This window comes from Daucus carota, chromosome 3 (assembly GCF_001625215.2).
Source record: "Daucus carota subsp. sativus chromosome 3, DH1 v3.0, whole genome shotgun sequence".
NCBI classification, from domain to species: Eukaryota; Viridiplantae; Streptophyta; class Magnoliopsida; order Apiales; family Apiaceae; genus Daucus; species Daucus carota.
Genome location: NC_030383.2, coordinates 51,084,907 through 51,206,802, shown reverse-complemented (window position 1 = coordinate 51,206,802; position 121,896 = coordinate 51,084,907). Strand labels below are relative to the sequence as shown.

At 33.6% G+C, this 121,896-nt stretch overlaps 4 protein-coding genes and 2 pseudogenes across 4 annotated transcripts; 3 read left to right on the top strand and 3 right to left on the bottom strand.

Moving 5' to 3' along the window:
* Nucleotides 1-16,133: 16,133 nt before the first annotated feature.
* Nucleotides 16,134-19,266, top strand: LOC108212647 (protein FAR1-RELATED SEQUENCE 5-like). The gene is made up of 5 exons (XM_017384370.2): nt 16,134-16,158; nt 16,500-17,445; nt 17,664-17,922; nt 18,017-18,574; nt 18,673-19,266. Exons 1-5 carry the CDS (start codon nt 16,134-16,136, stop codon nt 19,264-19,266), a joined length of 2,382 nt encoding a protein of 793 aa, XP_017239859.1.
* A 766-nt stretch (nt 19,267-20,032) lies between these two features.
* LOC135151771 (uncharacterized) lies at nt 20,033-24,655 on the bottom strand. The gene is made up of 13 exons (XM_064090982.1): nt 24,328-24,655; nt 24,016-24,078; nt 23,234-23,923; nt 22,976-23,143; nt 22,768-22,896; nt 22,572-22,670; nt 22,168-22,356; nt 21,438-21,970; nt 21,178-21,355; nt 20,952-21,098; nt 20,692-20,829; nt 20,405-20,602; nt 20,033-20,331 (listed from the first exon to the last, which is right to left on the bottom strand). Exons 1-13 carry the CDS (start codon nt 24,559-24,561, stop codon nt 20,194-20,196), a joined length of 2,904 nt encoding a protein of 967 aa, XP_063947052.1. The 5' UTR covers nt 24,562-24,655; the 3' UTR covers nt 20,033-20,193.
* A 2,569-nt stretch (nt 24,656-27,224) lies between these two features.
* Nucleotides 27,225-28,702, bottom strand: LOC135151676 (uncharacterized). The gene is made up of 2 exons (XM_064090726.1): nt 27,879-28,702; nt 27,225-27,795 (listed from the first exon to the last, which is right to left on the bottom strand). The coding sequence occupies exons 1-2, from the start codon at nt 28,569-28,571 to the stop codon at nt 27,718-27,720; spliced, it is 771 nt and encodes a 256-aa protein (XP_063946796.1). The 5' UTR covers nt 28,572-28,702; the 3' UTR covers nt 27,225-27,717.
* A 2,767-nt stretch (nt 28,703-31,469) lies between these two features.
* Nucleotides 31,470-37,176, top strand: LOC108212646 (anamorsin homolog; annotated as a pseudogene).
* Nucleotides 37,177-37,564: 388 nt separating this feature from the next.
* Nucleotides 37,565-49,093, top strand: LOC108214787 (pre-mRNA-splicing factor ATP-dependent RNA helicase DEAH7-like; annotated as a pseudogene).
* A 14,706-nt stretch (nt 49,094-63,799) lies between these two features.
* Nucleotides 63,800-65,268, bottom strand: LOC108211054 (metalloendoproteinase 1). The gene has a single exon (XM_017382542.2). The coding sequence runs from the start codon at nt 65,120-65,122 to the stop codon at nt 64,070-64,072; it is 1,053 nt and encodes a 350-aa protein (XP_017238031.1). The 5' UTR covers nt 65,123-65,268; the 3' UTR covers nt 63,800-64,069.
* Between the last annotated feature and the right edge of the window lie 56,628 nt (nt 65,269-121,896).

Below are 121,896 nucleotides of genomic sequence, written 5' to 3'. Positions count from 1 at the left end.
TACAAAATTTTGACCCATTTTTTTGTGTAGAATTATTTAGGGGCCTTAATAATTTTCTTTGCCTAAAACCTCTGATATCCCGGAGCTATCTCTGCATAGAACGTGAAAAGGAGCTTAACAACAATGAAAAACATACAGAACCAGGAAAGGACATTGCAGAAAAAAAGCCAAAATTGACTGCATAATTTAAAAATAATATATTATTAATATTTTAGATTGTTAAAATAAAATATATCAGTTGAATGATGTGTAATTTTCTCACAGACGTATAGAAGTTACACAAATATAATTATCAATAGGAGTTTCGCTAAAATTATATATAAAGGATGAGTATGATTTTATTTTTATTTTTTTAATTTAGAAATCCGCAACCCCTACTTTTTGGGTGCGCACTGGATAAATCAACAAACTCACGCAATAGCCTGCAAACTACGTGAATCAGGTAAACCGCACTTAAGCGACAAATGATGAGTATAATTAGAGTGTGCTTTTTTTTTTTTTCAAATGTGTTGGCTATAATTCTTATTTTTATTATGTTAACTCAGTTTTTAGCTAAAATTTTTTAATGGTCGGAGATGCTATTCGAAGATAGACTATTGTTTAGTTGCCTAAATTTGGACCGATCACTACTATTAAAACGATTTAAATCATTAGGGGTGTTCGCGGTGCGGGCGGTGCGGTTTTTCTCTAAAACCGCAGACCAACCCGCATATGCGGTTTGGTTAAATATTCAAACCGCGACCGCACCGCGTTAATCAAAAACCACATAAACCACACCACATAAATGCGGTGCGGTGCGGTGTGGTTTATGCGGTTTGTGCGGTCTAATAATTTCACTTTTAGAATTATAAAAATTTAAAATTAAAAATTACGATAAAATTTAGAAGTTGCCAAGTATTTTGTCTCTTCACTCAGTGGCCTAATCAACATTTAAGTGTGGTCACATTACAAATACAAACTCAAAATACAATGTTATATTAAAAAAGAGTACAATATTTCAAGAATCGAATACAAATTAGAGCTAATATTGGATTACAGTAAGGACTATTCAATTGGGCAAATATGAAATATAATGTATATCTATATGGACTCGGTCTATCACGAAATCAGTATAATCTTTTAATAAATATAGATGTAATATATTAATATAAGAATAATATATGTGTATAATTATATAATATAAATAATATAAATATTATATATATATATATATATATATATATATATATATATATTTTATATGCGGTGCGGTTTGACCGCGATACCTAAATATAAAACCACAACCCACACCGCGCGGTTGGTAAAAAATTCAACCCGCGACCACACCACGAAAATTTAAAACCGCGTTTTGTGGTGCGGTTTGGCGCGGTGTGCGCGGTGTGGGCGGTCCGGTGAACACCCCTATAAATCATAATCGTTTCAAATTAGATCGTTCACTATCATCAAAATTATATTCCCTCAGTCCCATTTTATATGACTACCTTTCTTTTTTTTAGATGTCCCAAAAAGAGTGAACCATCTATTTATAGCATAAATTTAAGATTATTACAACCGCACAATCATATAATACATTTACTTCTAACACCCACCATCTCTTTTTTATGATTATAATTAAGTCAAGTTTTAATTTTTGAAACACCGTGCTACTCAAACAAGGTTACATAATTTGGTATGGAGGGGTGTTGTTTTAGTTTGTTCTGTAAAGTTTAAATATTTGGTAGGGAACAAGTTTGTGGCCGCAAGATGACTGCCATTTTGGGTATTAAAAAATATAATTAAATTTAAATGTATTAATTAAAGTAAATTACATTAATTATCCGGTTAAATCATAAAATTAATTTTCATAGGTACAAAGTAAGTCGTTTCGAAAAATATCAACCAATTTATGATTTTATAATATTTTTCAATTAAAACTATAAAATAAGTTTAAGCAGCTGTTGGACGGCAGCCAAACAGGATGAATGATGAGGAAGTTGGGCGCATGAACAGGGCCGGCTCAATCAAATTTGGGGCCTAAGCAAAATTTAAAAATGAGACCCATACATATTTATATATAATTTTTTTGATGCAATATAAATTTATTAATATTATAGAATCCTTACCTCAATATTGGATGTTAACAGAAAGAGTAATTTTTTGTTCTTAATATTTTATCATTTATATAGACAGAGAAAAAAAAAGACCTTAGTAACTTTAATATTGATAATTAACATTTACTTTAATAAACTTGATTTTACATTTAACTAGCAAAATTATTTATGACACATACTTGTCTTTCTACTTCTTTTACGTCTGGTACTATTATTTTTTATATTTGATTCTATACATTTTGTACATGAAATATATTAATAAATAGAATAATATTTTCATCACAATTATTCGTGATATATATTTTAATTTTTTTGAACAAATATTTATAGAAATATGATAAATATTATTATAGAAACATGATAAAATAATTTATATTTCAAAAATCTTTCAATTAAATGATAAATTATTTAATTATTCTAATTTTTAAATAATAAGTCATTTTTTATTATTAATTAAATATATTAAAGAAATTAAAATTGGTTGATAAATTTTTGTTTTCAATAATTTTTTTTAAAAAACAAATAATAATATTTGTGTATGCATATATATATAAAGGGGTTTTTAGTTTTTGGGGGCCCTTTTTTGTTTGGGGCCCTAAACAACTGCTTAGTTTGCTTTAAGGTAGAGCCGGTCCTGCGCATGAAATATAGTTATGAATTTCTTCTGCAGAAAACAGACAATTTATTTCACCAAAATGTATCTTACAAGCAGACGACAAGTTGATTATTCACTTGACATGCTACTACACAACTTCAATGAAATCACACACATGATTTTGTTGTACAATTCTCCAGGCTGAAGCATTTCAAGTTGTGGGATTGGAGAAATTAGTGGAGGGATGAATCTTGTTTTTACCGTCTGATTTATAAGCATTAGTGCCAACACTTGTACCTCCATCCTTGTCTAGTCTCTCTTTCTCCTTGTGCAGTTTCTCTTCAAGACGCTTTTTCTGAACGTGAAGAAGACCATAACTAGCACCCATTGACGACATTGGCTAATATTGCTACAATATTATTGTGTGTATCCAACTTTCAGTTGCTGTGGAGTTGGACAAGGCAGTCAAGGCTACTTATAGGGAAGATAAGACCTCAAGTTTTAAATTGTTAACTATATTTTAATACAGGGGTTAGTATAACGCATAAGTGGTTTCTGCCCCGAACGTTATAGTGTTATCTTAATTAATCTTGTGGCTAAACAATGTGCCACATCAGTCGTGATATGGGGCTTGTATAGTTGGACATAATTCAGTTAAGTAGCTCTATCTGTTTTGTGTATTACATGTACAAAACGTATATTTATATAGGGTTTGTGTGGTGTGTGCCGATTGCCCAATGTTAAGCGTGGAATTTTATATTTTTGGAAGATTTTGATTGATGTGGTGGTTGTATATGTAGAGGGTCCACCATTATTAAAATATGAGAGTCAATCAAAATCTTCCAAATATATAAAATTCCGCGCTTAGCATGTGCTCATGGTCACACGTTAGAAACCAATTTATATATGTATATGTAAGAACACAGAGATTAGGACTTTAACAAAGTAGTGATGAACTAATAGTGGCGAAGGGCGGTTGAATCAAAGTGGTGCAGGGCTCTTTAATTTGTTTTTTTTCCAATTAATTAAGTTTTACTTTTCCCTGAGCTCAAGATTAATGATGACTATAATAAAGTAGTTGCGGTTCCATTTGCACAGTGCGACAGTGGGACGATCACTCTGTTGGCCAACTTATTAACTGTTTTAAACGTTAATGGTTAGCCACTAACATTGTACTTTAGGAACAAATTGCAGTTAAGAAGTCCTAATTCCCGAGTTTAGGAAAACTGCTGGCCTGCAATTCGTGCATGCAGAGCTGATTAGCACAAACACTATCATTATAAAAATAACTATAAGAAGACAGAGGAAAACCAACCAATAAGAAAATGTGAAATATATGACTTTTAATAATAAATTTACAAAAGAAAATATGCATATTTGGGTAACCACGCCATTTTTTGACAAATGATATATCCAGGAATCAAATTTAGACATCCCATCGATTAATTTTTGACAAATAATATATGTGGCCATCAAATTTAGACTTCCCCGTCAATTAATTTTTTGATAAATGATATATCTGACCATCAAATTTAGACATCCCGTCAATTAATTTTTGACAATTGATATATTTGGCCATCAAATTTAGACATCCCGTCGATTATGTCCAAACTAAAAAATGTACTTTACTTTATTCGTTTGTTGAAACTTTATATCATAAAAAAACTAGAGAGGCGAAGGTGAAGAAAATAGGCTGAGAGAAAAACGGAAAGAGATAATAACAAAAATGTAAGTTTTAGGTTTATTTCATGATTTCTTAAAATTTGTATGCATGTTAGCCTTTCATATTATTTTAATATATTGTATAAAAGATGTGAGACTCATACGTATATAAATATATATCTATATACAGATATACATATACATATATACGTGTGTGTCTCCGCTCTAATAAAAATCATTAAAATATAAAATAAATACAAATCAATATAATTGAATAGAATGAAAAGTTTTGGGTCGAGAATAAATCCGAGTTGGGCTTATATTAGACCTAAATAGGGTCTGGTAGAATCTGTACAGGGTTTAGCGGGCCTATTGTGGGTCCTAGGTAGCTGGTAACATATAAGGAGCGGATAATAACACATGAAAATTGTATCATGTCATTTAGGAGTGACTTTCTCTAGTTTATATTTTAGTTTGTGATAAGTCTACAAAACAATACCTGACCGAGGATGGTGGCTATCAAGCATCTCCGGTGTAAGGATGACAATCGATTTATAAAGAAATGATAAGAGAATATATGAATGAGATAATGTCGGTGAAAGAAAGAATAATACCATCACCTTTATAACGAGACCCATCTCAATCCATCCTTTTCTTGCTACATCATGTATGTGATAAGATGCATAGTTTTGCAGACTTCCCACCTAATAATGATATCGAACATCGGACTTCAACCGAAAAAGTGGAAACCAAAGTTAAGCAGAGACCAAACACATATTTGAATTTATCGGTTTGTATTTGAGCAATTGTCTACACACACACACACACACACACACACATATATATATATATATATATATATATAACACGTTTTGTATTGATATTGAAAATGATAAATATTGGTCGAAGTTTGATATGTAATGGTAATAAAGAAATAAAATTAATATAAATTATGAATATGAAAAAGAGTGAAAGACTTTTTGAAGTTTGCAAGTTTGAAGACGGAGAGAGATACGATGAAATATCCTTGTAAATTTTGTAACAATTCAAATTGGTTGGGATAGATTATTTTCGATTTCATTTAATATATGAGTGGATGATTGAGAATTATATAATATAGAATTCACAAGGCTGAGATTTGGCGAAATAGAGTTAGTCAAAAATCAAATCAAACTCGAAAGTTTTGAAAGTTTGATGTAATATTTATATTTATTTAGCAGCAGTAGCAACAACATAATAATAATAATAATAATAATAATAATAATAATAATAATAATAATAATAATAATAATAATAATAATAATAATAATAATAATAATAATTGATTAAAAATGATTTGATTTAAAATGAAACTAGCGAGTAGATTAGAAAAGGATTAATATTAACAATTAAATGTCTAGGTAATTTTTAGATTTAGCTTTCTAACCCGTGCAAAGCACGAGTTGTTTTAAATATTTTTTCAATATTTCTTATATTTTCTTGTTCATCTTTTGTTGTTTTAAATTATTTTTTCAATATTTCTTATATTTTCTTGTTCATCTTTTTGAATTATGATTATTTGTATTATAAAAGAAAAATTAATTTGATATTTAATTTTTCCATCATCTAATAAAAAAATATCGAATGAAGCCGGGTGAAAAAGCAATGAACACTATACTGAACACTCTAGTGAGGAACGAAATTAACTTCGTGTTTGTTTTTCTTTAAACCCCCAATCCGCTCTCGCTCGCCACTAGTAACGGAGCCCCAGTTGATTTCCCTTCCTAGAGCTACTCATATGTTTAGGTTCATATTTTAAGTAATATTATGTTGATGTCTATATACATATATTCTAACTATTATGATATTTGTTAAAATATAAATATAAAAGAAATATATTTGACAAAAAAATTATAAAAAATGTACATCATTTAAAATTTTATTATATAATTATATTACCACCCACCTAAAATTGTTAAAAATTTGATAAAAATGAGATTTTTGTCATATTAGAGTCTTTGTCATATAGTTATATATTATATTTATAGAACAAAGTTCCATGTAGTCGTAGTACCGTAGACCACGTATGTTCTGCAACTATAGAATGGCATAAAAACATTGCAAAATGTGTTATTTTGCAAATCATGTTCTATAAACATCATTATTTTGTTAAAAATTTTGACAATCCTAAACATTCTACAAGTTAAATAGTGAAAAACACATTATTCTGCAAAACATGTTAAGTTTGCAGAACATATTTACACATTACAGAACATATGTGTTCTACTTGTCGAACATAAATGATTTTCAATTTTTTTCCATGAAATAGTGATATTTATAGAATGTATTTCACAAAATAAGAAGTTTCATACATTTTGCAATGTTTTTATGTCATTCTATAGTTGTAGAACATACGTGGTTATGTTTTGCAACTATAAAATGACATAAAAACATTGCAAAATGTATGAACTTTGTTATTTTGTGAAATACACTCAATAAATATCACTATTTCATGGAAAAATATTGAAAATCATTTATGTTCGACAAGTAGAACACATATGTTCTGTAATGTGTAAATATGTTCTGCAAACTAATTAACATGTTTTGTAAAATAATGTGTTTTTCACTATTTAACTTGTAGAATGTTTTGGATTGTCAAAATTTTTAACAAAATAATGATGTTTATAGAACATAATTTGCAAAATAACACATTCTGCAATGTTTTTATGCCATTCTATAGTTGCTGAACATACGTGATCTACGGTACTACAGTAAATATGTGGACTACATAGAATTTTGTTCTATATTTATAATTATATATACATAATTTTATTAAATCATAATAATTAAGTAATTAAATAAGATTTATCGTTATATAGTGTTGGATTTACTTCTTTGATTTTGTTCAGATTTGGTATCTGTTGTTTTGGTGATTATTCTTTTAGTTGTTTGTTGTTATGCTTACAAGTTCATAAGGGTGTAGAAATGACGAAAGCAGACGATGTTGTGATTGCCCCGAAGTTTACTTGCAACATATTCAGGACGAATCCAGGAAGAGGCTATACTTATTACTCAATTTTGATTGAAGCGGTCGTGTGTTGGAGAGATAGCGTAAAAGTGATAGCGGTGATGGCAGTTTCGGGATAAGTATGAGATCCAGTTTTAAAAAAGGAAGGCGTTAATTATGCCTACTGAGGACGTTAATTGTGCCTCTTGATTGAGCGCGTAAATTGTGCCTCCTAATTGAAGGTGTTAATTGTATTTTAATTGAGGGCATTAATTTTTGATAAATTGTGCCTTAATTAAGAATTTAATTGTCTCAATAATGAATTATTATAATTGTGGGAATATTTTGATCAGCACATGCAATATACACGTGATTTTATTAATAATTAATTATTGGATATATTTTTTTTACTTTCATAATATATATAATCTGTTATACATATCGACTTATATTTTTTTTGTTTCCTTTGTTTTATTTTCAGGATTCTTAAAAGAATGCGGGTTTTCTGTTTTCAGATATTAAAATTTTATTGTCTAAATTTCTCCGGTGATCTTGCATGTCCGACGGTTAGATAATAAACTTTCTTGTATGAAAAAATTATCACAATAAATTGCTGATTCATATTTATTGAGATTTATTCTCATTATAAAAAAAAAAATCTACAATTTGTGGATTTTGAAAGGAGAAAACAATACAAGTAAAGGAACGGCTGCACGGGGACCGGTGACATGTAGAGGCTTGATGCCATGATGGCTTGGCTCCTACGTGGCTTTGGACAACAAAAATACTCCGTCTCATATCTGATTATTTGCACTTGTGGGTTGTGACAAGCTCAATTGAACGATAGGGATGGCCCATTTTAGTTGCATTTTCAAGTGTTCCTCTGTTCGGATAATTTAGTTTATTTCTCAAATTTTATATAAAATATTATTCCGTCTCTCTCATTTTTTTACACTTTTTTTCACTGCTCAACACACATTCTAAGGCGCATATAAAATATAATTCCGTAGTTTTTTTTGAAACGTTTCTTTTTTATATAAAAGTTTAGATATTATATTTTTATTCGGAAAAAAAAAAATTCAAAATAATTTATCAAACTATACTTATGAGAACATTAGAATATGTGTTGAGCCCCCGTCCGCCAATGTAAATAATTAAGGGGGACGGAGGGAGTAGATTCTAGGAATTTAAGACATTAATAACTATTCTCATCTTCAACAATATTTTTTATATAGTAATTTATTATTAAATTAAAGAAAGAAAAAGTATTTTCTCATATATATTATAAAATAATTCCAGGAGAGAATAAACGAGAAAAAGATCTTAGTTAGTGTTTACTTGGATGGAATGGAAGGAGAATGAAATGAATTTTATACGCTTATATGGTGTTGATTAGAGAAAATATTTATAATTTTTATTTTTCCAATCATTTCATTATTACTATTTTAACTACAATATCTACATGTGTTTTGGAACAAATTCTCATTCTATTTTACATCACACAATTTTTATCACAAGAAAGTTAAACTCATTCATATTTTTCATTTTTCCAATCATTTTATTATTACTATTTTAACTACAATATCTACATGTGTTTTGGAACAAATTCTCATTTTATTTTACATCATGTTTCCTCACAATTTTTATCACAAGAAAGTTAAAATCATTCATATTTAGTTACTATTATGTGATACTTTCTTCTCTCTTCGGAAAACTTCTGTATAATTTTTCATTTGATTTTCCCCTCATTCCATTATATACAAGTATGAACAAAGTGATTTAAAGATTCACTAATATAGGAGTGAATTTCCGGACATTTTTTATGTTCTAGTTTAAAATTTTAAATAAATACTGTAACCAAATTATCAAAATTGCTCTGATATCCTTAATCGGGAATCAATCAATCAATATATATATATAAAGGAGGATGCGGGCGTCTCTAGAATTGTTCGATTCAGTCTTCTGATTTTTCTTAAATTTCGGAGAGAAAAAATATAATTATAATTCAAAAAATCAGGTTCAAGAATTCTAAAAGTAATACAACTCTTTTCTTATTGAATTCTAAAGATAATACAATTTTTTTCTTTTTTATTTAGTATTTCTCATTGAATTCTAAAGATGATACAATTCAGATACAATTCTTTTGTTACTTAGTAATCCTAAAAGAAATAGGATTATATTTAAAAAATCAGGTTCAAGGATACCAAAAGTTAATACAATTCCTCTTTGGATTCCAAAGGCAATACAATTCTTTTCTTATTTATGAATCCTAAAAGGAGTAGGATTATGTTTATTTAAACTAACAATCATAGATAAAATACAATTTATATTTAGGATTTGTAGGGTAATACGTACAATTTTTATTTTCGATTTAGTCTTATAATTTTTTTAAAATTTTGTATAAAAAATAAAGGATTGTAAAGATATCAATCATTAAAAAAAATTAGAACCATAAAAGAATAATAATTTTTAACCAATAAATACGAATCATAAAATAAAAATAATTAACAAAAAAAATAGGATACATAAATTAGGAATCATATATTGATTTTATAATAATGTAAATGATTCTTGATTAGTATTGTGTTTGACGGGCACGGGAGGCGGCCCAAACTAATTTTTATCTAAATAATAATAATTTTTCTATTAGTATCATGTTTGACGGGAAAGTGGCTAATATAATTTTTATCAATGTTATGATATTTTTTTTGTTAAAACAGTACCAGGGTTCAAAATAATTTTTATCCAATTATAATCTTTAATTTTATTATAATTTGAATAATTTTTATTAGTATTATGTTTGACAGTAAGTCGACTCAAACTAATATCTAAACTATAATATTTTGTTATTAGTATTGTGTTTGACAAAAAGCGGCTCAAACTAATTTTGATCTAAATTATAATATTTAATTTTATCATAAAAATAATAATTATGGATTAATATTGTCTTTCACGGGAGGCCGGTTCAAACTAATTTTAATATTAGTATTGTGTTTGACAAGATGGCCACTTAAACAAATTTCTATACTAATTATAATATTTTTTTTATTAGTAATAATATGGTTAACGGGAAGATGACTCAAATTTTTATGTTATTATGATATTAATTCATATCAAAATTTATAACGACGCCGCGAAGTGTGGGTCTCTAGAAACTCTCCGTTTAATTTTTCTATATTTTTTGAGAGAATATAGGTAAAGTAGCTAAAATACAGTAATCGTAAAAAAGATATAAATCTAAGTAGTTAAGAAATAGGAATTTTAACAAAAATATAATAGCTAAAATCTATGAAACTCTAAGTAGTTAAGAAATAAGAATCTTAAAAGAAAAGAGAGATAATTCTAAACAATTAAGAAATAGAAATTTTAAAAAAAAATATAATAGCTAAAATCTATGAAATTGGATATATTTATCCGAATATAATTATAATTTTATTATAATGTAAATGATTCTTGATTAGTATTGTGTTTGAGGGGAGGGCGGCCCAAATTAATTTTTATCTAAATAATAATAAATTTTCTATTAGTATTATGTTTGACGGGGAAGCGGCTAAAATAATTCTTTTATCTAAGTTATAATATTATTTTTTTATTAAAATAGGACCACAACTGAAAATAATTTTTATCCAATTATAATCTTTAACTTTATCATATCGTAATTATAATAATTTTTATTAGTATTATGTTTGACCGTAGGGGTAGGGCGACTCAAACTAATATATATGCTATAACTTTTTTGTTATTAGTATTGTGTTTGACAAGAGAGCAGCTCAAACTATTATATTTAATTTTATCATAATTATAATAATTATTGATTAATATTATCTTTGATGGGAGGGCGGTTCAAACTATTTTTTTTTATTAATATTGTGTTTGACAAGAGGGTCACTTAAACAAATTTTTATAATTATTATAATATTCTCTTTATTAATGATATGTTTAACGGGAACATGACTCAAAATAACTTTTACGCAATTATAATATTAATTCGTATCAAAATTATAAAAAAATCATAACGCCGCCGCGAAGCGCGGCTTTATTCACTAGTTATTATTATAATGGACATGTGAGTATATGTGTGACTTGTATGATTCCTATGAATGTAAAGGAATTGAAGAACGCAACACTTGAAGAAAGCGCAACACTTGATTTCACCAAATTATATCCAACGAACACACATTCATAAATGATAAAACATCTTAAAGAAAGTTGAGCTACGTACAGCTTCACATTAATCACATCTTTAATAAACTTACAGCATTATGATTCCATACACATCCCTTTAAAGCATGAACTAAGCCATTTTATTTTGTAGTATCCGAGAAACCGGATGGATGAATCTTGTTTTTACTATCCGATTTATTATTGTGGCCAACACTTGCACCTTTGGCCCCATCCTTTTCTACTCTCTGTTTCTGCAGTTTATCTTGAAGACGCTTTTGTTGAACATGAAGCAGAGCATAACTGGCTCCCATCGACGACATTGTGAAATTTAAGAATGCTACTGTTAGTGTAGTGTGTGTGTCTGTGTTTATTGATATCCAACTTGGAGTTTGGTGTGAAGTTGGACAAGCCAGGGACGGGTACTTATAGGACAGAGTTTCGCCGAATGATATGTAATTAAGTTAAGCTTGTGGCTTGACATTGTACCACATCAGTCATGATATGGAGCTTGCATAGTTGGACATGACTTATTTATGGCATTCAGTAGCACTTGAACACACTGGATAAGTGATAGTGGGGAATGCGGTTTAATCAAATTAGTGCTTGCTTCTTTTAATTAAATTGGTGGCTTCACTTAACTTTGAGAAGTGGTATCGCCTATCATTATCAGCAACCACTACAGTTTAGGTAATACAGTATCACTACAGTTTAGGTAATACTGTATCACTTGAGTTTCGACAGTGGGATGACCGCGGTGGCCTACCCATCAACTGTATGCTTTCTAAATTGGCAGAGATTTATTTAAACCTCGCAAGCTGCTGCTAGCATGGCAAAGCAAGCTTTGTGCATTATACATCTGCAACTTTGCACAAATCTAATTAACAACTTGGGATGACCAGCTTATTACGAAAGTTTGGCTCCAAGTCACAACTCTCTGTGGCTCTAACTTGTACCATGTGGGACGTTTAGTTCAGAAGATGTTCTGCAATTCGGATACTGATTGCACATCTGCATCCATTACAAATATAATATTATGCAAAACATGTTCTGCTGCCGTATATATAATCTCAGGGGTCTAAAAAAAAAGAGTGGTTTAATTTTTATATAACATTTCCCTCATTTTATAAAGATTTAAGAGAGGCCCCGATATTGATTGGAGATGGGTAATTGAGCTAGAGTATCTCATATGGTATATGGCAATAGACCCAAGTCGCAAGAATATTATTGTATAGAGGTTTTAGTTTTACTGTATCATCATTCTTTTAGACGCAAAATCATCCAGTGTTATAACACAAACAATAGACAGCCTGCAATACAGGCTATTTAAGATTCTACTGGTGTTGTTTGCATTATTACCCTCGGCTTAAGGTGAAAACATGTTGAACACTTGGTGAGAATATAAGTTTTTTCTGGACTCGGTGTGCTGCATCATCTACATTCGTATTAATACTAAATACTAATAGTGTATGGACAAGATTTCATAAGTAAAGGGAACAAGTTGTGTACGGAGAAATGGAGATCTTTATTTGATAAGTTTCGATAATGAACAAGTATTAGAGCAAATGCAAGTGTGTACTAGAGTCTAGAAGAGGTTCTTAAAAATCCAGATTAACAAATCCCTTTAGCACCATAATACAAATTTACAGTCTTATTTTGATTGTTTCTCTTGAGCTGAATTAGAACTCCAGGAACGCATAAGAGCTAGGGTGAATCTCCCAATCGCAGAATTTACTTTCGCCTTCTGCATTTTCTGCAATTTTTCATCAAGTCGTTTTTGCTGCATGTAAATCAATGCATAGCTAGCGCCATTACTGGATGACATGATTGTTATTAGTAATATGCTAAATAAGCCAAGAGAGAATATTGAAATAAGAAAGTCTGTGGTGTATTGTTGGAATGAATTTGGAGACCCGGAATCCACACATTTATAGACAAGATTTTTTTGTACAATTGTCAGAAAACTGTGTGTTTGTTTCTAATGGCTGACGATATATATATAAAACAGGGTACTTAATTAGAATTCATCTGTTACTTGAGGCTGCAAGCTCTTCCTGAGCACAAATTAAAATATGACACATAGCTGGTGAAATGGAGAAAGCATAGCTGGTCATTACTGATTACTTATATATATCATCGTTTCATATTCAATTTCACTACATTCTTTTAGTGGGAGTCTTCTTTTAGTTTTTTTCCCCTTCTTATTTTTAAATTTGTTTGACACTGGTATGAGGAGGGCCACTGTTTGTGGATGTCGAATTTGCCAATCAAGTGGTTTGGTGGCTTCTGCAGATTAAGTCGTTTTTGTAATGGGGGTTATTTGGCTCTTGCCTCGGTTTGGCTGTACACACAAGACCAGCATGTGCCACTCCAACAACCTAAAAATTATTATATATACACTATAAATAAAATATGAAAAAATTATGTTAAAAAAGTTCAATTTTTACCAAGAGTTACTAGCTCTTATCTATAATTACAACCACCTTATTGATGTGAGCTATATTTAAACAATTGTTACAAATTTTTTATTACAATTCCACATAATCTATTATCATATTAAAATAATATATTACATTTATAACAAATTCAAATATATCATTTTTAAAATAAAGCCAATCAATATAGGTAATACCATTGAAAAACAATGTTTTATAAGTCCATCTTTTATCGTCAATATCATTGGAGTTGCTATCATCAAATTAAAAGCAAGTCTAATATTTTACCTATCACATTATCTATTAATAATATAAAATAATCCGTCTTTTTGATTTAGAGAATCTATTTTATTGTTAACTCCAATAGCAATCCCTATTTGTGTTCCCTATATTTATTTTAATAATAAATTTGAGAGAAAGAAGGGGGGCAAATGAGAGAAAAGATAAAGAAAAAAAGAGGAAAACAAATCTTTTATTCATAAATATTAAATAGGTAATAGTTAGGAAATTTTGGGATGTGTCATCACTGCTAGAAAAACGGGTAAAATTGACCGTCATTTTCGGTCAATTTTAGTTAAAATTGACCGGGTTCGATCAAATTTAGTTAATTTTGACCGGAATCGGCGGTCAGTCTTAGCGTAGTGGATTTTAGTCATTTTCGGTCAAAAAATAGTTAATTTTGACCGGATAAAAGTGACCGGTTAATTTTGACCGTTTAAAATTGACTGCCAATTTCGACCGTTTGCGGTCAATTTTAACTATTATTTTCGCACTTCAGATTTTCACGAAAATTCAAATTTCCCGCCTATTTACTAGAATCTGATACTTACTTGATGATCTCAATGATTTGATGAGAAGAATATGATATATATGATGGCATGAAAGAAGAAAAATGGTGGAAAAGGGAGAATAGAGAGAGAAAGAGAAAGAAACAAAAAAGGGAAAGCGGCGTGAAAGGGAGAGAGCAGTAGGGTTTCAATCTGAGAAGGGTAAATTTGACCGCGTCCAGTCAAAATTATAAAAACTACCAACCCCGATCAATTTTACAATATTGACCAACTTCAGTCAAAAATATATTTTAGGTTTTTTTTGAAACTTTGTGCGGGAAAATTCCCGCTTAGCAAATAGTTTTGACCGAACTAAATTTTACAATTTCGACTGAATCCGGTCAAAAATATTTTTCCCATATTTTTGAAAATTTGTGCGGGAAAATTCCCGCCTAGATAATAATTTCGACCGCAGGCAAATTTGATCGCGACCGGTAAATTTTGATGACGTCATCGAATTAAAATTTGGCGGGAACTTTCCCTCCATTTTTTCGGGACCCACCATTTAAAATTGACCGGATAAATTTGACCGAAAACTTATTTTGACCGAAAACGGTCAAAATTATGAGCGGTCAAAATTAATCGGTCAATCTTAGCCTTGACTTGGTGGCATGCAAGTTTGACCTTATATTTGACCGCGTTAGGTCAAAAATAAGGCGGTCAAAAATAACCGGTCAAAAATAACCGGTTTTTCTTGTAGTGCATTGATTTAGCGTTGTGCCATTCATTTAGGTAATCGTGTGGATAGTGTTAGAGTAATTTTTTTTTGATACATTATCTAAATGTAAGTTTAGGAGTTCATTTAGATAACCTATTTTAGACTTGCTATTCTAAATTATATTTTTGAGATATATGTTACTTCAATAAAATATTAGTCATTATCTATAATGTTGGGATCGCCCTTTCTTTACTTATAATGATAACTAATCATTTTGTTGTTTTTAATAATTAAGTATTTACTTCCCACATCTTTCATATAGTTTCTCATCTTTTTTATATAATATATTTATTAACAGGTTTTGAATCTTATATTATATTAACAATTAAGAAGCAAGTTCTATGGAGTCCACACATTTTTTGGAGTCTTGGAGTCCAAGATCCTGGCCATCCATTACATCTTGATCCGATGGTCATTATTTTATGTCCCTTTTATTATAAGTAAAATATAAGAAAATAGTTTTACAGTTTCTTTTATCTAATCCGTTAGTTTTAACGCTGTTAACATCACGTAAGTGCAGTGCAAAATTATGGGGAAACAGTTACGCTTGATAAGTGACACCTTACTGGGCTTGCAATATGTGTTCTGGTTTTGATACAATCTTTTAACCGAAGATTCACGAGTGAATATATTTTCGATTTTTGTGTTCTGTGCTTGACATGGCTTCTCAACATGAAGAACCAGGTACGTTATTGTGTTTCTTCCTAGGTTTTGATGATTTGGTTTGATGTGATTTGTGTGTTCTTCGTTTGTTTTAATTGATGTGATAGGAATGGTTTTTTTTTCGTTTTTTCCTCTTTCTGATTTATAATCTGGCTTTTGTTAGTATTTTGCGTTATAATGCAGAACAGATTCTATATATATGTTCTTCAGTAGTGTTTGACATACAAAGCATTACATTGTACTTGTATCTGATTTTTTGTATACTGCAGAACATCTTATAATTACATTGTTTTTTGATTTTGTTTTCCCTAGTGTGTATGTTCCGAAGTACGTTTAATGATATATATACTTCTGCGATGTAGGTTCCGTGTCTGCCCCACATATTGAGAGCTCAGACTCAGAGAGATCTGATCATGAATCTGATGTTCCAGACATTGTTAGTTCAGATTCGGATGATGAAATTGAACATTTGTCAACACAGTCAAGTAATGTTGAATTTAACAGTGTTGAGGAACCTGAAATGACATGTGTTGAAGCACATGGTATAAAATATTATACTCCTAAATGCGAATTCAGTAAGACACCCTATGCGAATCAGCAATTCGCTACTATTGAGGATGCCTATGTCTTTTATAGGGAGTATGGACGGATTTGTGGGTTCGATGTGCGTTATTCATCCAAAAAATCGAACAGACGTGGCAAATTGTATGCCAGACATATTATATGTAGTCATGGGGGTAATCCTGGAAAAAAAACCTTGACTGACTCGGAAGGCAATGTAGTTGAGGGTCCATGCAGAAGAACTACATCTAAAAGATGTGATTGCAAAGCACAAATAATTTTAAAACCAGGGGGCAAAGGAGGTTTTGTTATAATGAGTTTTGCTGCAGAACATAATCATACTCTTGCATCTGGTCCTGCTAGAATGTTCTTAAGGTGTAACAGGAAGGTGTCTCTTGCATACCAAAATTTTATTGTGGATTGTTCACGTGCCAATATAGGTGCAACTCGAGCCCATAGTCTTGTAAAGGAGATGACTGGTTCGTATGAAGATGTTGGGGCTACAGTTTCTGATTTTAAAAATTTTGCGAGAGACGTGAAGGTTCGTATTGGTGAGCATGACAGTGACAAGATCTTGGACAAGTTCAGAATGAAGAGGAAAAAAACAAGAAATTCATTTTTTTATGACTACAAGGTCGACAAAAATGGACACTTGACCGGCTTGTTCTGGACAGATACTGTTGGTCAAGCGAACTACGATGTTTTCAGTGACATTGTATCATTTGACCCTACGTTCCGCACAAACAAGTATGTCCTCTCATTAATTTATTTAATCGTTTTTTATTGCTATGCCTTACTTTGTAAAATTTATGTGCAGATCATATTACACGTTAAGAAACAATATTTGGCCATGTTTAACAGATTACCTTACTTTTTTATAAATTAATCAATTGCTAATTAGTTTTCAAAGTTCACTTTTGAAGTTTATATGACTTGTTATGCCTGATTATTGTTACTTATGACAGGTATCACATGGTTTTTATTCCATTTACCGGTGTTGACAATCATTGGAAGAATGTCACATTTGCTGCTGCTCTTTTAGCTAAAGAAAATTATAAAAATTTCAAATGGCTAATTTTGACATTCAAGAAAGCCATGGGACGTGCCCCGCCATGTGTAATAACTGATCAATGTAAAGCCATAAAAAAAGCTTTGGATAAATGGTGGGTATCCACGAAACATCGGCTTTGTATGTGGCATATTATGAACAAGCTTCCTTCTAAGGTAATTCTTTCCATATAATATAATTTTTTCATTTTCTGCTGGATTATGCCTTTTTAAATCAAAATATAATGCTTTCTCTAATGTGTGCTTACAGGTTGGCCCTAAACTTTCTTCCGATAAAACTTTTGTTTCAAAGCTTAAGTCTGCAGTGTATGCAGATCATCTTTCAACAACTGATTTTGAAGAACGATGGAGGGCTGTTATAGATGAATATAAGCTGGATACTAATGCTTGGTTGTCTGAACTGTATGATATACGTGATCAGTGGATACCCGCATATTTTAATGACATTGAAATGGCTGGTTTGCTCCGCACTACATCTCGCTCTGAGAGCTCAAACTCCTTTTTCCAACATTATCATGACAGTGGAGATACCTTAGTTGAGTTCTATTCTAGTTTTGAGAGTGCAATGGACAAACAACGTCTACGGACTGCTGAAGATGATAGGAGATCTGAACAAATCCCACTTGCTGATTCATTAATGAGTATCGAATTAGATGCTTCTAAGATATACACGCTTGAGATTTTTTACCTTGTCCGAGAAGAAATAAAGTCAGGCTGCTTATACACATCCATGACTGATATGAGTAGGGATGACGATGCTCGTTACTTTAAATTTAAAGACGAACTTCTAAACAATCAGATATTTGAGGTTAAAGTTCTTCGTTTGACTTATATTTGTCAGCATTTATGTTGTCCTAAGTTAATGTTATTTTTATGCTTGTCCTAATAATTCTTACTTCAAATCAGGTATCGGTGAGGAACAGCGACGATTATGTGGAGTGTAGCTGCAAGTTTTATTTCAGAAGGGGATATCTGTGCAGACATGCCTTTGCAGCACTCCACCATTGTAGCATAAAAAAAATCCCTCAAACATTTGTGAAACCTCGTTGGACGAAGAATGCACTCATTCAACACTCGTTTCTAGCTTCTTGCAAAGATGGTTCACAATGTCCCAATCATGATAGCACTAAGTTGAAGAGGGCCAGGGCTTTGTTTGACTTCCATACTTGTCTCACGCTTGCTGGTGATGACGACGAGAAACTTGATTCTATTGTGTCCGGCCTTGACATGCTAAAATCTGAGCTATTAGAAGAAAGTTCTCAAAAGTCATTGAATACCTCTCAACATAGAGCAGATAGGTTTGTAGGACCTATACCTGACAATGAGGTACGTGTGCTGAACCCAAACATAAGTCGAAATAAGGGCTGTGGGAGCCGAATAAAAAGTAGTCGTGAGCTATCTATGGAACAAAGAAAGAAGAGAAAGTGCAGCAATTGCAATCAACTAGTACGGCATAATGCACGTACTTGTCCAATGCCGAAGAAATCAGATCATGACTGAGGGATTTGTTCCGTTTTATTCGTACGCATTTTCAAAAGACATTATTAATACTTTAGAGTCTCATTATTTGTTATTCGGTTTTATCTCTTTACACTATGCTTTGGCAGCCACTTGCCTTTTTCATTTGTATTTTTAAATATTCCTTGAAAACTTTATAGTTGTTCTACATTTACATATTGTGTTCCGCACTCTGACTTTTAACATGCAATGCAGAACATTACAAGAACGATTAAATGTACATACATATTAAGATAACAGAACAGCAACGCTGGAAAATGTTCTGCAGTCTAATGTTCTGCAGAAAATATGTTCACAAACTGGGAACATATTGTATGACCATTGACCACTGGAAAATGTAATGCAGAACATTGGAAAAAGTAATGCAGAACATTGGAAAATGTAACGCAGAACATTGGAAAATGGAATGCAGAACATTGGAACAAAGATTTTGTGAACAAGGTTCTGCAGCCTAGTGTTCTGCAGACCATATGTTCTGCATACAGAACAGATGTTCTGCATACACAAACATCTCCTCATTTTCTCGTTTCCATGATTTATCCAAGCCAAAAAATCACTTCCGCCCTAGGTAAGATCCTTAGTACCTTCCCTTTCTAACAGTTAAACAATTCAGAAATTACAGAATCTGAAAGTACAGAACACAAAGTACAGAACACATTTAACTTGTTCTGCACCTGAAACTAAATGTTCTGCGCATGCATAACAGAATTTTCTACACGACACAGGAGAAAACTTCCAACTACCCAACCAGTTTAGAATTCATAGCTAGCAAAATATATGTTCTGAACATACATAGTTCTAATAGATTAAGATCAAATACGAATCGTTTCACCAACCAACACACTAACAAATTCAATTAATTCAAACATAAAATACGCAACTTAAGTCTGCTAAATTCCTATTACAAAATCACTTTTGCATTAATTTCCCTCGCATGTAAGTTGCCACGCTCTCCACAACATTCTTCCTTTTTTCATTCTCCACCCACGACAATAGCTGATGACAATATATCACTCGAAGCTTGTTCAACAACAGCTTCTGATTCTCCTGTACACAGAACAAGCCATATTACCATACATGTATAGAAAAAGCTTATCAAGATCATAGGAAAGTAGTCTACCCGCTCACGACGCAATCCGGACTTCCACTTGAATATGTTACCCATATAAGTTTCTAAATGTCTCATCACGAAAACGCCGCAATCAATATTGTTGTCCATGCTCTGCCATTCCATAGACACAACTTCTGGCTGTAACCTAACCAATTGTGAATACTTTGGAATATTGTAGCACTCGAGGAAATGGCAAAAACATTCATGCTGTCAACATTAAAAAGAAAATCATTTTTTGAAGTAAGTACAGATCTATATCGAGCAAACGTGACTGACAATTTTGAAAATCACCCTACCAGACGCCATGGCAAATCACCATAAGTATCACTGAAACTCAAAGTTTGGACTCTGTTATCCAACACTTCCCAACGAGGTGTATGTATGTTGTAGCATATAATGTAATGATGTGCAGCATTATACACCGGGAACAACAACTGCAAGCATATAAAACTTCAAACTTAGTACCATGCCTTAGTTCCACCAAATGCTTTCATTTGAATTCAAGTTGTGTTTGTCATTACAGAAATTTGAGATTTTTAATGGTTTGTAAGCTCACCAACTCAAAATCTGTGATATCGTACTGCTTGTTATGGATTTCATTAACCATCTGCCATACAACCTCCATATTATCGTCGAAAGCCATTTGACGGTTAAGTTTAGCATTCGAATCATTTTCTCCTATTTCCATTTGCATAGGACCGTACTATAGCAGACAATAAAAATGCTTTATTAGACAATGATTTGTGAATATTTATTCCCAGGAGATAGTTTAGAATACGTACTGTAGTCTCGGTGGTCAAGAAAAGTCTCAAAGGTGATGTGTCTGCTCTGAGGATCTCGTTTTCATTTAATATGCAAGTCCAGCTATCAATCACTATTGTTTCCACCATCTTGTTCTCCCCTAGCGAACGCATATGAGCTTTTGTGCAACCCCTGCCTTTCCACTGGAACAAATAGTCACTACATAATGATATAAAGCACATTAATTCCCATGTTCTGCAGAAGTAAAAAAAATCAGAACTATGTTAGTCAGTTATTTTACCCTTTGTCACGTTTGTTCGAAAAGAGCCAATCCCAAATGTTTCTTGCTTCCACTGTTATGTTGTAGCCACTGATATCCACTATTCTGCTCACATATGGAGATCTACAAATGGCACTTGGAAATTTTCCACGCTTGGGTCTTGCATTATCAAGCTCTGCCCTATCGGCTTTGGTTGTCTTCCCTTTGTCTTCACCTTTCTTGTCAACCTTTTTATTCATCCTCACATCAAGTTCAGAACCTAAATTTTGAGGCTCCATTTGAGTCAGACCTAGGGAGTAGCTGGGGATGCAGCGCTCATCTTCGTCCTCAAGACGTGTTTTGGTTTTTTTCCCGGAGCATTGTGCAGAATACAAACTCTTTGTAATTGGACTTGAATCTTCAAATATCTTGAAATACAACGCATATTTTCGCTTCAACTCCTCCAATTTCCCATTGTTTGGATATAGAGCAAATGCATCAATAAAATTGGTCATACACTTTTTGAATATCACATCAAATTCCTCCATGTTCTTCTCAAATCCATCCATATATGGCTGCAATAAAAATTGTCTCATATTTAATACATGAAACTTAGCTTTTCAAGGCAACACAACATTTATAAATGTACCGTATAACTAGTTTAATATGTACTAATTCATAACATTAATTTAATAACACACAAATAATATTCCTCAGTGCTACTTGACACCTACTGATTTTACAAAGATTATCCACTAGTTGCTCAACTTACCTCCTCTGCAAAATGCTTGTCTATCTCATCGTCCACACGTTTCTGTGTGCTCTGCTCCTGTCCTTCCTTATTATTCTCATATGTCATAGTATACATGCTTTTGTCCATCACTGTTGCTTCTATTTCCTCTTCATTCAACACACCCATCGTGCTATCCCTATTGTTGTCATGCATTAATCCTAATTCAGCCTGCATTAGTGCAGTATACGTTCAAACACACATTTATGGAGTACAAAAACAAAATTCACAATTCTACTATTACACTAGAGACCATAACAAGTACTGGACAAAATACACATGTATTTGACACCCTAAACATCATACTTATCTGTTTGAAAAGCTGAAAATTTTATCTTCATTTATTTATTTATTTGGTACAAATCTAAGATGTTTGTTATTAATACCTTTTCATGCTCTCCCATATCCTGACCACCTTGTGCGGTCTCTTGTATTTCTGCTGTTACCCCATACTCGTAATCAACGGAGTCCTCAATTATCTCGTCCTGCAATATTTATAATATGACAGCGCACAACCAATTAAAAAAGAATACAGAAGACAAAGTTATTAATACTTCGAATTAGATAGTGACATAAACTCACATCCAATGGGGCAAGAGTCTCCATATTACTTTCAGCGATGTTCTGCGTAGACCCGTATGTACTAGTCTGTTTCGTAGTGACCTCATTTTCTTGTCGGGTCTTAGCTTGTGATGGCACGTCCTCCGCTTCCTGTTGAGACACATAGACATATTAGTGTAGTAGCATACAATTAGGCTTCATACAACTATACAACGCAGCTAGGAATTACCTCAATAGTTCCCGAAATATCGATGATGACACCCTTTCCAAAGCTGTTTGTTTTCGCCTCGTGAGCTTGTCTTTCACGTAGTAGCAGGTCTGACCACGCCTTGAAGGTGGGAAATGTGAGATGTGCGTACGTCGTTCCCTCGTTCTTCACCGCACTCACATACAAATACTGCAGAACATGCAAGTAAAGTATTTAAGTTCAACCGCGTATTTACATGATAAATAACATATTATGGGTGACATTAAAAGATTTACTTACAATAAGAAAAGGAAGTGGCCCACTGAATTTCCTCTTTTTCAGCTCTGCCCAATATGCATGTGTTGTCCTCAATTTTGCAATTAATAATTGACACCAATTATAGTCCTTGCATCGATCAATATCCCCGCTGAATCGAAGGATTTTACGTGTCAGATTACTGTTCTGGTTTGCCTCGAAGAAGAAATTGTACATCAAAATCAAAAAATTCCATTTGAAATTGTTGTCAGCCCGTCGACTGCGTAGGATCTCGCGTTTCACCATGGAGGGTGTTATTTGTGTGCTTTCATATTGATCATCCCAACTATCATCAATACGTTCTGCTCCAATTAATTGGATCTCCTCAGATCCATTCGGTAGGCCTAGAACATTATGAACGACCATCTCATTAATCTTAACTCTCCCGGCTGATAGGTTAAGTGAGCAGTCCTGGCTATCAAATGCATCCACTATATTATAACTAAGTCTGTGCACATAACAGAGCATCTGAAATTCTAACATCCATCCGAAACCTGTTGCCTTAACCCATTTTTTCTGCGCTGCTGATAAGTTTAATAGCACAGCGTTCATAATCGCTGGCGTAAACTTTTTCTCTAAATATCCCTCGTATGATCTGACCTTTTTACCCTTAACTGTGCTCCTGACAACATCCCTCGTATTGTTCCTCTCACCTTCTTTTTTTGACTTGTTACCCTGATATCAAATCATTGTTATTCATTTTAAGCCAGCCAATCAAAACATTCATACGAGATAACGTATAAATAATGCACTACAATAAAAATTACCTTTGAAAAATTCCCCCCCCTAGGTCCTTCGTTACCTTCAACACCCTGATCTTCTTCACTAACCTGCAATATAGTTTTTAATGTTACTGGTATGATAGATATTAACGCAGAACTAAGGTACACAACAACTTAATTTTACGATATATCACAAAACATTTAAAAAAAATGCCTCCCAGATTTTTTTTATAGTATGTTCATAACATTCCATTAGCGTTGCTAATTTTTCTACAATTTACCAGCATACGGCACACAAACTCAAATGTGCGAAATCACAATCTCCACACAGAACTCAAGCTAATAAGATACCAATACCTTTTCTGTTCTGGCCTTCTTTCGTTGCCCCTCATTTGATTTTGTTTTTTGTTGAGGTGTTGTGTTTAGCCCCGCACACTCAATTTTTTCCTGTGATGCTCCATGCCGCTCACTAATTTTCTTCATCACAGCTCTCTCATTCTCGATCAATCTCTTTAGAGGGGTGACACGATCATCAACATTTTGTGAAACCGGAACATTAGTGTTAGGTTCAGCCCCTGGAACCCTACGCATATTGTCCAGTATTGGAGAATTATCTTTCTCACCAAGGTCTATAGAAGCATGCCTTTTCTTCAATTGATTGATACTAAGTCTTGGACTTCGACGTTGTCCTGCACCGACAATGTGCCCACCAATAAAAAAATATAAGAATAGTACAAAGCGTTAAAATCACAATTTACACATAGGTGATTCCATAATTTCTAAGCTTCAGGAATATAAAATAAAGTCTATCACATTCACATATACATACACATCGTACTGTACATACAGTGCAGAACACTAGGCACATAACTAATTCTGACTACTTCAGGACATTAAGATTTGCTAGTCCACCACAAAATCACACCAGTGCACATCAAAATCATGATCAATTTTGTTCCTAAAGCCATTGACGAATTTAATTTCGAGTTTTGCTTATTAGTTCAGGTCATATTGAAATCTATCACAGTACAGAACATTTTTCTTTTGCCGAAATCAAAGTACAGAACATTAGTAACAAACATTGTTAAGCAAATCAATTAACTCGGCCACAAAACCATTTGCGAGCTTAATTTCGATTCTCGAAAATAATACTGAACTCAATAACAGTGCATAATTATATACATCCACACAGCTAATCACAAGGGGATTTAACAATGCAGAACATAATGTTGTGTCCGACCGGCATCTACCCCCAAAAGAAAAACACACAGAACACAATAACAACACATGAGGAACCCTAATTTGCATATACACATAGCATAACATCGATTTAGACGAAATAACAGAGCATATGTTGAAGCACATCAGAGTCCACAAACCTGAAGACATTCCGCCCGCTCTGAAGCTCCTCTTCATTCTCGATGTCTTCATCCCGTAGCACTCGTGTTTTTATCTTAGAGATTGGTATGCTGATTTCGTGGGATATTGTTCTGCGCGACAAAAGGGGTTTTTTGAGTGGAGTGAAGTGCGGGATTTTGATTTGGGGATACTTCACACACGTTAACGGGGTTAACGAGTTGTTTTTAAAAAATATTCTGTATATCCTCAAAATTTGTTAGCCACAGGATCTGATATCCATCCGATGGTTATAAAATTGGTCTCTAAAGACTCCAATTAAATTGGACTCCACTGAATTTGACCCTAACAATTAAATAGCAAAAATAAGTATAGTCCTTGAAATTGTCACTTAAGATATATAGTATTCTAATTTAATAATAATTAACATATTTACTATAAATCTAAATAAATATATTTAAAAGATTACATGGAAACGATATTATCATCATGCACTTGGAGGATCTTTAGGCTAGCCTGTCAAGTCATGCGCTACTTTAATGATCAACAGTACTAATTAAAATACCTTTCCCAACCTCCTCAACCAAGTTACTAAAATCACTACCAGATGTTTTATTCAACCGTTCATACTAGATATATATTTCATAAGAACTTTTTATCATATTTCTCGCGTAACTATTCACCGTATTTCCCACTTCCATTCGATTGTAAGAATGTATTCACCGTATTTCCCACTTCCATTCGAATGTAAAAATGTTTGTAAGTATCCGCAAATAGGTATTGCAAACTTGGTCACTAATTATTATTTCACAAAAATAATAATAAGAAGTCGAAACAGAGGTCGAAAATGGCAACTGAAAACTAGAAGTTGCAGCTTACAGTTTTCAGTTGAACTAGTTGCAATTGCAGTCGCAAGACTCGCAAAAGTTGCAACTTCCCATTATTATTTGGAATTTTTGCAACCTCATTTGCAACTTTTGCAACCTCATTTGCAACTGAAATGACTGCGCCCCCAAGGTTGCAAAAGTTGCAAACCGTATTTTTGAAAACAAAATTTTATGAAAAAATATTTTTAAAAATAATTCTGAAAGGTAGTATTTTTGAAAACAATAAAAGAAAAGGTAGGTAGTTTTGTAGATTTCCAAAAAAAAATAGTAGTTGGTTAGTTTTTTGATCTTTTAATAAAATGACTAACCTAACGTTTTTTTAAGGGAAAATGAATTTTTTTGTCACTCAACTATTACCCTTTTTAGAAACCTACCACTGAACAAATTTTTTTTAGATTATAATCATTAACGTTATGTTCATTTTTGATTTTAAACATTCCGTTAATTTTGACCAAAAAATGTTAAATTTGACTGTCCAGGTGGATAACCTGATGACATGGCATAATCCTGCCAAATTTGACAACCAGCAAAAACCAAAACAATTAAGCAGGACAACACCTTCGGCACCCTGCATTCATTCAAAAACGGTTTCCTTGTTAAAAAAACTCACTCTAGTTAAATCCACTCAAGCCAAAACCCGCCATATAAAAATTAAAATTCTTGCTGAAACCTTCAGATACAAAACCAAGTAATACCCCTAAAACAAATCACCCCCACTTGTCCACTTGTCCTGAATTAATTTCTGCTTTAAAAAATACTTCTGGAAATGGTTCTAAACACCATGCAAGCAAAAAAAACTCTTGCCCAACATAATTAATTATAAAGAAAAATAAACCCAACATAATAATACAAAACGAAAACTAAACATTGTGAATCTCCAGTCACATACGGAAAAAACAAACTAAAAACCCTCACCTCCAAACACTTCTATCTGCATCATTTGGAAAAAGAACAAACCAACCAAATGAACATAAACCACCAAATCAACCATGCAATACTATCCTTTCTGAATACACAAACAAAAACACAAAGTCCGCATAACATTCTGACTCATTTAAAAAATAGTCAAGTAAGTTCACTTGATAGATTCAAACATAATTCACTAGATAGATTCAAAACATAATAGAAAACAGATTGCAAATGCACTTCAAACTCTAATTTCTCAATTCACTTCTCCACCCTTTCTCAATGGAGCTTAGTGGGCTGACTTGAACTCTCTGTTGGTACCCCTTCTGCAGATTGAGTAGTAGTGCTTGGTCGTGACTCTGTCAATCTTATAGTGGACCTTGATGAAGATAAGTAGGTGTGCCCATCATCTCCGATTAAAACTCCAACACCAGCTGGCCCTTTTCTTGTCTGAACTTGAGTGTTTGAGGCCTTTGGAGGTCTACCTCTTTTCTTTTTTTTAGCTGTTTCGGTACCCATTTCTTGAGTTAAAGGAGCCTCAGGACCCTCATTGTTATGCTCTGGAGTCTGCTGACTTGTATTTTCTGTTGTAGTCTGTTCAGTTGTAGCCTTTGGTGGTCTGCCTCTTTTTTTTTGCTTGTGCAATCCATGTTGAAGTCTGAGCAGCTGCAGTAGTCTATGAAAGTATAAAATATATGTCAAGTACCAGAATGAAATTGAAAATATGACAAAATTTAAGTTTGATAAAAAACATCATACCTGTAGTCCTTTCTTCCTGACATTTTGTTTGCTTCTTATTGAATGTGCCCTTGCGGCCACAGCCTGTGCTTTTTTGGCTTCATCTGCTTTTCTATGACTCTCTACAACCTCAGCCTCACTGGTCTTGCAGGTGGCTTTATTGTGTCCAATCATTAGACATCTACTACATTTCATTACAATTCCTTTTTTTGACAGTTTACAACCACTACCTACCTCATCAGTCTCCCTTCTCCTATGTTTTTTTGGCCTTCCAGGCATTCTCCTGTCTTTAGGAGGTAGCAATTTCACTTGATTTGCTACTGGCCATTCTTTACTTCCTTTCATAGGGCACAACAAATTCGTATAGGACTTGAGATATGTTGCCTTCTTGAAGCATTCATCAATAAAACTCTCTGGTGCAGCATTGATGCTTAAGATGGCTTGACAACCATGAATACATGGTATTCCAGTTAATTGCCATTTTCTACAACTACAAAGCTTATTTTTCATGTCTACTTCAAACTGATTTCTATCCAAGTCCTTTACTTCACACTTGTCTCCCCCATCCCAAGTAGAAATACATTTTTTTGACCCCTCAATGTTATAATTAAGCTTTTTAAGGATCCTAGGACATAAATCACTATCTATTTTAGCCAGGTAATCTCTCTTCACATGAATTCTCTCCATACATTGCACCCTAATATGATCAAGCATACTAATAATAGGTTTGTACCTAGCTTCTAATATCCAAGAGTTAAAGCATTCAGAAAGGTTGTTATCCACAGCATCATAATGGGTCCAAGTCTTAAAATAAGCTCTACTCCAATATTTTGGATTGGTTTCTAAAAGATCATCATAAGCAAAAGGGAAAATCGACCTTATCTCATCCATGCAACTGTTGAAGTCTGAGATAGTGGAAGCCTTTGCTGCTCTCCAGAATGCGCTCTTTAAAGCATTACCAGGATGGTTTTTTTTCCAGTTTGCATGAATATGCCTTGCACAGCACCTGTGCTCTGCTTCTGGTAAGTATTCATCAATTGCATTCTTTAAGCCCAGTTGTATATAATGAAAAAATTGAGTAACATAATATATATGTTAGACATAATATAATGTATAATATTGAGAAATTGAACTATACCTTTTGCTGATCTGTAATGAATGTATAAGAATATCCGTCTCCAAGATTTAAATCATCTTTCAACAACTTGATAAACCAAACCCAAGAATCAGTGCACTCTACCTCAACAACTGACCACGCTATTGGAAACATCTGGTTATTCCCATCTCTTCCAATAGCTGTCAACAGCTCTCCTTTAACATATCCTTTCAAGAAACATCCATCTAAGCCTATCACTTTCCTACAGCCATTTAAAAAACCCTTTTTCAGTGCATCAAAACAAATGTATAACCTCTGAAATGTAGGATTTTCACACTCTTCAGTTGCTTGTCCTTTGATAAACACAGAGCTTCCAGGATTAGTTCTTAAGATTTCAGCGCCATAATCCCATAATCTTCCATAATGCTCATTCAATATTGTTTCCAGTTCAGCCATGGCAGCCTTTTTAGCCCACCAACACTGGTTCAGTGTACATTTTATCTTAAACTTGGCATTTGTAGCTGCTGAAAACTCCTTTAATTTCCATCTAGGATTGCTTCTGATTATATTACCGAACTTTTTAGCCAACCAATCAGCCTTTACCATCCTCTGTTTACTTACAATGATGCAATTATGTTCTCTCTTGTACGTTTTTACTTGATAAGCCTCATCATTCTGCATTCTGCTAGCCCAAAGTTCCCATTTACAACCATCTCTACACTTAGCTTGTAACCTTTTAAAATCACTTTTCTTAATGTAAACTCTTCTTTGTTTAGCAACACCGTAATTTCTGATTGCATCTCTCAATTGCTCCCTTGAAGTAAATATTAAACCCGGCTCAAATTCAATATGTTCCATAGCTGTGTTTGGGTTGAAGGTATGATGAATGGGCTTCTGTTTCTTTTTGTTTCTGTTTCTCCTCAATTTACTCACATCAAAGTCCTCATGATCACTTGAATCTGATGACTCAATACTAGTCACCTCAAACGAATCACTGCCATCCTTCTCCTCTGCCAATTTTTCAACTATATCACATCCAAGATTCTGATTTTCAGCATGATGAGGAAATGAACAGTTTAACCTTTCTACCTCATGCTGCCACACAGGTTTGTCTCCCAATGCTTCATGTCTCATTTTGGTCCATGTATCATTCATATTCTCAGTACCATTTTCATCCCCATCGAAAGACTCATCCCCATCGAAAGATCGTTCTACAGTTACATTAAGCCTTCCATTACTAACATCCATGTCAGTTAGATTACCGTCTCTCAACGGATCAATTAACCCTTCCTTCAACATTCTTTTCTTCTCCCTTATTTCTTCGAGCTCTTCATCTGTATCACTCTCTTCTTCACTCTGATCACTCTCACTGTACTCTTCTTCCTCATAATCAGGATCCTCTATTTCAATATCATCATCTATAAAATTCATTTCATCCATAATGTTTGTTCCCTTCTCTTCGGCACAATGGTCCACATATATTTCTATCATACAAGCAGTCTTACCATCCTCCCTAATTTCATTTAGACACTCATCATTCCAAATTAACTTATAATCATCTCTACTACGACCTGATTGTTTCTTATAGTACAGCTTCAACCCATCACCATAACCAGCTTCTCGTAAATATTCAAGACAAGAACTAATTGTAAGTACAGTCAAATTAACATCATAAAGGGTATCGACTGTACCTCCTTTGTAGTAATATATTCCTTGTTTAGTTTGAAATTCGCCTCCATGATATATCTCCACTCTCAGGCCATTCATTATGGGTCTGTTTGGCCAAGAGGAGCAGAAGCTACTTCTGGCTTCTGCTTCTCTTGACCCGTTTGTGTAAAAAAGTAGAAGCACTTTTAAGAAGCCAAGAATGTTAGCTTCTCTCTCACAGCTTCTGCTTCTTTTCCAAACACTTTATTAACTTATTTACTTCTCACTTCTACTCCACTTCTTTACTATAAGCAAGAAGTCACTTATTTTAAGCTAACCCAAACGGCCCCTATATCTACAAACATGACACAATAAGTAATCGATACTAAATAAAAGATAAAGTAATCGACGATTAAAAATATAAAATAATAAGGTTTACCTTGTTATCCAGCAGTGGATGAATCTTAGTGATCGTTGTTTTTTGTCTCAGGGTGAAAAGGGTTTTGGGATTAAAGCATCTGGGAGTTGAAGGGTTCTGATCTTTTTTGGTTTATGTGTATTTTGTTTGATCATGCGTTATGTGATCAGTCATTTTCTTTTTTTATTTTTTTATTTTAATTACTCAACTGCCACCTCATCTGACATGTAGGACACTTTAATACACATGGAAGATCATACTTAACGCTGTTAATTACTTTTAACAGAATGGTTAGTTATTAATAACAAAATTAGTAGAATTCTTATTTTCAAAAAAAAACTGTTCAGTGGTAGGTTTCTAAAAAAGGTAATAGTTGAGGGACAAAAAAATTCATTTTCCCTTTTTTTAAAGTTAAGGCTACAATTTTAAAAATATAAATAGAGGGTTTCTTTTCTTTCTCCTTCACACACAAACGCGAGCAAACAGAGTTGCGGAGCCGGGGACTGTATCAGTCGGCGATTTCAAGCAAATGGCAGAGGTAATTACTCGCCGATTCTTTTTAACTTCTTCTTGTATATATATCTCGGTGTGCGATTGCATATATTTGTATACATATATATCGATATATGTTTGTATGTGATTGTGCTGTGCGGAGAAACATAGTTGATGGAAGGTAGGTGGATTGGAGGTTGAGGGAGGAGGCTATGGCGGTGTTGTAGAAGGTCGCGGATGGGCCGTATAGGTGTAATGGGTGTGTGCGGATTTGATAGAAGTATGCAGGGGCGTGTGTTTTGTATAGGCAGCTATTCTGTGTGCGTGTTTTGGTAGGTTTGTGTGTATCCTGGAATGTTGGCCATGGCGTGCGAGGATAGCTGGGAGAAGTAAAGTAGCGGCTGTGTGAAAGAAACTGCATGGGTAAACGGGGAGATAAGTGGGGGCTGTCCAGGAGGTACAAGGGGGTGCAAATTGATAGTAATAATTGTAATACATACTATTGTTATTGATGTTAATGTGTGAAACTGTGTTTACTTGGTAATTTTAGGATGTCCAATATTAATATATAGGGTCCTACTCCAATAGAAACTACTAGAATAGAAACTAAATAGAAACCAACGAGATTAAGTAGAATGATGCGGTTTTTGGGATCGGGAATGGACCCCGAGATGGGCCTAGACGGGGTCTAAGTAGGGCCTAGTAGGGCCGGGACGGGGCCTAGTGGGACCATGGTGGGGTAAGGGTTTGGCTCTTTAAGACTGTTTGGAGCCTGTCCAGGGCCTGTGAGGAGCCTGTCCAGGGCCTGTGAGGAGCCTTGGCGAGGCCCTAGCGGGCCCGGGTGGATTGAGTGGGGGTGAGGGTGGGCCCTAGGTGGGTGATGACATATAGGACGTGGGTGAAGACATATAGGGGGTAGGTGAGGTCATTGAGGTATAGTTTCTCTTGGTTTCCATTTTAGTTTTTATTTTAGTGGTTTCAATTTGAGCAATTGCCTTAATATATATTAGTATTATTCTTTATTATTATTATTATTATTATTATTATTATTATTATTATTATTATTATTATTATTATTATTATTATTATTACTTTCAGGGGTATTAATATAGTAAATAATATTAATAATATAAATAAGCGAGATCTTAAATAGTTAAAATGTCGTGCTTACTAATACATGATTGTAGCGTGAAGAATTGAACTGCTATGCTTATTTAATTCAACTTGCAAATATGAATTGAATAGTATGCTAATGTAGTCAGCATAAAATAAGAATTTTTGTATTTACTTGAATTCTTTGATTATCCGGAGATATTTATTGGTATTGGTGAAAGTCTGAATGATGACAGCTAATATTTAAACTATTGCAAGTTTATTTGATTAATATGGTATAGATTATATGTTATACACGGAGAGTTACTCCGCAATGATTTGATTGGAATAATTGGATTTATTATCAATAAATGATATAGGTTTGTGACATTACGAATTTATTAGATGCACTATTTTAGAGACTTGCATCTAGAATCAGATTTCAATAAGTGTTCTAATTGAAACATGTGGATATTGGTTGCGAGCTGATTTGGAATGATTGAATGGATTCTTGTGGTAATAGCTTGCTATTTGCATTAACTTGATTTCATGTTCGAACATAGATGGTTTCACGGGTTTTTACCAGATACATGTAGATAGTTGTGTAAGAGTTGTTTAATTGGAGTATACTATGGTTTTAACTTAATTCTTAATGGTGATATTGATTCTGAGACTAAGCAGACTAAGTCTTAAGGTAAAAATGTTGGTTATTGTTCACTTTTGTTAAAAGCTACTTTGATTGTTGGAATCATACGAGGAATAAAGAATTTAAGATTTGATTATATATTTAGATATTTCCGTGACGTTTCGGGTATATGTAATTATATAATTAAAATCTTTAGTTTACTATAGTATGAAGGTAATTTATTGGACTGTAATGGTGTCTTAATTGATGTTAGTCACTTCATTAACTAGTTAATTTATTTGATTTAAAAGTTGTTTAGTTAGTTGTTGGTATTAGTTTAAAACAAGTGGATAGTCTAATAAACAAAAGAGATGCTGCCGAATTTTCTTTAGAAATTAAGTGTATTCTGTCTATAAATAGATATTTCAGAGCTAATAGCATTATATTATAGTTGGATGAAATATGTATCAATTGTTTCTTGATTACATGGTTATTTGTGTGATCTAGTGTGTATATATTATTTTGTGGAAATCTATATATATTTCTGTGTACTATATATGGATATGCGAAGGGTCATTAGTTGCGGATTCTAATAGTATTCGGAAGTAATTAGTGTCGTCTGATTTGACGATTGAAGTATTGTCTTACTGCCGTATAGAGTCGACCCAGATGTGCATATAGAGGATGTTCAGAAGTAGTTATGCTATGCTATGCTATGCTATGGATAGTGTATTAAGTTCTGTTAGAAACTAAGCAGAATGGAACAATTGTCAGTAGATAGTATTATTAGAAATCTGAGTTAGAAGCAGGAGTTAAGGCAAGTACTTTTATGTTTCTCTTGCGGTTAACAAACAAGTATTTCTTTTCGCAACTTATACCTATACTGCAAGTATTTCTATCCGTTTTATACTTAAAGAGCAATTTTCCTATTATTCTCTTATATCTAAAAAGCAAGTTCCCAGTTTCTTCTGTTTATTCTAGAATGATTTTGAGACTTTTTGGATTCCTTTATTGGTAAACGTATTTCATGGTCACTCTTGCTATTATTCTAGGTTGATGCTCGGCTGATCACCGTGCAGCACAATGCACCTTAAGCGAATGATTTTTCACAAAATAGTTTGAAATGATTATATCCTCTTGTAATTGCCGTACTTTTATAAAAATATAATTGTTGTTTTCTATTGTTGAAAATACCTGGCAAGTTTTATATAGAATCTGATATATTTCAATTTCCTTTTATTTATTACATTTTTTCTTTTATATATACTTGCTGAGCACCTCTTGCTTACTCTTGCTTGTATTTTTAAAATCCTTTCAGCTTGGTGAGGTGTCCGGATCTTTAGGTTCACCTTGGAGGACAAATAGAGTTATCTTTTGGGTATACCGTGCACTGAAGTCCTGTCAGTTATCAAATAGATTAAAATTTGTAAGACAATTTATATTTTTGAGCTATTAACAATTCTTCTTATTAAAGTCTTGTAAATGACATGGCCTAATTTGTAATAAGATCTAATAGTTTTGGTTTCTGATTTTAATACTATAGCCTGTATGCGATCCTGTTTTCACGGGTTCAAAGTGATTTTGATTTAAATCTCTTTTAAAATGTTCAGGTTTTAAATAATTTTTGTATTGGTGGTACCCAATTCAGACCCCCAGATTTGAGGGATGTCACACTAAATACTAGTGTAGCTGGCTTTTTTATAACTTTTCTAGGGCACCACAATGATGCAGGATAATGTGTTGGCCATTACAGATCACGTTGTTTTGCCTATCAGCGCAGTACTCAATGCGATCAAGGAAATCAAGAAGAAGGAGATGAACAAACAGATCCTTTAGTTATTACTCAAGCTTCATTAATAGGTGTCTCTGTACTCTCCCTATATTATTTTTTAATTTTTCTTCCGGTCCTAGACAATTTTATTGCATGATATCATATCAGCTATATTTACTCCTTAGTTTACTAGTTTTCTTGCTAAATTGGTGAGGCATGCATGATATTAAGGTGGGATAGAAGTGATTCCCCTTCTTTATTTGTCATTTTTTAAATATTGCTTCAGTAAACTGCCTTTTCTGTTAGCTTGCTTTTTGGTATGCAATGTAGCCTTTATCAGAACATGTACCCTCCAAGGCACTCAAATGCTGCCTAGCCACTTTTTAGATCTCTGAAAGAATTATTGGTGCTTTAAAATATATTTTACATACTTACATACGAACATACATACATACATATATATGTACGTATATTTATGTGTGTGTGTGTATGTATTAGTATTTTGAATATGGTAGCAAATTTTATCAGTATTGTTGAAAATTGTATGGTTTATGAATTGCAGGCTCCTTGCCTGTGGATCCTTCCTCTGTGGATATTGTCATTTGCATCTGCCATTCATTGGATTTTCTTGATAGAAAATTGCTGGATGAGTTCTCACGAGTGCTGAAACCTGGCGGGCAGATCCTCTTCCAGACTTCACAGTCTACCCTTGACCAGGTGGTAATGTACTGTTTTTTTTCTCTCTAACATGGTGAATTTGTTATGTTGATCATATTTTCATTTTGGCAGACAACCTCTTCTTTACAAGGAAAGCTTCTAGTTGCCGGCTATGTTGACGTGCAGATTGGTACAATGACATTAACAGTGCCATCAGAGGTTTCGCAGCCTATTACAGTGAGTGCTTTATATATTTAAGTGGCAAGACTCGTCTAGTGTTCCCTCCTACTTTCCTTATAATTAAATGTACAATTTATTTTGATATGTTGAAGCATGCGTTCCCAGCTAGGTTTGAATACTTGCTTAAATTTTGATATTTTTTCCTACAGGTAAAGGCAAAGAGGCCTTCTTGGAAGGTTGGCTCGTCATTCTCTATAAAAAAGGCAATGAAAAATTTGCCTAAGCTTCAAATTGATGATGATATGGATCTCATCGATGAGGATAGTCTTTTATCTGAAGATGATTTAAAGAAACCACAGATCCCACCTGGTAGGACAACAAGATTGTTTAAACCTCAGTGTGTTATATATGTTTGGTTGTGCTCTTTCTGCCTCTAGCTACAAGGATAAAAGAGGCAGAAAAATGCCTAGAAAGGCTGTTATTTGCCTCAGATGAGAGGTGAAAGTGCAGCTCCCAGCACCCATTTTTTTTCATTGCCGAGCTTACTCAATTTTTTGCTTTGCAGTTGGTGATTGTGAAGTCAGAAACACAAGGAAAGCTTGCAAAAACTGCACTTGTGGACGGGCTGAAGCAGAACAAAAAGTACAAAAGATAGGACCAACTATGGACCAGCTGGAAAATCCTCAATCAGCCTGTGGCAGTGTATGCATTTTCATATCTTAGTTAATAATATAGTTATCTACTTATCTATTTGTCACTTTTTATGTCACGGGCCTTTATTTAGAACTGTTAGTTGTCATTGATCTCTAAAATCTGATTTGCAACTTCAGTGTGGACTTGGTGATGCTTTTCGGTGTGGTTCATGCCCATACAAAGGTCTACCTCCATTCAAACTTGGAGAGAAGGTGAGTAGTGTGATCTCACTTTAACTTCATATGATCAACATTATTTGAGAAAGAATGTTGCCAACTTATCAATTGATACGCTTTAACTTGATTTAAAGATAATTTAATATGTTTATATCCTGCAGGTATCACTATCTGGAAATTTTCTAGCAGCTGACATATAAGTTGGCAGCAGGAGGTTTAATGAAATTTTTTCTGGTGGTGCTAAGTTGTGCTTGATCTTTGGAAGCAAGCAGGAGGTTTTCGAATTTGATATGTGCGACTATAATAGACTTTAAGTTTGCAAAGTATTATGAGCTAATGAATTGTTTTGTTCCTTCTCATTATATCCGTTTAATTTGTATCTTTACTATCTCGTAAAACATAGAAAAACAGTGAAGCTCTGCCTACCGCTTTTATCTTTATACTAGGGGAATGGAAATATTGAATTGTTGAATGCCAGTTTAACCTTGGTGGCTTGATTTGCATTTTACATTTGATTTTTGAATATTTGATTGTTCGCTTTGGCTTTGCTGATTCATATGGTACTACTGTAGACTCTACAAACTCCCTCCATCCCATTGATACTGTTCACGAAATATATTCCACGTTTTATTCAATCGTATATAATTGCTATAAATTACTAACAATTAGAATTACTTTTTGTGTAAATTAACAAAATTAGCCTTTAACTTACCATAGTAAGAAAATGTGGACGACACTCTTGGAGCCTTGGGACAAGCAAATAAAAATGGGATAGAGGGAGTTTTTTTGTCATAGAATTTTATAAATGCTCACACTGTCCCAAGTAAAAAGTAAATGTGCATGGTAATTGCTTTACTACCATGAGAGTTTCTTTTATTGCTTGGTTTGGTGAGATTGTAATGAAGCTAATACATTTTAATTATTATCGTTTACGTTACTTCTTTAAGCAAGACACCAGCCACTTCTCATGGAAGCTCTAAAAGTGATCGATATCAGAATTCTAGGCATGATAGATATGAAGCAGCTGATAATTCTAGGATTAGAAGAGACTATAGAGAGGACCCTAGAAGTGATAGCCGGTCATGAAGGAGACATGATAGAGGCAAAAAAGTGGACAGTTACAAAGATGGGTGTTATCGTCACAATAGACAGTACAACAATGAGCTTGAGAGGAAGAGAGGCAGATATGAAGGTTCTAGGGGTACTCCAGGGAGATATGATGCTCGGGGTACACCAGGTATGCTTCCAATGAACCGAGACTTACCTAAGATGTCTTTGGTAGGATTAAACCAAAATGTTGAAATTTTGAATGGAGTTAAATTTGATATTATATTATTCTGGGGTTTTGTAAAATTAATAGATAAATTCTACTCTTTTCAATTTAAAGGATACAAATTGTATATCTTTCACGTTTTAGAGGGTATTAAAGAATACGTCAATGCAATAAATATACAATGTTGCTTTTGAGCTAAATTCAGCTCTCTTTTTAACATTATAACTTATTGTTCTATTTAGACAGATCTGACTGGGATAGTGGCAGATGGGAATGGGAAGATACACCATACAGGGATAGTCGTCCTGGTGGCAGCAGGAGACATCAACCTTCACCAGCCCCTATGTTGCTTGGAGCATCTCCTGATGTACGATTGGTTTCTCCATGGCTGAGGCGCCACAGTTCTTACTCTTCTGGTATGATCCTTTATCTGCTCAATCTTTTTTCTAGTTAAATGTTATGAGAAAATGATGTATTGATGCTTCTTAGTTCATTATTAGTATTTGCTTATTTATACTTTGCGTCTTCATAGTTGGATGATGTATTCCTTATTTTCTTGTCTCCTAACTTTTGTATTATTGAGCTGTATGTAAGTTTCTGTACATACATATGATATGTATGACTGTTTGTTATCTGTACTACACTACTTGAAATACTTTGCATAAGCCTGCTGGTTTTCATTTATTACTACGGATATGAATAAATGCAGGCAAATATAATTTAATATCAAAGGCTTGGTATTACATTCTTCTCAGCATTTGAAATTTACACACATATATAAATCCTAGAAACAGGTCCTGCTTCTCCCCGGGATAGCGTTGCTCCCTCTCCTGTTCCAATACGAGCATCAGGATCATCAGTCAAATCTTCAAACTCAAGATATGGTTCAAGGCCGCAAATACCCTTTTCTGCAGAGAACTCACAGCAGTCCGAGGTAAGAGCTTTTTACTATAAATACCTTGTGTGGCTATTTAAATATTTTTCATTTCAAATTGATATACAGATGTCTTTTACCTGTCTGTAAGGATTATATTTCCATTACCTTTTCCATCTGTCAGGCTCCAGAAGATGATGCTGATTATTTCAACAACGATAACCAAGAAATTACTGAAAATATGCGTTTAGAGATGGAATATAATGCCGACCGTGCATGGTAATTTGTTTAATCTTTAATCAATATATATATATATATATATATATATATATATATATATATATAAACATGGGTCATGTGGCTGTTTTTGTTAGATATGAAGTCTTCATTTTATTTTATATATAGAACAAATCAAACTTTTAGAGGGCGTGCATACTTTTGGTTCGTAAATTTGAATGTGAAGAGTTTAGTTTACTCAAGTAATTGGCCATTACTTGAAGTAAAAATTTATAAAACTTAAGCAACTTAAGATAAATTAGGTCAGACCTGTATGCGAATGATGTTTTTTTTTGTTGTTAGAGAGCATGTGAGGAGTTATGCGTTATGACTAGTAGATTAGATTACAACTCGACTTTCATGCCTTCTACAGTTTTCAAGTCATTTATCATAAAGAAGGTGTTGTGCGCTCTTGGCATCTTAATGTGAGTCCGTATATATTATTAATTTTTCTGCCTTGGATTTCTTCGAAAAGACTTTTTTCTGCTTGTAGTCGCTGTCATTTCGTTAGATAGTTTTTATATAAATTTGAGATAGAATGCAATTTCTCTAGAAGTTTGTACAATTGTCTTCAGTCAATGTTAAAGGAGTTTAAAAGTTTAAACATGATTTTGAAATAATCATTCAGCAGAAGTTTCATAATGTAGAGACACAATTTATTGATGATGTGTAATTTTGTGAATCTGTACATGAGTGTTATTAAACTTTTAGATTGTTCATCTAATTTTGTAAATTGTATCCTGCAAAGTGAATCAAATTATAGTTCAGTAGTAGTTTCAGTAATCAGTTACTTGAATGATCACACAGGTAGAAGCTAGTAACTTAGTTGAACACATTGTTTTCTGAAACAAGCTGCTACTCAAGTGGAATTGGTGCTTCCATTGTAACTTTTTATCCACTTTCTTTCATATATTGCTGTGTTATTCTTTTGTAGGTATGATAGGGAGGAAGGAAATACAATGTTTGATGAAGACAAATCATCATTTTTTCTCGGCGATGAGGCTACTTTTAAGAAGGAAACAGAGTTGGCCAAGAAGCTGGTAATTTTTAAGTCTTTGAACTTGTTTTTTTATATATACCAGACTTTATAGAACGTTTAGGGGCAAGAGCAGTTACTGTCTTACTTCTCTTTTTAACTGGTTTTTGGATTATTAAGAAAGTGAACCCCTTTAAGTTTTATGTTGTAGTTTTGTTGTATTCTGAATACTGTTATTGCTTTCTATCTTCAAATAAGATGGATGAAGTACAGTTGTCTCAGAAGGCTATGAAACGCAACCATTTGTTAATGAAATTGTATTAAATACAATCGACCATTTTAAATGAATTTACATGAATATATGTAGAGATCTTAAAACTTAAATCACCAGTACACTTCTTTCGAATAGGAAACTACTCTAAGTAAATGATAACTACTAACCTAATTATCCTAATTCTAGAATGTGTATGCCAATATCTATCAACTAAATTTTGTTAGTGATTAGTATTTAGTAATATAGGTGTATAATTTCTATAGCTGATACTCATCTTCTTTACACATAAAGACAATCCATCTATATTTGGCACCATTAGTATTATGAATTTATGATAGTTTCACTCTTATTTATATATATTAAAGGCTTAATGACCTTTTAACACTCAAAGTTTGGAGGGTTGTTCCGAGTCGGCCTCGATGTTTTAACTCGTTCGATTCAACCCTTGAAGTTTCCCGAATGTACCTTTTACCCCTTATACCGGTATGATTGAAAAAAACGGTATAAATCGGAGGGTAAGGTAGACAAATCCTAATATGGGTATACTTTGGGCATAAGGGTTAAAAGGTACAACCCTCCAAACTTTGAGTGCTGAAAGGTTATTAAGCAAAGTTTTATGTATAAATTTAGACCTCATATATGTTAGTAATTAAGCACAATATTAGTAGTTTTGTAGGTATGCACTATGTTCTGGGGAAGCCACAATATTCCTTTCGGCTTGCTTCTGGTATCTCAGTCGGCATGTATGAATGAACCAAAAACAGATATGAAACATAAAGAAAAGCTATTAATATTAAGGGTCCAGGTCCCTGGCATACGTATGTCAGGGACGGGTTAAACAACATACAGCCTTCTGGCCGTTGGATGAATATCCAGCTCTGCAAGTGTGGAATGTTCCATTGTGTTGCTTTTCTATTTTCTTCACAATGTTGGGGTTTCTATTTGCACCTTTCTAGCATGTTAGGAACTGATTTGATTTTTTTTTGTGATTTTTCCAAAGGCTATGCTCGCAAGTTCTGTGGCCTGATCAGGGCTAGCTGTGTTTCGTTTGGTAGCCTTAGGGTCGGTTCACGTACATGCCTGATTTCGTAATTAGTATCAATTTATCTTGCACTTGATCAAAGGTGTGAGGAAGACGATTATTGCTGGTTTTATGTTTAGAGGGCTTGTAAGCTTAAATCTTTGGCTCAAGCTATGTCTAAACTTCTATCATCTTCTAATACCTAATGACCTTGTTAAATGGCATGGCCTACCGTGGTTGTGTTCGGGTTTGTTTTGGGGTTTGTTTTGGAAGTTGTACAACAGATCTAGGAATAAGATTTGACTTGCAACTTGCAAGACATGTGCAGTAAAGCGGGATGTTCTTAGTTTCCTAATACCAAATCTTCCAGAGCCAAAAATTTGGGATAATGTGAAGCTAACATCCTCCGTGGGATCTCCATTGACAAAGATGGCAAAAAAAAAAAAAGCAGAGAAAAGCCAAGTATTTCGAGAAAATGTGAAGCCATTGTAATAAGAGGAATAGGTGTTTGAACGCATGAGTTGAAGAAGCAAATATAAGTGTTTACCTTTTAGCCCCCAAAGTTTGGAGGGTTGTACCTTTTAACCCTTATGCCCTCACAGTTTACCCACATTAGGATTTGTCTACTTTACCCTCCGATATATACCCTTTTTTCCAATCATACAGGTATAAGTGTGAAAAGGTACATTTGGGAAATTTGGAGGGTTGAATCGAACGAGGTGAAACATCGAGGCCAACTCGGAACAACCCTCCAAACTTTGAGGGTTAAAAGGTCATTAAGCCTATATTAAATGATACTCCCTCCATTCCTAAATGTTAGTTGCTTTGACTTTGTGCACGTAATTTGAGGTGTACAAAAAACATACTTCTACGTATTATTTTTCAAATTTTCTTTTTTTTGAATAAAAGTTTAACATCTATATTTTTATTTACAAAAAGAAAATTTGAAAAATAATATGTAAAAATACGTTTTTATCGCACCTCAAAACGTGCACAAAGTCAAAGCGACTAACATTTAGGAACGGAGAGAGTATTAATATTACAAATATGTTACTTTTTTATAGTCCTATTTAAATTGGAAGTAGGTACTTTTTTGCACCAGATAATCTAATTCCTGGTATACCTAAATATTGAATGAAATATCATATTTAAATGAAATTGATATTGTATATAAAAGCTTAATATATTTTTATTTCCACTTAATATTTACTCACCAAATTCTAAATAAAAGTCTTTATTATTAATATATATTATGGAATACTATGAGAATAATAATTTATTATTTATGTTAAATCTAAATAAAGTTATTAACTACTACACTACAATGACAAATTAACAGAGAATTATAGCTTACACCTAATAGTGATAATAGGTTGAGATTTACATTTTAAAAAGTAAAAAACTAAAAAAAGTATCGATAGAAAGAATTATGAAATATAGATTTTTGTCAAACTACCTGTTGTTTTAAATCAAATTTAATAAACTATATATAATCTATATATGCTCGACTGTGCTTCACGCAAGTTACGTGCTAGTTATAATTAGTTACACATAAGTCTATGACTATGTCTATATAATAACATAATATAGAAACGATTAGCTATTTCAGTTCATCGTGCTGCATTAAATTTTGTGTCTCAAGTTTACATCTTCACTACATATGTTTTGTTACCAATTATTGGTACGATCATAGCTGGCATCTTAACGGCAATGTCTGTCTATAACCATATACAGGTTCGGAGAGATGGTACCAAGATGTCACTTGCACAGAGCAAGAAGTTGTCACAGCTCACTGCCGATAATGCTCAATAAGAGGATTGACAACTACTAAGGTTCGGAGCTGTTAGAGGAACTGAGGTGCAGACTGAGTTTGATAACGAGGAAGAAAGAAAAGTAATTCTCCTTGTTCATGGTATGGAAATCATATGGCAAAGCTTTTGTCATTGATGCAGTGATTTATTATTCCACCCAAGGATATGCAATTTCAACCTAATATATGATGCTTTTTTTTTCCGTGTAAAGATATAAAGCCACGTTTTGTGGATGGAAGAATTGTTTTGACGAAGCAGGCAGAACCAGTAATGCCATTGCCAATTAAAGATCCTACGTCTGATATGGCTATAATATCACGGAAAGGTTCCACTTTGGTGCGTGAAGTTCATGAAAAACAAAGTATGAACAAATCACATCAACGTTTTTGGGAGCTTGCTAGATCAAAACTTGGTGATATCCTTGGAGTTGAGAAGACTGCTGAGCACAGGTAAAAACCAATCAACTGTAATGGCATGTTGTCTTTGTCCAGTTTGTATAGACATTGTAGGTTTTTAATGTGCGTGTGTCTATAGCATGTTGTGTTTGGTTTAGTTTGTAAAGCCTCAGGTATGGGTAGAACATGTATCTAGATGATCTAGTTAGGAGGTATGCAGAGTTAGCTGTATAACGACTGTTATTTGGATATGGCCGAGGAGGCACGATTTTAGTTAAACTATGCAACTCAGAAGTCACATAAATTACATGATTAGAATAGACATATTTAAGACGGCATCTATCGAAATTTGACAATTTTTATGTTATCTTTTGCATTGAGCTGTTGTCTGGTTCTGAAATTTTTTGTGTTGGATAATGCTAGGTTGACGCAGATACTGCTGTAGTGGGTGATGATGGTGAAGTTGATTTTAAAGAGGATGCTAAGTTTGCTCAGCATCTAAAGAGGCGGTGAGTGATTTTGCAAAGTCGAAGACACTATCTCAACAGCGTCAGTATCTTCCCATATATTCTGTAAGGGATGAATTATTGCAGGTTTGAACTTCTTCCTTATATTCGTGAGCAAAACTTGCATCTCTCTGGTTGATCTTCTAAGTTCTGTCCATCTATTTTGGATTTGGTTTTGTTGAGAAACTATTGACCACATTGATTAATTTATATAGGTTTCACTGCAGGTAGATGTTTACAGTTTTAGAAATGCTACTTTATGCTCTAATTTTTTCCATACATGTCAAATCTGTGAATATCTTTTTTGATACCGTAGATGAATTGTAGTAAGCTCTTGCACGACTGCACCTCTTTCTTTGATAGTTTTGCAAGTTCTACTTTTACTCACTATAATAGGACTGTCGATGGGGGTTTGGATCTGGATCGGATCAATCTGAATCCATATCCATTGTAAATTTTTGGATCTGATCAGATAAAGCGTCGGATTTTTTAAAGACGAATCCTTTACCACTCCATTTGGAGTATCGGTTATCGGATTGGATATCCAACCCAACTTATTTTTTTTGATAAATAAAGCTCAAATTAATGAAGTACAGATTATCATCGAGACAACGAAAAACACTTCGTTATCTTGTACTAACACCAAGAATTAAAAATATTTATTAGCTAGTGTGTATTGGCCAATGTTAATGATAAATTTTTTGAATGATTAAGAGAAAAAACCCTCATATTACCAGGACTCTTCGGTTTTGGCCTAATAACCGAGTTGGCCGGACATGACATGGGTGGGGATAAGATTTTAGTAAGATCTTTATTTTTGGGACCGGACACTTCATCTTGTAACAACCTAAGTTCAGAATGATATAATAGACCTTACAACAACTTGTTCGTTCATAAAGTGTAAGGTCCATATGTGATGTTTTCTATGATTTCCTTTGACTTTATGACATATGTAACGTGTATAAATTTAATTGTAGAATACACTAGCACCTACCTTTTAACATGTAAAATGGATCAAAAACATTTAAATTATCCCTTATGTTCAAGCTTATATGTCGAGTCCCACACCTGTGTCCGATTTCGGACTCACATCCAACAATCTTAATATTCAAAAAACTGAGGGTCGGACACTTGGATCCGTACCCGTGTAGGACAACCATACCCTAGTTCGTGTAACTTAGTAAAAGCCTATATATTCAATTGTAAACATTAAACACAAAACTTTATGAACATTAGTCAATTAGAATATTTGTTATGCATGAACTGCCTCCCTCTACAGACATTCAGTTTTCAACTTAGAAAGTACAAGCTTTTATCAATCTAAACTATATAATTACTTTTCAAGAACAACTAGGTTTGAAATTTTGATATTTCTAATATACATCATGTATAAAAATAAAAATATACTTGTGTATATTAGGATCGGGTTCTTCAACGATCAGATCATATCAAATCCATAATCATGCTTATTGGATTGCATTATTATCGGATCCGATCACGTGTTTCATCCATTTTAGGTTCTATCAATCTCGACTGGATCAGAGTAAACAACAATGTTGAATGAGGCTGCCCTCTGTCCTGAAAGAATTCACACGCGGCCACCAGCTTTCGAAAAAGAAGGGGAGATCCGCTGCTTACTGCTCACGGAAACACTAGATTTATTCATTTTCTTCAGTACTCTTTGGGTAGAGAGTAACATCCTTAGCCTTGCACATAAAATGGGAAGTATTCTCTCTACCATACCACAATGATACACATCACGATCATAGAGCCACTATAGGGTCAAATATATTTTAGATAAATCCATATCCAGTTATAATTCTTTGGAGTTTGGACCGGATCGGATCAGTTCAGAACTCCTATCAATTGAAAGGCGTAACTGATACACTGACATAGGTCTCATGAAAAGTGGTTAATGCCGTTTCACTTCTATGAATAACTATGTTGATCATTTTCCTTTCTTATTGTAAGGCGTACCATTGAAATTCTGTTTCTTTTATGTTTTTCCATCTGAACTTTGTTATTCCAACATGAAATTGAAATTCAGAAAAATTTCTGCATAATGTTGAATAGGTAGTTCGAGAAAATCAGGCGGTTGTGGTAGTTGGAGAAACTGGTTCCGGGAAGACCACACAACTGACCCAGGTATTCTCAGAAGCCTTACACAAAATATTTTATTATGTGGGTACCTTTTGCTTATTTTTGTGCAAAATTTTGGAAATTCTTGGCAGTATCTGCACGAGGATGGATACACCACAAATGGTATAGTAGGCTGCACTCAACCAAGGCGTGTGGATGCAATGAGTGTTGCCAAAAGAGTTAGCGAAGAGATGGAAACTCAACTTGGCGGCTAGTTGGTTATGCCATATGTTTTGAGGATGTGACTGGGCCAAACACTGTAATGATTAAGATGGATGCAGCTCTATTTGGACCTGTCTGATTCATTCAAAATGAAGTATAAAAAAGCTGCATCACATGCAGTTTTTTAAAACGAGAATGTTTATGTTACCTCTCTTGATGTTGCGGCAGATTGTAAATTCTCAGTTCTGCTGCAAATATGTGGCAGTATATCATGCAATTGACTAATCAGCCCTGACTGGTTTGTAGAATTGCTTTAAATCAGTTCTTGAAGTTGTCTTGCTATGTCACTTACACTATTCTACTTTTGGCTAGTATATGACTGATGGTGTGCTCTTGCGTGAGACTCTCAAAGATGCTGATCTTGACAAATATCAGTATGAAGTTGGACTGCAATCTTGTACAGAGTACCTTTTTTTTTTTTGTATGTTGTTACAGTGTACATAGAAATTAACTGTTTCTTTATGGAACTGCAGTGTCGTTGTAATGGATGAAGCGCAAGAAAAGTCACTAAACACAGACGTGCTCTTTGGGATCCTTAAAAAAGTTGTTGCCCAGACGGTGTGATTTTAAGCTTATAGCGACATCTGCCACTTTAAATGCTGAAAAATTCTCACTGTTTTTGGAAGGTAATGTTATTGTTTTAATTCAATTGGATAATATAATCATTTATCAATTGCTTCTGTACTTACGTGGAATTCATTGGCACGTGTTTTGCAGTGTACCAATTTTCCATATACCAGGAAGAACATTTCCTGTGCAAACCTTATACAGTAAGAGTCCTTGTGAAGATTACATGGAAGCTGCAGTAAAGCAGGCCATGACCTTACACGTAACCAGTGCTCCAGGTGACATACTCATTTTTATGACCGGTCAAGATGAGATTGAGGCAGCTTGTTATGCCCTTTCAGAACGGATGGAACAGCTTGTGTCTACTTCAAAGCAAGCAGTCTCCAAGCTGTTGATACTTCCTATATATTCTCAGCTTCCTGCTGACCTGAAAGCTAAGATATTTCAGAAAGCAGAAGATGGGGCTCGGAAATGCATTGTAGCCACCAACATTGCAGAGATATCTTTGACTGTAGATGGTATATTTTATGTCATTCACTCAGGCTATGGTAAGATGAAGGTGTACAATCCACGAATGGGTATGGACGCCCTCCAAGTGTTGCCTGTAAGCCGTGCAGCTGCAGATCAGCGTGCTGGGCGTGCTGGAAGAACTGGGCCTGGTACTTGTTATCGCCTCTACACGGAAACTGCATACCAAAATGAACTTCTGCCCAGTCCAGTTCCATAAATCCAGAGGACAAACCTTGGAAATGTTGTTTTGTTGCTCAAGTCTCTCAAAGTAGATAATTTACTGGATCTTGATTTTATGGATCCACCACCCCAAGATAACATATTAAATTCTATGTATCAGTTGTGGGTATTGGGTGCTCTTGACAATGTCGAAGGTCTAACTGATCTTGGGTGGAAAATGGTTGAGTTTCCGCTAGATCCACCTCTAGCTAAGATGCTCCTTGATTGGAGAGAAATTAGAATGTCTTAATGAGGTCCTGACCGTTGTTTCAATGCTTTCAGTGCCGTCAGTGTTCTTTAGCCCTAAAGATAGGGCAGAAGAAAGTGATGCTGCTAGGGAGAAATTCTTTGTGCCAGAGTCTGACCATTTAACACTACTCAATGTTTACCAGCAATGGAAAAGTAATTCATACCGTGGGGACTGGTGTAATGATCATTATTTGCATTCAAAAGGGTTAAAAAAGGCTAGAGAAGTGAGGTCCCAACTGCTGGATATTCTAAAGACCCTTAAAATTCCACCGACATCCTGCGGGCCAGACTGGGACATTGTGAGAAAGGCCATCTTTTCTGCATATTTCCACAATGCTGCAAGACTTAAAGGAATTGGGGAATATGTTAATTGCAGGAATGGGATGCCTTGCCACTTGTACCCAAGTAGTGCTCTGTATGGTTTGAGTTACACGCCAGATTATGTAGTTTATCACGAGTTAAACTTGACCACAAAGGAGTACATCCAGTGTGCAACGTCAGTAGAGCCCGAGTGGTTGGCTGAGCTGGGTCCAATGTTTTTCTCAGTCAAGGACTCGGATACATCCATGTTGGAGCACAAAAAGAATCAAAATCCACCATGGAGGAGCAGAAGGAGAAAATGAAAAAAGACGAAGCTGAGAAGGGAAGGAGGAGCAGGGAGGAAAATAACAGAAAAGATCAAAGCAGCAGCAAATTTCAATGCCAGGTGAACGCAAAGGTACTTCCTCCTACTCGAGACCAAAGAAAATGGGCTTGTAGTTTGTCAAACATCTTCTTTAGTCACCAAATGTTACTGACCGAAGTATGCATGGTGGTTTGTTCTATATATGTATCTCTAGACAGCGAAGTTTTGGACTTCTGTATACCTCTGCATTCATTAAGTACCAAATATTATGGACTGAAGGAGACATGTCTCATGGTGGTTTGTTCTATATTTGTATCTCTAGAAACGGTCTTTATATGTATGGAAAATGCTAGAGACCGTAAAAAATTATCCCAAAGTGTGATTGGTTGCTTTCACTTCCATAATAATGAGATCCCCTGCAGATTCATTAATCATCCGATCATAATATTCCACTTGTTTGTCACATCATTTAGTAAAGATTTTTGAGAAATTTTTTTGGGATATGTAGCATTGTCATGTATGTAGGACTGAGCATTCGGTTCGGTTAACCGAATACCGAACCGAAATTACCGAAATATTTCGGTTCGGTTAACCGAACCGAAATATTTCGGTACCTAATTCGGTTATGGTTTTGAGGCTATTTCGGTATTTCGGTTTTTTCGGTTTTTTTACCGAATTACCCAAATAACCCGAATAACTGAAATATTTAAAAATAGAAAATATATATTATAAATATTATATTATATCTTATGTAATATATATTATTATATAATAATAACCAACTAAGACTAATCACTACCCAGTTCAATTAAAGTTCAAACACCAGGCCGGCCGACTTCAAATGACCAGATCTTCACGACTTCACTTTCAGGCTTTCGAGTTTTAACGGCATCTTGCCATCTTCAACTGGCTCGTTCTCTTCAGTCTTCTCCTCACCCAGCATCTTGCCGTCTTCTTCATCATCATCGATTGCCGATTGCCGATTCACCCAGTATCTTGCTAATTGCCACCAATAGTTTGTCTAATGCCTAGTTGTCTAGTTGTCGCGCTTCTCTTCTTTCTTTTCCATTACTTCGTTTACTGTATTGTTTTGCACACAGTTGCTGACTTGCTGTTTATAGATAATTGCTTGAGACAATTATTTCTTTCCCCATTATTTTTGTGATTTTCCATCCTTATTTTTGTGATTTTTATTTATTGTTATAAAATTTCGGTTTTTTTTTCGGTATTCGGTTTTAACCGAAATAAAAAATTCGGTTCGGTAAAATAACCGAATTAAATTCGGTTCTCTATTCGGTTATGGTTTTTGAGCTTATTCGGTATTTCGGTTATTTCGGTATTCGGTAATTCGGTTCGGTTTTTACCGAATAATCAGCCCTACATGTATGTATGCGTACAAAAATGTGAATTGCAGTTCAATTAAATTAAGTTGCATATGTGAAAAGTCAAACTCTTATGTACTCCCTCCGTCCCTATTTATCTGTCCACTTTGGAAGTAAAATTTGTCCCTATTTATCTGTCCATTTATATAACCAACGCAAAATTTTTCATTTAATAATATGAAGAGTCTTTGACTTTGTTCTTCAAGCTATAAATATCATGACTATTATTCACTGATTAATCAAATTTGTATTGGATAATGGAGTAATCCCACTAGTGTTTTTCTACAATTAAGGCATTAAATAAGGGTATTGATAGAAGTTTCTTCTCAAATTTAAATTTTCTTAAATATCTGTCCATTTTTAAGTTTCTTAAAAATGGACAGATAGATAGAGACGGAGGGAGTATTAAATAGTTGGAAAGCAAAAAATAAAGTCATTTAATTATGGGTGGGAGGGGGAGAGAGAGTGAGAATGTAAGATGAGGGGAATGAAATCGAAGGGTGAGAGAGTGGAGACGGGAGAGTGGGAGCGGCCGGAAAGAATCAGGCCGGGGGTGACAGGATACTTTGGTTATCATGGATTCATAATATGGAAAATATTAAGTAGAAATTTAATTTGTAGAATAATGTTGGAAAAAGAAGAAAAATGAGTAAAGTAGGGTGTAAAATAATAAAAATATTAGAAGTTTGAGAATATTAAAAAAGGGGAATTCAAAGTAGATAATAATAGTAGAAAATAAATAATAAAAATAGGGGAGTAAATGAATTTTTAAGATTTTTGAAAAAAATAGAGTTATTTAATGTTATCGAGAATGGAAAATAATAATATTAATAAGTATATTTTATAAAGAAAAGGGGGAATATAATAATATAATGGGCTTTTTTCATAAATGCCCAAGTCAAAAAGGAATTTTTGTAAATATATTGTCATTTTTGAAAACAAATTGTAAAAATATTATAATTCAATTTCTTTTTACAAAAATACGATTTTTCATATGCAAGCAAATCTGCAACTATGAATAATCATACTTGCAACTACATATGTAACTTTTTAAAAATATTACTAAAATTATATTAAGTTATATAATAAGTTACACAAATTATATTAAGTTACAATTAATTGTAAATGCGGAAAAATAAATGTCCTTCCGGAGCCAAAAGCAAAATCAATTAACAAAAACAATCGACACCCATCAAAATTTTCTAGAGAGATGAAGTATAACAAGAAACAAAAACATATCATGAACCCATAAAATTAAATTCTTTATTTCCCAGCAGCGATGCTTCCAGACACACTAGTACTAGTTTAGTAGTATTCCATGGGTAAGTATGCTCAACAGAACCGATGCAGGCAGCCACTTTTAGAAGTTTCTACTCAGGTCTTTCTCACTTCTTCTGGGCTCATATTGTGTGTGGGCTCATATTGTGTGTGTCTTTTATCTTTCTCCGCTAATCTTTCCCACCTATTAATCAATTTTTGGAATTAATTTTTGATTTTCCCAAAATCTGGAATCCTAATCAACAATTCATCTCATCAATTGAAAGTTCGAGAGAGTTGGCAGTGAGAAAGACGAGACGGAGAGAAGGAAAGAGAAATGAGCGACAGAGAGAGACAGCGCGCGAGAGCGAGAGCCAGGAAAGATGGAGGAGAGAGAGAGAGAGACAAAGAGTGAACGAGACAGATCAAGGTGAGAAACGGGAGACGCAGACGTATATTAGCAAAATAGATTGTAGATTTAAAAAAAAAGAAGTAAATATGTAATTTTTGGAAGAAGATTGTATTATTGCAATTTAAATGTTACAAAGAGATATATTTGATAAATATCCTAATATTAATTTAAGTTCTATGGAGTCGACGAAAAACATTGGAGTATTGGAGTACAGAATTGGAAAACATATAATCTAGTCATCTAAATTTAATTTTTTTTGTCCTACACTATTTTGTAAACATTCGACAACCTGCAGAATATTATGTTCACTAATATAAACATTGTAATCAAAACGAAGAACAATTATTTCTATAATTCAGATAACACTATGTTCTTTCAGATATTAAGAAGCTTTGGTAAAGTTTTTTTTTAATGTCATTGTATAATTACATTCATCGTTGTTGTTTTTATTGATATCTTGCTCTGTTTTGCGGTTGATTCGATATGGAAATTGACATTATGAACCTGCTTTAACCAATTAAATTTTCAACGGAAAGACCGGTATGTAATTTAAAAGAATTTATGGGCCTGTTTGGTTCATAGAAGTAGAAGCTGCTTCTGGCTTCTGCTTCTCTTGACCCGTTTGTGTAAAGAAGTAGAAACACTTTTAAAAAGCTGAGAATACTAACTTCTTTACTTCTCACTTTTACTCCACTTCTTTACTATAAGCAAGAAGTCACTTCTTCTAAACGGCCCCTATATGTTTCAATTTGCATATTGTTTCCTATAACTTGCATACTATCGGGTGGTATGAGTTTGAGGTATCATATCTGTGTTTGGTTGAGTGCTGAAATCAATATATACAATTTTTGTAAAAAATAAGTTATTAATTTATATTAATTAAAAATAGTAATAAAATTATTATTGTCATATATTTTTGCATCATTGCTTTAATTTTGTATCAAATATTTTCATTACTTAAATAGAAAAAAATAATAAAATAAATGCATCTCATACCTCCATCTCATACCCACCTCGCCACTTCGGTATCAAAAACTCATATATTGAGGGTTTAAGGTATGAGTTTCAAATTTTGTTTTCGCAACCATCAGATATGGGTTTGGAATGGACAAACCCCATATCTGATTTCAGAAACTCATGAATAAAACGACCCTTAGTATTTTTCTTTCATTCTGTGTTCTATTATTTTATACTCCTGCATTCTATAATTCAATATTTTTCATTCACAATCTATCATAATAACCATGTTCTTGACTTCCTTTGTACTTGTAAAACTGTTATTAGGATCAGACTGAAGATTGGCATGATCAGAAAGATTTTCTAAAATGTGAACTTGGCGGGTGTTCCATAGCAAGACATGGACAGACCTATATAGTGCTACAACGGATTTTTGAGCACACCAGTATTTGATGTAAAGATGATTTTAATTTTTTTGTTATTATCTAAACAATGTACTTCGATTGGAGGAAGCTTTTTGTGAAGATATTTGCTTATTTTTATTTTGGTCAGAAATATTGTTTAGTATTTTAAATAATAAAAATGTTTTATTTTAAATCATTTAATATTTACATATGGAGTTCACCTGTGATTAATTAATTTCTCTTTATTATTTTTTTAGTACAAGGCAAAAACCAATGATGAAAGTCGACAAAAGTATGTGTACACACTGGTCCTTGTTCTCCCAAATTCGACATAAATTGGTATATCTTTTCCCTTTATCTATTTACAAGAGTGTGATTAGGATTTAAATTACCCTCACAACCCTTTAATATCACTAACTTCATTTCTTATGTTAAGATCAAGATATGTGTAATTTTTTTGTCACTTTTTCTTTTTCTGGTATCAATTTAATTTATGAAAGTTATATCGAGATGGTAGGAAATTTATTTTTCTATTACTTCTTCCGTCCCTTTTTAGTTGTCACATTTCTATTTTTCTTGGTCAAATTGACTAATATTTGACCAAAGATTAATAAAAGTCACACTTTCATTATTTTAAAATGAAAATACATCTTAAAGTAGATTAAAAATTATTTCCGCTGACATATTTTTTTTATTTTTTCAATTGATAAAATATTAATAAATTTCAGTCAAACTTTGATCAATTCGACCGCCGTGAAACCAAATGTGACAACTAAAAAGGGACGGAGGGAGTACTTTATTCATTTTGTTGTCATTGCACTACAAAAAAACAGGGCAAAACCGACTGCCCAAAACGGTCGGTTAAAGCAAAAAATGATCGGTTTTATCACGAAAACCGACCGGAGATGCTGGTCTGTTGTAACCTGGTCGGTTATGAAGAATTGGTCGGGTTTAAAGACGAAAACCGACCGACATGTCGGTCGGTTTTGCTTATTTAAGAAAGTCGCTACCCTGGGCCCTGCAATGCCATCTGGAGCCACGTGGACGCCATAGCCACGTGTAAAGTTATAACCGTCCGACGTCGGTCGGTTTAAATGTTTGACCAAAATATGGTCAATCGTTCTAAGAATAATATAACCGACCGGCGGTGGTCGGTTATAATTGGTTGACCAAAAAAGTCAAATTTGTTGGGGGCACTAAAACCGACCGTCTGTGGTCGGTTACAGCATCTTGACCAAAAAAGTCAAATTTGTGGAGGGCAACAAAACCGACCTCTTGTGGTCGGTTATAAACATTTGACCAAAAAAGTCAAAAAAAAAGAATGACCTTATAACCGACCGACGGCGGTCGGTTTCCCATAACCGACCGATTCACTTGGTCGGTTAACGAGCAGATCGCTTGCAGGGCTTAAAACCGACCGATTCACTTGGTCGGTTAACGAGCAGACCGCTTGCAGGGCTTAAAACCGACCGTATATATCGACCGATCACCCGAAGATAACCGACCGCGTTATAAGCAATCGGTCGGTTTTCTGGCTTTTTTGAATGGTAACCGTGGTCGTTTATGTGTTTAGCGGTCGGTTTTGTCTGTGAATTGAATGGTAACGGTGGTCGGTTTTGTCTGTAGTCGGTCGGTTTTCTGGGTTTTCTATCAAAAAAAAAATATTCCTGCTGTTTCTATATACTGCCATACCTGCTACCAACAATCAACAACCAACAATATCAACAATATCCAAAATAACATAAACCACAACCATATATAACAACAACAAAATGTACCATAACTACAATCCCAAACATCAAACATATAATTGTCTATAAGGGCAAACCAAAATCCCTTCACAAGCATTAACCAAATTTCAAATCCAACTTAAACACAATATTCAAAACACAAATATTCAAAAGCCAAACTAATCTAATGTAACATCTGAATCGGAAGCAGCTCCATCCGCAGCGGCACTAGCACCCGCTCCGGTAGCAGCACTAGCATCCGCTCCCGAAGCAGCACTAGCATTGGCACCTGCATCAGCACCGGCTTCGGGTCCTCCGCGTTCCTCCTCCGACAGCTCCTCTGGATCAGTATAATCCTTCTCCGCTGCGAGTTTGCGTTCCTTTTCCTAATTGCACATATAATAGACAATGACAACCAATAAGACAATAAGCATACTCGATCAATACAAGTAGATAACAAATATGAATTCGTACCTCTTCAACCTTCCTTTCCATTTTGAGGAGTATATCCTCGACCATCGACCCCACAATGTGTACCATCTCCCCACCAATCATAGAATTCCATTGAACCCTTGTACTTGGATCGGCAGCTGGATCGGAGGCCTCTAGTGCGGTCTTTGCAAAATTCACGATCTCTTCTTCAGACATTTGTCGCTGAAATTGAAGGGGGTTCGCACGGACCTCATTGAGCACATTGCGCACGACCGAGAGGTACACATTGTCGGGAATGACGGCTTCTTGTCTCTGATCGGAAGATCCACCGGCTTCGCATCTTGTTGAATCCCTGTAACGTGAGGCGAGAGTCGGAATAAGTTTACTAGCACGAGCCTCGGGGAATCCAACAAGGTAGTCCTTCTTAGGCTTTTTGCCTTCGGGAACTCCGGTTGCTGACAACCACCATTCCAAGGGCTCGTCTCTATCCCCTGTTTGTGTAACTGACACCGGCATGCTTTCTAGAATAGAAGCATATCGTGTCTACAGAGAAATGTGCATCAATTAGTACATTAAACAACTTAAAAAGTGAAATGGACATTGAAACTTTAAAAGAAAACACAAGACAATCATTTAATTACCGCTATGGCCATTGCAGCCGGCGTGGTATACACAGGGTGCTCGGGATCACTTCCAACCCTTGTATGCGTCCGGTTCCATACTTCAAGGTGAGTTGGATTCTTTCCTCGTTCTTTCCTTTTCATTTCCTTCCAAAAACAATTTAAATTATCAATATAATATATATGTGAATTAAATCTTAATTAAGAAATTAAGGTGTGTATGATAATAGATATTTATATATACCTCCTTCACTTTATTAAAAGACCGGGCACCGGCACTATGCAACCGCTCGACGTTCTTGCGGTTCGTAGATCCAACGGATGACCTATGCAAGTGCCCCTCATTCTTTTCCCAATAATTTAATAAATCCTTCCAAAAAAGTTCGGACCAATATCCAGGTCTTAAACTCAATTTTGATTTTCCGCTTTCCTTTGATTTTTGCTCAATATTTGTCTTGAGCTCATTCAACGTCCTCTTTATTGTGTTCTTGATATGCTTCTAAATTATATTTTTTGCTTCGGACTGGCTTTGTCCCTTTTGTTGCTTGAAATATAACTACAATTATAATAAAACCAAGATAAATTACATACATATGGTTAGACTATTTACACATAATACAAATAAATAAAAAAGCATGCATACAAATCACAATGTGAGCATAAGAAGAGTAGCTTACATTAAATTCCTCGACTACGTGTTTTAGCCATTCATCATCATATTCAACAATGTCGGTGAACGTGTAATGTCCAACCGGCCACCTTATACGAACAATAGCAAGCAAAGTCTTCTTTGCTTGATCATCATCAATACTACCAAAATGTGAAAAGAGATTATATGTACATATATATGTATGTCAACAAAATTTAAACAAGTGCAAGATACAAATATATATATAGATATACATACATATATATATATATATATATAATTATATATAGATAAGTTACTACAAGTAGACTTACTGTCCTCCTGAAATATTGATACGGATTGGTTTCGGAGGGACTTTTCCAAACAAACCGGCTGAATGGGATCGTGGCCTCCTAACTACCCTTTGTCTTGGAACTTCCTCTTCATTCGGATTCTCCCCGCCTTCATCCGAATCAGTTGGCTCATCACGTATAAGCCAAGGTGCTAGACTTTCCTTTACCCTTCCGGGTGGAAGTTGTATCCTTGGCTTTCCCTTTTCCCTTGCCTTTCGTTGTCTCCTTGACCTTCCCCTTGCCCTTGCCTTTTCTTGCCATTAAGGCAATGATCATCACCACAAGGATGACAAACCACCACAAGGTGCCCTAATCAAACACCATAAACACCATTGGTTAGAATATGAATCAAAAAATAATCGACTTTAAATGCAAACCACAACCCCTTATGAATCAAAATGCAAACCACAACCCCTTAATTATATCACATAAATTTCATTCACAACCAATTATGCAAACCACAACACCTTATGAATCGACTCCTTTTTGAACATATAAACGCCAAAATGAATGAAACCACAACCCCTAATTATGAACCAAAATACAAACCACAACCCCTTAATTATATCACATAAATTTCATTCACAACCAATTATGCAAACCACAACACCTTAATTATATCAAAATGCCAAATGCAAACCACAACCCCTTAATACAACCACAAAACCAAATTCCAAGCACTCCTTATGAATGTGAGTACATATATACACAAAGTAAAACCTACAAAAATATAAAAACAAATAAAAACAGAGATTTCTAAACTAACATATACAAATTAACATATACAAACTAAAACTAACATATACAAACTAAAACTAACATATACAAATATACACAAACTAAAACCTATCATTTTCATTCTCATGACATAACCGACGACAAGAACTTGCATGTAGATTTCTAAACTAACATATACAAATTTTATATACATACAATGCATACATATAAAAGCTTGAAAACTAAACAAATTAAACAAATTGAAGTTCAATAGAGCTCTATACTAACACAAATTTAAGCTCTATAACAGTTAAACTTGAAAAACGTTAGGAGAGGGTTTCGGATTCTACCATTGAAGAGGATTTTGGAGAGGGTTTCCGATTCTTGATTCTTGCCGCCATTGCACTTGATTCTTGATTCTTGCCGCCTTGAAAGAGTTTGGAGAGTGTTTGATTCGAGTTCTTGAGTTCGTCGGTTTTTGGAGAGGGTGCAGCAGTGTTCGTGTGAGAATAAAAGAGAAAAGGGGGGCTTTTTTTTTGTTTATATACTGACGCGACAAAACCGACCGGCCACCCGGTCGGTTTTGACCTGGAAATCTGTGCAGAACCATCAAATGACGTCGTTTCTGTTGCGCTGGTGTTTTAATTTTTCACGAAAAATTTCATTTTCCGCGTAATTTCAAGGTCGGTCGGTTTTATTTTCAATCGGTCGGTTTTGTCTTTTTGAAAAAATATTTTCTTAATTTAATATTTTGTTTGTATAAAGTATTACTATAAAAACGTTATAAAAGTGTATTTCGATTCATCGAAATCATATGATTTTTTGTATCGACGTTGATGAGATTATTTTATTAACATCCGTACGGTTGGATCGTTTAAATAATAAAACATCTATTTTTGAATAATTAAGAGTGAACGAGGTAATTCAAAATAAGACTTCTGGTATATGATCAGTCTTCTGTCTAGGGGATCCGTACATATAAGAATGTTTTTTAAATTGTCTAAAAAATTAAAACATCTTAGTCAAGTTTATAATTAACATGTCTGACTTCGAAACGTGAAAATTAGGCGAACCGGGTTTTTTAAAAATATTTTCTTAATTTAAAATTTTATTTATGTAAATTTTAACAATAAAAAGGTTATAAAAGTGTATTACGGTTCATCGAAATCATCTGAATTTTTGTCTCGACGTTGATGAGATTATTTTATTAACATCCGTATGGTTGGATCGTTTAAATAATAAAACATCTATTTTTGAATAATTAAGAGTGAACGAGATAATTCAAAATAAGACTTCTGGTATATGATCAGTCTTCTGTTTAGGGGATCCGTACATATAAGAATGTTTTTTAAATTGTCTAAAAAATTAAAACATCTTCTTCTTCTTCTTCTCCCTCCTGCTTCTTCTTCTTCTTCTTCTTCTTCTTCTTCTCCCTCCTGCTTCTTCTTCTTCTTCTTCTCCCTCCTGCTTCTTCTCCTGCTCCTTCGTCTCCTGCTCCTTCTTCTCCTCCTGCTCCTTCTCCTCCTTCTTCTTCTCCTCCTGCTCCTTCTCCTCCTGCTCCTCCTCCTCCTTCTCCTCCTGCTCCTCCTTCTCCTCCTGCTACTCCTTCTGCTCCTTCTTCTCCTTCTTCTGCTCCTTCTTCTCCTTCTTCCTTCTTCTCCTTCTTCTGCTCCTTCTTCTCCTTCTTCTGCTGCTCCTCCTTCTGCTGCTCCTCCTCCTTCTACTGCTCCTCCTCCTCCTTCTCCTGCTCCTGCTCCTCCTGCTCCTGCTCCTGCTCCTCCTGCTCCTGCTCCTGCTCCTCCTGCTCCTGCTCCTGCTCCTCCTCCTCCTGCTCCTGCTCCTCCTCCTGCTCCTCCTCCTCCTGCTCCTCCTGCTCCTCCTGCTCCTCCTCCTGCTCCTCCTGCTCCTCCTGCTCCTCCTGCTCCTCCTCCTCCTCCTGCTCCTCCTCCTCCTGCTCCTCCTTCTCCTGCTTCTCCTTCTCCTTCTTCTCCTTCTCCTTCTTCTCCTTTTTTATTATATAATTATTGTTTTCTCCTTCTTCTCCTTCTTCTTCTTCTCCTTTTTTATTATATAATTATTGTTTTGTTTAATTAAAATAAATAGTAAACAAAATTGATAATATCTAAATATATTGCCATAAATACTAGAAGTCATAACCTTTTACTTGCTTGTGGTAACATTCAAGAACAATATATAAAACTCTATAAATAATATTTTTACTCCTTGAACTAAAATTTGGAGGTACTTTTTTAATGATTGAAATGATACCCCGTTAAGATCAATGAGCGAAGTGATATGTGATCTCCACTTCAGTGACCATTTTGATATTTAACCCCTACATTATATAGAGTACTGTTCAGACACAAATTAGATAATACATGCATAAGTCTTGAAAAATAAAAACATGAGATGCCATGACCAAATAGTTTTGTATATTTTTTAATCAATTTATTTTTCAGGCCAACGATTCAGATGCAACACTTTTTGCGAAGACGCGTAAGAGAAAAGATGACCACAAGTACAAGACTGATAGGAAAGTGATTACATTTGTAGTTGTAAGTACTCTTACCTTATTTTTTTCCCACATGTCAAACATTTGTTGACTTTTATATTTGTCATTTACTTGGTTGTGACTTTATTTTGTAGGACAAAATTGAAAAGGTTTTGGGTAAAGATTTATGAGGACAAGCTGAAGGTGTTGATGAAATTTTATACGATGTAAAAGCACATGGTCCATCATTGATTTAAGGGAGATGTCCCAAGTCTTCTAATTGTTCAAGTTCTGGCATGATGAACTCGCAAACAAGTGAATTAACAGCAAAAATAAGGCAAGATGTTGTTGTTGAAATAGATGAAAAGCTGAAGAAGAAGGTCCAAGATGAAGTTAATGCCAAGGTGAATAAGAAGGTGCAAGAGAACCTTAGTTGGGTGCTTAAGAAAATAGGGGAAGCGAATCCTGGCATCAACATCAATTTGGCAGCTTACTAGAGGTGGCAGTTCTTAGAGATATTTTTTAACTACTGATTCTCTACTTTTTCTAGTTGAAGTTAACTATTTAACTATAGTATTTCGTTATTTTGGGAAGTCGAAGTTAATTGGTTAACTGTTTAAAGTAGCAAGGTTTACTACTAGATGGATGTTATTAGACTTTGAAGTAGTATATGTTTGTGGTTGGATGTTTGGTCTATTTGTATTGTTGAGGTGATTTGGCATTGATGAAATTATAATATCAGGTCATTTTATTTGGGAAGTGCATTTTACGAAAGTGTGGGCCCCACTGGTGGGCCCATTTATCACAAAATTTCAGACTAATTGCAACGCTATTGAATGTTGCTATAGGTGTAACAAACTGATGCCTTGAGTGATTATTGCAACTGCAATCCCAGTGTTGCAAAAGTGTTGCTACATGTCACTACAGCAGCGGTGCTGAAGGCAACACCGAAAAAGTGTTGCGATTTCCCTTTTCAAGGTTACGGCAACAGTTTTTTTTGCTTTTCCTAACCTTTTTTTGGCGTTGCGTAGGTGCATTTATGGTGTATATAGTGGAAAGTGTAAAACCTGTTTCGAATGTCATAGAATGAGATAAATACAGAAAATACGCCATGTTCTTCTAATATATTAATTAAACTTGTAATGTCCCGACAAAATTCATAATTAAGTAAAACAAATTATGTTCTCATATTATTTTTTCAGGAATTTTGCATATTATTAAAATATTCAGTTAAAATATTAATAAGATTTTGTCTTGTGTATTGTTGGTTTGCTCAAAAATGTCGAGCTAAAATAAATTAGCCCGCATCTTTTACTAGACAAGTCCAGTAGGAAGGAACATTTCACTCCAAAGTGAAAATGTTCCAATGGGAATAAAGTTAGTAGGAGAGCTCTTCTTATAGAGCAAGTATCTTGGTTAGTTCTACAATATCTTCTCGATGTTGGACTAAGTTGGTATGGACTAAAAGCTATAAAAGCTTTCAAGTCTAGTTGTTTTTGGTTTTTAAGTTGGTTCTAAGTCCCATTATATAGATAAAGATAGATAATGGCTTTTGTACTTGCTCGATGTGGGACAAAAGTGCGAAACCCACCAAAACTATTTTTTTTTATGTTCAAATTTTTATAACTTCTAAATGCTTTTGCTCCTAATGGAACCAAGGCAACAAATATAAATTCTGTACTTAGGTGAGTCACCCCTTACTTCCCTATATAAAGCTTGGAAGAGGTTCACTTTCATAAACATTTCAATTTGGGACAAAACAATTTTATGTTTTGGCACCCAAATTTCTTGTGAGCTCCTTAACACTTATTTGCTTTAAAATTTTGAACTATATTTGGTCAATAATTATGGAGCCAAATATTAATCATTAATCATACTTGGCTATGTAGCTAAGTTTGATTTTTAGTAGGTATTTGCTTGACCTCAATATATAGTTGAGGTTGAGGTAGACTTTTATTATCTTCTCGATTTGGGACAACTAAAATTGTCCCCAAAACAAAACAACATGTTTATCTTTATCTTTTTTTTTTGAAAGAACAACATGTTTATCTTAGTTTGCCATTCAAATGTTGGCTTCATATCCTTCGTTTATAGAGAAAGAGGTGATATATTTTGTATATCTCCTCGAGTGGGACTTGTTGAAGTCCATTAACTTTATACCTCATCCTTTGTTTTTGTGGCTTGATTATGAGAAGATAAATCTATTTTCTCTAAATAATAACTTTAAAACTTGAAATTAGTTGGCTTTAATGACGCCAAGAGAAAGTTCTAAACATTCTCAAGTAAATATTGAAGTTAAGTGGAGTTTATATAGAGATGGGAGTGTAGTTGCCTTCTATATGTGATCAATGTGGGAGATGTGTAACTTGTTTGGTAAATAAGAAACTCCCATCCCACATTGAAAAGAGAAAAGAAGAAAATAGAGAATATATAGTAAAAGCCAAACTGTGATTAATCAAAACTTGTGCACCCTGGTAAGACATGGGTAACTTGTGAATCCTTAGGCACCTAGTCCTTGATCAAGTTATTAATCTAAAAGCTATTTTCTTTGTTTTATTAGTTATTTATAATTTAATTATTCTTATTTGATTTGATTAGTAGTAATTGGAGATTTATTATAAACGTGATTCGGTAATAATACAATAAATGTGTGAATATTTTAGGAAAAGAAGTTGTTGGACTTGAGACTTAGATTAGGACATTCTGCACTGTAAGTATATACTGTACTTATACTTATTCACTGTCGATGTTTAATATTTAAATGATGATTTGATTCTGAAATGATGTTTTACTGATGAAAAACGAGTATTCTTGCATTGATACTTGATGAACTGATGATGATACTTCCCTATTGAAAGTAAAGCTAAACTGATTGTTTCGTTGGCCGGGATCCCAACTTGATGAATTGATGAACTAATCATGTTTGAATACTCGGTTTTAATCTTGTGTGAACTATTTTGCTGTGATGATATGGGTAAATTCTTGATGACTATTTATTAAAAGATTGTTTTAGTTTTTGGATAAACCTCAGTTGAATCGTAGGATATATGCTTACTGAGCTTTATGAGCTCACTCTTTTATGTCACTAACTTTCTCACGAAAGACTTTTGGAGAAAGCTGTTCAGTAAAGGATAAGAAATGTGATGAACTAAGGTTTTAGTGGAAACGAGAGGCGTGTAGCAAGTCAAGCGGAAGATGCTAGTATTATATACCTGTGTTTGTGTTTCCGTTAGAAGCTTATGATGTAAACTTTTGTCATGAACTTGAAAACGTTGTAAGAAATTTATGTTATTAATTACGGTTAAGGTTGTGTAAGCATATATTGAGTTGGTTAGTTTGTTTGACATCCCCGGATCGGATTTCTGAGGTCATCCCAGGCCGGGGGCGTCACAAAACTTATGACGGAAATATATACCGGAAGTTTAAGTTTTGTCCAAAACTTGTGAGCTCAGGTATTCCCCGTTTCTGGTATATGGATATTCATAGCAGATTCCATCGGTAGCTAGCTTATGACGAAAAGTTATCTCATAAATGAGTTATCTCACGACTAATTATGTGTCGCAAATTTTCTTCTTATGATGATTATTGAAAATTGAGACATTTTTTTAAACTTACTATTAAAAAAGTGACAGAATTTTTCCATTGTAAATTCAAAACTTACGACATATATAAGCCTTCATTCTGTCGTAGATAGGTCCATTTCTGGTAGTAACTACCATAAAAATCATAAATTATATATATAAGACATAATCGGTATTAATAATATAATATAGAATTAAAATTAAAAGAGAGAGGTTATTTTATTTAAATTTGAAGATAACTAAAACATACAAATTATAACATGCACATCCATCACCCATCATCCCATCCTCTCAATCTTTTTCTATAATACAAAACCTCATCGCCTTCCTGCCAAACAAGACACACACACCTAGAAAAGGGCAACAAAACACTTATGTCTCATGCTGAACCCTCTTCAACATAGATATATACATATATAGGACATATGCAAACAACATCTAGATGTTTTAAGCAGAAAGCACATCTAGAAGTTATAGAGCGCTTTGATTCCTTGACGATCATCAGGATGAAAATTAGTTTTGACCACTCCGTAAGAAATACCTGGATACATAATTGCATCTGGGACAGTGCTGTGACCAAGTCCAAGAAGGTGCCCAATTTGATGCAGAGCAACACTCTCCAGATCAACATAATTAGGAATAGCTCCTATGGACCACGGCTCATCCGCATCAAAGTGTAATCTTCCATCTGTTGGGAAAAATGCATGAGCAATAACTCCTCCTGGACCATCAAACGCAGAACCATCCCCATGGTCACCTCTATAGAAAGTAACCGTCAGGTCAGAGCTTTGGGAATCCAAAGTTTCTTCGAAACTGAAATGCTGTGTGTACGAAGCCCATCTGTTTACTGCTCCTCGTACAGCCCGTTTGACACTTAAGGAGGTTATGTGCGTTTCAAACCAGTAATAAAGATGAGTCTTGCCAGCTGGCCATTTGTAGCTGCCTCCGTAGTAACTGTAGTGAGCGACTATATGGAGTTTGTTAGGACTGTGATGTTGATGCCCCTGATGTTTCTTTGTCATGCTATTAGTCCCATTTATGATATCGGGAAATCCACATCGTGGCATCACCATCTTTGATATTGTTTCAGAATCAAGTATACCGGTAATCTTGAGATTATAGTTGGCCTGGTACGTTTTTACAGCAGCCTCAAGCATATCATCAAAATGGTCATTATCATGTGCATTTATAGATTTATAGTTTAGGTATCCAAATTTGTTGAGATATTTTTTCAGCTCACGAATGCCTGCTAAATTTTCCCCTTTTTTGCCTCCTTTAAGATGATTTAGAAAACCGAAAGGCTGCCGCTCTTTAGTTGCAAGGTTTTCTGAATTGGACGGAACATGAAGTGACTCTGGGTTTTTTGAGTTGGATAAAACCATAAGAGGCTCTTTAATTTCAAGGTTTTCGTATTTGGATGGAAGCTTTTTTCGTGTAGGATTTCCTGCATTTGATGGAACAATCAGAAGGAGCAAGAAGAGAGTGATACATGATATAAGCGTTAAATGCTGTGCCATATTTGCTTGAGAAGATACAGCAATTGCTAGCTAACAAGAATATCTATATATTGGGGACAGGACAAGGAATGTTATTCAATATCCAATATAAAAATGCTGAGCCACCTTCCATCACACGATATTTTTTAGTCACAAAGATTCGGATTTAATTACTTGCATTATGATTATTTTTTGTAGCATCATTAATATATAGTGATAGTATGTAATTATTTGATGATGCTAGTTGAGTGATAGGATGCATCATCTTTGAGTGTAAAAAGTTTCATTCGACTAGATCCGAACCTAATATTAGTGAGTAAAATAAAAAAATTATAATTGAGTGGTAATAGTGGTAAATTTCTAAAGACACAATAAGTTGGGTAAAAAAAATATTTTTTCCGTTTTATCATCACAAGGAGATGGAATTTTACTTGACCCATATCAAGGGAGTATCATTAATATGCACTCAAGTGAGGCCAATGTGATTTTCAGTGGACTAGTGGAGTATCCATTGTATATACTTTAAAGACACTAAAATCTCCACTTGCATCCTTTAGTACAGATTGGGCCTTTGTGAGAGAGGATGGCCATCAGTTGGGCAAATTTCCACAAACCTGCAAGACTTGAAAGACCAGCAGATAATATTAATTGTAGGAATGGAAAGCCTTGTCACTTGCACCCAAGCAGTGCACTGTATAATGATGACTAAATTTTGACCACAAAGGAATGCATGCAGTGGTCAACATTAGTGGAAACAAAGTGTGGTTGGCTAAGTAGAAAGAATACGAAGCTGGGAAGGAAAGGAGGGTAGAACGAAAAAGAGCAAAGCAGAAGCAAATATGAATGCAACCTAGCTAATTGAGAACAAAGAAAATGGACCCGTAGTTTCTGAAAATGTATACAGGCATATTACGAAATACGAATTTTCTATGGTGTGCCCAAGGGCACACAATAGTCACTAACATCCATGAGAATACTAGTTTTTGATTGGTGGATGGATAATAAATGTAAATGGCCCTCCTGCATTCAAATCAATTTCACCAATCAAAACAAGCCATTTTCATAAAAGTTGGTGCTTATTGTGTGCCCTTGGGCACACATTAGAAAGACCGTACAAAATATTACTGACACTGAACGATGCAAGTTTGGTCAAAATTCAATACGATGACTATAGAAAATCAAAAATTAATCCATGAATTTTTGATATTTTATTTGCGATTCTTAAAAAAATTAAATGCTTCTACAATAAAGTATTATGTGCATGATTATGCGTTTATACATTTTTAATGACTAAAAACTTGAGTTATAATATAAAAATAAGTAATTTCCAAGAATATTTAAATTTTAATGATTAATTATGTTCTTAAAATAAAAATAATCACTTATTAAATTTTTTATTTGATAGTGATATAGTACCATGCTACGGTGACCGCAACAGTCCCGGCTACAGTGTCCGCCTCCGCTACAGTACGCGGACAAGGTAAATCTCATCATTGCAAAATACAAAGCAAACAGGATGAAAGACACGCACAAATACCAAAAGGACATCCAAAAGGACAGTTGATACATCAAACAAACAACCATGCTGGGAGTAGGTATGGACCGGCGGCCGCTACTCTAGCTACAGTGGCGGACAAAGGCCTATATAAAGGACTCGATCCCCAGCCAAAATAGAAAATAAGTGCAATTTTTTCCACAAAACACTCCCCACAAAAGCATATCACACCATGCATATATAGAGCTCAGACTCTTTGATTACCCTGCTTCTTAAGATTATCACGCCGGAGGCGCCTCATGGGACACACTCCCCGTGCGGCGTTGTTTTGCAGATTAGGTCGAGACCCGTGCTTCCCGGAACAACATTGGAACCCTAGACGAGAAAAGGAGTTATCAGATAGGTTATCATGTTGATGATGGACAAAAATATAGAACACGTTTGTTCTACACATGTTATTCGACTTTCTCGGGGCTGAAAATTTAATCTATTTGACCGAATATTCAACCCTATTACAGATACCAAAACATTATGATTATAGACGTTTTTTGGAAATTGAATTGCTTATATTGTATACTTCACTTGAGTCTTACTTGTTATTTCATGACTCTGTACCGGAATTGCTTCAAATTTTCCTGTTATCATGAAAAGATTAAAAATAATCCATGTTCTGTATTCTTCTAGCAACTTCCTATTATGGTGCTGCATGTGCACCATAATAACAAGTTGATCAGTACTACACTGTTACAAAGTTGATCAGCATGGATATTATAACAAGTTGACATTACAGTAAAAAAAGAAACATTTCAGATTATGCAGCTAGGACTATATGCTAGATACTGTTACAAACAATAAAGACAGTAATTTGGATGCTGCTAATCCAATTTGCATAGAAGTTTATCCAATTAAAGAAATCATGAAGAAAGCAGGTAAGAATCAGAACACGGGAAAAGCTCACTTGTCCTGGCCCTAGAGTTCCAAGTAAGGTAGAAGTTACCTTACTGTATTGAAAGTGCCTGTTTAGTGGCTTCCACCACTAATTGCACTAGATACTGTTTTTTTGAAAATAGTAAACGATATGAAGTTATGAACCAATATCACCTCTCCAACTTTGACAAAGCTAATTGTAGAGCTAAAGTAAAAATTCCAATGTAATTAGAAGGAATATGACTATTGACAAAACAGAGTTAGGATGTTTATGTAATCACTATAAGAGGAGGGGGGAGGGGGTGAAGAAGATTGACAGGAAATTTATAGTAGATGTCCACCAGAACCAGCATGCAATGCACAATATCAACAGAATGACACTGAGGCTTAAATCTAATAATCACTGTATAACCTATGTTACTCAGACTCGGGTACGGAGTGTCGGATACGACACATATCCGAGTGTCGAACTCGGTAATTTTGAAAAATTAGGACACGGGGACACTGTCCGAATTTTGGACACGGGTACGGGGACACGCTAAATTTAAATAAATTAAATAATTTTATATAATTAAATTAATAGTTTTTATTATTTTTTATATTTTATTTATTATTTCTAGAAAGAAAAATAAACATATAGATTTTTGTGATATAAAATGTTCAGTCCTGGTCTCCTGGATATGTGTGCTATATTAACAATATAATAATAAATGAGATGACTTTTCTTTTGTGCAAACTACAGCTGTCACCTACCAAAGATGAACGTGGACAGCATAACGTCCAGATACATGTATCATGCTATACCTTCCGTACACACATCCATATGTCTCTGAGTACCTTACTTTTTTCTTATCGTCTCCATCATCTTATTCTTCTTCATCTGCTGTTTTTAAAATCTATCTCGTTTATCTTCGTCTTTTTCATCATCTGTCTCTTTGTTATCTTTTCTCTTCTTTCCTTTTGTATCTTCTCCTACAAGTCTACAACGTCTTCAAATACTCCGACGAGCTTCATATTTTTCTAGCGACGAAAAAATGTCGGTTTTTCATATGGCGAATCCGCCCCATATCCCGTGTCGTGGCGTGTCGGGTCGACACGGGTACGGTAGCCGGAAGTGACGAGTCCGAGTAACAGAGCGTATAACAGATATGTGACCAGCTGGAATTGATTACAGAAAAGAGCGGTAAGGGCTGATCATAATATAACTTGGGTTTGCTTAGAGAATAGTTGAAAGGGATGCAAATTTTCTCAAAACGTGATCCAGAAATATATAATCACATATTATAGAAAAATTAGATTGTCGTTCTTCATGATTTAACAAAAGAACACGAGTTGCTTGACAGAATTTATTCACTGAGTGCAATATTAACATAGGCATATGTTATAACGGAAGCAAGAAAGATTATAATAAATGTAAAAGGAAGAACACAAATTGGCAGAGGAGAAAAGTTTTATTGATCTTGAGCATACGGATACAACATACGTTTTTAGGTTAACACGAGTCAGTATATCATATGCCCGTTACAACTGCAACTGCAATCCCTAGTTATATGTATATATGACACATTTCAAAAATACTTTTATGCCGAAGCTGTACCAAAGAACATTGTGCAAGTCATGAACATTTTGGGGCTTAGTAGGGAATAAGTCGCCAGCCACCTCTAGGTTATTGAATAGTGATTAATTATATACTTGATTGTTTAGTAGATTTATGATTAGAATCACTCATGCAACTAAATACTATATGAATATATCATGTGTTTTACTCCTTATTTATGAGTTTGATAATGTGAAATGCAGAAATATAGAAGATTTATTAAATGCATTTTGGATGGTAACGAGGCTGAAATTAACATATCACATTAGATTTATATGAATTGTTACTCAAAAGTGGTCGATGAAAATCCGCACTTGATGTTAATAAATCAAGTGAAAGATCCTTAAAGAACTGGGAATTTTGTGTTGCCCGAGGATGAGGAGCTGTTACTAGCCGAAATGGAGGCTTCCAAATTCCGAGTTCTTTCCGCCTTTTTCACTTGATTTATTAACATCAAGTGTGGATTTCCATCGACCACACTTGAGTAACAATTCATATAAATCCAATGTGATATGTTAATATCAGCCTCATTACCATATAGAATGCGTTTAATGAATCTAATGAATCTCCTATATTTCTGCATTTCACATTATTAAACTCATAAATATGGAGTAAAACACGTGATATATTCATATAGTATTTAGTTGCATGGGTGATTTTGATCATAAATCTACTAAATAATCATGTATATAATTGATCAATATTCAAAAACGTGTAGGTGGCTGGCGACTTGTTCCCTACTAAGCCCCGGCACGTTCATGACTTGCACAATGTCCTTTGGTATAGCTTCTGCAAAAAAGTATTTTTGAAATGTCACATATACATATAACTAGGGATTGCAATTGTAACATGCATATGATATATTGAACTTACTGTGATACCCAAGGATGAGAAGAGCTTCCACCAATGGAGTATGGAGGCTACCTCACCAAATAACTATTCCTGTTTTTTTTTTTTTGTCAAAATCAACAATCAATTGTAATTATTATTGAAATTTATATTAAATTTAATATCGATGTAATCTATACTGAACAAAGATTAATTTCCTACCACATAAAATACCATTTGGAAGATAAAGTATTGACATTTTCTTCACAATGATTATTAATTTCTATGATGGATGGAGTATTGCCATTAATTTTCATTTTCCATCATATAGCACTTCTAATTTTTCTCTACTGTCAGCGGATATCACTGCTCAAGTTCAGTGTATATTAGTAGTGGTATCAAATTAAATTCACTACGGTCATATAATGACATATATGTTTAGATATAGGAAATAGAAACTCACATATGACTAGTAAGCGAAATGCCTCATTTATATATTTTTGCAATTCATAAACGTTCATGTTCGGCATGTGAACATCAGACATAACAAGATCATAAGAATTCTCTCGAAGTGCACGCAGAGCATCATAAGGATGCTTCACAGCATTCACTGAAATTAGTAGTGCATAAATTTTTTATTAATTACATAAAAATAATGTACATGTGCTCAGAATTAACAAGTGACTAGAATTAACATATGATTAGTTCATTTTATTACATCTTTTGTTAAGAAGACGAGCATAGACATAGGCATATCACATTTAATTTCATGGGGAACATGGAGTGATATAACACAAAATTTCATAGCCAAATAACAGATTAAATTAGCACACAAAACCATAAAATCCATTCTAAGCACAATGGAATGCAATTGACAGAAGTTGCACTGACACATAATTTCTTTCTTTTTTGAAAGTTCACTAATTATATCCTTAAAGGCGTATCATGCTACATTTGTGTCAGTACTCATCGATATATTAGAAGACAAATCACTAGTTGGCTGAACAGAAGCAATGATAGCGGTCACCATCTTATAGAAGGAATTGAGTCGATCCTCAACCTTTGACACGACACTTTGGCGTTTTGGCTTCTTTTCCTTTTGATTCCAAAAGTATAATTAATTTAAAGGTCCCTGAACTATTGGTATTCTATTGTCTGGGTCCCTAAAATAAAGATTAATTCCAAACTATACAAGCCACGATACATGATATATATAGCTCTCATCAAAGAAAAAAAATGCTTACTACAAATAGCCTTAAATTGTAAACCTTGAAATAGTTTGAGCATCTTTTAACTATAATTTCCGCTTTCTATCATATGCCTGGATAATCTCTCTCAAAGCTTTTTGAGGAGTATATTGATGGATATCACAAGGTGCAACAAAAGTCTGTGGAGAAACAAAATCAATTAATAAGAAAATCCAAGAAATATAAAAGAAAGACTATGTGAGGGAATTATAGGGTACACTGCACCACCAATGCTTTATATTATGCATATATCATAATGATAAATCTAAGTATGCATATACACATGAATTGTCCAAATAATTTTTTTTTTACAATTGTTTCTATTTTAGGATTTGAAAATATATGTACGGCATTCATGTCATGAGTGCAGTCACAGTGTTATTTTTTCTTGTGCGTGTTGTATGTAATTTAATCAAGAAACATTTGAACAAATAAACACCCTATATTCATGGTGTTAAGCCGGTAGGGTATAAAATTCATACAACTCTGTTGTGCCAAATAGTTTGTTTACTAGATGGAGAAAATAAAACAAAGTCTATTCATTAACAATGTTAATTTCCTTGATCACATGCAACTGAAGGTTGGAAGCTACATATAGCCATACTTTCTAGCCTAATTCAATTTTTACATTTATTGTTTTAGACTAAATGCAACTCATTGACTCTTTGCTTTTCTAGACGAATACATTACTTATCTCCTTCCAAATCATTCTAGAAATTCCTAGAATATCATTTTTTTTATGAGCAAATTGATTTAATCTAACATAGCTGAACAAAATATGTGAAGCTATGGGTAGTTCTTTTGAAATCTTCAGAATTGTTGATCTAGAAAGTCAAAAAATAAGATTACATCTCTATATTAGTAGAATAAATTGCAAAACATAATAAGAGCCATAAGAATGAAAAACAAATCTGAGAAGCTCTTACCAAAAGAGATTGAATAATGTTGCTTCCATTTCTCAAGATGGTATGGTTGCTCACTACTATCTATATTCTCACCATTATATGCTAATTATATATTTTACTGAACATAATATTCAGGGAAAGTAAATATCTAATATACTTTTTAAATATATTTGATATCAAAATAGTCTTACTTATTTTAATCTTGTTGTTTTTTATATTAAAACTGAGAGAATTAATTTGTTAATTTGCATATTTTTTGCCATAATATAACATATTATTCAGTATTAAATATCTTAAGAAATATTTTGCGGTTTTCATATAGATTCTCAAAATTTTAAATCATGACTTGCTTTTCTCTATTATTATAGTGTAAATGTTTTTTACTGCATAAATACATATATACAAAATAGTAAAAAGACATAAATAAATGAAATATTGTAGGCCACGTTACATGAATCTCATTTTTTACTTATTTTAATAAATAAGTAATTTTAAAATAAAATGAAATGCTATAAACTTTTGGGGTTTACAACCATTGTCATGATAAGAATAATTGAAAATAAGTTTAATGTTTCGAATCAAAAAGTCATGATTTTAGCTTTTTTAATGTAGTATTGTTATTCAAATACATGTAAAGCACAATTAACAATTACTTTTTTGAATCAAAGTAAAACTAATCTTAGTAGGATCACCTTTAGAGTATAATTTACAAAAAAAAAATAGAAAGATTAGCAGGCACGATAATTATTGGTATATATTTGTTTTTCTTGTATAATTTTTCTAATTTGGTACATAGTATTAATTAAATGTTTTACTTTTCTAATATAACATTATGATATTCTCAAGAACTTCTTTATTTATTTTTTTTGGAATATACATCCATCTTTAATACAAATATACATACTACATTGATAAAAAAGATTATAATATATAATTGTTGTTGCAAGTTTATACAACAATTTAAAACAATTCGGCACATTGGTAGCTACCTCCACTTTATTAAACAGAGCAACCACCCTTTGCAACTCATATTTGTCTTTTTTCTTCCATGACAATGCATCCTTTCTTGTTTTCTGCAAATAAATAATTAAAACTTGAATAACACAATTTTTCATAGATTTTTAAAGCTGGGTAGAAATAACACACACACCCAAATACAAGAAAATATATACAAAGTAAAGAATACCACAACGGGTGCAATTGTGATCAAGTCCTCTGGCCATGAAACCGTAGAACCAATTGCTTGTCTCACAGTCTCTAGTTCACCCTCTATTGGCACAGGGAGTAAGGTATATTCCTCGATGGCTCCGTCCACCGCGACACGAACATGTCCAGGGTGGATAGGCACACCATGAACTACAGTATTCATTACTTGATCATCAAAAATTGTGGACCCTGCATTGAGATGAGGTGGTCTACTTATAATTTATTCTCATGTATATATAGTGTTGTCTATGGACAATTCTCTCTCTTGTTTACTTGTAGATAAATATATACAACTTTTTACCTTGTTTTTAGGTGGAGGAAGTCCCACCAACATATTCAATATCATCATCAACAATCAACTCCTCCCTCAAAGTTGGTGCAGGTGCTGGTTTAACGATCCTTTGTTATTTGTTAAGTCTTGCTTTCTCTCCTTGACAACTGTCTTTGTCCGACAGTGGAGAGGATACAATATGGGATGCACTAATAAGAGATCTAAGCTCAGTAATCTCCTGCTTTGTTATCTCCATTTCCTCCTTGGTTCTCTCCATTTCTTATTTTGTTATCTCCATCTCATGTCTTGGTTCTCATGTCTTACTAATAAGAGATCACGCTTGGTAATTCTACTTTTTTTTCTTTCGGCAAATCAAACCATAGTTTTGGGGTGACATAACTTCCAATTCCTCGAACCCTGTCCGAATGCTCAGGAGTCTCGAGTGCTCTATGTTAGGAATCAATAATTTTTGATGATAACATAAACATTTTGTAACATGTCTTACTTAGAATCTTTATCAAATTTCAGTTGTAATTGTTACATTTCTTGTCTTTGGGAATTATCAACGGATGGGTAGAATAGGATGGCTAATTGTAAATATCCAATGCCATGTAATTTTATCTAAGTGAAGGATATTCAACTGATGAGATGTAACTGTTCAACTGATGAAGACTGGATGAATGTTTCAACTGATGAAAATCAAGCATTCAACTGAAGACAAAGTGTTCGACGGATGATGCTGAGGAATTCAACTGATGAGACTGGAACAGCATTCAACTGATGGAGTTTGTAATTCATTCAACTGATGAGCCAGGCATTCAACTGATAAAGTCAAGAGCAGTTGAAAGCAACCAGAACTTTCAACTGATGAAGCAAAGAGCAGTTGAAAGTGACTAGAGCTTAAGTCTGACAAATCACATGGATCGAATTACACTAAAATAGACATGGAAGCCTAATTAGGAAAATAAAGAAGAAGCAGAAACATACTTATCTCATGCAGTGCAATCTGGATCAAATCAAGGTGATGGTCAAAGATAAAGTCATCTCAGAAAGCATGCATAAGACAAAGTTGTGCAGCATTGTTTTTAGATTAGAGTGCATTTTGTAATCTAGCTAAAAGCTTTGTAAAACTTGGAGTATATAACCAAGTTAGTAGCATCAGTTGAACTTGTTCAAATTACTTGAGAGAAAAATCTGAGAGTTAGAACTTGTTTGAGTGATGAACCAGCAGCTGTGCGAATTGTAAACAATCCACAGATTCTTCTATATAAAATCTCACGGGTGGATCATTCAATCCACCCGTATTTTTAATACTTGGTGTTTTTCTGTTTATTGTGTTCTTAGTGTATTGTTCTTGAATCTTTTAAATTTGTAAAAGATTGTATTCAACCCCCCCTTCTACAATCTTTCTCATAGTTGGTGTAAAATAACAATTGGTATCAGAGCCAGGTTCCCAACAAACAGGGAAAAAGATCAACACTGCTAGAGAAAGATGGGAAAGAAGGATGCTGGAGTGAAGATTCCTGTTCTTGACAAAGACAACTATTTTCACTGTATAGTGAGAATGCATCTGCATCTGTTGTCCATTGATGAAAGCTATGTGAACTGTATTGAAAAAGGACCTCATGTCCCCATGAAGGTCTGCACAAGTATGGGAGCTGATGGTGAAGACATGGTAGGTAAGATGATTCCAAAACCTATCCATGAATATTCTCAAGAAGATACTGAAGAAGTGCACAAGGACAAGAAAACCATGAATCTTCTGTTCAATGGTTTGGATCAAGAAATGATTGATAGTGTTATTAGCTGCACAAGTGCCAAAGAAGTTTGGGACACCATCAGGACCATCTGTGAAGGGAATGAGCAAGTGAGAGAGAACAAGATGCAGCTTCTGATTCAACAATATGAGTCATTCCATTTCAAGGCTGGTGAAAGTTTGAGTGATACGTTTAACAGATTTCAAAAACTGTTAAATGGTCTAAAGCTCTTTGGAAGAGTATATCAAGTTAAGGATTCAAACTTGAAATTCTTAAGAGCTCTTCCTAAAGAATGGAAGCCCATGACAGTCTCTCTCAGAAATACACAAGAGTTTAAAGACTATACTCTAGAGAGACTGTATGGAACCTTAAAAACTTATGAGCATGAAATGGAGCAAGATGAAGAAATTGGGAAAAGCCAAAAGAAAGGGCATTCATCTGTGGCTCTAGTTGCATCTCTGGAGGATACTGTCAAGGACAAGGGAAAGTCTCAAGTTGAAGAAACTGAGAAGTTGGTCAAAGAGGAGAGCTCAGAGTCAAGCAAAGGAAGAAGAAAGGAGAAAGAAGTAGCTGATTCTGGTGAAGAAAGTGATGGAATTGATGAACATCTAGCCTTCCTGTCAAGAAGATTCTCCAAACTGAAATTCAAAAAGAATTTTAATTCTGCAAAATCTTTTAAAGGCAATCCCAAGTCTGATAGAAGCATGGTAGACAGATCAAAATTCAAGTGCTTCAACTGTGGGAATGCAGGTCACTTTGCAAATGAGTGCAGAAAGCCTAAAGTTGAGAAAAAGTCAAGTGAAAACATTGACTACAAAAAGAAATATTATGAACTTCTCAAACAAAAGGAATGAGCATTCATCACAAAGGATGATTGGGCAGCTGGAGATGATTCTGATGAAGAGGAGGAGTTTGTCAATCTAGCTCTAATGGCCAACTCCACAGATCAAGAAGAAAACACTAGAAGCAGTAGTCAGGTATTCACTACAAACTTAGTTGAGTTAACTAAAGATGAATGCAATGCTACTATTAATGAAATGTCTACAGAATTATATCATTTGCATGTTTCTTTAAAATCTCTTACTAAGGAAAATAGTAGAATTAAGGAAGCTAACACCTTTCTAAGTGATAGAAACAGTGCCTTAGAAGCTCAATTTATTGAGTTTGAGAAGCTGAAAATTGAGTGTCAGACAGCCAAGGATGATCTCTTGGTTGTTCTGAAAAGAGAAGAGATCATAAGAAAGCAGCTTGATAAGGAACAAGAGATTATTGCCAAATGGAAATCTGGTAGGGATGTTTCCACCAATATCATCAACATGCAAGGTAGAGAGACCTTTGTAGAGAATGAGTGGAAGAGGAATAAGAAAGTGCTTGAGATATCTGGGAACAGTTCAGGTGATGAGAATACTGATGATGATCATCAGTTGAAGAACAAAGTCTCAACTGATGAGAGTCATCAGTTGAACAAAAACTCATCAGTTGACAAGAGTGTTCTCAAGAAGCTTAACAAGAAATATGGTCCTGTTAAAAAGAATTTTGTTAAAGGTGAGAATAGTTCTTCTGAGACCAGTGATAGTGTTAATAACACTCTTCATTCCAGTAACAAGAACAAGAAGAAGTTGGATACTAGTGAGCATAAATCTGAGGAGACTAAAAAGAAGAAAGGAAATAGAAATGGCAAAATAGGAGTTAACAAGCACACCAATTACACTCCCAATGCTAGTGCTCTTAGGAAAACCTGCAGTAAGTGTGGTAGTGTAAATCATTTATCTGCTAATTGTAAAACTGTGGTTGCTCCTAATTTATCCTTGCCTATTCCTATGACATCTGTTCCTCACATGAATTTATCTGCTATGAATATGATGCCTGGTTTATTGCCTCACAATCCTTATTCTCAGCCTAACATGCCATATATGTTCAATCCTTATTTCAATGCCTTTAACATGCCTCAATTTCATTCAAACTTGCATGGAATGAACAATTTATGCATGTCTCAAAGGCCTGTGTTTGAAAACAGAGTTGATGTTCCAATTTCTCAACCAAAACCAAAGATTGAACCAATTCAATCCAAGGAAAAGGTTGAGAAAGTGGAAAAGGCTGCTAAGACTAACAAATCTGGACCCAAAGCAATTTGGGTACCAAAATCAACTTGATCTGTTTGTAAAATGTGTGCAGGGAAACCACAAGAAGAATTTGTGGTACTTGGATAATGGATGCTCCAGGCACATGACTGGTGATTCCTCCCTGCTCACAAAGTTTGTGGAGAAAGCTGGCCCTAGCATTACCTTTGGAGATGACAGCAAAGGATATACTATGAGATATGGCTTGATTGCAAAAGAGAATGTCATCATTGATGAAGTTGCATTGGTGTCTGGTCTTAAGCACAACTTGCTTAGCATCAGTCAGCTCTGTGACAAAGGTTACAAAGTTAATTTCACTCCTGCAACCTGTGTTGTCACCAAAGAAGATGACAACAGTGTGGTTCTGATTGGACAAAGGAAAGGAAATGTGTATGTAGCTGACTTCAATTCTGTAAAGTCTGAATCTATCACTTGCCTTCTCAGCAAAGCAAGCTCAGATGACAGTTGGCTATGGCATAAGAGATTGTCTCATCTAAATTTCAAAACCCTGAATGAGTTAGTAAAGAAGGACTTGGTAAGAGGTCTACCCAAGCTGGAATTCTCCAAAGATGGATTATGTGGAGCCTGTCAGCTAGGAAAGCAAAAGAGAAGCTCTTTCAAAAGCAAAACTCTTTCATCAATTGTGAAGCCCCTTCAGCTCTTGCATATGGATTTATTTGGACCAGTCAACATAATGTCCATTTCAAAGAAGAAATATTGCTTAGTGATTGTTGATGATTTTTCAAAATTTACTTGGACTTTCTTCCTGCATTCTAAGGATGAAGCTGGGAAAATCATCATCAATCATATCAAGGCATTAAACAACAATCCAGATGTCAAAGTTGGAAGGATAAGAAGTGACAATGGAACAGAATTCAAGAACTCTGTGATGAAAGAATTTTGTGAAGAAGAGGGAATTATTCATGAGTTCTCTGCACCAAGAACTCCACAACAAAATGGTGTTGTTGAAAGGAAGAATAGAACTCTTATTGAGGCTGCAAGAACCATGATTAATGAAGCTCAACTTCCAACCTATTTTTGGGCTGAAGCTGTGACCACTGCTTGTTTCACTCAAAACATTTCACTAATTACCAAACCTCATAATCTAACTCCTTTTCAAATCTTCAAAGGAAAGAAGCCAACAATTAGCTTTCTTCATGTATTTGGATGCAAGTGTTATGTTCTAAGAAATCAAGGTGAAAATCTTGGAAAATTTGAGGCCAAGGCAGATGAAGCTTTTTTTGTTGGATACTCTGATGGAAAATCATTTAGAGTATATAATCTGAGAACCAACATTGTTATGGAATCAATCCATGTAGTTTTTGATGATAAGAAAATTCAAGGATTCTCTGATGAAGGATTTCATGATAATCTCAGATTTGAGAATGAAGGTGAAGGTGATCTGTATGACAGTGATGATGATGATGACATTATTCAAAATGTTGGAATTAATCCTGGAATTAATATTCCAACTGATGACTCTCTGGTGCAAGAAACAACTGCAATTGGAAATTCAACTGAAGCATCAGTTGAAACTATATTGGAGGTTGTGAGGGGGAGGGAAAGGGTGAACATAAAAGAAGCCCTAAGAATAAGGATGGAAAGGTGTGTGCTGACCAGCCTGGCCACTCTGCAGTCTCCCAAAAGACTGTAGATGTTAATATGGAATTAAACTCATCCCTAGCAGCATCCTCCCAAAAGGATGTTGCTATTGAAAATAGTCCTCAACCAGGGACACAGTTAAAAAGGGGGAGGGACACCACTTCTTCACCAATAAAAGCTTATGGGAGAAAGAAGCTAAGAAGTGAAAAACTGAAGCACTCTACACACACACAGGCATCCATTCTGGATTTTATGCCTTTAACTTCTCAAAGTCAGATTGATGTGACTCCAATAAATGTGGAGTCACAGCCCCCTTCTTCATCTCAACCAATCACCCATATTTATGATCTTACCATCTCTACTACTCAAACACAATCCCCAACCTCTTCTGTGGATGTGGAATTAATTCACACCACACTTGTAAATTCTCCATCTTTGGATTTCATGGAGAAGCCCCCATCTGAGATTGATCATCATCATTTTGATGATTTGTTGGATCTTTCTCTTCCATTTCCTTCTTCTGTGACAGTGTGTTCTGTGGATTTTCCTTTAAAATCAATCACCACAGACTCAACTGTCACAGCCTCTAAACCTATTTCTTCATTTTCTTCAACTGATCTCCCTCATCAGTTGACAAGTGTTTGTCCTTCAACTGATCTGCTTAACAGCTCTCATCAGTTGAATGCCTCCTCTACTCATGTTTCAACTGATGTCTCTCATCAGTTGACAACTGCTGCTACTTCAATTAATTTACCTCTTTCTACAGCAGTTGATCACATGGTAGCACAAACACTTCTAGGATTGAGTGGAGTGAGCTATGGAGTGGAGAGGCAGCCTAGTGAGCTGGCAAAAGGAGAGGGTGTGGAGAGTCTGGCATTTTCTTCTAGCCAGGAAAAAGGAGAGGATAAGAGTGACCCTTTAGTAAGGGTAAGTGAGGGAGAGGTAAGTGGTGTGGTGAGCCAAGGGGAGCCCTTGATGCAAGAAAAGAGAGAAATTGAGAGAAATGCAGGTGTCAATGAAGGGTTTAGTGAACAAGAGTTTCAAGCTGAATACAGATCCATATTGGATAGTGTTTCACTAGACCCTGAGACTTTTACTCATGGGATGTCCTCCATTCAAGATTTTGCCAGACTGGACAATCAAGCAGCTGAGAGGCACCTCAATCTGATTCACACTACATCTTCTATGCTTAGAGCAAAGGAGGCATTTACAGCTCTGCCTGCCAATGCTGGAGATGATTTTCATTATGATGATAGTGATGAAGACCTCAATGATGCTCTTGAGGAATCCCTTGTTGAACAACCTTCAACTTCTCTTCCTTCATGGCTCTCCATGCAGTCTGCCAATGCCACTGTTGTTAGCATGGAGCTGGAAAGGCAAGCCTCAACCATTCTTCAATCACAATCTGGAAGCTCATCCTCCTCTCCAGCCATCTCTGCCACCATTGCCAGTCAAGCTCTGGACAATCTCAAGCTCCACAAGTATCAATCTCTCCACTTTCAGCATGAGATAGAGCATCTCAATTCTCTCATTGCCTCTGTTAAGACTGATCTGACCAAACAAATTGATGAAAAGCTTCCAGCTCAGGTCAAATCAGCTCTTTCTGAATCTGAACAAAAACAACTCCAATTGGAAAAGCAAGTGGAAGCTCTGGAAGGAAATGTCTATATCTTAAACTCTAGAATGGATGAGATGTTGCAGCATCAAAGAATTCAGACTGGACTTCTTCAACATCTTCTTCTTGCCTCTGGTGTTTCACTTCCCAGTCCATCCCCTACACTTGCTGCTAACAAAAAGGGGGAGAAAGAATTACCAACTCCTGCAGAATTGATCAGTCAAATTCCTCCTCCTTTCCACACTGAAAGGGAAAAGCAGAAGATTGCAAGGATGAAAGAATTGGACTCTATTGCAAAGAGAGTGGCTCAACTGGGCAAGAAATCATCTACATCTTCTACAGCCACCACAGCTCAAATTTCTTTTCCAACCACAACCACAATTCTCAGGGTGATTACACCTGAGATTGTCATCCCTTCCAAGACAGAAAAGGGTGAGCCCTCATTTTATAATGAGTTCAAGCCCATTTTGTTTCCAAACAATTGTGGTTACTCCAAGCCTGGAAAAGACTCAAGCTCAATCTACTTTCCACTAGCCAGGCCTGACAAAAATGAGTACAAGCTTTTGGGCCAAGAGATCAAAAGTTACAAAGACTGTGCAGATGTGGCTTTAAAAGCTCATTTTGCCATCATCTACAGAGAAGGCCAGAAGCTGTTTATTGGAACTGGCCATCCTCACTACTCATTTGCAAAAGCTGAAGAGGTGGCCAGAGAATGTGAAAAAGAGGAGTTTGAATCCCAACTCTCTTTGAATCAAATAGAGGTTGATGAAAGGTATGCTATTGAGCTGGAAGAGGAGTTGGCAGCTGAGCTTCTAAATGAGAAAAGATTGCCTCTTGAATCTTCTCCAAAGAAAAAGAGAGTCAAATCTAAAACTAAGATGCCTGAGGCAGCCAAGAGAAGAGAAGAAGTGCCAGAAAAGCCTATCTCAAAGCCTTCTTCTCCAATCAAGGATACCACAGTAGTACATCCAGATGTCAACTTCCATGATGAGCCAATAATGCCAAAGGAGGAGCCAATTGACTTGGAAGATATCCCAATTCCAGCTTTTCTTGTTCAAGAATCTTCTAAGCCAAAGAAGAAAGTCAAGTCTGTGGCTAAGAGGATGGCTAACCCTCCTAAACCTCCAAAAGAACCTGAAAATCCTGATGACTATCTCATCATTGCTAACATTGAAGAAATTTCTGAGTTGGATCTGGAGCTGGATGGTCTTCAAGAAGTAAGAGGAATAGAAGCAACTTCAAAGTTACCTGAAAGATTGGTATTCTCTTACAAAAACAAGGGTGATGTCATCTGGCCTCTTCACAGAGTTCTGAATTCTGAGGGATTCAGTTCTCTAACAAAAATATATGGATCTATGAAGAGGACTGGAGGATTTACACCACCTGCAAAGCAAATGGTACTAAAGAGAATCCTTGAGATCAGGAAGGAATGGAACTCAGATGCTAGTCTACAAAGAAGGCTGAAAATTCCCTACACTGGAAAGAAAATTCATCATGAACCTACTCCAGTCATGGAATTTAGGGACAATCAAGGTGTTAGGAGATTTTTCAGACCTAAAGATCAACTCAAGGTTGCTAGCTTGAATACTCTGAAGACTCTCCAATCCAAGCTCAACAGACAAGATAGTGATGAAGAATGGTTCTACAGGATCTTTCAGAAGCAGATTAATATTCTTGAAGAAAAACTTAAGTCCAGAAGAAGAAGATCTTCTAGGAACAAGTAACTGCTCAGTCTAGAGGAGCATAATCATCTGTAATCTTTTCTAACTCTTGTATTTAAATTCTGCATTTTATTTTATTAATGTTTTGTTATCATCAAGTGTAGAATTTATGTCTGCATCTTCTCCAGTCATAAATTGGGGGAGATTGTTAGGAATCAATAATTTTTGATGATAACATAAACATTTTGTAACATGTCTTACTTAGAATCTTTATCAAATTTCAGTTGTAATTGTTACATTTCTTGTCTTTGGGAATTATCAACGGATGGGTAGAATAGGATGGCTAATTGTAAATATCCAATGCCATGTAATTTTATCTAAGTGAAGGATACAACTGATGAGATGTAACTGTTCAACTGATGAAGACTGGATGATGTTTCAACTGATGAAAATCAAGCATTCAACTGAAGACAAAGTGTTCGACGGATGATGCTGAGGAATTCAACTGATGAGACTGGAACAGCATTCAACTGATGGAGTTTGTAATTCATTCAACTGATGAGCCAGGCATTCAACTGATAAAGTCAAGAGCAGTTGAAAGCAACCAGAACTTTCAACTGATGAAGCAAAGAGCAGTTGAAAGTGACTAGAGCTTAAGTCTGACAAATCACATGGATCGAATTACACTGAAATAGACATGGAAGCCTAATTAGGAAAATAAAGAAGAAGCAGAAACATACTTATCTCATGCAGTGCAATCTGGATCAAATCAAGGTGATGGTCAAAGATAAAGACATCTCAGAAAGCATGCATAAGACAAAGTTGTGCAGCATTGTTTTTAGATTAGAGTGCATTTTGTAATCTAGCTAAAAGCTTTGTAAAACTTGGAGTATATAACCAAGTTAGTAGCATCAGTTGAACTTGTTCAAATTACTTGAGAGAAAAATCTGAGAGTTAGAACTTGTTTGAGTGATGAACCAGCAGCTGTGCGAATTGTAAACAATCCACAGATTCTTCTATATAAAATCTCACGGGTGGATCATTCAATCCACCCGTATTTTTAATACTTGGTGTTTTTCTGTTTATTGTGTTCTTAGTGTATTGTTCTTGAATCTTTTAAATTTGTAAAAGATTGTATTCAACCCCCCCCTTCTACAATCTTTCTCATAGTTGGTGTAAAATAACACTCTAGTTAATACGTAATTACTTCCAGACGAGTGAAATTCACCTTTTTCCTTCATCTCTAGTAAGTTATCCTATAAACACCACATGTGTATTCAGAAAGAAAGCATAAAATGCACATATTTGATTAATAAAAAATTAAAAAACAAGACACAAAGACAATAGCTTACAATTCTTTTCACTACATCAGACAACCCGTAATCAACTATCATACTCCCCATTGTTTGACTTGCCTTCACTACACCAAATATGAGCTATTGCAAGCCCAACATGCATTTGTGTTGCATAAAATGTTACAATAGATCAAAATTTTACAAGTCTATAGCAATATTTTAAAAAATGTTACATAAAATAAGAAAGTGTTACAAACAAAAGTATTAAAAACTAATTTCAGATCAAACGCAATACTTTAAAATGTGTTACAATACATTGTAACGAATTTGACTAAAACTCAGGCGGGATTTCAATTTTTATATTAGGCGGGATGCCAAATATTGGGGCAAAATCTTTTAGTATCAAAGCTCCTTTACTTAGAATAAAAATTAAATACAAAAAGGAAACATCTCTCCTGCTCTCTCCTCTCCCAGCCCTCTCCTGAATCGCCTCCCTCCGCTCCGCTCTTCTCTTTCACTCATCTCTCTCGCACCTATTACTCTTCTTCTTCGCTCATCTCTCTTGCACCAACTGCTCTTCTGTCTCCCATCTCCTGCTCCTTTCTGAAACCCTAAATTGATTAGGACAATTATTTGAGCAAAACCCTAAAACTGATTAGAGTTTTAATCGATTCTGTTAAAGCTTTTAATAGAGGTAAAGTACTGATTATATATATTTCGATTATGTTCGATTTGTATTGATTTATCGGGATAATTAATGTGTTTGGTTTTTTGTAATGATAGAGAAGAAGAATTTACTCTCCAGAGAATCGCTCGATCGAGTTTCTCTCCAGGCTTCAACCTTCCCGCCTTCACCTGATCAGAATGGAAGAGTATTTATAATCATATTACGAAACTGGAAATTAAAATAAGAGTAAGAACTTTCTTACTTCTTCTTCTAAACCAATGTAGCCTTTCTAGACAGTCGATGTGGATAATTCCGTTGTTCTACTCTTTTTCTCTGTTTTTCACGAATTTTCTGAAAAAATAATAGACATTATTATACGAACGATTGAAGAAAGAGTGTATAGAATGCAATGTTGTAATTCAAAATTCTCTAAGCAAAAAAATTTAAATAAATGCAAAACATAATACCATCCACTTATAAAAAAATCCATACTTTTTTGGAGGCTTCCGCAGTTTCTTGTTGTCTCCCTTAAATTGGAATCACATAATCAATAGTCAGTTCAGATTTGAATTGTCTATGCTTTGTTCCAGCAGGCTTTAGAACAAGCGACTCACATTCCTCAGGAATTTTAAAACCATCCATAACTTGTTTTTTAATTCACATTCGACATATGGCCAATGTTTAATATCGATCGGAATCATAGTCCTAGCCAACATTCCTATGCAAGACTGCAAAGTGTGCCTAACTCTTCCCACTGGAACTCCAACATAATAGCATCAAACTTATGAATCGTATGAGAAATATGAATGATAGATATAGGATTTAACCCTTATATTTTAGGAGTGATATTATTGGCCTCTTGATTGAGTGAGACTATAAAATGCATGGCCGTGCTCAGATATTGATTTGTTTAATAGTCTACTCATTGATGAAGGAAATCTGGATTAAACGTTAAAGGGGATGAAGCAATGCATGCCTTGAGTTTGATCTATAATATAAGGTTAAAGGGATCTATAATATAATCTAATCTTGGAGGTGAATACTTGAGCCATGTATTTAAGAGTTTCTTGATGGAGTGTGGTATTGTATCACAACTTACTCCTCCTGAAACACCTCAATAGAACAGAGTTTCTAAGAAGGGAAATCATACCTTGTTGGACATAGTGCGATCGATGATGAGTCTAGCGGATCTTCCAATAAGTTGTTGGGGCTATGCTCTAGAGACAACAACATACACACTAAACCGAGTTCCAACTAAATAAGTTCAAAATACTTTATATGGGATATGGACTGAAAAACGTCAAAGCATGTCGTTTATGAAAATATGGGGATGTGAAGCGTTTGTGAAACGCCTGATATCTAACAAGCTAGGACCAAAATCAGATAAATGTTATTTTGTGGAATGTCCTATTATCTTAAGTTCAGGATTGGAACCTGACTCTTGATGAAACTGAAGGGTATCATTTCTCTAATCCTATTGAAATACATAGTTTTTGTTGCTCGAACCGCTGTATTTCTTGAGACACAACAACTTTCTAAGAAAAATTAGTGGGATGACTATAGATCTCGATGAAGATCGAGATGAACAAAATAACATTGAACTAGAGTTGGAAGGTGAGTAGGTTGTACATCAAAATATATAGAGTAATCTTGTTCCGGGAACAAGGTTATATTCGTAGATCTAATAGGATTCGCCATGAGCCGAAGAGATAGTATGTTTTTCTCTTTGCTCAACCTAGTGATATGATGCTTATGGATAATGATGAGCCTCTGACCTACAAAGATGCTATGAACATTCCAGATTCCAAGAGATGGCTAGAGGCCATGAAATCTGAGATGGATTCCAAGTATAAAAACCAAGCATGGACTTTGGTTGATTTACCCGAGGGAGTTGAACCTATAGGGTGAAAATGGGTTTTCAAGAAGAAAACCGACATGGATGGAAATGTTCAGACCTATAAGGTGCGACTAGTTGCAAAAGGTTTCAAACACATTCATGTTATTGACTATGGTCAAATCCATCTGGATTTTGCTTGCAATAGCTGCTTACTACGACTATGAAATCTGGAAGATGGAAGTCAAAACCTCTTTCTTGAATGGAAGCCTAGGAGAGGACGTGTATATGACACAACCCAAAGGTTTTGTCTATCCGAGATTTCCTAAAATGTTTTGTCGGTTTCGTCGATCTATATACGAATTGAAGCAAGCCTCAAGGAGGTGGAATATTTGTTTTGATGACATAGTCAAAGAGTTTGGCTTTATTCAAAATGAAGATAAGCCTTGTGTTTACAAGAAGGTTAGTGGGAGCCATGTGGCATTCCTAGTATTATATGTGGATCACATATTACTGATGGGACATGTCATACCTTCTCTATAGGCTATTAAGACTTGGTTGGGAAATAGTTTCTCGAAAAAGGACTTAGGGGATGCAACCTATATAATAGGAATCAGAATCTATGGAGATAGATCAAGATGATTGATCGACTTAAGCCAGAGTAAATACATTAGTAAAGTGTTGCACCTTTTTGGGATGCAAGAGGCAAAGAGGGAATATGTTCCTATGTCCAATGGGATAGTGATCTCAACAGAAGACTGCCCATAATCATTGGATGACAAGGGCCGTATGAGTAAATTTCTATATGCTTCAGAAATTAGTTCTGTTATGTATACAATGATATTACTCGTCCTGATATTTCATATGCATTGAGCATGACGACGGCAGATACCTGTCTCATCCAAGTGAAGGTCACTGGATGACGGTCAAGAATATTCCTAGGTACCTTAAAAAGGACTAAAGGCTCATTCTTGGTGTATGAAGAAGATGAGAAGCTAGTAGTAAAGGGTTACACCAATGCTAGTTTTCAGACAGACTGAGATAATTCAGTGTCTCTATCAGGTTTTGTGTTTTGTCTAAATATATATGTGATGTTAGCTGGAATAGGTGAAAGCAGGAACATTGATGATTCTACAATGAAAGCCGAGTGCATTGATGCTTTTAAAACAACCAACGAGACTGTTTGGGCATGTACGTGATATCACCTTATTAATGAGATTAATGATGAGGGAGATATAAATATATGTAAAGTGCATAAAATGATAATGTTACAGACTTAGTGACTAAGGCTTTGTCGCAGCAGAAGCACGAAGGTCACACTAGTTCCATAAGTATAAGATACATGGGTGATTGGCTCTAGTGCAAGTGGGAGATTATTAGTGTGTGTGGCCTAGAGACAACACTAGATTATGTTTTTCTGTTTAAAGACATTTGATTATTAATATTGTTCAATTGATTATTCTTTTTATAATTTATTAAATCCTTATTCACAGCGATATAAATGTTAGATTAATAATTGTGCTTAGAATATAATATGAATTCTATATCTTTAAGTATGTGACTTAGAAATGAGATTATAAGAATAGTATTGATATTCCTAAATATCCCTACTCGAGTATTATTATTATCGGACGATGATAATACACTAAGACTAGTATGTTTGTTGACTGATGACCACATCTCATTGGTCATAGGTATGGTGATACTAAAGTGAATAACATAAGTGCATGTATCGATACATGGCACTCGAATGACCCATCGTGAGATTTTATATGTTAACAAGTGTCATTGGAAATTCTGTTTTCATTGTGATACTGATGTAATGATTTTCTGACTTGAAATCATTATATTTCTATACGAGAATTAACGTATTTTGATTACACTCAAAGTTACCTTTAGCCAGGTGATGATAAAGGTGGAAATTGGGCATGTTATGAATCATATGAGAAATATGAATGATAGATATATAGGATTTAACCCTCTTATTTTAGGAGTGATATTATTGGCCTCTTGATTAAGTGAGACTATAAAATGCATGGTCATGCTCAAATATTCATCTGTTTAATAATCTACTCATTAATCAAGGAAATCCCGATTAAACGTCAAAGAGGATGACATAATGCATGCCTTTGAGTTTGATCTATAATATAAACTTAAAGGGATTTTATTACATTGTACATTATTCACCAAGGGTTTAATTGGATCACCAATTATTATTATTACTTGGGTAGCAATGATGTATTACTAGATGCCGTTCTTTGTTTAAAATTTTATTATTGGATATTAAAATTATTTCCAAGGTAATAGTAACCTAAAGGGTCACACACTGACAACGTTTAAGAGGAGTTTTATTTTAAATTTTGAATTTAAATTATATGATTAAGTTTCGAAATAAATTGTTTAATTGAGCTTGTCTTAATTAAATAAATAGAATTTCGAATTTAGTATTAAAACCAAGATTGGATTTTGAGAAGCCCAAAACTTATTAGGGTTAGGCCCGTATCTCTCCCTCCCCTATAAATACATTAATAAAAAACCCTAGCCGCTCTACACAACGAGAGGCTAGAAAAGAGAGAGATTGGGAGGCAAGATTTCAGCTAGTACGGCTCTGGTAGTGTGTGGACTATATAGGGACGCGACTCTTGGATCAAGGGCTGCCTGATGATTTCATTCTCTGGACCTCCATCTTTCACATTACTTAAAGCTTCTCAAGGTAAACATCGAAACTACCCTTTAAATATTGTTTTGGCATGGATTCACCTTTTATATTATTGTTTCGGCTGTGTTTTATGCCTAGAAACCCAACAATTTGTTCCTTATATTTTCTTCCATCACTCATACATTAAAAAAATGGTTCGAACTAGACATGTTAGTGGATCAATCAGATCTCAAGTTTTAAAGAGTGTCTCCTTCAAGGATGGAGATCTAGTTCTTGTGAATGCTTTAGGCTACTCCGTCTGGCCTGCTAGGGTATGTTAAAATCTTTCTATTTACTTTGTTAATAGTATTGTAAAGGTGATCCTTGTAAGATTAGTTTTATTTGCGATTTGGACTTTCACTTTTAAGTGTAATTGTTTTTTTTAAGTGTAATTGTTAATTATGCTTTACATGTATTTGATTAACAAGACTAAATTAAAAAGCTGGAACCATTACTTTTTGATTTGGGAAAATTAATCTTATTATTACAATGGTTCTAAACCCCAAAATTTATAACATTTTGTTGTGTTCCAAAAATAAATATTTATTAAAATAAATAAAAAAATGTTATTGATTTAAAAGGACCTACATTATTTATGATTATATCTATTTCATTTCTTTATGTGTTTTTACTATTTTGTATATATGTATTTGTGTAATAAAAGATGCAATTACAATATAATAATAGAGAAAAACAATTTATGAAAACCGAGAAATATCTTTTAAGATATTTATTACTGAATAATATGCTATATTACTGGAAAAAGATATGCAAATTAACAATTTAATTCGTCCAATTTTAATGTAAAAAATTTGCATATAATGGTGAGAATATAGACAGTAGTGAGCAACCATATGACCAAAAGAAATATTGAGAAATGGAAGCAATAGTATTCAATCTCTAGTTATATATAAGAGCTTCTCAGATTTGTTTTCCTTTCTTATTGCTCGTATCTTGTTTTGCAACTTATACTATGAATATATAGAGATGTAATCCATTGTTTTGACTTTCTAGATCAACAATCCTGAAGATTTCAAAAGAACTACCAATAGCTTGATATTATGTTCAGCTATTTTGTATACCCTACAAGCTTAAAACCATGAATATAGAATGTTTATTTGTTCTAATGTTTCTTGATTAAATTACATACATCAATACACACAAGAAAAAATAACAAATAATTCATGTGTATATGCATACTTTGATACATAAATACAAATAATTGTAAAAATGAATTTTTTTTGAACAATTCATTTGTATATGCATACTTAGATTTAGATTTACGATTATGATTTATATATAAAGCCTTGTTGGTGCAAGGTACCATATAATTCCCTGACACAGTTTGCTTTTATATTTATTGAATTTGTTTATTAATTGATCTTGTTTCTCCACACAGCTTTTGTTTATTAATTGATCTTGTTTCTCCACACAGCTTTTGTTGCACCTTCTCATATCCATCAATATACTAGTGAAAAAGTTTTGAGAAAGATTGACGTGGCATATGATAGAAACAGGAAATTAGAGGTCAAAGATGCCCAAACTATTTCAAGGTATACAATTTAAACGTATTTGTAGTAAGCATTTTTTTCTATGATGAGCTATATATAACATGTACCCTAGCTTGAATAGTTTGAAAAAAGGGAAAGAAGCTGCTCCAAAAGCCAAAGTGCCGTGTTAAAGGTTGAGGGCCCTACTCCTTCTATAAGGAGTCTTATTGAACTTGCTAAGGCGAAATGAAAAGGACCTTTTTTTAGAAGACTTAAACAAGATGGTTCTCGGACTGTTATCATTTCTTGTGGTCAGCCAACGGGTGATATGTCTAGCTACTTCTGTTAATTGCATTCCATTGTGCTTAGAACAGATTTTGTGGTTTTGTCTCCTAATTTAATCTGTTAGTTGGCTATGAAATTTTTTGTTCTATCTCTCCATGTTCCGATTAAATTAACCCTAATATGCCTATGTCTATGCTCATCTGCTTAAGAAAAGATGTCATGAAATGAACTAACCATATGTTAATTCTAGTCATTTGTTATTTCTGAGCACATGTACATTATTTTTATGTAATTACTAATAAATCTATGCACTACTAATTACAGTGACCAGAGTGAAGCATCCTTATATGATGCTCTGCGGGGGTTTCCGGAGAATTCTTATGATCTTGTTATGTCTGATGTTCACATGCCGAACATGAAGGTTTGTGAACTAAAAGAACAAATAAATGAGGCATTTCGCTTACGAGTCATATGTGAGATTCTAATTTCCATATAGGAACATATATGTCATTATATGGCTATAATGAATTTAATTTGATACCACTACTAACCTACATTGAACTTGAGCAGCGACATCTGCTGTCAGTAGAAGAGAATTAGAAGTAAATCAGAATGGGTCAGTTTATATCATGATAAAGCCTATAACGTTTGATGATATCAAATATATATATGGCAGTTTTCTATATGTTGGCAAAAGAAAATTAATGGCACTACTCCATCGATTAGAGAAATTATAATCATTTTGAAGAACATGTCAATACATTATCTTCAAATAGTATTTTCAGTGGTAAAAAATTGTTGTTCAGTATAGATTACAGCAATATAAAATTTAGAATGACTTTCAATAATAATAACAATTGATTGCTCATTTTCACACAAAAAATTGAAATGTAGCCTCCATACTCAATTCGTGGAAGCTCTTCTCATCCTTGGTTATCACACGAGTTCAATATATCCTATGTCCGTTACAACTGAAATCCCTAGTTATATATATATGTATATATGCCATTTCAAAAATACTTTTATGCAGAAGCTGTACCAAAGGACATTGTGCAAGTCATGAACGTGCTGGGGCTTAGTAGGGAACAAGTCGCTAGCCACCTGCAGGTTATTGAATAGTGATTAATTACATACATGATTGCTTAGTAGATTTACGATTAGAATCACGCATGCAACTAAATATTATATGAATATATCATGTGTTTTACTCCTTATTTATGAGTTTGATAATGTGAAACGTAGAAATATAGAAGATTTATTAAATGCATTCTGGATGGTACTTAGGCTGAAATTAACATATCACATTGGATTTATATGAATTGTTACTCAAAAGTGGTCGATGAAAATCCACACTTGATGTTAGTAAATCAAGTGAAAGAGCCTCAAAGAACTGGGAATTTTGTGTTGCCTTAGGATGAGGAGCTATTACTAGCTGAAATGGAGGCTTTCAAATTCCGAGTTCTTTGAGCCTCTTTCACTTGATTTATTAACATCAAGTGAGGATTTCCATTGACCACACTTGAGTAACAATTCATATAAATCCAATGTGATATGTTAAATTCTGCCTCGTTACCGTCTAGAATGCGTTTAATGAATCTCCTATAATTCTGCATTTCACATTATCAAACTCATAAATATGGAGTAAAACACATGATATATTCATATAGTATTTAGTTGCATGGGTGATTCTAATCATAAATCTAGTAAACAATCATGTATATAATTAATTACTATTCAAAAACGTGTAGGTGGTCGCGACTTGTTCCCTACTAAGCCCTGGCACGTTCATGACTTGCACAATGTCCTTCGGTACAGCTTCTGCATAAACGTATTTTTGAAATGTCATATATACATAAAACTAGGGATTGCAATTGTAACATGCATATGTTATATTGAACTTACTGTGATACCCAAAGATGAGAAGAGCTTCCACGAATCGAGTATGGAGGCTACCTCACCACATAACTCTTCATGTTTTTTTTTTTGTCAAAATCAGCAATGAATTGTAATTATTGTTGAAATTCATATTAAATTTTATATTACTGTCATCTATACTGAACAAGGATTAATTTCTTACCACAAAAAATACCATTCGAAGATTAAGTATTGACATTTTCTTCAGAATGATTATTAATTTTTCTCATCGATGGAGTAGTGGCATTAATTTTCATTTGCCACCATATAGCAAACTGCCATATATATATTTGATCTCATCAGTCATTATAGGCTTTATCATGACATAAACTGCCACATTCTAAATTCCTTCTAATTCTGCTCTACTGTCAGCGGATATCACTGCTCAAGTTCAGTGTGCATTAGTAGTGGTATCAAATTAAATTCACTGTAGTCATATAATGACATATATGTTCAGATATAGGAAATAGAAACTCACATATGACTAGTAAGCAAAATGCCTCATTTATTTATTTTTGCAGTTCATAACCGTTCATGTTCGGCATGTGAACATCAAACATAACAAGATCATAAGAATTCTCCCAAAGCGCGCGCGGAGCATCATAAGGATGCTTCACTCCGGTCTCTGAAATTAGTAGTGCATAAATTTTTTAGTAATTACATAAAAATAATGTACATATGCTCAGAATTAACAAGTGACTAGAATTAAGATATAGTTCATTTCATGACATCTTTTGTTAAGCAGAGGAACATAGACATAGGCATATCACAGTTAATTTCATCGGGAACATGGAGGGATATAACACAAAATTTCATAGCCAACTAACAGACTAAATTAGCAGACAAAACCATAAAAGGTGTCTGTGCTACATTTGCGTCAGTACTCATCGATATATTAGAAGACAAATCACCAGTTGGCTGAACAGAAGGAATGATAGCAGTCACCATCTTGCTTAAGTCTTTTAAAGAAGATCCCTTTGATTTCTCCTTAGCAAGTTCAGTAAGACTCCTTATAGAAGGAGTAGAGTTGATCCTCAACCTTTGACACAACACTTTGGGTTTCTGGAGCAGCTTCTTTTCCTTTTGGTTTCAAAGTGAAAATTAATTTGAAGGTCCGTGAACTATTGGTGTTTTATTTTCTGGGTCCCTAAAATAAATATTCCAAACTATTCAATCCACTGTACATGATATATATAGCCCATCAAAGAAAAAAAAATGCTTACTACAAATAGCCTTAAATTGTATACCTTGAAATAGTTTGGGCATCTTTTACCTGTAATTTTTGCTTTCTATCATATGTCTCATTAATCTCTCTTAAAGCTTTTTCACGAGTATATTGATAGATATCACAAGGTGCAAAAAAAGTCGGTGGAGAAACAAAATCAATTAATAAACAAATCCAAGAAATATAAAAGAAAGACTGTGTTACGGAATTATATGGTACACTCCGCCACCAATGCTTTATATTATGTATATATCATAATGATAAAGCTAAGTATGCATATACAGATGAATTGTCCAAACAATTTATTTTTACAATTATTTCTATTTTAGGGTTTGAAAATAGATGCATGCCACTCATGTTATGTCTGCACTCAACAGTGTTATTTTTTCTTGTGTGTTGTATGTAATTTATTTTTTAAAATTTATCTACTATTTAATTTTAATTTTGTAGTTATTTTTTAATTTAAATGAAAACAATTAGTTGATCACATTTTAAAAATATCACTATATTATCTAAAATACTAAAATTCATAATTTTTCATTTGGTTGTGGTAGCATTCAAAAAAGATGTATAGAACTCCATAGATATAAATTTAAGTTCTCGAGCAGTGTATAATTGAGCTTGTCTTAATTAAATAAATAGAATTTCAAATTTAATATTAAAACAAAGATTGGATTTTGAGAAGCCCAAAACTTATTAGGGTTAGGCCCGTATCTCTCCCTCCCCTATAAATACATTAATAAAAAACCCTAGCCGCTCTACACAAGGAGAGGCTAGAAAAAAGAGAGATTGAGAGGCAAGATTTCAGCTAGTACGGCTCCGGTAGTGTGGACTATTTAGCCACGCGACTCTTGGATGGACTATTTAGCCACGCGACTCTTGGATCAAGGGCTACGTGGTGATTTCAATCTCTGGACCTCCATCTTTCACATTACTTAAAGCTTCTCAAGGTAAACATCGAAACTACCCATTAAATATTGTTTTTGGCATGGATTCAACTTTTATATTATTGTTTGGGCTGTGTTTTATGTCTCGAGACCCAACAATTTGTTCCTTACATTTTCTTCCATCACTCATATATTAAAAAATGGTTGGAACTAGACATGTCAGTGGATCAATCAGATCTCAAGTTTTTAAGAGTGTCTCCTTCATGGATGGAGATCTAGTTCTTGTGAATGCTTTAGGCTACTCTGTCTGGCCTGCTAAGGTATGTTAAAATCTTTTATTTACTTTGTTAATAGTATTGTAAAGGTGATCCTTGTAAGATTAGTTTTATTTGCGATTTGGACTTTCACTTTTAAGTGTAATTGTTTTTTTTAAGTGTAATTGTTAATTATGCTTTACATGTATTTGATTAACAGGACTAAATTAAAAAGCTGGAATCATTACTTTTTGATTTGGAAAAATTAATCTTATTTTAAATTATTCTTATTATTACAATTGTTCTAAACCCCAAAATTTATAACATTTTGTTGTGTTCCAAAAATAAATATTTATTAAAATAAATAAAAAAATGTGATTGATTTAAAAGGACCTACATTATTTATGATTATATCTATTTATTTTCTTTATGTGTTTTTACTATTTGTATATATGTATTTGTGTAATAAAAGATGCAATTACAATATAATAATAGAGAAAAACAGTTTATGAAAACTGAGAAATATGTTTTAAGATATTTATTACTGAATAATATGCTATATTACTGGAAAAAGATACGCAAATTAACAATTTAATTCATCCAATTTTAATGTAAAAAATTAGCATATAATGGTGAGAATATAGACAGTAGTGAGCAACCATATGGCCAAAAGAGATATTGAGAAATGGAAGCAATAGTATTCAATCTCTGCTTATATATAAGAGCTTCTCAGATTTGTTTTTCTTTCTTATTGCTCGTATCTTGTTTTGCAACTTATTCTATGAATATATAGAGATGTAATCCATTGTTTTGACTTTCTAGATCAACAATCCTGAAGATTTCAAAAGAACTACCCATAGCTTGATATTTTGTTCAACTATTTTGTACAAAAGAGCTGTAAGCATTTTATACCCTACAAGCTTAACACCATGAATATAGAATGTTTATTTGTTCTAATGTTTCTTGATTAAATTACATACATCAATACACACAAAAAAAAATAACAAATAATTCATGTGTATATGCATACTTTGATACATAAATACAAATAATTGTAAAAATGAATTTTTTTTTTGAACAATTCATATGTATTTACGATTATGATTTATATATAAAGCCTTGTTGGTGCAAGGTACCATATAATTCCCTGACACAGTTTGCTTTTATATTTATTGAATTTGTTTATTAATTGATCTTGTTTCTCCTCACAGCTTTTGTTGCACCTTCTCATATCCATCAATATACTAGTGAAAAAGTTTTGAGAAAGATTGACGAGGCATATGATAGAAACCGGAAATTAGAGGTCAAAGATGCCCAAACTATTTCAAGGTATACAATTTAAACGTATTTGTAGTAAGCATTTTTTTTCTATGATGAGCTATATATAACATGTACCCTGGCTTGAATAGTTTGGAAAAAGGGAAAAAAGCTGCTCCAAAAGCCAAAGTGCTGTGTTAAAGGTTGAGGACCCTACTCCTTCTATAAGGAGTCTTATTGAACTTGCTAAGGCGAAATGAAAAGGACCTTGTTTTAGAAGACTTAAACAAGATGGTTCTCGGATTGTTATCATTTCTTGTGGTCAGCCAACGGGTGATATGTCTAGCTACTTCTGTTAATTGCATTCCATTGTGCTTAGAACAGATTTTGTGGTTTTGTCTCCTAATTTAATCTGTTAGTTGGCTATGAAATTTTTTGTTCTATCTCTCCATGTTCCGATTAAATTAACCCTGATATGCCTATGTCTATGCTCGTATGCTTAACAAAAGATGTCATGAAATGAACTAACCATATGTTAATTCTAGTCATTTGTTATTTCTGAGCACATGTACATTATTTTTATGTAATTACTAATAAATCTATGCACTACTAATTACAGTGACCGGAGTGAAGCATCCTTATATGATGCTCTGCCGGGGCTTCCGGAGAATTCTTATGATCTTGTTATGTCTGATGTTCACATGCCGAACATGAAGGTTTGTGAACTAAAAGAACAAATAAATGAGGCATTTCGCTTAGTCATATGTGAGATTCTATTTTCCATATAGGAACATATATGTCATTATATGGCTATAATGAATTTAATTTGATACCACTACTAACCTACATTGAACTTGAGCAGCGACATCTGCTCTCAGTAGAAGAGAATTAGAAGTAAATCAGAATGGGTCAGTTTAATGTTTGATGATATCAAATATATATATGGCAGTTTTCTATATGTTGGCAAAAGAAAATTAATGGCACTACTCCATCGATCAGAGAAATTATAATCATTTTGAAGAACATGTCAATACATTATCTTCAAATAGTATTTTCAGTGGTAAAAAATTGTTGTTCAGTATAGATTACAGCAATATAAAATTTAGAATGACTTTCAATAATAATAACAATTGATTGCTCATTTTCACATAAAAAATCGAAAGAGTTATGTGGTCACGTAGCCTCCATACTCAATTCGTGGAAGCTCTTCTCATCCTTGGTTATCACACGAGTTCAATATATCCTATGCCCGTTACAGCTGGAATCCCTAGTTATATATATGTATATATGCCATTTCAAAAATACTTTTATGCAAAAGCTGTACCATAGGACATTGTGCAAGTCATGAACGTGCTCGGGCTTTGTAGGGAACAAGTCGCTAGCCACCTTCAGGTTATTGAATAGTGATTAATTACATACATGATTGTTTAGTAGATTTACGATTAGAATCACGCATGCAACTAAATATTATGGAAATATATCATGTGTTTTACTCCTTATTTTTGAGTTTGATAATGTGAAACGCAGAAATATAGAAGATTTATTAAACGCATTCTGGATGGTATTGAGGCTGAAATTAACATATCAAATTGGATTTATATGAATTGTTACTCAAAAGTGGTCGATGAAAATCCACACTTGATGTTAGTAAATCAAGTGAAAGAGCCTCAAAGAACTGGGGATTTTGTGTTGCCTTAGGATGAGGAGCTTTACTAGCTGAAATGGAGGCTTTCAAATTCCGAGTTCTTTGAGCCTCTTTCACTTGATTTATTAACATCAAGTGAGGATTTCCATTGACCACACTTGAGTAACAATTCATATAAATCCAATGTGATATGTTAAATTCTGCCTCATTACTGTCTAGAATGCGTTTAATGAATCTCCTATATTTCTGCATTTCACATTATCAAACTCATAAATATGGAGTAAAACACATGATATATTCATATAGTATTTAGTTGCATGGGTGATTCTAATCATAAATCTACTAAACAATCATGTATATAATTAATTACTATTCAAAAACGTGTAGGTGGCTCGCGACTTGTTCCGTACTAAGCCCCGGCACGTTCATGACTTGCACAATGTCCTTCGGTACAGCTTCTGCATAAACGTATTTTTGAAATGTCATATATACATAAAACTAGGGATTGCAATTGTAACATGCATATGTTATATTGAACTTACTGTGATACCCAAAGATGAGAAGAGCTTCCACGAATCGAGTATGGAGGCTACCTCACCACATAACTCTTCATGTTTTTTTTTGTGTCAAAATCAGCAATGAATTGTAATTATTATTGAAATTCATATTAAATTTTATATTACTGTCATCTATACTGAAAAAAGGATTAATTTCTTACCACAAAAAATACCATTCGAAGATTAAGTATTGACATTTTCTTCAGAATGATTATTAACTTTTCTCATCGATGGAGTAGTGGCATTAATTTTCATTTGCCACCATATAGCAAACTGCCATATGTATTTGATCTCATCAAACATTATAGCCTTTATCATGACATAAACTGCCCCATTCTAAATTCCTTCTAATTCTGCTCTCTGTCAGCGGATATCACTGCTCAAGTTCAGTGTGCATTAGTAGTGGTATCAAATTAAATTCACTGTAGTCATATAATGACATATATGTTTAGATATAGGAAATAGAAACTCACATATGACTAGTAAGCAAAATGCCTCATTTATTTATTTTTGCACTTCATAACCGTTCATGTTCGGCATGTGAACATCAAACATAACAAGATCATAAGAATTCTTTCAAAGCGCGCGCGGAGCATCATAAGGATGCTTCACTCCGGTCACTGAAATTAGTAGTGCATAAATTTTTTAGTAATTACATAAAAATAATGTACATATGCTCAGAATTAACAAGTGACTAGAATTAAGATATAGTTCATTTCATGACATCTTTTGTTAAGCAGAGGAACATAGACATAGGCATATCACAGTTAATTTCATCGGGAACATGGAGGGATATAACACAAAATTTCATAGCCAACTAACAGACTAAATTAGCAGACAAAACCATAAAATTCATTCTAAGCACAATGGAATGCAATTAACAGAAGTTGCACTGACACGTAATTTCTTTCTTTTTTGAAAGTTGACTAATTATATCCTCAAAGTTGTCCGTGCTACATTTACGTCAGTACTCATCGATATATTAGAAGACAAATCACCAGTTGGCTGAACAGAAGGAATGATAGCAGTCACCATCTTGCTCAAGTCTTTTAGAGAAGATCCCTTTGATTTCTCCTTAGCAAGTTCAGTAAGACTCCTTATAGAAGGAGTAGAGTTGATCCTCAACCTTTGACACAACACTTTGGGTTTCTGGAGCAGCTTCTTTTCCTTTTTGTTTCAAAGTGAAAATTAATTTAAAGGTCCGTGAACTATTGGTGTTTTATTTTCTGGGTCCCCAAAATAAATATTCCAAACTATTCAATCCACTGTACATGATATATATAGCTCATCAAAGAAAAAAAAATGCTTACTACAAATAGCCTTAAATTGTATACCTTGAAATAGTTTGGGCATCTTTTACCTAATTTTTGCTTTCTATCATATGCCTCATTAATCTCTCTTAAAGCTTTTTCACGAGTATATTGATAGATATCACAAGGTGCAAAAAAAGTCGGTGGAGAAACAAAATCAATTAATAAACAAATCCAAGAAATATAAAAGAAAGACTGTGTTACGGAATTATATGGTACACTCCGCCACCAATGCTTTATATTATGTATATATCATAATGATAAAGCTAAGTATGCATATACAGATGAATTGTTCAAACAATTTATTTTTACAATTATTTCTATTTTAGGGTTTGAAAATATATGCATGCCACTCATGTTATGTCTGCACTCAACAGTGTATTTTTTCTTGGGTGTTGTATGTAATTTATTTTTTAAAATTTATCTATTATTTAATTTTAATTTTGTAGTTATTTTTTAATTTAAATGAAAACAATTAGTTGATCACATTTTAAAAATATCACTATATTATCTAAAATACTAAAATTCATAATTTTTCATTTGGTTGTGGTAGCATTCAAAAAAGATGTATAGAACTCCATAGATATAAATTTAAGTTCTCGAGCACATATATGAGGGATGTGTATAATTGAGCTTGTCTTAATTAAATAAATAGAATTTCGAATTTAATATTAAAACAATGATTGGATTTTGAGAAGCCCAAAACTTATTAGGGTTAGGCCCGTATCTCTCCCTCCCCTATAAATACATTAATAAAAAACCCTAGACCCTCTACACAAGGAGAGGCTAGAAAAGAGAGAGATTGAGAGGCAAGATTTCAGCTAGTACGGCTCCGGTAGTGTGGACTATTTAGCGACGCGACTCTTGGATCAAGGGCTACGTTGTGATTTCTTCATTCTCTGGACCTCCATGTAGACATGTTAGTGGATCAATCAGATCTCAAGTTTTAAAGAGTGTCTCCTTCAAGGATGGAGATCTAGTTCTTGTGAATGCTTTAGGCTACTCTGTCTGGCCTGCTAAGGTATGTTAAAATCTTTCTATTTACTTTGTTAATAGTATTGTAAAGGTGATCCTTGTAAGATTAGTTTTATTTGCGATTTGGACTTTAACTTTTAAGTGTAATTGTTTTTTTTAAGTGTATTTGTTAATTATGCTTTACATGTGTTTGATTAACAAGACTAAATTAAAAAGCTGGAATCATTACGTTTTGATTTGGAAAAATAAATCTTATTTTAAATTATTCTTATTATTACAATGGTTCTAAACCCCAAAATTTATAATATTTTGTTGTGTTCCAAAAATAAATATTTATTAAAATAAATAAAAAAATGTGATTGATTTAAAAGGACCTACATTATTTATGATTATATCTATTTCATTTCTTTATGTGTTTTTACTATTTTGTATATATGTATTTGTGTAATAAAAGATGCAATTACAATATAATAATAGAGAAAAACAATTTATGAAAACCGAAAAATATCTTTTAAGATATTTATTACTGAATAATATGCTATATTACTGGAAAGGATATGCAAATTAACAATTTAATTCCTCCAATTTTAATGTAAAAAATTAGCATATAATGGTGAGAATATAGACAGTAGTGAGCAACCATATGGCCTAAAGAAATATTGAGAAATGGAAGCAATAGTATTCAATCTCTTCTTATATATAAGAGCTTTTCAGATTTGTTTTTCTTTCTTATTGCTCGTATCTTGTTTTGCAACTTATTCTATTAATATATAGAGATGTAATCCATTGTTTTCACTTTCTAGATCAACAATCCTGAAGATTTCAAAAGAACTACCCATAGCTTGATATTTTGTTCAGCTATTTTGTACAAAAGAGCTGTAAGCATTTTATACCCTACAAGCTTAACACCATGAATATAGAATGTTTATTTGTTCAAATGTTTCTTGATTAAATTACATACATCAATACACACAAGAAAAAATAACAAATAATTCATGTGTATATGCATACTTTGATACATAAATACAAATAATTGTAAAACGGATTTTTTTTTTGAACAATTCATATGTATATGCATACTTAGATTTACGATTATGATTTATATATAAAGCCTTGTTGGTGCAAGGTACCATATAATTCCCTGACACGGTTTGCTTTTATATTTATTGAATTTGTTTATTAATTGATCTTGTTTCTCCACAGAGCTTTTGTTGCACCTTCTCATATCCATCGATATACTAGTGAAAAAGTTTTGAGAAAGATTGACGAGGCATATGAAAGAAACCGGAAATTAGAGATGAAAGATGCCCAAACCATTTCAAGGTATACAATTTAAACGTATTTGTAGTAAGCATTTTTTTTCCTATGATGAGCTATATATAACATGTACCCTGGCTTGAATAGTTTGGAAAAAGGGAAAGAAGCTGCTCCAAAAGCCAAAGTGTTGTGTTAAAGGTTGAGGACCCTAATCCTTCTATAAGGAGTCTTATTGAACTTGCTAAGGCGAAATGAAAAGGTCCTTGTTTTAGAAGACTTAAACAAGATGGTTCTCGGAATGTTATCATTTCTTGTGGTCAGCCAACTGGTGATATGTCTAGCTACTTCTGTTAATTGCATTCCATTGTGCTTAGAACAGATTTTGTGGCTTTCTCTCATAATTTAATCTGTTAGTTGGCTATGAAATTTTTTGTTCTATCCTTCCATGTTCCGATTAAATTAACTGTGATATGCCTATGTCTATGCTCGTCTGCTTAACAAAAGATGTCATGAAATGAACTAACCATATGTTAATTCTAGTCATTTGTTATTTCTGCAAACATGTACATTATTTTTATGTAATTACTAATAAATCTATGCACTACTAATTACGGTGACGGAGTGAAGCATCCTTATATGATGCTCTGCGGGGGCTTCCGGAGAATTCTTATGATCTTGTTATGTTTGATGTTCACATGCCGAACATGAAGGTCTGTGAACTAAAAGAACAAATAAATGAGGCATTTCGCTTACGAGTCATATTTGAGTTTCTATTTCCCATATAGGAACATATAAGTCATTATATGGTTATAATGAATTTAATTTGATACCACTACTAACCTACATTGAACTTGAGCACGGACATCTGCTGTCAGTAGAAGAGAATTAGAAGTAAATCAGAATGGGTCAGTTTATATCATATGATAAAACCTATAATGTTTGATGATATCAAATATATATATATATGGCAGTTTTTTATAAGTTGGCAAAAGAAAATTAATGGCACTACTCCATCGATCAGAGAAATTATAATCATTTTGAAGAACATGTCAATACATTATCTTCAAATAGTATTTTCAGTGGTAAAAAATTGTTGTTCAGTATAGATTACAGCAATATAAAATTTAGTATGACTTTCAATAATAATAACAATTGATTGCTCATTTTCACAGAAAAAATCGAAAGAGTTATGTGGTCACGTAGCCTCCATACTCAATTCGTGGAAGCTCTTCTCATCCTTGGTTATCACACGAGTTCAATATATCCTATGCCAGTTACAACTGAAATCTCTAGTTGTATATATGCCATTTCAAAAATACTTTTATGCAGAAGCTGTACCAAAAGACATTGTGCAAGTCATTAACGTGCTGGGTCTTAGTAGGGAACAAGTCGCTAGCCACCTGCAGGTTATTGAATAGTGATTAATGACATACATGATTGTTTAGTAGGTTTACGATTAGAATCACGCATGCAACTAAATATTATATGAATATATCATGTGTTTTACTCCTTATTTATGAGTTTGATAATGTGAAACGCAGAAATATAGAAGATTTATTAAACGCATTCTGGATCGTACTGACGCTGAAATTAACATATCGCATTGGATTTATATGAATTGTTACTCAAAAGTGGTCGATGAAAATCCACACTTGATGTTAGTAAATCAAGTGAAAGAGCCTCAAAGAACTGGGAATTTTGTGTTGCCTTAGGATGAGGAGCTATTACTAGCTGAAATGGAGGCTTTCAAATTCCGAGTTCTTTGAGCCTCTTTCACTTGATTTATTAACATCAAGTGAGGATTTCCATTTACCACACTTGAGTAACAATTCATATAAATCCAATGTGATATGTTAAATTCTGCCTCATTACCGTCTAGAATGCGTTTAATGAATCTCCTATATTTCTGCATTTCACATTATCAAACTCATAAATATGGAGTAAAACACATGATATATTCATATAGTATTTAGTTGCATGGGTGATTCTAATCATAAATCTAGTAAACAATCATGTATATAATTAATTACTATTCAAAAACGTGTAGGTGGCTTGCGACTTGTTCCCTACTAAGCCCTGGCACGTTCATGACTTGCACAATGTCCTTCGGTACAGCTTCTGCATAAACGTATTTTTGAAATGTCATATATACATAAAACTAGGGATTGCAATTGTAACATGCATATGATATATTGAATTTACTGTGATACCCAAAGATGAGAAGAGCTTCCACGAATCGAGTATGGAGGCTACCTCACCACATAACTCTTCATGTTTTTTTTTTTTGTCAAAATCAGCAATGAATTGTAATTATTATTGAAATTCATATTAAATTTTATATTACTGTCATCTATACTGAACAAGGATTAATTTCTTACCACAAAAAATACCATTCGAAGATTAAGTATTGACATTTTCTTGAGAATGATTATTAATTTTTCTCATCGATGGAGTAGTGGCATTAATTTTCATTTGCCACCATATAGCAAACTGCCATATATATTTGATCTCATCAAACATTATAGGCTTTATCATGACATAAACTGCCCCATTCTAAATTCCTTCTAATTCTGCTCTACTGTCAGCGGATATCACTGCTCAAGTTCAGTGTGCATTAGTAGTGGTATCAAATTAAATTCACTGTAGTCATATAATGACATATATGTTTAGATATAGGAAATAGAAACTCACATATGACTAGTAAGCAAAATGCCTCATTTATTTATTTTTGCAGTTCATAACCGTTCATGTTCGGCATGTGAACAGCAAACATAACAAGATCATAAGAATTCTCCCAAAGCGCGCGCGGAGCATTATAAGGATGCTTCACTCCGGTCACTGAAATTAGTAGTGCATAAATTTTTTAGTATTTACATAAAAATAATGTACATATGCTCAGAATTAACAAGTGACTAGAATTAAGATATAGTTCATTTTATGACATCTTTTGTTAAGCAGAGGAACATAGACATAGGCATATCAGAGTTAATTTCATCGGGAACATGGAGGGATATAACACAAAATTTCATAGCCAACTAACAGACTAAATTAGCAGACAAAACCATAAAATCCATTCTAAGCACAATGGAATGCAATTAACAGAAGTTGCACTGACACATAATTTCTTTCTTTTTTGAAAGTTGACTAATTATATCCTCATGAAAGGTGTCTGTGCTACATTTGCGTCAGTACTCATCGATATATTAGAAGACAAATTACCAGTTGGCTGAACAGAAGGGATGATAACAGTCACCATCTTGCTCAAGTCTTTTAGAGAAGATCCCTTTGATTTCTCCTTAGCAAGTTCAGTAAGACTCCTTATAGAAGGAGTAGAGTTAGATCCTCAACCTTTGACACAACACTTTGGGTTTCTGGAGCAGCTTCTTTTCCTTTTGGTTTCAAAGTGAAAATTAATTTAAAGGTCGTGAACTATTGGTGTTTTATTTTGTGGGTCCCTAAAATAAATATTCCAAACTATTCAATCCACTGTACATGATATATATAGCTCATCAAAGAAAAAAAATGCTTACTACAAATAGCTTTAAATTGTATACCTTGAAATAGTTTGGGCATCTTTTACCTGTAATTTTTGCTATCTATCATATGCCTCGTTAATCTCTCTTAAAGCTTTTTCACGAGTATATTGATAGATATCACAAGGTGCAAAAAAAGTCGGTGGAGAAACAAAATCAATTAATAAAAAAATCCAAGAAATATAAATGAAAGACTGTGTTACGGAATTATATGGTACACTCTGCCACCAATGCTTTATATTATGTATATATCATAATGATAAAGCTAAGTATGCATATACAGATGAATTGTCCAAACAATTTATTTTTACAATTATTTCTATTTTAGGGTTTGAAAATATATGCATGCCACTCATGTTATGTCTGCACTCAACAGTGTATTTTTTCTTGGGTGTTGTATGTAATTTATTTTTTAAAATTTATCTATTATTTAATTTTAATTTTGTAGTTATTTTTTAATTTAAATGAAAACAATTAGTTGATCACATTTTAAAAATATCACTATATTATCTAAAATACTAAAATTCATAATTTTTCATTTGGTTGTGTTAGCATTCAAAAAGGATGTATAGAACTCCATAGATATAAATTAAGTTCTCGAGCACATATATGAGGGATGTGTTTAATTGAGCTTGTCTTAATTAAATAAATAGAATTTCGAATTTAATATTAAAACAAAGATTGGATTTTGAGAAGCCCAAAAGTTAGGCCCGTATCTCTCCCTCCCCTATAAATACATTAATAAAAAACCCTAGACGCTCTACACAAGGAGAGGCTAGAAAAGAGAGAGATTGAGAGGCAAGATTTCAGCTAGTACGGCTCCGGTAGTGTGGACTATTTAGGGACGCGACTCTTGGATCAAGGGCTACGTGGTGATTTCATTCTCTGGACCTCCATCTTTCACATTGTTTTTGGCATGGATTCACCTTTTATATTATTGTTTTGGCTGTGTTTTATGCCTCCAAACCCAACAATTTGTTCCTTACATTTTCTTCTATCACTCATACATTAAAAAAATGGTTCGAAGTAGACATGTTAGTGGATCAATCAGATCTCAAGTTTTAAAGAGTGTCTCCTTCAAGGATGGAGATCTAGTTCTTGTGAATGCTTTAGGCTACTCTGTCTGGCCTGCTAAGGTATGTTAAAATCTTTCTATTTACTTTGTTAATAGTATTGTAAAGGTGATCCTTGTAAGATTAGTTTTATTTGCGATTTGGACTTTCACTTTTAAGTGTAATTGTTTTTTTCAAGTGTAATTGTTAATTATGCTTTACATGTATTTGATTAACAAGACTAAATTAAAAAGCTGGAATCATTAATTTTTGATTTGGAAAAATTAATCTTATTTTAAATTATTCTTATTATTACAATGGTTCTAAACCCCAAAATTTATAATATTTTGTTGTGTTCCAAAAATAAATATTTATTAAAATAAATAAAAAAATGTGATTGATTTAAAAGGACCTACATTATTTATGATTATATCTATTTCATTTCTTTATGTGTTTTTACTATTTTGTATATATGTATTTGTGTAATAAAAGATGCAATTACAATATAATAATAGAGAAAAACAATTTATGAAAACCGAGAAATATCTTTTAAGATATTTATTACTGAATAATATGCTATATTACTGGAAAGGATATGCAAATTAACAATTTAATTCCTCCAATTATAATGTAAAAAATTAGCATATAATGGTGAGAATATAGACAGTAGTGAGCAACCATATGGCCTAAAGAAATATTGAGAAATGGAAGCAATAGTATTCAATCTCTTCTTATATATAAGAGCTTCTCAGATTTGTTTTTCTTTCTTATTGCTCGTATCTTGTTTTGCAACTTATTCTATGAATATATAAAGATGTAATCCATTGTTTTGACTTTCTAGATCAACAATCCTGAAGATTTCAAAAGAACTACCCATAGCTTGATATTTTGTTCAGCTATTTTGTACAAAAGAGCTGTAAGCATTTTATACCCTACAAGCTTAACACCATGAATATAGAATGTTTATTTGTTCAAATGTTTCTTGATTAAATTACATACATCAATACACACAAGAAAAAAAAACAAATAATTCATGTGTATATGCATACTTTGATACATAAATACAAATAATTGTAAAAACGAATTTTTTTTGAACAATTCATATGTATATGCATACTTAGATTTACGATTATGATTTATATATAAAGCCTTGTTGGTGCAAGGTACCATATAATTCCCTGACACAGTTTGCTTTTATATTTATTGAATTTGTTTATTAATTGATCTTGTTTCTCCACAGAGCTTTTGTTGCACCTTCTCATATCCATCGATATACTAGTGAAAAAGTTTTGAGAAAGATTGACGAGGCATATGAAAGAAACCGGAAATTAGAGATGAAAGATGCCCAAACCATTTCAAGGTATACAATTTAAACGTATTTGTAGTAAGCATTTTTTTTCCTATGATGAGCTATATATAACATGTACCCTGGCTTGAATAGTTTGGAAAAAGGGAAAGAAGCTGCTCCAAAAGCCAAAGTGCTGTGTTAAAGGTTGAGGACCCTAATCCTTCTATAAGGAGTCTTATTGAACTTGCTAAGGCGAAATGAAAAGGTCCTTGTTTTAGAAGACTTAAACAAGATGGTTCTCGCACTGTTATCATCTCTTGTGGTCAGCCAACTGATGATATGTCTACCTACTTCTGTTAATTGCATTCCATTGTGCTTAGAACAGATTTTGTGGTTTTGTCTCCTAATTTAATTTGTTAGTTGGCTATGAAATTTTTTGTTCTATCCTTCCATGTTCCGATTAAATTAACTGTGATATGCCTATGTCTATGCTCGTCTGCTTAACAAAAGATGTCATGAAATGAACTAACTATATGTTAATTATAGTCATTTGTTATTTCTGCAAACATTTACATTATTTTTATGTAATTACTAATAAATCTATGCACTACTAATTACAGTGACCGGAGTGAAGCATCCTTATATGATGCTCTGCGGGGGCTTCCGGAGAATTCTTATGATCTTGTTATGTCTGATGTTCACATGCCGAACATGAAGGTCTGTGAACTAAAAGAACAAATAAATGAGGCATTTCGCTTACGACTCATATGTGAGTTTCTATTTCCCATATAGGAACATATATGTCATTATATGGCTATAATGAATTTAATTTGATACCACTACTAACCAACATTGAACTTGAGCAGCGACATCTGCTGTCAGTAGAAGAGAATTAGAAGTAAATCAGAATGGGTCAGTTTATATCATGATAAAACCTATAATGTTTGATGATATCAAATATATATATGACAGTTTTCTATATGTTGGTAAAAGAAAATTAATGGCACTACTCCATCGATCAGAGAAATTATAATCATTTTGAAGAACATGTCTATACATTATCTTCAAATAGTATTTTCAGTGGTAAAAAATTGTTGTTCAAAATTTAGAATGACTTTCAATAATAATAACAATTGATTGCTCATTTTCACAGAAAAAATCGAAAGAGTTATGTGGTCACGTAGCCTCCATACTCAATTCGTGGAAGCTCTTCTCATCCTTGGTTATCACACGAGTTCAATATATCCTATGCCCGTTACAACTGAAATCCCTAGTTATATATATGTATATATGCCATTTCAAAAATACTTTTATGTAGAAGCTGTACCAAAGGACATTGTGCAAGTCATGAACGTGCTCGGGCTTAGTAGTGAACAAGTCGCTAGCCACCTGCAGGTTATTGAATAGTGATTAATTACATCCATGATTGTTTAGTAGATTTACGATTAGAATCACGCATGCAACTAAATACTATATGAATATGTCATGTGTTTTACTCCTTATTTATGAGTTTGATAATGTGAAACGCAGAAATATAGAAGATTTATTAAACGCATTCTGGATGGTACTGAGGCTGAAATTTACATATCACATTGGATTTATATGAATTGTTACTCAAAAGTGGTCGATGAAAATCCACACTTGATGTTAGTAAATCAAGTGAAAGAGCCTCAAAGAACTGGGAATTTTCTGTTGCCTTAGGATGAGGAGCTATTACTAGCTGAAATGGAGGCTTTCAAATTCCGAGTTCTTTGAGCCTCTTTCACTTGATTTATTAACATCAAGTGAGGATTTCCATTGACCACACCTGAGTAACAATTCATATAAATCCAATGTGATATGTTAAATTCTGCCTCATTATCGTCTAGAATGCGTTTAATGAATCTCCTATATTTCTGCATTTCACATTATCAAACTTATAAATATGGAGTAAAACACATGATATATTCATATAGTATTTAGTTGCATGGGTGATTCTAATCATAAATCTACTAAACAATCATGTATATAATTAATTATTATTCAAAAACGTGTAGGTGGCTCGCGACTTGTTCCTTATTAAGCCCTGGCACGTTCATGACTTGCACAATGTCCTTAGGTACAACATCTGCATAAACGTATTTTTGAAATGTCATATATACATAAAACTAGGGATTGCAATTGTAACATGCATATGATATATTGAACTTACTGTGATACCCAAAGATGAGAAGAGCTTCCACGAATCGAGTATGGAGGCTACCTCACCACATAACTCTTCATGTTTTTTTTTTGTGTCAAAATCAGCAATGAATTGTAATTATTATTGAAATTCATATTAAATTTTATATTACTGTCATCTATACTGAAAAAATACCATTCGAAGATTAAGTATTGACATTTTCTTCAGAATGATTATTAATATTTCTGATCGATGGAGTAGTGGCATTAATTTTCATTTGCCAGCATATAGCAAACTGCCATATATATTTGATCTCATCAAACATTATAGGCTTTATCATGACGTAAAATGCCCCATTCTAAATTTCTTCTAATTCTGCTCTACTGTCAGCGGATATGACTGCTCAAGTTGAGTGTGCATTAGTAGTGGTATCAAATTAAATTCACTGTAGTCATATAATGACATATATGTTTAGATATAGGAAATAAAAACTCACATATGACTAGTAAGCAAAATGCCTCATTTATTTATTTTTGCTGTTCATAACCGTTCATGTTCGGCATGTGAACATCAGACATAACAAGATCATAAGAATTCTCCCAAAGCGCGCGCGGAGCATCATAAGGATGCTTCACTCCAGTCACTGAAATTAGTAGTGCATAAATTTTTTAGTAATTACATAAAAATAATTAACATATGCTCAGAATTAACAAGTGACTAGAATTAAGATATGATTAGTTCATTTCATGACATCTTTTGTTAAGCAAACGAACATAGACATAGGCATATCACAGTTAATTTCATCGGGAACATGGAGGGATATAACACAAAATTTCATAGCCAACTAACAGATTAAATTAACAGACAAAACCATAAAATCCATTCTAAGCACAATGGAACGCAATTAACAGAAGTTGCACTGACACATAATTTCTTTCTTTTTTGAAAGTTGACTAATTATATCCTTAAAGGTGTCTCGTGCTACATTTGCGTCAGTACTCATCGATATATTAGAAGACAAATCACCAGTTGGCTGAACAGAAGGAATGGTAGCAGTCACCATCTTGCTTAAGTCTTTTATAGAAGATCCCTTTGATTTCTCCTTAGCAAGTTCGGTAAGACTTCTTATAGAAGGAGTAGAGTTGATCCTCAACCTTTGACACAACACTTTGGGTTTCTGGAGCAGCTTCTTTTCCTTTTGATTTCAAAGGGAAAATTAATTTAAAGGTCCCTGAACTATTGGTGTTCTATTTTCTAGGTCCCTAAAATAAATATTCCAAACTATTCAATCCACTGTACATGATATATGTAGCTCATTAAAGAAAGAAAAAATGCTTACTACAAATAGCCTTAAATTGTATACCTTGAAATAGTTTGGGCATCTTTTACCTGTAATTTTTGCTTTCTATCATATGCCTCGTTAATCTCTCTTAAAGCTTTTTCACGAGTATATTGATAGATATCACAAGGTGCAAAAAAGGTGGGTGGAGAAACAAAATTAATTAATAAACAAATCAAAGAAATATAAAAGAAAGACTGTGTTACGGAATTATATGGTACACTCCGCCACCAATGCTTTATATTATGTATATATCATAATTATAAATCTAAGTATGCATATACAGATGAATTGTCCAAACAATTTATTTATACAATTATTTCTATTTTAGGGTTTGAAAATATATGCATGCCACTCATGTCATGTCTGCACTCAACAGTGTTATTTTTTCTTGTGCGTTGTATGTAATTTATCTGCAATTTAATTTTAATTTTGTAGTTATTTTTTAATTTAAATGAAAACAATTAGTTGATCACATTTTAAAAATATCACTATATTATCTAAAATACTAAAATTTATAATTTTTCATTTGGTTGTGGTAACATTCAAAAAAGATGTATAGAACTCCATAGATATAAATTTCAGTTCTCGAGCACATATATGAGGGATGGGTTTGATATTTACTTTTGACTTTAGTGATTCAAGTGATACCCATTAAGTTTGATGACTCAGTTGATACTAGCCCTTCACCGGTGAGCATTTTGAGATTTAACCCGAAACTATATATAGCCAAACTTTCTAGCCTGATTCATTTTTTACATTTATTGTTTTAGACTAAATTCAACTCATTGACTCTTTGCTTTTCTAGACTAATACATTACTTATCTCCTTCCAAATCATTCTCGAAATTCCTAGAATATTATTTATTTTTCTTGATGAGCAAATTGATTTAATCTAACATAGCTCAACAAAATATCTGAAGCCATGGGTAGTTCTTTTGAAATCTTCAGGATTGTTGATCTAGAAAGTCAAAACAATGGTTACATCTCTATATTAGTAGAATAAGTTGCAAAACAAGATAAGAGCCATAAGAATGAAAAACAAATCTGAGAAGCTCTTCTGAGAAGAGATTGAATAATGTTGCTTTCATTTCTGAAGATGGTATGGTTGCTCACTACTATCTATATTCTCACAATTATATGCTACTAATTATACTTTTTAAATATATTTGATATCAAAATAGCGGTACTTATTTTATTCGTGGTTTTTTTATATTAAAATTAAGATGATTAAATTGTTAATTTGCATATCTTTTACCATAATATAGCATATTATTCAGTATTAAATATCTTAAGAAATATTTTGCGGGTTTCATATAGATACTCAAAATTTTAAATCTTGACTTGATTTTCTCTATTATTATAGTGTAAATGCATCTTTTACTCATAAATACATATATACAAAATAGTAAAAAGACATAAATAAATGAAGTAGATAAAATAATAAATATTGTAGGCCTCGTTACATGAATCTCATTTTTTGATTATTTTAATAAATAATGATTTTTGAAATAAAATGAAATGCTATAAATTTTTGGGGTTTAGAACCATTGTCATGATAAGAATAATTGAAATTAAGTTTAGTTTTTCTAAATCAAAAAGTCATGATTTCACTTTTTTTATGTATTATTGTTATTCAAATACATGTAAAGCACAATTAACAATTTATTTATCAAATCAATGTCAAACTAATCTTTGGAGGATCACCTTTAGAGTATAATTAACAAAAAAGATAACATAATTATTGGTATATATTTATTTTTTTATAATTTTTCTAATTTGGTACATATTATTTATTAAATGTTTTACTTTCCTAATATAATATTATGTTATTATGAAGAACTTCTTTAATCATTTTTTTTTTGGAATATACATCAATCTTTAATGCAAAATATACATAGTACATTGATAAAAAAACCATAATATATAATTATAGAATATAATATAAAATCAAAAAAGTATTCACAATATCTTAAGAACTTAATTTAAACTAAATTTAAATATATTTCATATCATATCTAATATATGAATAGATATATTAGATACATGAGTGATAGAGATAGGAGTTATGTCACGTACTTGTTATAAATACAATCTAACTAAGTTGTGTTGTGGTAAAATCTGCCCATACCTATTAAAAATGAGTGATATTCGTTTGTGTTCTATCGCATTTTTGACATGCAAAAGGTTTTGGAGTGTGGCCCGTGGTCGCTCGAACAGAGCATGCTGGTCGTTCGAACCTGTCTCTTGATGAAACTAAATGGTATTATTTCTCTAATCCTATTGAAAAATAGAGTTTTTGTTGCTCGAACCGCTGTATTTCTTGAGACACAACAACTTTTTAAGAAAAATTAGTGGGATGACTATAGATCTCGATGAAGATCGAGATGAACAAAATAACATTGAACTAGAGTTAGAAGGTGAGTAGGTTGTACATCAAAATATATAGAGTAATCTTGTTCCGGGAACAAGGTTATTCGTAGATCTAATAGGATTCGTCATGAGACGAAGAGATATTATGGTTTTCTCTTCGCTCAACCTAGTAATGTGATGCTTATGGATAATGATGAGCCTCTGACCTAGAAAGATGCTATGAACATTCCAGATTCCAAGAGATGGATGGAGGCCATGAAATCTGAGATGGATTCCATGTATAAAAACCAAGTATGGACTTTGGTTGATTTACCCGAGGGAGTTGAACCTATAGGGTGAAAATGGGTTTTCAAGAAGAAAACCGACATGGATGGAAATGTTCAGACCTATAAGGCGTGACTAGTTGCAAAAGGTTTCAAACACATTCATGTTATTGACTATGATGAAACCTTTTCACCAGTTACTATAGTCAAATCCATCTGGATTTTGCTTGCAATAGCTGCTTACTATGACTACGAAATCTGGAAGATGGAAGTCAAAACATCTTTCTTGAATGGAAGCTTAAGAGAGGACGTGTATATGACACAACCCGAAGGTTTTGTCTATCCGAGAAAATGGTTTGTCAGTTTCGTCGATCTATATACGGATTGAAGCAAGCCTCAAGGAGGTGGAATATTTGTTTTGATGAAATAGTCAAAGAGTTTGGCTTTATTCAAAATGAAGATAGCCTTGTGTTTACAAGAAGGTTAGTGGGAGCCATGTGGCATTCCTAGTATTATATGTGGAATGACATATTACTGATGGGGCATGTCATACCTTCTCTACAGGCTATTAAGACTTGGTTGGGAAATAGTTTCTCGAAAAAGGACTTAGGCGATGCAACATATATAATAGGAATCAGAATCTATAGAGATAGATCAAGATGATTGATCGACTTAAGCCAGAGTAAATACATTGGTAAAGTGTTGCACCTTTTTGGGATGCAAGAGGCAAAGAGGGAATATGTTCGTATTTCCAATGGGATAGTGATCTCAATGGAAGACTGTCCATAATCATTGGATGACAAGGGCCGTATGAGTAAAGTTCTGTATGCTTCATTAATTAATTAGTTTCGTTATGTTTGCAATGATATTACTCATCCTGATATTTCATATGCATTGAGCATGACGACGGCAGATACCAGTCTCATCCAAGTGAAGGTCACTGGATGGTAGTCAAGAATATTCCTAGGTACCTTAAAAAGGACTAAAGGCTCATTCATGGTGTATGAAGAAGATGAGAAGCTACTAGTAAAGGGTTACAGTACCAATGCTAGTTTTCAGACAGACAGAGATAATTCAGTGTCTCTGTCAGGTTTTCTGTTTTGTCTAAATATAAGTGATGTTAGCTGGAATAGTTCAGAGCAGGAACATTGATGATTCTACAATGAAATCCGAGTACATTGATGCTTTCAAAACAACCAACGAGACTGTTTGGGCATGTACGTGATATCACCTTATTAATGAGATTAATGATGAGGGAGATATAAATATATGTAAAGTGCATAAAATGATAATGTTACAGACTCAGTGACTAAGGCTTTGTCGTAGCAGAAGCAAGAAGGTCACACTAGTTCCATAAGTATAAGATACATGGGTGATTGGCTCTAGTGCATGTGGGAGATTGTTACTGTGTGTGGCCTAGAGACAACACTAGATTATGTTTTTCTGTTTAAAGACATTTGATTATTAATATTGTTCAATTGATTATTCCTTTTATGATTTATTATATCCTTATTTACAACGATATAAATGTTAAATTAATAATTGTCTTTAGGATATAATATGAATTTTATATCCTTAAGTATGTGACTTAGAAATGAGATTATAAGAATAGTATTGATACTCCTAAATATCTCTAGTCGAGTATTATTATTATCGGACGATGATAATACACTAAGATGAGTATGTTTGTTGACTGATGACCACATCTCATTGGTCATAGGTATGGTGATACTAAAGTGAATAACATAAGTGCATGTATCGATACATGGCACTCGAATGACCCATCGTGAGATTTTACATGTTAACAAGTGTCATTGGAAATTCTGTTTTCATTGTGATACTGATGTAATGATTTTCTGACTTGAAATCATTATATTTCTATACGAGAATTAACGTATTTTGATTACACTCAAAGTTACCTTTAGCCGGGTGATGATAAAGTTGGAAATTGGGTATGTTATGAATCATATGAGAAATATGAATGATAGATATAGGATTTAACCCTCTTATTTTAGGAGTGATATTATTGGCCTCTTAATTAAGTGAGACAATAAAATGCATGGTCATGCTCAAATATTGATCTGTTTAATAGTCTACTCATTAATCAAGGAAATCCCGATTAAACTTCAAAGAGGATGACATTGTACATTATTCACCAGGGTTTAATTGGATCACCAATTATTATTATTACTTGGGTAGCAATGATGTATTACTAGATGTCGTTCTTTGTTTAAAATTTTATTATTGGATATTAAAATTATTTCCAAGGTAATAATAACCTAAAGGGTCACACACTTACAACGTTTAAGAGGAGTTTTAATTAAAATTTCGAATTTAAATTAAATGATTAAGTTTGAAATAAATTGTTTAATTGAGCTTGTCTTAATTAAATAAATAGAATTTCGAATTTAATATTGAAAACAAAATGAGATTGGATTTTGAGAAGCTCAAAAATTATTAGGGTTAGGCCCGTATCTCTCTCTCCCCTATAAATACATTAATAAAAAACCCTAGCCACCCTACACAAGGAGAGGCTAGAAAAGGAAAGAGATTGAGAGGCAAGATTTCAGCTAGTACCGGGTCCGGTGTGTGGACTATTTAGCGACGCAACTCTTGGATCAAGTGCTGCGTGGTGATTTCATTCTCTGGACCTCCATCTTTCACATTACTTAAAGCTTCTCAAGGTAAACATCCAAACTACCGATTAAAATATTGTTTTTGGCATGGATCTTGCGATGGGTTTCAGAAATTCTGAATTTTTCACCTTTTAAATTATTGTTTCGACTGTGTTTTATGCCTCGAAACCCAATAATTAGTTCCTTACATTTTCTTCTATCACTGATACATTAAAAAAATTGTTCCAACTAGACATGTTAGTGGATCAATCAGATCTCAAGTTTTAAAGAGTGTCTACTTCAAGGATGGAGATCTAGTTCTTGTGAATGCTTTAGGCTACTCTGTCTGGCCTGCTAAGGTATGTTAAAATCTTTCTATTTACTTTGTTAATAGTATTGTAAAGGTGATCCTAGTAAGATTAGTTTTACTTCAGATTTGGACTTTCACTTTTAAGTGTAATTGTTAATTATGCTTACATGTATTTGACTAACAAGACTAAATTAAAAATTTGAGATGGATTCCATGTATAAAAACCAAGTATGGAATTTGGTTGAATTACCCGAGGGAGTTGAACTTATAGGGTGAAAATGGGTTTTCAAGAAGAAAACCAACATGGATGGAAATGTTCAGACCTATAAGGCGCCACTAGTTGCAAAAGGTTTCAAACACATTCATGTTATTGACTATGATGAAACCTTTTCACCAGTTACTATGGTCAAATCCATCTGGATTTTGCTTGCAATAGCTGCTTACTACGACTATGAAATCTGGAAGATGGAAGTCAAAACCTCTTTCTTGAATGGAAGCCTAGAAGAGGACGTGTATATGACACAACCCAAAGGTTTTGTCTATCCGAGATTTCCTAAAATGTTTTGTCGGTTTCGTCGATCTATATACGGATTGAAGCAAGCCTCAAGGAGGTGGAATATTTGTTTTGATGACATAGTCAAAGAGTTTGGCTTTATTCAAAATGAAGATAAGCCTTGTGTTTACAAGAAGGTTAGTGGGAGCCATGTGGCATTTTTAGTATTATATGTGGATGACATATTACTGATGGGACATGTCATACCTTCTCTACAGGCTATTAAGATTTGGTTGGGAAATAGTTTCTCGACAAAAGACTAAGGGGATGCAACCTGTATAATAGGAATCAGAATCTATAGAGATAGATCAAGATGATTGATCCGCTTAAGCCAGAGTAAATACATTGGTAAAGTGTTGCACCTTTTTGGGATGCAAGAGGCAAAGAGGGAATATGTTTCTATGTCCAATGGGATAGTGATCTCAACAGAAGACTGCCCATAATCATTGGATGACAAGGGCCGTATGAGTAAATTTCTATAGGCTTTAGAAATTAGTTCTGTTATGTATACAATGATATTACTCGTCATGATATTTCATATGCATTGAGCATGACGACGGCAGATACCTGTCTCATCCAAGTGAAGGTCACTGGATGACGGTCAAGAATATTCCTAGGTACCTTAGAAAGGACTAAAGGCTCATTCTTGGTGTATGAAGAAGATGAGAATCTAGTAGTAAAGGGTTACACCAATGCTAGTTTTCAGACAGACAGAGATAATTCAGTGTCTTTATCAGGTTTTCTGTTTTGTTTAAATATAAGTGATGTTAGCTGGAATAGGTCAAAGCAGGAACATTGATGATTCTACAATGAAAGCCGAGTGCATTGATGCTTTTAAAACAACCAACGAGACTGTTTGGGCATGTACGTGATATCACCTTATTAATGAGATTAATGATGAGGGAGATATAAATATATGTAAAGTGCATAAAATGATAATGTTACAGACTCAGTGACTAAGGCTTTGTCGCAGCAGAAGCACGAAGGTCACACAAGTTCCATAAGTATAAGATACATGGGTGATTGGCTCTACTGCAAGTGGGAGCTTGTTAGTGTGTGTGGCCTAGAGACAACACTAGATTATGTTTTTCTGTTTAAAGATATTTGATTATTAATATTGTTCAATTGATTATTCCTTTTATAATTTATTAAATCCTTATTCACAGCGACATAAATGTTAGATTAATAATTGTCCTTAGAATATAATATGAATTCTATATCTTTAAGTATGTGACTTAGAAATGAGATTATAAGAATAGTATTGATATTCCTAAATATCCCTACTCGAGTATTATTATTATCGGACGATGATAATACACTAAGATGAGTATGTTTGTTGACTGATGACCACATCTCATTGGTCATAGGTATGGTGATACTAAAGTGAATAACATAAGTGCATGTATCGATACATGGCACTCGAATGACCCATCGTGAGATTTTACATGTTAACAAGTGTCATTGGAAATTCTGTTTTCATTGTGATACTGATCTAATGATTTTATGACTTGAAATCATTATATTTCTATACGAGAATTAACGTATTTTGATTACACTCAAAGTTACCTTTAGTCGAGTGATGATAAAGGTGGAAATTGGGTATGTTATGAATCATATGAGAAATATGAATGATAGATATAGGATTTAACACTCTTATTTTAGGAGTGATATTATTGGCCTCTTGATTAAGTGAGACTATAAAATGCATGGTCATGCTCAAATATTGATCTGTTTAATCGTCTACTCATTAATCAAGGAAATCCCGATTAAACGTCAAAGAGGATGACACAATGCATGCCTTGAGTTTGATCTATAATATAAACTTAAAGGGATTATATTACATTGTACATTATTCACCAAAGGTTTAATTGGATCACCAATTATTATTATTACTTGGGTAGCAATGATGTATTACTAGATGCCGTTCTTTGTTTAAAATTTTATTTATGGATATTAAAGTTATTTCAAAGGTAATAATGACCTAAAGGGTCACACACTTACAACGTTTAAGAGGAGTTTTAATTAAAATTTCGAATTTAAATTAAATGATTAAGTTTGAAATAAATTGTTTAATTGAGCTTGTCTTAATTAAATAAATAGAATTTCGAATTTAATATTGAAAACAAAATGCGATTGGATTTTGAGAAGCCCAAAACTTATTAGGATTAGGCCCGTATCTCTCTCTCCCCTATAAATACATTAATAAAAAACCCTAGCCGCTCTACAGAAGGAGAAAAAAGAGAGAGATTGAGAGGCAAGATTTCAGCTAGTACCGGCTCCGGTCGTGTGGACTACTTAGCGAGGCATCTCTTGGATCAAGGGCTGCGTGGTGATTTCATTCTCTGGACCTCCATCTTTCAAATTACTTAAAACTTCTCAAGGTAAACATCCAAACTACCGATAAAATTTTGTTTTTGGCATGGATCCTGCGATGGTTTTCAAAAATTCTGAATTTTTCACCTTTTATATTATTGTTTCGGCTGTGTTTTATGCCTCGAAATCCAACAATTTGTTCCTTCCATTTTCTTCTATCACTCATACATTAAAAAAATGGTTCGAACTAGACATGTTAGTGGATCAATCAGATCTCAAGTTTTAAAGAGTGTCTCCTTCAAGGATGGAGATCTAGTTCTTGTGAATGCTTTAGATTACTCTGTCTGGCCTGCTAAGGTATTTTAAAATCTTTCTATTTACTTTGTTAATAGTATTGTAAAGGTAATCCTTGTAAGATTAGTTTTACTTGCGATTTGGACTTTCACTTTTAAGTGTAATTGTTTTTTTTAAGTGTAATTGTTAATTATGCTTTACATGTATTTGATTTAAAAGGACCTACATTATTTATGATTATATCTATTTCATTTCTTTATGTGTTTTTAATATTTTGTATATATGTATTTGTGTAATAAAAGATGCAATTACAATATAATAATAGAGAAAAACAATTTATGAAAACCGAGAAATATCTTTTAAGATATTTATTACAGAATAATATACTATATTACTGGAAAAGATATGCAAATTAGCAATTTAATTCCTCCGATTTTAATGTAAAAAATTAGCATATAATAGTGAGAATATAGACAGTAGTGAGCAACCATATGGCAAAAAGAAATATTGAGAAATAGAAGCAATATTATTCAATCTCTTCTTATATATAAGAGCTTCTCAGATTTGTTTTCCTTTCTTATTGCTCGTATCTTGTTTTGCAACTTATTCTATGAATATAGAGATGTAATCCATTCTTTTGACTTTCTAGATCAACAATCCTGAAGATTGCAAAAGAACTACCCATAGCTTGATATTTTGTTCAGCTATTTTGTACAAAAGAGCTGTAAGCATTTTATACCCTACAAGCTTAACACCATGAATATAGAATGTTTATTTGTTCTAATGTTTCTTGATTAAATTACATACATCAATACACACAAGAAAAAATAACAAATAATTCATGTGTATATGCATACTTTGATACATAAATACAAATAATTGTAAAAATGAATTTTTTTTTGAACAATTCATATGTATATGCATACTTAGATTTACGATTATGATTTATATATAAAGCCTTGTTGGTGCAAGGTACCATATAATTCCCTGACACAATTTGCTTTATATTTATTGAAATTGTTTATTAATTGATCTTGTTTCTCCACAGAGCTTTTGTTGCACCTTCTCATATCCATCAATATACTAGTGAAAAAGTTTTGAGAAAGATTGACCAGGCATATGATAGAAACCAGAAATTAGAGGTGAAAGATACCCAAACTATTTCAAGGTATACAATTTAAACGTATTTGTAGTAAGCATTTTTTTTCCTATGATGAGCTATATATAACATGTACCCTGGCTTGAATAGTTTGGAAAAAGGGAAAGAAGCTGCTCCAAAAGCCAAAGTGCTGTGTTAAAGGTTGAGGACCCTAATCCTTCTATAAGGAGTCTTATTGAACTTGCTAAGGTGAAATGAAAAGGACCTTGTTTTAGAAGACTTAAACAAGATGGTTCTCGGACTGTTATCATTTCTTTTGGTCAGCCAACTGGTGATATGTCTAGCTACTTCTCTTAATTGCATTCCATTGTGCTTAGAACAGATTTTGTGGTTCTGTCTCCTAATTTAATCTGTTAGTTGGCTATGAAATTTTTTGTTCTATCCTTCCATGTTCCGATTAAATTAACTGTAATATGCCTATGTCTATGCTCGTCTGCTTAACAAAAGATGTCATGAAATGAACTAACCATATGTTAATTCTAGTCATTTGTTATTTCTGCAAACATGTACATTATTTTTATGTAATTACTAATAAATCTATGCACTACTAATTACAGTGACCGGAGTGAAGCATCCTTATATGATGCTCTGCGGGGGCTTCCGGAGAATTCTTATGATCTTGTTATGTCTGATGTTCACAAGCCGAACATGAAGGTCTGTGAACTAAAAGAACAAATAAATGAGGCATTTCGCTTACGAGAGTCATATGTGAGTTTCTATTTCCCATATAGGAACATATATGTCATTATATGGCTATAATGA

Coding starts and splice junctions, on each gene's coding strand:
- LOC108211054 (XM_017382542.2), bottom strand. CDS start 65,122: ATGGCACAGCATTTAACGCTTATATCATGTATCACTCTCTTCTTGCTC.
- LOC135151676 (XM_064090726.1), bottom strand. CDS start 28,571: ATGCTTGATCATATTAGGGTGCAATGTATGGAGAGAATTCATGTGAAG. Junction 27,796..27,878: donor TCAGGAAGAAAGGACTACAG/GTATGATGTTTT, acceptor ATACTTTCATAG/ACTACTGCAGCTGCTCAGAC.
- LOC135151771 (XM_064090982.1), bottom strand. CDS start 24,561: ATGCGTAGGGTTCCAGGGGCTGAACCTAACACTAATGTTCCGGTTTCA. Junction 24,079..24,327: donor AGAAGGCCAGAACAGAAAAG/GTATTGGTATCT, acceptor ACTATATTGCAG/GTTAGTGAAGAAGATCAGGG. Junction 21,971..22,167: donor ACAAGCATTTTGCAGAGGAG/GTAAGTTGAGCA, acceptor TTTTTATTGCAG/CCATATATGGATGGATTTGA.
- LOC108212647 (XM_017384370.2), top strand. CDS start 16,134: ATGGCTTCTCAACATGAAGAACCAG. Junction 16,159..16,499: donor TTCTCAACATGAAGAACCAG/GTACGTTATTGT, acceptor TCTGCGATGTAG/GTTCCGTGTCTGCCCCACAT. Junction 18,575..18,672: donor TAAACAATCAGATATTTGAG/GTTAAAGTTCTT, acceptor ACTTCAAATCAG/GTATCGGTGAGGAACAGCGA.